Source organism: Ochlerotatus camptorhynchus, unplaced genomic scaffold (genome assembly GCF_037179485.1).
Source record: "Ochlerotatus camptorhynchus isolate MF236.1 unplaced genomic scaffold, CSIRO-AGI_Acam_v1.1 ptg000424l, whole genome shotgun sequence".
In the NCBI taxonomy this organism is placed as follows: Eukaryota; Metazoa; Arthropoda; class Insecta; order Diptera; family Culicidae; genus Ochlerotatus; species Ochlerotatus camptorhynchus.
In genome coordinates, this window is record NW_027040910.1 from 163 (window position 1) to 144,341 (window position 144,179).

At 40.0% G+C, this 144,179-nt stretch overlaps 1 protein-coding gene and 1 pseudogene across 1 annotated transcript; one reads left to right on the forward strand and one right to left on the reverse strand.

Annotated features, from left to right (window-relative positions):
• Positions 1-11,271: 11,271 nt before the first annotated feature.
• Positions 11,272-114,327, forward strand: ZnT35C (Zinc transporter 35C). Its single transcript, XM_065233973.1, has 7 exons — positions 11,272-11,391; positions 42,563-42,667; positions 43,159-43,279; positions 66,042-66,221; positions 85,163-85,445; positions 101,482-101,629; positions 113,689-114,327. Exons 2-7 carry the CDS (start codon positions 42,583-42,585, stop codon positions 113,829-113,831), a joined length of 960 nt encoding a protein of 319 aa, XP_065090045.1. The 5' UTR covers positions 11,272-11,391; positions 42,563-42,582; the 3' UTR covers positions 113,832-114,327.
• LOC135711196 (uncharacterized) lies at positions 44,682-62,465 on the reverse strand (annotated as a pseudogene).
• Positions 114,328-144,179: the final 29,852 nt, after the last annotated feature.

Consider the following 144,179-nt stretch of genomic DNA (forward strand, 5'->3'; position numbering starts at 1 on the left):
TGTACATCGTACAACGTTATATTACACAACCGATGGATTGACCTGGTTGCAGCAGTTTGGATGTAATATTCAACAACTTTTTTTTTCTGTGTATCTATCATTTTCCAGGATGCTTTCATGAACTGGCTGTGTTGGTGTTAGATTAGATTAGATAAGATAAACAAAATCTCCCCTCTATGAGTCACACGGAAAAAGATGCACGTCGTCGCGAGTCAAGTGTAACCATCGTCTTTCCAGGAGGTAACTTCCAGCTTACAGTTTCACAACAACATACTTTACCGACTCGTCATCGCTATCCACTTGAAATTGGCTGGTTCACTTTAAATCCGGAATGCTGCTCATTCGTTGCATTTACATTGACTTCAGCACGTTCACACGTGGGAATAATTGCCAGAAACTTGCACTTGCAGTTGCTGGCGTCTCTGGATCTACACTTTTCTTCTTATTTTCGAATCTCTTTATCTCTACCAGTTTCTCCTTTCCCTTCTCAACCATTTTATCCTTTCCAATGGGCGTTGACGGCGATTCTGTAGCTCTTTATTCCTATGGTAAAATCTATAAGTATACGTCAGACAATGCGTGAAACATAGCGGCCATCGTACAATCCTTTCACTCCACTGAAAATTCCCATAGGAAACTGTCAATATTTGCAAGAAGAGACAATTTCTCAACGGTGCTATCAGCGCCAATAATATCAAACATATCCAACTGGAGTGTCTTACTTGGCTCCAATGGTCTATCAGTTGAGTCAATGCAACCATCTCCAAATTATCTACATAGGGGAAATGTAGGTAATGTCAGCCTGCATGTCCCTAATTTGGGCCCATCGCTAAAAGTCTGCTATTTATCAATTTTATCTAGATGAACGCGTTATTGGGACGTTACTAATGGATATTTTTGGTTGCTATTGAAAATTTAGTTGATTGCTGAATTTATGTATGGGCCCAAATTAGGAACACTTAGGCCGACATTACCTGCATTTCCCCTATGTTCCTCAGATGTATTGCTCTGACGGATTACTCTTTAATTAACGTACAAGCTAGAGTCGGTGTACAATGAGTCACGCCAAGAGAAAAACAGTTGAACTCGCAACACGGTTTTCGAAAGATTCCCATTATTTGCACTTGGCAACAGAGGACCTCTTCAACAACTTCAAATGACTTCTAGCGAGAGAAAAAATATTGCAGCTGTAGTAAATCATTATATCAGTGATTTTGTCAAATAATTTTAACAAAAAATAGTAAAAATTCTCATTACTAATCATTACCGAGCGTATCCCATGACAATTTAACGCTCACTGCGTGTTTATGCTCATTTCTTCGATTATATTTTATATTTTATTGCAATACCTTTCGTGGACCTTTCATAGCATCGTAATGTTTATTGACTTTGCACGATAGGTAGCCGGTTTGACAGTTCAATAGGTATACTTGGCTTCACTCTTGGCGTGACTCATTATACACCGACTCTAGTACAAGCCATCTTGAAGAGCTCCCTTAAGCGGAAGGTTCCACTTGAAGTTTTTGTTTGGTCTATGGTCCATTTCCGATGCTGCCCGGTTGGCCATTTAACCACGAGATAGAGTGACTGCTCCACATTATCGGGATAGAGACTGACCATGATCGCCTTACTTTTTTTTTCTTCGCTTTGTTTTCCGTCGATCTTGTTTTCCGTACTGAGTACCAATGCTACCAACGCCAAAGAGTAAACTCCTACATCCCACACCTGGACCCTACCTATCGACCCATCAACTCATGAACCGGGGACCAACCAATCACAGATGTTATGCCATCATCTTCCTTCACTGGTACGTTTGACAAAATTAGATTATTTACTTTGTTTGCGTCCAGCTTACAATACCTAAGCCTCCTTGTCCGCTCAACCCGTATTTTAAATTTGCCTCTGTACGTTTTTTAAAGGGCTTAATTAATCCCACTTTGTCAGACATACCACTTGGTTATTATATCGCCAATGAATTTGACTGACCTTGATGTAAATAAACTTCATAAAATTATACGTCTTCTTGTTCAGCGATTCGTTCAGCTTTAAATACATGCCGTTTACTCATATTCTGGATTTATTCGAAATTAAATCATTACTCATAGCTGGGTAAACTGTTTTAAGCGTATACACAGAAAGCATCTGTCAAAAACAATGATTTTTGTGTGGTTTCGTGACCTTATTTGTTAACAAAGTAGTACTGCAACTCACAACTACATTGGAGTCTGGTCAAACAGTAACGTCAAGTGATGCCTGCAACCCGCCCGAGAGGATTATTTAACCATGTTCGATCAATTTTCAGATGGCCTTTCGGACGCACCATTTGGACCATTTCATATCACAAATCATTTACATTCCGGGAGTCTTCTACATGCACCTTAGACCATTGTAGGACACAAACCACTGACACCAATATTCCGGCGGTCTTCTAGACACGCCATTGCATTTTGTTTTTGTTATGTCGATTTCCGATGGTTTTCGAGATACATATATCAACAATAATACCAACCGGTGGAAACTAACGATTTAAAATTGGCTCATAAGTTGACTAGCCTATTGGTTCCAAGCAAATCGATTAACGTACCCCATTTCAGTAGAACTTCTAGTACTACACTATGTTTGTTTTGATTCGCTATGAAAGTTTGACAGACACAATGAGGAGCTCATGGATTTTCCTTTGTTTCGAGGGGTTCATCGATTAGCTTGGGACCGAAGATAGTACCAGAGCTGAGCCAAAAAGTTGAGCATGTTCTTCGGGACCTTCCGGTCTTAGAGTTACCTCTATGTTAATACTGCACATGCTTCAGTGGTCTTCCAGGTGCACAATGTGTAATGCCAGACTACAAAACGATTTCAATCAAAGCTTCGGTGGTCTTCCAGACACACCTTGTGGCGTTCCTAACCACAACCAAAATTTCATTTGTTTATTTTTTTAGTTTTTGAACTAACTGCATGAAAATATGAAATTGAAAATACAAACTTTTTTATTATTTGTGATAGACCAATGCAGTATTCTAAAAAGTTGTAGAACAATAAATTCGAAACAAATTTGCTCCAGACAGCAAATATTTATCTCTAATGGTTCATGAGTTGTGATTTGTTTAAACAAGCTGGTGAGAGTGGCCCTTAAAATATCAGATTTCGGTGAATATCTTTTCATACGTTCAATTCTCGTATTTTGGACACATTTAGAACTTATGATGACGCATATTTTTGCTTGATCAACCAGGTTGCTATCTTTTTTGATTAGAAAGTTAATGGAGATTTTCTTTGAAAAAAAAATGTGTTTTTAAATTCTCAACATCTCTGAATGGAGCAAACCGAATTTCAATCTTTTGATTTCATTTGAAAGATCGTGTTTTTATTTTTTATTTTTTTGTGAACAAACTGTGAGAGCGTTTTTTGTTAAGTGTATTTAATTTAAAAAAGTCACAGTTGTTAGCAAAAACTAGCCATAAATTTTCAAATAAAGGAAATATCAACTTAGTTGCTTCAGCAAAATAAGATGCGTCATAAAAAGTTCCTAAAGTATTCAGAGCAAAGTTTCTACGAGAAATGAACGTTTGAAAATGTATTTAAAGAAATCCAATTTTATAGGGGCCACCCTAACCTGCTTACTTAAAAAAATTATAACTCATGAACCATTAGAGATATAAATTGTATATCTTCATTATAAAACAGCAAAAAAAAAAGATTATCTTCCATTTAATTCCACTTAATTAATTTTGGTATCCATGACAGATACGTATTTCGACTACAATGTGCAGTCAATCGCAATCGTGACTGTATATTATCTTGATAATTAATCATATCATCCGGCCATTTTCCACAGATATGGCGCTGTTTCGCTGGTAGGAAGTGATAAAATTCCCCATATAGAAATTGAGAGAAGTGAGAATAATCTGGGTATTGCGAACTCTGGCGGTTTAATTTTTCAAGTGAGCAAGAAAACATCTTGAAAATCTTTCGACGCTTCAAATTGTTTTGCTGGAACAGCTCACGAAATCGTATATACATGCTGTCAAATGAACTCCTCCTTCTCTGCTCCACAAATAAAATATACATGGTGTTGGGAGTGCACCTGCTCACAAAGCTCACATGACTCTTATAAAGTTTGATTAAATTCTTGTTGCAGCAGCTCGTAACCCAGTTTTTGCATTATTATTAATATCAAATAAACACACTTATTCGAGTATCACGTTCGATGATTTACATTATCCGCCTACAAAGGTTGATGTTTCGACAGTTTCATAATTATAATTCTTAATTTGATTTCAGTAGGTGGCAATACCTTTACTTGTGGTTCAAACAGTAACTACCCACATGACTTCTAAGCTCTTTTGAATGTTTGGCTCCCGTTTGACAGTTCGACTCGGCTCCCAGATGACAAGCATTTTGAGTAAGTTCGCAGTACTCAGGGAATAATTCGCTTTTGGTGCATATTCAGATCAAAAAAGTGGTTTACTACCAGTCCCTAGAGAGCCAAAAAATTAAAATTTGAGAGAGAAAATTTGCTCTCACGACCTCAATCTCTCAACATGCCATGTATTTTGATGACACTCGATTTGTTATTTCCCTTTCACAGATTACAAAATAGAGTACCTGACACTTCAAAACAAGTCTGGTACCCAGAGATGCCAGATCTACGGAAATCTCCGTAGATCTACGGATTTTACAATTTTTTGCGGAAATACGGATCCGTAGGCAAAATCTACGGAATTCGGTACAGTTTCTACGGATTTATTTCTTCAGTGTACGTTTCCCTTCAGAATCGAATTTTACAATCTGATTCTGAAGGCAAAGAAGCATAAAATAAAATACACCTCTACAACTTGTCAACCGTTTTCTTGCTCATTTATCCGCTTTTTGAGTAAACAAACGCCAGACTGTGCGTGAAACATGGCGGCCTTCGTACTATTGGCGTTGACGGCACCGTCGAAAAATTTGCTCTTCCAGCAAATTTAGATAGTTTCTTATGGGAATTTTCAGTGGAGTGAAAGGATAGTACAAAGTCCGCCATGTTTCACGCACAGTCTGACGTTTGCTTATGGATTTTCTCATAGGAGTAAAGAGCTACAGAGTCGCCGTCAACGCCAATCTCTTCACTCCGTCGAAAGTTCTCATAATATACCAGCCCAGTGGCAGGCGCGTAGGCAGCATGTTATACCGTGACAGCGGGCCCAGAACAGCAAAATAAATGATTTGAGCCCGGGACATGCTGCCTACTGTCAAACGCTGCTGTTGGTATAGGCCTTGTCACTGGCCTGTAATATACAGTCAATCTTTGCATGAAGAGAAAAAAAATTCGACGGTGCCGTGTGAAGGCGAATAAAAGTCATGTCGAGACCAGTCTTGTAAGCGGTCACCGTAGTCGACACATTTTCTGTGATAATCGACTGCCTTTGCTTCCGACACTTGCAAAACAAGCTTTCAAATTACAGTACCAAACTAAAATGTCATACGACACTGTCGCCGAAGACCATCACGGATGTAAGTATTTTAGTTTTTCTCATAATAAGAGCTGCTGATGTTTTGCTTGTGCAAGCAACGATGTCATAGTAATAACCTTTTCAGAAATGGTTTAATTTACACCAAATTGAGGAATTAGAACGAAATCACATATGTCATAGAATAGTCATTTGATAATTTTCTTTTTGCTCGAATGTTGTTCTACCGTTTGCGTTATGTAAGAGAGACGACGCTCTCTTCCCTGTTAGCTCGATGATGATCAGGCCTTCAACGTGTTCATCAAAAAGCATGTAATCCATAAGTCGTCGTACTTGTCCGGCTTTATAAAGGAAACTACGATTAAAGCGTGGCTTTCTTATTAGAGTACGACTGCCCTGTACCACCGCTACGGGATCACAATTGATCAGATCGCCACAGATGGTCTTGAAACCCCTGTAGTGGATCCTCAAATTGAGCTGGAAACCATTGCCGTGGATAATGAGACAGAATCGCTGCTTGGGCAACAGGAAACGCTCCTTTAGAATGAGACCAAATGCCTGGAGATCGCTCCCGCGCAAAACAGGGTTCCTCTGTCTTTAATATATGACGAGCACGGCGAAAAGATAGCTTTTCCTGCAATTTGTTTCGGCCATCTACGGAAATTCAAGCCAGTGGTTCGGGTGACATATTTCATGATGGCATCCAGTGAAACTCGTCGTCAAGACAGGCGTGTGGCCAAACCACATTTGTTGTAAAGGGCGAACTCGAAATTATTGTGACACCGAAAATGTCATGCCAATTTTCTTATAATGTTTAGAATCAAACCAAAATTTTAAGGTAGTTTTATACATATATTTACTTCAAAAATCAAAAGAAAAGTTAATCGATGGAGCCTTGAGTGTAAAATTGAACGCATTTTCGCTTGATGCCCTCCATCATAGTCTTTACAGTGTCATCCGGTACCAGTTTCTCAGTTTTTTTTTTTTCCATTTTCTTAACATGTCCTTCTCGTCTTTGACTGTCTTCTTGCTCTTCCGAACTTCCCGCTTCATTATTGCCCAGTACTGCTCCACCGGGAGCAGCTCCGGACAGTTTGGCGGATTCATGTCCTTTGGAACAAAATGGACAGAATTGGCCTCATACCACTCCAGGATACTTTTAGAATAGTGGCATGATGCCAAATCTGGCCAAAATAGCGGAGCTGCGTCGTGCTGCTGCAAGAACGGCAAAAGGCGCTTCTCGAGGCACTCAGATTTGTAGATCTCGCCATTTACTGTGCCCTTTGTCACGAAAGGCTCAGTCCGCAAGAGCAGATGGCCTGCCAAATGAGATATTTGGAGGCGAACTTCGACATTTTCTTCTTCTTAAATTTGTCGTCCACATCGAACTTGCTCTTGCCGGTGAAAAACTCCAACCCCGGAATTTGCTTAAAATCGGCTTTTATATACGTTTCGTCGTCCATCACAAGCAGCCATATTTTGTCAGCATCTTCTCGTAGAGCTTCCGTGCCCGAGTTTTAGCCGTCGATTGTTGCCGCTCATCGCGGTTTGGGAAGTTCTGTACCTTGTATGTATGTAGTCCAGCTCTCTTCTTTGCATTCTGGACCTAGCTCTGCGACATGCCGATCTTTTTAGCCAAATCACGGCTTGAGACGTTGGGATTTGCTTTAATCATCCGCTTCACCTTTCCCTCCGTCTTTTTGTTCTCCGGTCCCGGTTTTCTTCCAGCTCCTTTGCCGTGGTCCAACGTCAACCGCTCCTGGAACCGCTTCAACACTCTGGAGACGGTTGAATGGTGAATGTTCAACATTTTTCCCGACTGCCGGTGCGACAGGTCAGGAAATTCCAGGTGTTTGGAAAGAATTTGTTCTCTCAACTCGCGTTGGTTCACCTCGATTTTCGTTGAATCGAAAAACACGACTTCGAGTTTGACAGCATGTACACAATACACATCAATGAGAAAGTGTGCAAAATTTGGTTGATTTTTACCCAATGGTAAAAAAGTTATGCCCTGTTGAATGTGTCGCAATAATTTCGTGTTCGCCCTTTATATGACAATGAAAGTTCTTCGGCTTAGAGTTTCCGAAGGCTTACAATGTACTTTTAAGTGCACGGCGACCGAAAACATTACACGTGGACCTTAAGGACCGCATTATTCATTATTCATGATTCTTCCTCAAATCAGTACCGAATTCAGTATTGGCAACAAAGGAAGAGAAACTTGTTCACCATGATGCGACAATTGGGAAAGCCTACGATGTTCCTCACACTCAGTGCAAGTGAGATGAAGTGGCCCATTTGTTGAATCTCTTACATCGGTTGTCAGAACGACACAATGGCAATGACTTAACAGATCCCATCCAGGAATTGACTGCACTACAAAGAGCAACTCTGATGAATGATGATCCAGTCACGTGCTGCGTGTACTTCAACAAGCTGGTTGACGCGATTGAATTTCAGCACCGTGGAAGTCCTCACGCGCACATCTTGCTATGGCTGAACAAGGATCCCCGGGAAGCAATCAGTAAAAGTATGCCGAACACTACAGGTGCAACAGTATCATGCTATTTATGCCAGTACTACTATCGGCCCTTTTCAGGGCCACCAAGATTTCCCAAAAGAGCTAAATTTCTGAACATGTCCCAACTTAAATTCATATGAAAAGCTTCTTTTCAGGGCAATCATATTCATACTAAAGAGTATAAACAGAGAGAACCCCACTCAAATTCCTATTCCTACACAAAACACAAGTTCTGCTGCAGTTAACAAATAACATTTTTTATATAGAGACTACGTAGTCCGACGTCACCATTCGTACAACCCCAGAGGGCTGTCCCTAGTATTTTTTGTTTTCAAAAGTTCTTTAATCGATTTACCATTTAACGTAAAGTATCACATTAGACCTAAAAAAAATAACAGCTTCGACCAAAAAAAATCCGTAGAAATCCGTAGATTTGAATAAGTATACGGAATTGCATAGAAAAAAAATCTGGCATCTCTGTGGTACCTCTATATATGCATTTAGATTAGCATTAGAAGTCCCTTCTTTTTACGTATTCTGCACAAAAGATACTTTCTGCCTCGCCTCATTCATAAAAATCTACGGGAAATTTTGTGAGGGGTAAGCTATTTTGTGTGCAGAATGTGTAAAAAAGAAGGGACTTCGAATATTGATCTAAATGCATATAGGTACCAGCCATATTTTACACTGCAGAGTCATCTGTGAACAATTATCGGAAAACATATTCTGCGTAGTTTCCAATGTCACCGCAACTGCAGTGACATCTGATGGAACATGAATGCAGAAGCTTGACAAAATGATTAATTGCCATAACCACGACATGAGGAAAAAAAAACAATACGGAAGCAAATCTTAAATTAAAAAATTTGAATAAATCTTAGGATAAATTTCAATGGCAGTCAGTGAGAACTGCATGTCACTGGAACTCAACGATCTGCACATTGAAGTAAGTGTCACCAATAACCACATCAAGGCTCCCGGACTAAGGTTCACTCTGCGTATCCTGACACGCTTTTAGATTAAAATTGTCCGAATTGAAGACTTTAACCTAATCCCATCAGATTCAACCCGCCTGCCGGAAGGAATACTGCTTGGTTTTGCATTTCCATATCTGAAAACTTGGGGACAAACAACGACTGCTGCGTTTACCAACAGGGAAAGTTTCCATACGTGCAAAAAAGTGGAGGAATCATTTGTAATAAATCTAACTCAAGGCAAATACAATTTCTGCTCATTTCTACGATCTTGACCATTCAAAAACATTCACTCAGGAGTCATATCTTAGGCTTGGCTTTGTCTCGGTACGTTTTTAACCAAGCGTTCTGATTTTCTGCGAGTGCTTAGTTCTCCATTGGCACTACTCACATGCAAAAAAATAGACCGACTGGTTGAAACCACGCCGAGAAAAAGCGGTGGGTGCAACTCAGTGGGTAACGCGTTCCTCGGGGGAAAGCTGTATATTAATTTATTAGATGACTTTGTTTCAAAATCAGCGTGATTTCATTGCACCTATTAGCAATGGAAGATCTGCTTGGTTGAAATAATCACTACGGCCAAAAACTGGAGCACCTCTAAGGCCAATAAGGAACAACTGATGCCAAAACTGGAACGGGAGCTTGAAGTTTAAAATCAACGATTATGATTATTGTCATGCAAAATTAATAGACCTAAAACCGTTTTATAATTCAGAATACATCAAACATCAATTTTAATGTATTAGTTGCCGTGTTGTGCGGGGGCTTCTGTTTTTTAAAATGAGAAATCTAAATATGCTGACTAGCTAGTGTCAAAACTAGCTCGTTCTTTAAGAATATTAACCTTAGATTGTTAGTTTGACTAACCTTGTGTTTAGTTTTTGTTTTGTTCGTGTGGGTTTTTTTTAATGTTTGTTTCTGTAATAATTGTATAATTACACTGTGGATACCAAATTGAATATTAATAAGTTCGTGTTTTAGGAATAATGAAATATTTCTATCGTAAATCATAACTCAAACCTCCTCCTCTCTCTCCCCATCCATAGAACTGTAAATCTCTACTAACCTCGAGATGACCGCGAGTAATCGGTTCAGTTCCTTTAACGCTAGCTTTAAGACATCAATTATGTATAACGCAAATGATAACTTGGCTCTGTAAAGTTTATTCGATAAATTTATTAATAAAAAAAAAACTAGCTCTAAGTCTAAATAATCATTTTCCGAAGTTGACTACATATTTTAAACATTTTACGATATTCACCAAATGTTCGTTCTGCTTCAGTGCAACTCCAATGTCAAAATGAAAAACCTTTGCAATCTGACTTGCTGCCAAAACTGACGTTTCCTCTTAGGTTTCTTAACTGCAAATTGCATTTTCCCTCTGTATAACCCGTATCTCGGCCGATAAATTAACCCTATTTGTTACTGCCCTTATTGTTCAGATCCACCAATGCAATGCATTGCGGAATCATTAAATTGAGAAATATATCCCGCGAACGGTATTAATTTAAGTAATTTTTGAACCCCAATTGTACGGCCGATTGTTGGCACCGAACATAAGTTCAGGGCGTTGAGAGGTAGCAAAGATCCCCACTGCGCTTTAGTGTGTCCCCTGCCAAACCAGGGATGTTTTGATTACTGCAATAGAAGTTGAATGCAGGCGCCTCGTTGGCGAATGGGGTGGTTTATCCTTTTCAGCATGATTTTTTTTTTGCTCGCCCTTTCTTTACTTTGGTCCAACTTATCGCAATCATCTTGAAACATTCTTCGACTTACGCATCCGATTTACACTGCGGCATTGGCAGTAGTAGCAGAAGCAGCACGGAATGGATTATTTAGGTATGCGCCCGTTCTGCAGCCCCGCCATTTTCAACTGCTCACTGCGGAAAAGTTTATTGCTTTGTGAAAAATCCGAGCTTTTTTTCCCTCCTTTATTGTTCCACTTTCTCAACCCTGAAGCTTCCGAACAGTCTTGAGGCTGGGACCGGTGGAAAAGTTTCCTCCGAACTCGGCCCCGAGAACCGGAAATGCAATCTTTCCGCTGGCCCATTCTTTACCGGTCGAGGTTGGAGGTTTTCCCCATGCTGCCCTTCGTTTGCGATTTCCGTTCTATTCTCGCGTGAATATCCCACTTTGGCTGCAAGGCAAAAGTGAGAATTCCTCCGCTGCACCTGAACCGCTGTTTGACCGCTCGCTTCTCCACCACCAAAGCACTGTTTGCACCAAATGTTGATCTACTAAAAATTCTTTCCCTCTCTCTCTCTCTTCTATCTTCCATGCTGCAGCGAATTCAAGAAAAACTATGGAACCAGTGCCAATGCCGCCGATGAACCACGGACACCACCGCCACCGTTGCAGCAGCAGAGATCGGTTATCTACTGCGTGCACGGAAAGTTGGCACAGTCATGCTGCGAGCTGGAGGACGATGTTAGCATTAGGAGAATTGAGTGTAAGTTGGTTTTCTTTATTGTTGTAGTTTAAGTTGGAGCGGGATGATGATGTTTGCTCTGTTTGGTGTGTTTTTTAATTATTGGATTATGCCAGTCGGTAGCAAATTTTCGCACTAAAAAGTTGTAACATTGAGTTTTCTGACTCGTTTTAATGCAGCATTAAATAAGTAAAAGTGCTGCGGGATACCATCCCAGACAAGGCGGGTTCGATTCCTGGCCCGGTTTTTTGAGTTTTTGGGGTGGAAATATTCTTGCCTACTCTGAGCACATGCTGTCATTGTGCTTTAAACTAATGGCACAGGATTAGAAACCTCTCAATTGACATCTGAGGAAGTGCTTGACTTGAGGGCACGTGAAAAGTTTCACATGGAACGTATTAGCCATATAAAATAAGATTTTAAAAGGTGTCCAATGGTCCAACCTTAGGTAAACAGCGTACAGTAATTACCGTAAAGTCTCGGAAATCTCGAAAACCGGTGTTATTGATGATCTGGATTAGGTTGCTACCAATATTTTTTTTTAACTAAATAACAATACACCGATGCCGAAGTATGGCTAAAAATTCCGTTTCGGTTAAACGACGATCGACCTAGTTATCCATACGGTATAATAGCGTTCGGTAAAAAGGTGTTCAGCTAAGTTAAAAAGTTGCTAGAATGATTAAAGGAGTCAACTTGTTGCACACATTAGATACAATTTTAGAACTTGTTGTGAAAGACCAGCGGTAGGAGTATTTAAGAAGTAATAGTTTGTTGATACCAAAACATTCGGGATATCGAGAAGGTCATTCTTGTGAAACAGCGTTGAATTTGATATAAATGAAATGGAAAGATAGCTCGGAGTGTGAAGATACGATTGTTGCTGTATTTGGGATATAAAACGCGCTTTTGAAACAATCTCTAGGCCTTTATTGTGACAATCAATCAAGCGCTTTGGAGTTACGAGTACTGCATATAAATGGTTTGACAGCTATTTGTGGTTGGAATTTCAATACCGGGTGGTTTCTATAATAGCGGTATTTCGATATTGAAAATATAATACCGATAAAATACCGGTATTTTGAGATTTTATGTATTATTAGCGCAAAGAAATGGTTGCGTTTATTTCAAAAACAGAAAATTAACATTTTACCTTTTGTTCAGGAAATAGTCTTTCCAAATACAGAACATGTTAAGAGAATCGTCGCTCAAAGTTGTACGGAGAAAGCTTGTTCTGAATTGACTGACATCTGAATTGCATCATATAGCAGCTGTCCCTCTACCTAATAAAAACTAAATTCAAGCCTAATAGTCTTCATTAGTCTGCTTACTCCACTTGAAATAGCATGGGATAGTTCCTGATGAATGTGGGCGTCTTAGTGGAATACCTGTATAATGAGAGAGAGAAGGATTAGAATTTTCCTTGAGGACGATTCCCTGATGACTAGAAGATCGAGAAATGCGAGTTTCCCGTCTTTTTCTACCTCGTGAGTGAATTTGATATCCTTATGTTAAAACAATTCGGATTAGATTTAGTTTTCACCAGTAGACATAACCAGTTGAAATCATTGTTAGGATCCACTAAAGACCCAGTTAATGTTTTAGGTAAAGCAGGTGTGTATAAAATAAGCTGTAATCATTGTAACAAAGTATATGTAGGACAAACCAAGAGAACTTTAGCAACTAGATTTAAAGAACATATAGCGGAGGTTAATGAGGCCAAAAACAAGAAGAAAAAGGCCTAACATATGATTTCAAATCAAAGGTTGCAGAACACATCTTCACAGAGGACCACCAACTATCGACGGAGGACATAACGATTTTACGAACCGTATCTACACCATGGAAATTGGATGTTGCAGAAAGCCTCGAGATCAACAAACAACGTAATTCAACTTTACTCAACAGGGATCAAGGAAACGGACACACATGGCTTTTCAAGTTACTACCTAGGACACATCAACGAGTAAGCAGCGGAGTACCTGTTCCTATAGAAAATTAAATTTAAGTTTACCTAGTTTCTAAGTGAAAATGTACCTGTGTTAATAGGGGAATTTACGTATTCTCGGCAACCTAAGCAGCGACGTTCTTTCTATAGTCTTTTTCTCTATGAAACGCACACATATGCAGTATTGGTTTGTTTACAATCTTTTGTTGCCAGCTGCTCTAACAATTTCAGTCGAAAGAATTGTCAAAAACTGTTTTGAAACGCTTTTACAAAGCTCCAATCTTCTCTAGTGAGAGCGAGTATTGTCGGCAACCAGTTTTTCTTCGGCAACCGTTCCATTTGGACTGCATGTAAATCTGCTGTTCTATCATCGGCAACTCGAAATCAGCTACAATTTGTAGTGCGTGTGTTGCATTTCAAGAAAACCTTACTAAATTGCTTTTTCTCAGTGGTAAAAATATAGTCAAATTGAAGCTGAAAGCATAAATAATCGTTTGTATGCATTCATCGAAGTGTTTTCGTAAGAAAATCCAGTGGAAATAATGTTTCAATTTGGGTTGCCGAAAATAGTCTGTCATGCCGAAGCCGTCATTTCCCCTATATATTCGGTAAATGCGATGTTTTTCTTCAGTCGAGTATTAGTACAAGACACTGAAAAAGTCTGCACATTGTAGACGAAATACGCGTATCTGTCAAGAATAAGCAAATAAGGTTGTGAAATTAAATGGAAAATACTAATCCTTCTCTCTCTCTCATTATTTATGGGATAGTTGTTGTACAAAGCGAGATTGTTGCAACCGATGATTGCATTTATCTTCCATGGTTAAAGTTTCCGTTTCCGTTTCATCAGCATTATCCGTTTCCGGTTCTTCAAATCGTCTCTCAGCAACTCGATCAATCAGTGCAGCACACAGCTTTCTTGAAATGTCCATTACGGGTTACTTGCATTGGTTCAAAAGCACTACCAATGTCCTTGATGTTCTTCATTCATGTACCTGTTAGACGTACGTTCGTCGAAAGTAATATGCAAATCGTTTGCAGTATTCTTTGACCACATCTTCAAGAAAAAATCTAACCCTAGCAAGAACCCTATTCTGACTTTTGGGGAGATTGGTAAAGTCACGTGCCGTGAGGCTTCCCTTCTTTTGTACACAGCGTCAACAGAATTAGATATTCTAAAATATTATGTGATTGTGGTATTTTTCTGAGGTTGCGATTCAGCCTTAAAATACGATGCTGTTCTTTTTGCCAAATTGATGTTGTGTTGACACCGAAGATGGGTTATCATACCACTTGTGCTAGAACCATCTCATTTTAAGATTTTTTTTTTGCAAATCGAACATTTGGCAAGTGCTTGGTTTTGTTTACCATGGAAAAATTTGTACCAAACCGCCTTCCTTGGTTTTTGTTCCAAAGTCCATTACGAAATAAAATCTTGCACGGTCTCACTGTAGCGGTGGTTTACTTGACTATGCTATGACGCATTCATGGCTATGTTGTGGTATTGTACTCTCAGTTCTAATGCACACATATGTAAGCATCTGAGAGCAAAACTGAAATCTTTTATGAAGTAACGAAATTGGGTTGTTAGCGGAATGCTTAAATAAAACAGCAAAAGAGGTTGTCTTCCATTTTATTCCAATTGAATAATTTTGGTATCCATGACAGATTTCGAGGACAATGGGCAGTCGTCATCAGTGTTGACTTTAAATGATCTATGTTTCTTGAATTTGTGTGGTTTACATGTATAACTTATCAAGTGACACAGATGCGTCTTTTCAACTTAAGTTCTTTTGAATTTCAATTATTATTAATTACAGTTCCTAGTCCTATCAGGCCTGTTTTAGAGAATGACCACCTTGGTGGAATTGGTTTGTTTTAAATTGAATAAGAAAACTACTATTTACAACTACAACTACAATATACACCTAAACTACTATATACAAATTACTTATCAAAGTATGTTCTGATAAATTACATTTTTGTGCAAATTTAGACTTAATTTTGTTAATTCTGGAATCTATTTTGGCAATGCCTGCCTCTTCGTGTAAATTTGTTATTCTAGTGTCGAAAGGACTATCAAATACTATCCTCAGCACTCTATTCTGAGCGGCCTGGATTTTGTTCCTGTGAGTCTGTGCACATGATTCCCACACCGGCGCTGCGTAGAGGATCGCAGGCGCTATGATTTGTTTGTAGACAGCCAGTTTGTTCACCCTTGAGAGGTGGGATCTGCGGTAAATCAGCGGATACAGACACCTAACCAAGGTGGAACACTTGACTACAGTTTTCTCTACATGCGAACGGAAGAGGAGCTTTTTCATCGAACAACATCCCGAGATAGGTTACTTCGGCAGACCACTCAACCCTTGTGCCATCCATTATTACAGTACAAGAGGGAGCCGGTTTTAGTTTGGGCGATTGCCGATGGAGGAACATGATTGCTTTAGTTTTGGAGGGATTGATTTTGATCCACGTGGTGGCAAAGGCGTTAAGCTATCGTTGAAGTTTGTTCGTTATTTCGCGAGGCATCCTTCCTTTGACGGCTATTGCGGTATCATCTGCGAACAGGAAAAACACGCAACCGTCACCGAGGGGAGGAATGTCGGAAGTGTAGATGCTGTAAAGCAACGGGCCCAACAGATTGCCTTGCTGGAATGGAAAACGTGTCTGAAAGACAACCATTCAACGATACCTTAAACGACCTTTGCTGGAGGTAGCTACGGGTGATTTTAATAAGATGTAAAGGAAAGTTGAAGTCACAAAGCTTGTACACAAGTCCATCATGCCAAACATTGTCAAACGCCTTTTCAACGTCTAACAAGGCCATATCTGTTGACTTGGATACAGCTGTGTTACTTCGGATGTTATTCATCACCCGTACTAGCTGATGATTGGTGGAGTGCCCCTTTCTGAATCCAAACTGTTCCGGAAGGAGAATGTTATTTTCCTCGACAAACTTGAGCAAACGATTGAGAATGAGTTTCTCGAACAATTTGCTCAGCGCTGAAAGGAGGCTGATGGGTCTGTAGCTTGAAGGCAATGTTGGATCCTTACCGGGTTTGCGGATTGGTATGATTTTTGCTACTTTCCAGATGCTTGGAAAGTAGTGCAGTTCCAAGCTTCTGTTGAAGATAGCGGTTAGAAGAGACTGCACTTTCATGCTGAGTCACTTCAAGATCAAGTTGAATATACCGTCAAACCCGGGAGCCTTCATGTTCTTGGTGCATTTCAGTGCTGAGTAAATCTGTTGTATTGTAATCATATCCGCCGGAGGCACGACACAAGGGGAGGCATCTAGGTTTTGTACGCATTGCGCAATCTGATCATCGAGCGGACTTTGGATAGTCGAGCCAAGTAAATGCGATGAAGCGACATGCTTGCCAATCGCATTTGCTTTCTCCTGTGGGGTGATTGAAAGCCGATCGTCATCATTTTCGACTTTGAGAGATGGAATGGGTTTGGGATGAGTTTTCAGGACCTTGGCTGCCTTCCAGAATGGTCTGGAGCGGTCGTCCAGATTCTGGACAACACGCCCGAAACTTTCATTTCGGAGTGAATCCATTCTGGAAGCAATCTGCCTGTTCAGATAGGCCATTTCACGTTTTTTGCCCAGATCTCCAGTCCTCTGAAACTGGCGTCTACGAACATTTCTCAGGCGAATCAAAAGTTGGGTGTGGAAATAAATAGCAACAAACTTACCCCTCACAGAAGCTTGTCGAAAGTATGTCTCATCAACCAAGTATATGGGCTGTTGGAGTCCTTCCAATGCCCGGTCGATGTCATCTACGGTGTCGAGCAGTGGATTTTCATCGATGTTGCTGTCCACCATTCGTCCGTACTGCACCCAGTTGACATGGTGGTAGTATTTACGCAGGCAGCTTCTAGCAGGAACCACGTTGAAACCGACTTCAGTCACCACAGGTTGGTGGTCGGAACTGAGATCGTTGCGTCCATGTTGTGCGTGGTCTAACAATAGACATCCGTTCCGGTTCTTCTGGTAGTTTCGCCAAGCTTCATGGCGGGCGTTCAAGTCGCCCCCAACGGGTGATGGCGGTCAGGTCCTTTTTGAATTGGATTCCTAGTCCGTTGCTTGCGGTACACTGGTGTGGGCAGTAAACAGCGATAAACCGAACATTTCCAGTTGGTGATTCCACCTCCACACTAACGGCCTCGATGATGGAAGTGCGTATGTGGGGCAGAGTGCAAAACTTGATTCCCTTTCTGACGATGACCGCTACACCACCCCCTGGATCTGGTGCGATCAAACCGGATAATGTTGTGGTCAGGCAACCAGAAGCTGTCACCGGACTTTAGGTGGGTCTCGGTTAGAAGAACCACATCGATGCTATGCTTGTGGAGGAAGTCAGCAAGCTCAATCTGTTTTGCTGTTACAGAGCAAGCGTTCCAGGTAGCAATGGTTAGCGCTGTCTTCCCATCACATGATGCGACCGACACTACTGACGACGCGATTAAACGTTTGGAACAAACTATCGAACAACTCGACAGAGCGAGCAAGCACCGGACTGAACTGCTTGACGGTCATGCAGAGAATGGCCTCTTAATCAATGTCATTCACACTAAAGACTTATCAAAAACCTAACCTTCTTAAGTACTCATCCCCTAGGTAAAAATGTCAAGATCATAGGTAAAAAAAATGAAACTACAATGTGTTAAATCGGAACCTACCTAACTAATAATAACCAAAGGTTTTAGTAAAGTAGAGAAGAAAAATCTATTCAAATCTCTAATACGGAAAAAATCCCAAAGCCTTGGTAGCCATCATAATGAAGTAATGAAATTAGATGTAGTTTCATTTTTATACCTGTGATCTTGACATTTTTACCTAGGGGATGAGTACTTAAGGGGGTTAGGTTTTTGATAAGTCTTTAGTGTACATTGTACTCGAAATATGTATCTGTCATGGAAACCAAAATTATTTAAGTGGAATTAAATGGAAGATATCCCTTTTGCTGTTAATTTATTGACAACCGTCAATGCAAGAACGCAACTTCATATACACGAACAAAAAAAAAAACGTTATATTGAGTGCCATTTACTCAAACCGAAGGTTGCATACGGGAAGGTAATTGGTAATTGGTATTACCAGTATTGGAACCCCTAATGTGTGTGACAGCACTCAACGGACTGTTTTTAATGATTCCTTTTCCAGTTCCGTGGGGAAAAACCTTGGGGAGTGTATCAGAGCCCCTTTTATTTATTACACTAGTTTACAGCATTTTTGAACTCGGTAAGGTGATGATCATTTCCAATGCAAAATCATACGCTGAATTCAATGCCGTGGTCAGAAAAAATTAAAGTAGAGCCAAAAGTACGATTACTAAAATGTCAATATCTTTGGAACTAGTGCACCAATTTTAAATCTTTTTTTTTATGTAATGAAGCTAAATAAATTTTTTAAATTTTTTAATTTTGAAGTCATTTAAAAATTTACATCATTTTTATTATTTTTCCTGCGAATTTTCCATAAAAATCTTGTTTAAATCAACATTTTGAATGGGATAAAAAGGTTCAAAAAATCATTCCATAATTTATTCATAAAGTCCATTCAAAACCAGAGAAAATGAGCCTTTAAAGGATGAAATCGGTTGGATATTGTCGAAGTTATGAGCATTTTTGTAAAACGCTTAAAAATGTTGCTGAAATACAACAGCTTTAGAGTTCCTTTTCTAGGTGTCGTTGTAAGCATCCAAATCGCATGTAAAGTTTTCATGGGAGATTCTTTTCATTACATATCAATTTGATTAAGGCATATCAGGATTTAAAACCGAGTTGATACAAAAGAAATTTATTTAGGTTTTATTAAAAATGATTGAGAATCGAATGACTATGTCTTCAATGTTTTGAACTTGTTTCTCGAATCAGAAACCAACAATAGTCACCCATCATTGCTTCATCCCAAAACCCTTGGTAACGACGTTCCATCATCTTCATTTGTTGGTGAAAACGTTCGCCGTGCTCATCACTCTCGTCACCAAGATTTTCCGGGAAAAAATCCATGTGAGAATGTAGGAAATGTATCTTCAAAGACATATTCACACCTGTGTTCAGTGAAATAAAATGATTTGAAATTAATTATATGTAACAAACACAATATTTTTGATTTATACCTATTTTCTCATAATTTTTGAGCAATTCATCGACGGCTCCCTCATAATCTGGGCTTCTGAAATTTCCTAAAAAGGTTGTGACAACACGCTGGAACGATTTCCACGCTTCTTCCTCATCTGGTGTCAAAACTGTATTGAATGCGGAATCATTGAGCAGTTTTTTGATCTGTGGGCCAACAAATACACCTTCCTTTATCTTTGCGTCAGATAAATTTGGAAATACTGATTTCAAGTACTGGAATGCCGGCCCTTCTTTTTGCAACGCTTTGACGAAATTTTTGAATAGCCCAAGTTTTATATGTAGTGGTGGAAGTATTATGCGTTCTTTTACCACAAGAGGATCATTTTTAACGTTGTCTTTACCAATTGTGAAATTATCCCGTTTTGGCCAATCTTTTCGGACGTAGTGTTCCTTACGAGCTTGACTGTCCCATTTACACAAAAAAAAACACATATATTTTGTGTATCCCTGTTGCAATCCAGTCAACATGGCAACCACTTTAAGATCGGAACAAATTTTCCAATTGTGTTGATTGTAATTTATCAAATTGAGCAATAGAGCCATTGATTCATACGTTTCCTTCATATTAACGGCATGAGCTAATGGAATAGAAGGTTTCTCATTCCCTTGATGCAGTAAAACGGCTTTCAAGCTCAACTTGCTGCTATCGATGAATAAACGCCATTCAGCTGGATCATATGGCTCACCAAACTCTTCAAAGAAGCCGTTTACGTCATGGCAAAAACATGCCTTGTCCTTTGTAGAATAATATTTGTCAAATTTCTTGTGACGATTCCTGTGACAAGAAATTTTGACCTCCTTGCTCAGCATGTTGTGTTCTTTCAAGCGTGATGCCAGCAATTCGGATTTCTCCTTCGATAAGTTGAGATCTCGCACCAAATCATTAAATTCGGATTGTGTAAACAGTTTTGGGTTTCTTTCCAATTCCACCTCGAAGTCTTCCTCGCATTCCTCCTTGAATTCCTCCTCACTTTTTGTAACGGTCGATTCAACAGAGGGCGCTCGTTTCCGCTTTGGATAAACAGGATACGGGACCGAACTTGAATGTGGAACAGGTTTTGTCATAGAAGCCACTTGTGGATACTCAACTGTTTTGTGACGTCCTTGTTGCTTAACTGTTGTCAAGCAGAAATAACAATCCGTTGCATGACAAAACGGTCGACGCCATATGGTGGGCATGTCAAAGGACAAATAGCGACTGACAGATAACAAATAAGTGAGTTAGTAAGTAAGACATTAACACTTATCAAAAATAGATGAAGTAAGATAATTTCGATCAGGAAAGAACAAAGCACTACCATGCTGTACATAAATTGTTTATATGAAAGTCATTCAAAAAATCAATTTACCTTGCGCCTGACATCCACCTAGCCAAGCACGTTTTGCACGAACTACATAATACTTTTGGAATCCACGGTTCGTCAAAGTCTCCAGGATCAATTTTAAAATAAAGCCTGTATGCAGTTTGCAATGAAAGCAGTGAAATTGACCGATTTTGTAAATATATAGTTGCCACACGCGTAACAAATCTTTTGAGGATCATTTTTACACTTGAATCCACGTTTTGTCGTATACATCGTTAAGCAATGTTAAAGAAAGAAAGCTGTCAAATTGAGTTGGTTGCGTTAGTTTCTCGCCGAGCGGTCTCACAAACACTAGCGTAAATTATATTGTTGAAAATATCCCATTTAATTTTGCGTGACAGCTGGTAGTGTTAGTGAAATGCACCGTATGCGTACACGTCCGCAGAAAGGCTTACTGGAAGTGGTGCATGAACCTAGGAGCGGGACAACGGCCAATCTTGGAACATTCAATTTCCATGATTTTACAAAAAATTTCATAACTTCGACAATTTCCAACCGATTTCATCCATTAAAGGCTCATTTTCTCCAGTTTTTAATGGACTTTAAGAATAAATTATGGAATGATTTTTTGAATCTTTTTATCCCATTAAAAATGTTGATTAAAACAAGATATTTATGGAAAATTCGCAGGAAAAATAAAAAAAAAATGCTGTAAATTTTTAAATGACTTCAAAACTAAATTTTTAATTAAGACATAATATTCAAGTAAACAATAGAAAATTTATTTAGCTTCACTTTCATAAAAAAAGATTTAAAATTGGTGCACTAGTTCCAAAGATATTGACATTTTAGTAATCGTACTTTTGTCCAAAATTCAAAAAATCAAAATTTTTGTAGATCTCAAAAATGACACTACTTTAATTTTTTCTGACCACGGCATTGAATTCAGCGTAGGATTTTGCATTAGAAACGTTGGTCAACCACTAAAGTTCACACTTTTTATGTTGTTATGTATAGTGTAGTGTTATGTATATCATTGGCAACGTGTTTTACGATTTTGCGACATTGTGAATATGATCTGTCATTGCTCACCTATTCTGTTAAATGTATCTGATTGCATTTTTTCTCAGCTTTCAGAATAAAAATCGGTTGTTGCAAACATAGTGAAACATACGTTTTTCTGATAAAATCCAATATGGGGCCAAATACAAGATGGAAACAAAAAATTGCATTCCGAATGAAAGCACTTTTCTTTCTCTTCATAAAAACGTGTTGTTTGCATGATGGTTCCATAGGAAATTTCAAAGATTTAATGATGACATGATAAATATGTCAACAATCGCTAGAAATTCAACTTTTTTGAAAACTGTAAGGCCTTTTGGTGAGCGAGGGGTCCATTGATTTGAGCTAAGGAAAGTGGAAATCACATTGTTTCATCAGTTTCGATCAACCAAGCGGATATATTTAAATATTCAAAACCATGTGTCAATGGCGGCCTGGCATCAACGAGAATTATTCAGATGATTCTGCGCTGTTCATTGCAGCTAAGGATTTAGATGAAGCCATTTTAAATTAGAATGATTTGCATTCTCTAAGTAGATGGTTGATGTATAAGCAACGCTGTATTTGGAGCACCATAAATTGATATACATGGGTTTTTAATAACCTATGAGTAATCTAGAGCTGGTTCGCGAACATTTGTCCCCCAAAATTGCACGTAACGAATTTTCCTTGAGATATGCAGAGAACTCCACGACCTTTCATAAGTGGTGTCATGGCTTGGTAAAAAATGTACAGTTTTTCAACGAATTTTCAATTGTTGGATTTGCCTGAAATTTTGCATTTGTGGTTATATCGATCGGAGAATTTGAGAAAAATATTCTAACATCGAAAATTCACCTTGGCTTTCCCTAATTGTGCAATGATGGTAAGGTACCACTCCATTTTCCCTACCAGCATTGGACCATCTTATATATTTCACACTCTTGAATTTCTGACGAGTGCCAAACCTCTCAACGCTCTCTTGCCCTCCCGACGCTGTTTGATTGACCACGAAACCACACACAGACACAGTGCTTCTGTTGCAGTGCATTCGCCGAACCGAGTGCGTTAGTGATTAAGCCGTTGTAAACTTCATCTTCATCATCATCATCATCATCATCATCATTGCTTCCTCCTCCCACGTCAACAGTATTCCACTCGCTTTGCCATACACATCCCCCTGGCACCAATGAAGATTGCCATCCTAAGCAAACAGTTCGAAGTTCGGGTTTTTGGGAAATGATTTATGAGCATCAGTGGTAAAGTTTGCACGTTTGCTGCAGTTCTGGTGCGGTGCCAAACACATAGGGCCAATGTCCCTAATGTCGGCCAAAGTATCCCTAATATTAGGCTCATACATAAATTTCGAATTAAGGCATTGTTTGAAAAATGCTGATGAATACGGGTTTTTTTTTAAGTTCCTCTGTTCGGGACCTAACACCACTGCGAGCAGTAATTTGGTCTATTGTAGTATATTCCGTGTCCTTAGTTTAGTGCATGTCGTATTACTCTATCACTATTGAGAAATGATGAAATATTCGGTTTCGATACAGTTGTCATTCTCACTATTTATACCCTTCGGAGTGTTGAAACACCCTCCAAAGGTGCCCCCCTTTCTCAGTCAAAATTGAATTCCTTAGCAACAAAATTGAGGAATGACACCGATAATGACCATGCATCAGAAAACTAGTCTTAACCACTTTAAACTAGGAAACAATGAATAGAATATAAGGAATCATATAGATGAATCTATACTAACTCTTTTTGTCACCATCAACAAGGCATAAAAAGGAACAAGGACTAAGATGTGTTCCTTTGATTTCTGAAAAAATCATGTTCCCCTACTTTGAAGTAGTCAGGACTAAGAATCGGTAACTGATAGTAATACTCATCTCGAGTATTAGTACAATACACTGATGAAGTCTGCACATTGAAGATCTGTCAAGAATAAGCAATTAAGGTACTGGAATTAAATGGGAATGACTAATCCTTCTCTAATTTTTCATTGCTTGACAATTAGCCGAAACCAAACTTACCAAACATATACATATCCATCGTTCTAAAAAAATAAAAAAAAAAACAGGATTTTTTTTTTATTTTAATCAGTGTTGATAATCGCTAACCGTCGATAACGTCTGCAATGCAAATTCACCATTGCAGGCGTCACCGCTGACGTTATCGATTAAAAACCCTGGACCCAATCTTCAGATCCATAGGCCAACATTAGAGCCAGTTCCCCTATTCTATATCCAAAGTCGCGTTCGCCCATCGTCAGCGGTAGTGAAAAAAGGCGCGTAATATCTTGGTAGAGCCGGCTAACGGGTGGCGACTGCTGCTGGCCGATTCACCATCGGCGAAGTACCATCTAAAGCGTGCTCTGTGTATATACTTAGGTACCAAACAGATTCAAGTTGCGAAAAGCTTGTTTGTGTAACCCTTTCCTGACACGTCATCCATCTTAGTTGCGGTGGTCAGCCTGTTCCGTGTGTACCTCCGAATGACGACGTACCAAAGGGGCTACTTCGTCGCTAGCTGTTAAATGGAGGCGCATGGTCGGTTAGTTTGTTTTGCTGCAAAATCCCAAATAAAAAATGACTAAATTTGGGTAATAAGAACATTATTTAAACCACAGTCAATTTGAAACACAGAACAATTGTCGCTCGTTTTCCAATAAATGAAATGTAACATGTGTCGGCGTATCCAAACTGCCATACAAATCTAGCACAGATGCTGCACCTACCAGGAAGAAGGAGGGAATCTGCCGTGTTGTACCTCTGCACAGTTGGCTTCACTTTGTGGCGAAAAGAGAATACCAGCGGAAATAGTTGCCGTGTTGTTGGTATGACAATGAGCTAACAATAGCGTTAATTTTCTTTCAACAATCTGCTAGTTTTCCGCTTGTCGTCGGAGGCAACGATTTTCGTACGGAAGAGTGAATATAAGGAGTAAACGATTTATTCACTGGGATACAACTGGTTCGTCGTCGTTGCCGGTTGTTACTTTCGCTTGTTATACAAACGAGGGCGGCAGTAGTGAGTTGTTGCTTAAGCCAAAGAATAGCAGAAAATGCCATTTTCCAGCTCTGTGTACGGAGCAACCGGTGGTGTGTTGCATATTGGCGTTATTGTACTGTAAATTAAACCAAATTCCACAGAAGAATGCGCCGTGGCGGATGCATCGCTGGAGGGGAATGATTTTACTTGAGTCTTTTCATTGGAATATTTCCGGTATTGTTGTAAAAAGCGAGACGACGAGGATGGTCGGATGCTCAACAATTATAGGGCAAATTGTGCGATGGAGTTATGGCATTCCTCACATTTTTGAATACAGTAAGCGTTCCTTATATGCGCTGGGTGGTACTGCAGTTTCTCGGCTGCCCTTCAACCAATTACGCTGATTTTTTGTATGTGATTAGCAGGGCTCTACATTTTCGAATCTCTTAAATGAACTTGAGTTTTTTCTTTCATACAACGTGTTCAACGCATCATTTCTATAACGCCTAGCTAGACTATAAGGCTGGCAAAAGGCTGGCTGTGGATTTTCTCGTCGTTGCTGTGCTCACCGATTTCAATGAAAGTAACGTCGATTTTCGAGATAAACGAAACCTCATACATACATTTATTTGTACACCTGTAACAGTCCATGTGGACTACACTGTTGTAACTCCATCTGACAGCCTGTGGCGGTGCCATCTTTCAACCACTAGATAAAGTGCGGCGTGCGTGTAACGATTGTTTTTGATGGCTCCACTCAATTAGAATTCTCTCACTTACGCAGACACAGGTAGCAAACCGGATGTTTGGAGTATGAGTGCCAGCGTAGTGAGATGGCTCACACTCAGAGATATGGATCTCAAATAATAGCGTGGCTTGTACTGTAGGCGGGAATGCGATGGAAAAACCTCTTGATCGGGCTTTTCCAGATCATCACGGCGTTTGAGCAATTGTTCCGCCAACAAATGCATATTGAATTTTCTGCGACGCAATTAGCCTGGACCTTGATCAGGCGTTTTCAATTAGCCACACAATCACTTTCGTGAAGCTACGCATTCTAATCAGACGTGTCTATTGCTTAATACCAGTTGAACTGTACCAATTTATTTGAAAAGTGAGTCTTTTCTAGTTCATTACCCATTATAAACCGTCGAAATCCGACAATTAATTGTGAGAAGAAAAAAAAACGCAGTTTTCCCTTCAACGAAGGGTTTTTTTTATATATTCTACGAATCCTCGACGAGTGCATAGAAAGTTATCACGTGATTACCGTGGATCGTGAGATATCCGGTGGTTTCCATCCGTTCGTGACCCCAGAGGGTGAACGATTTGTCGAGCCCTAGTTCATCAGATAACCCCACCCAGTGATCCACACACTTAGAAATAACTACTTTTACACGAGACGTAATCCATATTGGACGTAAATCATAGAACGTAAACAAACATTTCATGTAAAATTAAGTGTTTTCAAACCGAAACATCAGCTAGTCGACGAAGCGACCGTTTGATTGAATTGATTTTCACGTTTCTTTCAACTGATTCTTATGTCGAAAGGCCCGCTTACATGTGTCGGTCTCAGGGAACCGAAATTTACATGACTTTTTAGTAGTGTGCACGCTTTCCGTCACTGCCACTCATCCGTCGAGTAAATCGACCGCTCGTGAACGCTATTGGAAATCGAGCGCAAGTCAACCCATTGATCGAATCGGAATCTTGCTGACTCCCACTAAGCCAAGTGTGGTTGAGCGTCGGCCTCTCGTTTTTCGACACTGCTACGTCACATTCGCCGACTCCCACCAAGCCAAGTGTGGTTGAGCGTCGGCTTCTCATTGCGATCGCTCTGCAACTTTTCCTCGTCGTAGAACACCGCCTTTGTCGCATCGTGATCACTACGCATCGAGCAACGTCGCAGCATTCTTTGTTCATCGGAACGGCGTCCACAGTGCTGTAGTAAGGGCAGAAGACAATAGCCTCGAAACTGTAAGTTTAGAATAGATAATTTGAGCTCAAATTTAGGAACCTTCCCCAGACCAATGTAAATATTGTTTTAACTATGAGAAGTTCCATGAAAATACAAATGCTTCTTCGCCTAGTGGATTGTGAAGCTTCATCCTAAATACGGTAATATTAAGAGTTTGTTCCTTCCTTTCCGCATATTTTGTTTCCCGTTTGGGCAAGCTAGGGAAACCGTAGTGTTTGAGCCACTTAAACTCGCCCTCAGACCGAGTCTCATAGCCGGACCGGAAAACGCGTCAGCAGTCTCTCTAGTCAGAGAGTGGCGCTTAAGCTGCTGTTCGTTGTGTGTACAACACAAACGTTACACAACATCACATTTAAGACATAATCAACAATAGTACGCCACAATACTCGGTTTGCGGCTGCCGCTCTCCATCCTCGGTCATGCCCAATGCTCGCTAGATCACGCTCTACCTGGTCCGCCCATCGTGCTCTCTGCGCTCCACGCCTTCTTGTGCCAACCGGATCAGTAGCGAACACCAACTTTGCAGGGTTGTTGTCCGGCATTCTTGCAACATGCCCTGCCCACCGCATCCTTCCGGCTTTGGCCACCTTCTGGATGCTGGGTTCGCCGTAGAGTGCAGCGAGCTCGTGGTTCATTCTTCGCCGCCACTCACCGTTCTCCTGCACACCACCGAAGATCGTCCTTAGCACACGTCGCTCGAAAACTCCGAGTGCTTGCAGGTCCTCCTCGAGCATAGTCCATGTCTCGTGTCCATAGAGGACCACCGGTCTTATTAGCGTTCTGTACATGGTACATTTGGTGCGGGGGTGAATCTTTTTTGACCGTAGTTTCTTCTGGAGCCCGTAGTAGGTACGACTTCCACTGATGATGTGCCTTCGTATTTCACCACTCACATTGTTGTCAGCCGTCATTAAGGATCCAAGGTAAACGAATTCCTCCACTACCTCGAAAGTATCCCCGTCTATCGTGACATTACTTCCTAGACGAATCCTGTCATATTCGGTTCCGCCTACTAGCATGTACTTTGTTTTTGACGCACTCACCACCAGTCCGACCTTTGCTGCTTCGTGTTTCAGGCGGGTATATAGTTCTGCCACCGTTCCAAATGTTCTTGCGATAATGTCCATGTCGTCCGCAAAGCATACAAATTGACCGGATTTCGTGAAAATCGTACCCCGGCTGTTGAGCCTGGCTCGTCGCATTACACCTTCTAGAGCAATTTTGAAGAGTAGGCATGAGAGGTGATAGACGACGGAAGATGATCTGGGATAGCACTTTGTAGGCGGCATTCAAAATGGTGATCGCTCTGTAGCTCTCACATTCCAAATGGTCGCCTTTCTTGTGAATGGGGCAGATTACCCCCTCCTTCCACTCCTCCGGTAGCTGTTCTGTTTCCCAGATCCTGACTATCATCCGGTGCAGGCAGGTGGCCAACTTTTCTGGGCCCATCTTGATGAGTTCGGCTGCGACACCATCCTTACCAGCTGCTTTGTTGTTTTTGAGCTGCTGAATGGAGTCCTTAACTTCCCTCAGCGTGGGAGTTGGATCAGTTCTGTCCTCTGCTGCACTGACGTAGTCGTTTCCTCCATTGCGCTGGTATCCCGTGCCTACGTTCTCCTCGCCATTCAGGTGCGCATCGAAGTGCTGTTTCCACCTTTCAATCACCTCACGTCCGTCCGTCAAGAGGCTCCCGTCCTTATCCTTGCACATTTCGGCTCGCGGCACGAAGCCGTGGCGGGATGCGTTGAGCTTCTGGTAGAACTTCCGTGTTTCTTGGGAACGGCACAGCAGTTCCATTTCCTCGCACTCCGCTTCTTCCAGGCGGCGTTTTTTCTCCCGAAAGATGCAGGTCTGTTGTTTCCGCTTCTGTTTATACCGTTCCACGTTCTGTCGGGTTCCATGCTGCAGCATTACCGCCCGCGCTGCGTTCTTCTCCTCCAAAATCGCTCTGCACTCCTCGTCGAACCATTCATTCCGTCGACTTCTTTCCACGTACCCGATGGTGCTCTCGGCTGCGTCGGTCATGGCTGCTTTTACTGTACTCCAGCAGTCATCTAGAGGGGGCACATCGAGCTCGCCCTCCTCTGGCAACGCAGCCTCGAGATTCTGCGCGTATGCTAAGGCGACATCCGGTTGCTTCAGTCGCTCTAGGTTGTACCGCTCTAGGTTGGGCGCAGTTTGACCATCACCAGGTAGTGGTCAGAGTCGATGTTAGCGCCACGATAGGTGCTGACGTTGATAATGTCGGAGAAGTGCCGTCCATCAATCAGAACGTGGTCGATTTGTGATTCCGTCTGCTGGTGTAACGATAGGGGAGGTGGTGTTGGAAGAAGGTGCTACGTATGGCCATGTTCTTGGAGGCGGCGAAACCGATGAGTCGTAGGCCGTTCCCGTTCGTCAGCTGGTGGGCGCTGAACTTTCCAATCGTCGGTCTGAATTCCTCCTCCTGGCCTACTTGAGCGTTTAGATCTCCTATGATGATCTTGACGTCGTGGCTTGGGCAGCGATCGTACACCTGTTGAGATTTCTAAGAAAAGGTATTTGGTTAGTTTTTTAGATCATTAGAATAAATGCGGTTCAGTATGTTATTAAGCAACATTTCAGCTTTTTTCTCGAAAAGGTTCAGACCAAAATTTCATTTTTCCGTTGTTGGCAGCCCTGCAAATAGACAAATGCAGGTGATTTTTTTGTTGCGTTGTCAGCACTGAAACATCGTAAAAAAGAAAAATGGTTAGTGTTTTCAGTGCTTCATTAAAATATCTAGAATCTTACATAGGATTTTTTTTCGAAATTCGCAAAACTACCAAAATGGCGGCACTCGGACAGTAGAATCAAATCGATCGAATAGTCCCCAAGATCCCTATCTCGCAAAGTGAAACAATGTTGTGTGTGTGTGTGTGTGTGTGTGTGAGTACAATCCATCGCCCTCTGTACCGGCAGAGTTTTTATGGAAGAAACTTATCTGCATTTTCTGTATGTCGAATGTGCAAATATTTTTAGCCCTGGAGATGAAAGGTGACAGCTCTATCGTACATCAAACGACCCATTTCAAGAATGCCTGTTTCTGCACGTACATTCTGAGGTCATTTTCTGATACAATAAGCCCCGCAAAAATACACAAGTGTATTCTCACTTCCAGAAAAAAAAAAAACTTTTCATTCTGGCACGTATTTAGTTATAAAATGATTGGGATATATGTGTAGAATAAAATAAAAAGCAAGTGTACTTATCTGGTTGTTTCAATGTGATGAGTGAGTCTCCATCGTACCTTGATGTTCACGTCTCCTTTCCCGTTTCCTTGTTTCTTGTGCTATAAATTTAAATTTGTTTTATGCATCTAAATTACCTTTGTTGTGATACATCCTTCAACGAAAACAAATTTTATTGTATTCCCCTGCTTTTCTGGGAGGACATTCGCGTCCCATGTCACTGGTCATCTTTAGGTCACCCAGCACTTGGAATGTGCACTCCGTCGGTGTTATATGCAAATTGCAAAAGAAAGAAAGAAAGAAATACATACAACCGGGATTAGTTTCAAGAAGTGATTATTTTCATCGGATTCCCCAACTAACCATATTATCGCAAAGTGAGTATATACAAAGCTTTATTGCGACTATATGGTTACTTGGGTACCCATAGGCCATCAGAATGGTTCATCGGTTGCAAATTCAGGCATTTTTTTTTTTTTTAAATTATGCGTTATGTTTCTCAATGTTTTGACTGTATCCTATTTTAGTTCAAAATTATACCTTCACTGCCCAAACAGCATTGTACACTTTATGAAAGTTTAAAAACCTTCTTTAAGTTTAAATACTGGTGTAAACAACTCTTACAAAGTCAAAGTTGCTGCTTGGGTATTGCAACTACGGGTAATCATTGAAAGTACTTGCATTTTGCTCAGGCACTTTTGAGCAAACTCTAACCACTTTCTCATACTCGAAATGTGCCTCGACCAATCTGGCACAACGATGCCCTATACGCTCTCTGACCAAAGCGCAGGGCTCGCAAAGTGAAACAATGTTGTGTCAAGAAAAGGGCTGCCAACAGCGGAAAAAGTAATATTTTGGGATGAATATTTTCAAAAATAAAATGTTGCTTACTAATGTATTGAAAACCCAAAGTGATCGCATTTGTTCGAATGATCTTAAAAAATAAACAAAAATTACTTTTGTTTTAGAGATCCCAACAGGTGTCCCCCCTTAATGTGCGTTATGTATCGTTATCGTTACTTTTTTTAGATAAATATGTGAATAGAATATAAACTAAACATATAACGTGTAATCTTTAAGTGTATTCACGTGAGAAATGCTTTAAGGTTCTACAAAGGGTAATTATTTTGTTTGCTTCTTCTTTTTGAAATATTCTTCGATCATCATTTTCTAAATGTATTGGTAAAATTCATTGGAAGTGCATGTCCCCACGCCAAAACTACCCATTTTTCATAAATATCAACTGGTATGGTGAGGAAAACTTAACCATCTCTTTTCTTCCTTCATTTTAATACAACAGCAAATGTGATGTCACACTATCTAGTGGATAAGAATGTACTGCCAGACTGCGCTGTTTGCAAGTTTGTTTACATCCCTGAGCGGGAAAGTGTATAGGGTTAACTACCCCATTTCCGGCCTATTAAGCATAACCCGCACTTAATCTTTCATAATCTTGCGCAGTATATCACCAAACGGAATGTTATTATTACTGATGGCTTTCAAATTTATTTACCTTTCAGTACGTACCGTAAGATTTGATAAAGAGAAACCAATAGTTGAGATATTGTCAAAAGTCCAACACTGCTTCTTGACGCCAAACTCGGCCTACGGATTTTAAACTCGGCCTAACGCATTGAAACGCAATTGAAACGCCAATGAACTCATTTCGGCCTATCGGATGAAGATAAAAATTGATTCGGTCGGAGCGCTTCTTTTGTTTTTGGGAATAATGGGTGCAAACCTTTATACCACGCGTTCTCATTGACGTCGTTCAGTAGCTTATTAACTAAAGTATCATACCAAACGCATAATTGACTTTTTAACTCTGAAATCATGGAGTTATTTGAAGTTTTCTGCTCGATAGGCCCAAAATGGGTGATTAGGCCGGAGTAGTTCTCTACCCTACCAGGCTACGTGCACTGCTGCCATCAACCCTGTTAGTGTTGAATTCAATCTTCTGTGACTTTTTTAATTGGACCGATAAAATGTCTAAAATGGTCATTTATGTTTTATTTAATCAGTTTTTGATTCATTAATAACATCCACTCATCTATGTTAATGAGGCAGACTTCGCAATTAAAAGTTTTAATAAACTTAAATTCATTGCTAGACGCAATACATCTGGCACCGCTGTTTCAATGATACTTTCACGATTGCTAGCAAAACAATAAAAGTAGAAATGGTTTTCTTTGTGATACATTTTGTTCACCAAGAGTTTTGTGAAGCAGTCGTTTTGAGTTTCGTGTATTCGATTGCGTTTAATTGTGCTATACTTCGAAGAACACAAGTAAGTAAATACAGTGAAATTTTCGATCTAAGATCACGAAATACATGTTTTAATTTTTCTTATTCATAATTTATGAATGTATGTGTGAACTAATGATGATGATTTTATGATATTTAAAAAAGAAGAAGAACACAAAATTACGTACCCTTTGTAGAACCTTAAATATATTTTTTTTCATTTTCGACTTCAACAGTAAAAGAAAGCTAGCAGTCTCTTCGTCGCATCGCATTTTGTCTATTGAAACTAAAATTGTGACGCCCTGGTTAATAGTGTCAACTATAAACTAGAAAATCAGCTCAATAAGATGAGAAATAGTGGTGGGTGAACGGTATCACCCCCTGCATATATGAAGGGAATGCTGTACATTTTCGGGCCGCACTATGTCGAATTGGGCCACCAAAGTATTCCTCTTTTATATGTAATGCTGAAATTTAATATGTGGTGTTATTTAATCAGTTTTAGTTCTTGCGTTGGGGTTGTTTAATTCCTGAATTGTTTTTCTGTTTTATAAATAAAGCCTCGTTAAAAGTATATCTGGACACACGTTTCAATGCACCATTGCATCTCTAGTGATTAGAATCAGAAACTTATGGCAGCATTTTTTTTTATATTTTGACGAATACGTAAGGGGTGAAAATTTATTTAAAATCAATCAACGCGATTCATAGTTATAGACAATGGAACTTGAAAATAAATTCTGCATAAATACCAGAAAAATATCTTTTCGTCTAGTATTAAAATAAGAGAGAAGTGGACTGGCTGATGAGCCAAACGAACTGTCAAAGCCAGAGCCAATCGAGTAGCACCTATCGTGATTGCATTGGCTGTGTTGCTAGAAATCACCTTGGCATAGGTTGCCAAGGCAGTTTTTTTTTAATCCGCTTCTCTCGTATACTAGACCCTCTATAACAATTACCATAATTAGGAAGAAGGTGTTAAATTAGGGAACAATGGTATACACCGCACCCCCTGAGCAGAACGCACATGCTGACTTTCATTTGTGTTTTTCATGGCTTTTACGTAACTGTTTTGTTGTCTTATCAAGCAGCAAGAGATGGACTAGCCTATGGCTAAAAATCTTTATAATAAAGGAAAAAAAAATATATCAAGCAGCACTTCTAGCATAGCATCTGAACTCAAAATCCTGCATGCTAAATCCTAGAATTGGTTTGAAAATTGCGTTATGTACCGTTCTCCCCTAATAGTATTATACATTGCCAGCTAGGGTAAATGCTCCTGTAGTTTCGCTATGTTAAAAGAGTTAGAGCAAGAGAAAAGCAATACTGTTAATTTTGAAGATGAAGAATGGTTTCAGAAGTCAGGAGTTCAGAAGTACTTGTTAACTGCGGCAGGAGCTTGTGTTTTGTGTAGGAATAGGAATTTGAGCGGCGTTCTCTCTGTTTACACTCTTTAGTATGACGCACTTGACATAGATGGCCAACAGCGACTCACGAAGAGCTACTGATTCCGATCAATAGTGGTGCGGTTTCTTCCTCCTTCTACGGATGGTCATGTGGGCTGTAGCTCGCCGCTTGCAGGTAGCCTTTCGTTGTGTACTTGAGAACACCACCACTCACCACGCGGTGATTGAATAAACACCGTTTGGTGAAACCAAATGGAATTCAACTTTGAAATCTGTGTTAGGGAAATCGCTTTTCGCTGGCAATCAGTGATAATTTTAATTATCAAAGCAACAGTTATACATTCGTGAAATTTGTGTATTTCAAAAAAATCAAAATCATCCGCGTTACGAAAAGTGGTCAGCTTTTGAACACTTATAACTATGTCAAATGCGGATGGATTTTAATTAAACATTGGAACCGATTCAGCAGGCCTGGGTTCAATCCCAGTCGGCGCCGCCGGGATTTTCTGAGGCATAACATCTCTGATCACGCCTTCCTTCGGATGGGAAGTAAAGCCGTTGGTCCCCGGTTCATGAGTTGATGGATCGATAGGTAGGATCCAGGTGTGGGAGCTGCCTCCCTGGTGTCGGTAGCATTGTTGCTCAGCATGGCAAACAAGATCGACGGAACGCAAACCAAGGAAAAAAAATTGAATCGATTGGATTTTTTTTTGCATATCTGCTAAAATGAACATTTTATTAATTTTCAAAAGGTCACTATTGAAGATTACAAAAATGTCCAACTGTTGCAGTGGTTATCAAATTTATCACCAATTTCCTGCAAAATGCACTTTCCCTAACACAGATTTCAAAATCGAATTCCATCCACTTCATCCATCAGCCACTCATCAGCAGCAGCAGCTGTCCTTTTAGCGCATGGCGTTGAACATGGCTCTCCAGTACACAACTAAAGGCTGACCGCAAGCAGCGAGCTGCACTCCACATGAACGTCCAATAACCGAAGAAGGAGGAAGAAGCCGCACTGCTACTTATCGGATTCAGAAGCTCTTCGTGAGCCGCTGTGGGCTATCTATGCCAAGCGCGTCGTCACCCTCGTTCAAACAATATATAGCTCGTCAGCCTCATCTGTGTTGAACACCCTTATAGCTCAGAATTACTCAACCATCACGACAAAATGGTCCTTTTAAGGACCACGATCGATTTGTTAAAAAGTATTTTCTAAACATTTGATGATGATGATGATGATGATGATGGTCCCACCTCTTACCCCTACAAAGGTTTGAGCTGGACGAGTTATCTTTAAGATAATTAAATATAAACATTTTAACCAGGTTTGCAAACAAAATCGAGCTGGTTACAATTACAGATATAAATGTCCTGTTAAATATGCTATAGGCATCAACCAAAAACATTCAAAGGTGTAACTAGTTATCAAAAGTCCAAGTATAGTCCTCGACAATACTTCCATTTACACGTGACCTGGGATTTACACGTTTAAGCTTCCGCAGTGCCAGGACTATATCCAAGGAAACGACTTCCAGCCAACCCTTTACTAATTCAAGGCTTTTGCCACAATTTCCACGTATTAGTCATTTATACCTGTATTCCGCGCGCGAGGCTCAAACCATCGTAGACTACTCAAAGCTATTTTTACTATTACTACTACAAAATCAAAAAACTAAAAATCCATCATCACCATCGAGGCAAACAATGTAGTTTTTTGTATATGCTACACCAATTACTAAAATGTCTATATGACAGTCTCCATACAAAATAATCCGTTAGAGATAACTTTGTCAAGATACATGATTTATCCATTCATAAAAATTTAACTGCTCAATAAACAGCTTTCACATGTGAAATGCAGCGTCTCTTGAATTCTGTAAGTGTAGTTGCACGCTTGATGTGTCTAGGCATCGAATTGAAAACATTTATACCTTTGAAAAATAATGAATTTTGTGAAGCATTATTCAAAAGATGTGGTGTTCTTACTTCATCCGCGTTTCTAGTGTTATATCTATGAAAATCACTTCCTCTTTCAATCCGATCACACAAATATCGAGGCAGCAAACCGTTAACTACTTTAAAAATGAACACCATAGTCAAAAACACAATTCTTTGCTTCACTGACAGCCATTGCAAAGCGTCCAGCATAAAAGTTGAGGAAGTGAATCTATTACATCTTAAAATCAAACGCATTACTTTATTCTGCAAACGCTGTAATCTCGATATTTGTGTTTCATTGGCCAAAAATAAAATGGAAGGGCAAAAGTCTAGATGAGGGGAGATGATTGATTTGTATAACTGTATTTTACTACCAATAGTTAAATCGTTTTTCAAGCGACATAGGATTCCATACTTCTTGGCAATTTTCTTGATGACATTGTCAATATGAGAATTGAACTTGAGTTTGTCATCAATAATCACGCCAAGATATTTAATTTCCTGAACGCGATCAAGTGTCTCATCATCAATAACAACAGAGACATCATCATCTACACGATTCCGCGAAATTACCATGAATTTAGTTTTACTTATATTCAATTTCAATTGTTTATACTTCAACCATCTACTTAGAGAACGCAAATCTTCATTCAAGCGTGAAACGGCTTCTTCTAAATCTTTAGCTGCAATGAATAACACAGTATCGTCAGTAAAAAGATTAACATCACAAAACCGTAAAACTCGTCGCATGTCATTAATATACATAATAAATAAAAGGGGCCCTAATACACTTCCCTGAGGCACTCCAAGGTCATTGTCAACGGGACAAGATACAAAATCATTAAAAACAGTCCTTTGTGTTCTGTCAGATAAATAGCTTTCAAACCATTTGTATGCAGAACCCGAAATTCCAAAGCGCTTGATTGTTCTCAACAATAAGGGCCTAGAAATTGTCTCAAAAGCGCGTTTTAGATCCAAAAACACAGCAACAATCGTATCTTTATGCTCCAAATTTTCTTTCCATTTAGCTAACACTAAGTTTAACGCGGTTTCACAAGAATGGCCTTCCCGGTATCCCGATTGTTCCGGTATCAACAAACAGTTACTATTTTAATATTCTAACAGCTGGTCTTTTACAACAAGTTCCAAAATTTTCTCTAATGTGTGCAACATGTTGATGGGACGAAACTCTTCGGCTTTAATCGTCCCAGCAACTTTTTGTATAGGAACAACTAAAGATTCTTTCCAAATATGCGGCACGTTCCCAGATTGTAATGATTGATTAATAAGGTCCCGCAGAGTGTGTCGAATGACATGAAAGCAATCTTGAATAACTCTAGCATTAACATTATCTACTCCAGCCGTTTTTCCTAATGAAAAGCAAATATTTTTAAGTTCATCTAATGTAATTGGGTGAAAACCATTAAATCTACAATTACTATTAATCGGCTGTTTTATTTCGTCCGGTTCATTGATCAGTTCAATAGATTGATTGATCAGTGAAACGCTCTCGACGAAATAGTCATTAAACTTAGAAGCAATTACTTGTTCTGACTGTTCTAATATGCCATCAAAAGTTATGGTCCGCGATTTACAATTACTAGGCTTCATCAAAGATTTCAAAATTTTCCATAACTCTTTGCTGTTGTTTTGATGCTGATCAATTTTCCTCTGAATATATTCACATCGAGTTTTCTTAATCGATTGTGAATATTTATTACGCACGACCGTGTACCTATTCCAATGATTATCACTATTAGATCTACAAAACTTGTTGTACCATTTGTCCCTCTTACGTTTAAGACGCAAAAGATCCAAATTGTACCAGCTGTTCGAGTTTTTCAAAGAAACAAACTTTTGTTCAACTAATTTATTGGTACAAGTTTTCAAAACGTTAGTAAGAACAGCTGCATCTTCATCTAAAGTTCCGGTAACTAATGGAAAATCCACGCTTCTCTCAACAAGATTCGAAACAGCTTGCTTCGAATATTTCCTCCAGCACTTCAATTTTACAAAATTATCGTTATCGTTAACACTGTCTAAGAAATTAATTACTAAAGTTTCATGATCGGTTATTTTCAAATCAGCTTGAGTAACTGAACTGACAGAATCAAAATTAGAATAAACATGGTCAATCAAAGTTCTACTGTGCCGGGAAATACGCGTGCATTCACTTACTAATTGTTTTAAATTAAAGAAATCAGCTAATTGCTTCAGATGGATCGAATTGCTAGTATCATGCCAATTAATGTTAAAATCACCCGCAAGTATATTTAATTTACTAGAATCTAAAAATGTCTCGAACCAGTTCTCTAAAATTTCAATAAAACGCTGATTACTTGAACTGGGAGAATGATACAAAACACCATAATTACCCATCTTCATGCCACGTTCAACTGTAATGCCTAAGAACCAATTGCCATCAATAACTTCGTTTTGGCGAATATTGAATTGAACTGATTCTTTGACATAAATAGCAACACCGCCAGTGTGCCTCGAATGTGACAAACAAGCAGCAGCTTTATATCCCGGAATGCTATACTGATCAAAAGATTCAATTTCTACAATATGTGTTTCTGCTAACAAAACCAAAAGTGGACGATTTTCTTCTACAATCTGACGTAATGTTACGTAGTTTGTAGATAACCCCGCAATATTCAAATATAAAATCTCTAATTTACTCACATTACTACTGGAACTTGGTTGCTATTTATTGAAATGTAAGCTGCTTTTTTTCTGATCATATAGTTTTTTATAAACAAAACAATTAGAACTAAATGCTGCGTGGTTGACGTCCAGATTTAATTTACGCTCCTTATTAGTTTTTAAACAATTAACGCATTTCAATACAGTTGACGTACACTTAGAGGTGCTATGTTGTTTGCTGCATCTAGAGCATCGTTCGCAATTTTTGTCAAGGTCATCAATCGGATGTCAGTTCCCATAAGTTTAAATCAAACATACCATTTAGTGTTAAAACAGCATTGGAGGTACAATTTTAAAAGTCGGTCGTGGCATGAAGTGGTCTGATTTAATTATTTTAATTATTAATACGCCAATCGATAGGAAATTTTTCTACGAATCTGTTAAAATTAAAACTTTATCATTTTTCGAAAAGTCATCATTGAAAATTGCACGAATGTGCAACTGTTGCTATGATAATTAAAATTATCACCGATTGCCTGCGAAGAGCGCTTTCCCTAAAACAGATTTCAAAATCGAATTCCATCCGGTTTCGCCGAATGGTGTTTAATGCGTAATTTTGTCATCAGAAAACAAGTGGTTTCCCTAACACAGTCGCCGAATATTGAATTCGAGCTCGCAATCTTGCGTCAAATCTACGGTCGTGTCTTGAACAGAACGTAAAATTATTGACTGCTTAGGCTGAGTGTGAAAGCACTGCACTATTCAATTCATTGCTCTGTCCAGACCATTTGTGCCCAAAAGGTAAAGGACAAGGCAATGAAAGAGCCAACAAAAGCATTCAATCACTTGCGAACAGGCGACTCACAGCGCTTGCCTTCGCACACACAGCATGTCATTCAAAACAAGGATTGAGTACCATCACGGAAGAATAAACGTGCTAACTGAGCTACTGACTGAGTGCACGGCAGTGAATTATGAGGCAGATGGGTGTTCATATTGTGTGTGGGTGTGTATTCTCTCTAACCCCCACTGGCCATCAGTTTTATTATGAAAGAAATCTCCCTACAATGTCGCATTTATGGTCATTGCAGACAGCTTTAGTCCGAGAGTTAGAAAATGATAGCTCTATTGCAGATCCAGCAACCCATTTCAAAATGTCTGGAGAGTCACGCCCATTCCGAGGTTACTTTCACTTACAATAAGCCCTGCATGTATGTATTACCTCTATTAATTGGATATTAGTATTACACACGCCTTTCCAGTTTCAAAATGTTCTGTTGAATCCTGGCAGGTATTTAGTTTATTTTTTTTTAATTGTAAAAAGTATTTGGACTTGTCTCACCATGTTAATTTGATCCCCCAATCCTTGGGTTCCGCAGTTTTGATTTTTTCTAAGCTTTGCATCTCATTTCGTGATGCACCTTTGTCGAAATACTTCCTTGAATGAACACAAATTTGCTTGCATTGCCGAGCAGTTTTGCAAGCGAAAAACTTGCTGATTCACGGCAACGTCGGCCACTGAATCACCACTCAAACTCGCGACTGACACATTATCAGCACATTCGCGAGCTAATTCACCAACCGGACCGGTTTCAAACTCGCCCACGGTGACGAATCTCTCAATAGAACTACACGCCGAAAATATGGCATCCGAACTCGGAAAACCGGGTTCTCGGGAGGCAATGAAAACCGACAACGAACAATGGAACTGAAGCTGCATCGTAGATTTGGGAGGTTAGATTCAAGGTCAACCGAGTCATTCAAGGCAAACACAGGCAAAACACGATATATCACTGAATGATTACTTTATGAACACTTGAAACTAAATTTTAGCACACAAATTTAAATAAAAAAATATGTTTAATTCGTTGACGAAAAGTATGCAGCAAAAGAAAAATACGTCAGCTTTCAAGCGCGGCCTACTGCAATCGAGGCAGATGGCAGTTCACACTGGTCTTGAATACAACCTCTTACTTTTATTATGTAATCAATGATATTTTGTATTTATAAATTACAAGAAAATGTTGCAAAGAATATGTATGACGTATGCATGCTTAGCTTTCAGAGAGTCACAATCCTCACCAGAGATGCCAGATTTACAGACATGTCTGTGAATTTACAGACTTTTACTTTTTTCACAGACATTTTTTTCGTTACATACATTTACAGACTTTTTAGTTTTTTCACAGATATTTACAGACTTTTGTAATCAAGAAAAAATTACATTACATCACGTTGTGTTACACTGTTTTACATAGTTAATCAAACTACACGTGCGATGTATTTTGCAAAACGCATTAGAAATTCGTGCGTTTTCAAATCCACCACATGAACGAGCTGTCACTGTTATATATAGACACTGTCACTGAAAAAGCTAATGAAATCGAGGGGGACGAAAGTCCAAGATTTATTCAAAATTTGCCAAAAATTACTCTAAAGTTTGATTTATTGATTTATAGTCGGACAAATTTATTTTATCGGATTCATCCGATATAATCGTGCTTAAATCTCTAAAAACAAATAATATTGGGGTTGGTTGGAAATGCTAACATGAAGCTTTAGTGTGATGATTTATTAGCTAGAGAATGATCTTTAGAAGAATGTAGGTGGATAGTTCCGTTAGAGTACGGCAGTATGAAAATTGAATAGAAGTTGAAAATGAGCGAAGGGCCATTAAAGCGACAGTTTTCAAGATGACGCACATTTTTGCCTAGCCCGTACGATGTACGCGGGGACTTGAAGTATGTCTCCAAGTCCACAGGCAAAAATGTGCGTCCCTCTTGTTGCTCATAAACTGACTGCGGCTGTGGAATAGTTCTAGCGACGTTTTCATCACTACCTAAAGCCCCACGTTGCGAGAGCATTTCCAGTCGATGGTGTGTTATAATGCAGTTCTTCTTTACCCAACTATTGTGTTGCTCCTCTCGTCATGACCAACGTGATCATCTCAGAGAGAAAGCAGTAGGGTGGTTGTTGCGTGCTGTACCATCATCAGCATACTGCCGTACTCTAATGGAACTATCCACCTACCCTCTTCTAAAGATCATTCTCTAGCTAATAAATCATCACACTAAAGCTTCATGTTAGCATTTCCAACCATCTCTGAAAATCGTTAACTTCGCGTATGAAGTAACATAAAAAACACTTTGAAAATAATATTGATTTTTATCGGTCATATCTCTTATATCGGGTCACATATCTTTAAGCAGTGTTGGCAAACTCAGAAATCAATTGATATTTTTCCGCTCTCATGCGCTCGCAATATCACGCGTGATATTGGAACAAAATATCATGCTTGATATTGATTTTACCAGCTCCTTTGATATTGCGAGACTATTCACAACGTGCAAACATCATGCTGAGAGCTGACTCGACACAAAAATGATTCTATTGCACATCGCGTTTTTCGCCTGTTTGAAAAAGCATTCAAACCATGACTTATGAAATGTATTTCCAATATAGCCATCACAAATGCAATGTTGTCTTCTCATTGCTTATGATGTTTTCTGATTATATACTCATTAAAAGTTTCATATTTAAAGAACTAAATTGTTTGAGCTTCACGCACTTTTTTCTACATTCATCGAACATTATCAAAGTTACCCCAAATTAAAAACTGATGTCCATTCAGAAAACTAAAACAAATAGTGCAAATGCTTTAATTTTCGTTCAACATATTACTAACAAATTCATTGTTGGATCCTCAGTACTTGTTTTAAAAATATAAAATTTGAAAAACATTCATTGCTGTAAAAAACATTTAGAATATACTTTAAAAAACTATCAATGTTACCCCGTTTTACGGTATCTGAAAACGAAATTAACTGGTGTATTTAACAATTGCATTGCAACCTCTTCTTGTAACAAATACAACATATCACAATTTCGAAAAAAAAACATGTGTTATGGAAAAAGTTGTTTCATCAAACCTGCCTGCATAAATAATAGGTTGTAATTCTAATAAAACACTCATTTTTTTCGTCCAGATTCTAAATAAAATGGAATATGCTTTACATGAAACATTGTGAAAATCTACACCAAAACTAGCGTCGGTTATGTCTGCAAATCACTGAAGTTTAGTTGAATTTTCCAAACGCTGAACGGTATTCAATTTCTGCTAAATTGTCAAACTGTCCTTATTGACTATAGTTCTCTAGAACAATAAAAAATCTCGCCACCTCTTTCAACAACACCGAGAAGCTGCAATTAGTTTACTGTTTAGCCACACGCTCCGCTGCACCACAGACAACGGCAGCAATCAGAACAGGTAAAGTGAGTTTACCGTTTTTCACAGCGATTCTTGTCTTCTGTTTCTCTTTTCAGCACATTGTCACCGGCCTCGGATGGATGGAGTTGATAAAATTGCCCGGAAGAAATTAATTTTAGCCAGCATCCTGTGCGTTGTATTCATGATAGCGGAGATAGTAGGTAACTGGTAACTTGCACGTCTATAGTCTGTATTTTTTTTTCAAATGGGATTTTGCAATTTGACGGTTCCAAGAAAACGATGAGAAAATAATGTTCGCTTCGCTTAACGTAAAATTAATAAACGTCTCGCTGTTCGGACAATCAAGCACCGAAAATTTGATCCTAGTTTGTCGGCTAAGAAGCAAGTTCTCTAGAACCTTCATCTTCAAAATTTCCACGTAGTCATCATAAGCAATAGCGTTTTTGCCATAGCTTTCGCAAACTGATGGCGCAATTTGTCATTATGTGTTAGGGATCATCCATAAATGATGTAGCATATTTTTTGCCAATTTTAGGAAACCCGTTTCCGCTTGTAGCAAATTTGGTTGTACCTTAACAAGACTTATAACAACTGTCACAACGTCATTTATGCATGTTCCCTTGCTGTTGTTTTTGCTTCATTTTCTCATCAACTCTTTTTTGCCCCTTCTCTGACTCGTCTTCGCGTGTAGGTGGTATCTACTCCAACAGTCTGGCAGTAGCAACAGATGCAGCACATCTATTAGCCGATCTGGCCAGCTTTATGATATCGCTGTTCGCACTCTGGATCGCCGCGAGACCATCTACGAAGAGGTAAGGCAACGCAAATTGCTCATCTACTTTTATTTTATTACTGCTGCTCTTCTCGTGCTGAAGCAAGGAGCAGTAAAAAAGCTGCTCCAGTGCAACAGGAGGGTAGCTGTTGAAGATGAGTTGATTGTTATTAAACTGTAATGAAATTGGCGAATAGTGACTGGTCATTGTGGCGAAAAGGAGAAGCCCTTTCTTGTCACTGCCTGTTTGGATGATTCAGCTTTAAGCTGTTGTAATGGAACACATTATTTATTTAAATACATCCTACGGGAGTCGTTCCATACCAGACGAAGGAAGGGACTTTCATCATGCCGGGATGCCAGCGAGATTCCCGGAAAAACTTTGTACCCAAATTTGATTTATCTCTAAACCCCCTACGGAGCAGAAAACAATCTCCATGCCTCCACCACTTTATCGAGAACTCCCCACCATGCTGAACGAAACCATTGTTGTTCTACAAAGTAATTACGTATCATTTCACTTTACCTACATAAGATCCATTCCCATGGCTTTTCCCGCCGCCGCCTTGTGATGGGGAAATTCCCTTCGGGCGTTTTTGTTTGCCATTCTTGATAGCTTTTGACTTTTCCAGTTAAAAAGAAAGAGGTACCGAAAAAACTTTCGGTTCCAGGATCCTTTTTCGCTCCCCGTCAGCTGCGTCATCCAGCTTCCTTTCCGTCCCAGACCAGTGGATTCCGGCTGAGCCTTGTTTGAGGCCTCCTGCCACCTCCCACCAACACACGGCCTGAGCCTGCTGTGTAGTCACAGTCTCAATTTTCTTCTTTAACTAGTTTTTCGTTATCAAAATTGTTTGAGCAATAGTGAGCGAAGAAGGTACAACCGCTCTGCTATTCGAGTGGAATGTTGAACTACAAAAAAATAGGAAGACAAAAAGATGTTCACCCTTAAGCGGGAAAGGAAAATCTTTAGCTCCAAGTTGCGCTACGCTAGGAATTTGTTGTTGTTGTTGTTGTATCTTTTCCCAGTACTCTTATTGCCCTTTGGGCGCAAATTTTGTTCCTGTTTTCAAATAGACTTTGTATTATGGAAAAAACGGAATCAAAGGCGTGTTCACTTTTACTTGCTTTTGAGTTGTCGTTTCCTTCAATCTTTCGAACGCTGATGACAGTGTTTGGATACATTCAGAACAATGCCAAAAAATCATTCCGGCTTAAAACTTATAAAAACCGTTTGACGTCAATTGATAGCATACACACTTAGAAAATATCTCCGACTTCGGTAATTATTTTACCGAAATCTCAACCGCTGAGCGGTCGGTAATGTTTTCGGTAAATTTTAGAATTACCGAACTGTCCGTAATTCTGATTGAAAATCAGCTGTCAAAATGATACAAAAAGATCGGTAAAGTTTACTGAACTAATTGTAAAACTAAATTACCGAACATATTGTTAATTTCAAAAGCCCGTGGGAATAAAATTGGGTTCTCAATAAAATAAAACAAAACACGTAATTATGAGTTTGAATTAATGTATTTAATTTTGTTTTGTATTGGATGCGTTTTCGTTATTTGGGATACATTTTTTTTTGTAAATTCATTCATTCAGAAACAGGTGAAAATGTAGAAAATCGTTGGATAAATGATTAAAGAGAATGCAAAAATTTAGCTCCCGTGGTGCTCAGAGTAGCAGTATGCAAAACAGCCCCGCGAAGAAAAAGAAAAAACTGCCTGTCAGTTGGAGCTGGTTGGACATTGAGCACAGTAAATGTCTCAAGAAGTATGTTGAACGCAAGTTTCAATTCTGCCAGAACCGGAATGGACCATTCGCTCCAGCGAATAATGCAATCTTCGCTGTTTTTCAACGGCTCTCCTCTTACGTACAAAACAGGAATCATCGATGCAGTTTGCGGAGGGCCATCGTCCATCTGAATTAATTATATTAAGATTTATTTTAATTTTTGTTTAGATTTTCAATTTGTTTACCTGTATCCACTCTATGATGCCCGATAGCGGGTTATTCTTCATGTTATTCTTACTTGTAGTATCTTGCTTTCGCTTTGATCCTCTTGACGGATTTTTCGACCGAATTATCGACAACGCTCGAACGAAATCTGTAAATAAATTGATTGTTTCAAGCTATTGAATATTTTCTAACGTTGTAAATTAATTTCCGAGATAATTTCTTACCATTTTGTATTTCTTTGAACTGATCCGAATGGTGCTCCAAAACTGCGAGTTCGATTGGTTCCCAATATTCACAGAAAGATGTTGATTCAGGTTTGATTTTGGCGTAATCCAGGCTTATCTGTAAGATGAAATGGTTAAAGTTTTACATCACTGTTGTAATTGTGATTGCCTATTGACTGGTGCTTATTATATTATTAAGATGCCTTAAAGATTTAAGATGAAAGAAAAAAGGGACCAATCATCGTTGATCGGTTCTCTTCATCGATTTCTCTTTTGCGAATAACGTGACTGCAAATTTGGATGAACATTTCAATAGGTCCTATCTGCATTGATCGAATCTTTTCATCGACTTTCTCTTTTGATAACAACAGCAAACAGATTTCGTGCTATATTTGCCGCATATTTTGATAAAGGAGGCTCTTATCTAGTGTCCAACACATAAATCACAATAGGGAATGTTTTTGCAGCTTTTTTCTTTTCTTTTTTTTGTGATTTTTAACAGATTGGCTAGTTCATCACAGCTGGAACGATGAAGAAAATCGATCAACTCAGATAGGACCTTACGAAATGTACATCTATAAATGCATTTTTTGTGTTGTTGCTCCGAGAAAGTCGATTTAGATAATCGATCAACAAAGATAGGGCCTTTTTAAATGTTACGAAGCATTTCTAGATAAACATTTCAAAAAGTCCTATCTACGTTGATCGGTTCTCTTCATCGACTTTCTCTTTTGATAACAACGGCTTTTCAGACGAATTTATTGCTATTTTTGCCACATAGTTTGATAAAGGAGATTCTTATCTAGCGTCCAAAACATCAATCGGAACAGCGAATGTTTTTGCAGCTGATTTATTAACGAAAGAGAAAAGTCAATGCAGAGAATCGATCAATGCAGATAAGACCTTCTGAAATGTTCATCTAGATTAGGCAGCATCTCAAGAAGCAAGCGATGCAGTAAGCAACGTAACTCTGGGAAACGGTATGAGAAGGAAACGTCAACAGAAACAGAACATAAACAAATTTCTTTTCTTCAAATACCTAACGAATAGCACGAATAGTGATCACGAAAAAAAGTTGGGATGTAGTCACTGTAATTTGTAATTTGTATATTTATTCGTGACGTGACCTATCACTTAACAAACTTATCTTAAGGTAAAGTTTGTCAACTGATATAAATACAAATTACTGTAACGACATCCAAACTAACTGTGCCTTTAAAAGATGACTATATTCTTACCAGTTCTCCATTGTAAGCAGTTAATACTGGAAAGTCTTTCAAATAGTTGCTGAATGTGTTTTCGCCGTCTTCAGAACGAGAAGCTTCACGATCGTTGAATGTCGCTTTCCATAACTCCACCACACGGAACTTGTTTGCTCGATTTGGGACAATAAATGTCAACTCCTGAATCTGATGAAAAAAAAAAACGTAAGAAAAATGAATTTCCAACTAACCCGAAATAAACAGATTTTCAGGTCTACCAGCAATTTGATATCTTGAAGGCAAGGCTCTTCGACTGCAGAAGCATTCTCTTCCTGATGATTAACCTTTGGTTGCTCAATCCGACGCCGTTTGACAACTCGTTCGTCTGATTTCCTCGCCAAATATTCCATGCGATAGTGAATTCGACCAGCATGTCGATTTATTCCGCGAGCATGTGCATGGAACCAAAGTGCCTAAAATAAATGTATGCATGAAAATGTTGATATGCAGCCAAAACCAGTGCAGTGTTCACCTGCGGAACGTCACAATTAGAGGCCGCCAGGATAGGATAGGTTTTGACGAGTGAGGCAGCGATTTGATTTTTATGGAAGTTTGTCGGTCGGCTATAAAAAAAATAAAATAAAGTGAATTCATCTTTGTTGGATAAAAAGTACAGAGAACAATGCAAACTCACCATCCGTATAGTGATTTTAAACATTCGCTGAGTATATTCGATATGAGCTTGTAAACCTTTTCGTTGATGCATGTCTCTTCTCGCAATAGTTCTTGAATAGCAGCTCCATTTGGAGTTCTTTAAAAAATCCGGTCGATGTTTATGATCTGTTCAAAGATTACGTTTGTATCATCATCATTCCAAGGTCAAATAAGAGCTTACCTGTTCGAGGTTAATGCCGTGATAAGGATCGTTTGGATCAATAATCGCTTCAACTTGATAAACTTCCTCGGTGGAAACCGTGGAAACATCTTCAATAATATCGTGAGTAATGTTAGTCTCATTACACTTGTGCTTCGTTTGAATTTTTTCAATTATTTTGATCATTTTCGTTGTCATGCTCATTCTGGCAAAATCGCGCTCGTTCAATGCCAGAAATATCTCCAAATCGTCGATTTCTTCTTTTTCTGGAAAAGATAATTAAATAAACTACAATATTGTTGCCGTAATAAGGAATGAAAAGGCTTAACAATCTACCTAGTAATCTTGGTTATAAAACCGTCTCGAAATGTATTTCTTGGAGTCTTGTTTTTTTTTTTTTTTGTTAATTACTTTATTTGTACAGGCTCATTCGAATAAACTTTACAGAGCCAAGTTATCATTTTCTTTATACATTATAAATGTCTTAAATCTAAAATTAATGGATTGGAACCGATTACTCGCGGTCTTCTCGAGGTTAGTGGATGACAATTGTTTGGATCGGGAGAGGGAAAAGGAGATTTGGAATATGATTTATGATTCAAAAATTTCACTATTTCTAAAACAAATACTTAATCCTATCGACGTTATATCAACTCTGTAATTATACAATTATTACAGAAACAAATCTACAAAAAAAATACACACACACATACAAAACACAAACTAAACACAAGGTTAATCAAACTTACAATCTATGGTTAATATTCTTCAAGAAAACATATATGAGTTGCATAAACTCCAGATCGCGTCTAGCCAAAATATCCCGAACTGGAACATTAGGTTGTCTACCTCGAGCCCGAAGGGAATCGTACAACTCGGATCTGACTCCACGGTGCTCAGCACATGACCAAATAATGTGATCTGCGTCCTGATAACCTTGTCCACATTCACAGAGATTACTGTCCCCCAGCCCAACACGGAACAAGTGAGCGCTTAGTGAATAGTGATTGGACATGAGGCGAGACATCACACGAATGAAGTCTCGACCCACCTCCAAACCTTTGAACCAAGGACACTTCGACACCTTAGGGATAATTGAATACAACCATCGTCCCAAACCCCCTTCACTCCATTTATTTTGCCAGCTGGCGAGTGACTGTTGACGATAAATGAAGAAAAATTCGTCGTAGGCGATTTGTCGATCGTAAATATCGCCTTCCATAGCGCCTACCTTTGCAAGCGAGTCCGCCTTCTCATTGCCCGCAATCGAGCAATGAGATGGGACCCATGCAAAGGTGATGACAAAAGATCTTAAAGATAAAGCACTTAGAAGCTCTCGTATTTTCATGAGAAAATACGAGGAGTGCTTTACCGGCCTCATGGAGCGAATAGCCTCGACAGAACTGAGACTATCCGTAAAAATAAAATAATGATCTGGTGCAAGTGAGGCGATCGTTTCTATCGTATAATGTATTGCCGCCAGTTCAGCAACATATACGGAACAAGGAGCATGAAGCATTCGAGAGGCGCTATGAAATTCGTTATAAATACCAAAACCAGCGGACGCCTCTATTAGTGATCCATCTGTGAAGAACGATCTTGCGGAATCAACTTGGCCAAACTTTGCAGCGAAAATTGACGGAGCAATCATGGAACGATGATGCTCTGGGATTCCGCGAATCTCTTGCGTCATTGATAAATCAAAATGAACAGATAAATCAAAATGAACTGTCGAAGTCGGAGAAGCAAACACGATAGGGATTATGCTGCGAAGGGCTGACATCCTGTGTTATGTACACGTAGTACAATGACATAAAACGAGTTTGAGGGTTTAGCTCAAGAAGCTTCTCAAAGTTTGCAATCACCAGTGGGTTCATAATTTCACAACGGGTGAGGAGCCTGAGGGATAATTCCGAAAACCGATCAGAGAGTGGCAACATGCCCGCTAACACTTCGAGACTCATCGTATGAGTCGAGTGCATGCATCCTAACGCGATACGAAGACAGCGATACTGGATCCGTTCCAGTTTGATGATATGCGTTTTAGCCGCCGACTGGAAGCAAAAACTACCGTACTCTAAAACCGATAAAATCGTTGTCCGGTACAACGTTAGAAGATCTTGCGGATGGGCTCCCCACCACGTTCCGGTAATTGTTCGGAGAAAATTGATCCTTTGTTGGCATTTCCGCTTCAGATACTCAATGTGGGATCTCCAGGTGCATTTTGAATCGAACCAGACCCCAAGATATTTGAAGGACATAGAATGAGTGATCGGTTTACCCAAAAGTTGAAGCTTTGGTTGTGCTGGGCTATGCTTCCTAGAAAAAACGACCAACTCAGTTTTCTCCGTGGAGAATTCGATACCTAGCTGGATAGCCCAAGTAGACAAATTGTCTAAGGTATCCTGTAAGGGTCCTTGCAGGTCGGCCTCTCTGGGTCCTGTCATAGACACTACTCCGTCATCTGCAAGTTGTCTCAACGTGCAGTTGTCCCTTAGACAATTGTCAATTTCTCTGACGTAGAAATTATACAGAAGGGGGCTTAAACATGAGCCCTGGGGGAGACCCATGTAGCTAAATCGTGAAGCTGTAGAGTTTCCATGAGAAAAGCTCATATGTTTCTCTGACAGCAAATTGTACAAAAAGTTATTAATTAATGGAGAAAGGCCACAAGCGTGGAGTTTGTCTGAAAGGACTTCAACCGATACTGAATCAAAAGCCCCCTTAATATCCAAGAAGACAGAAGCCATTTGCTCTTTATTAGCAAAAGCCAACTGAATTTCAGTGGAAAGCAACGCGAGACAGTCGTTCGTTCCCTTGCCCCTACGGAAACCAAATTGAGTATCTGAGAGTAGGTGGTTCAACTCAACCCATTTGTCCAGGCGAAAAAGGATCATTTTCTCCAACAATTTTCGAATACACGATAACATCGCAATGGGACGATACGAATTGTGATCTGACGCGGGTTTTCCAGGCTTTTTAATGGCTATAACTCTCACCCGCCTCCAATCATCCGGAACAATATTAAGCTCCAGGAACTGACCAAACAAGTTCAACATGCGCCTCTTAGCGACGTCTGGGAGGTTCTTCAACAAGTTGAACTTGATTCTATCAGCCCCCGGAGCCGAATTGCCACACGAAAGGAGCGCGAGTGAGAGCTCCAGCATTGAAAAAGGCTGGCTGATCTCGTCTACCGAATTCATCGTTTCGCGAGGAATCATCTGTGCCGGCACAGAATCAGGACATACTTTTCGCGCGAACTTGAGAATCCAACTATCGGAGTACTCCTCGCTCTCGTTGTTTGAAGACCGGTTACGCATCCTTCGCGCCGCATTCCAAACCGTATTCATCGACGTTTCGCGCGATAATCCGGCCACGAATTGCCGCCAGTATCCGCGTTTCTTGGCTTTGATGAGGCTCTTGAGTTCGCGTTCAAGAGCCGAGTACGCTTCGAAATGTACGGGTGTTCCACGTTTCCGGAAAAGCTTAAACGCGTCGGACTTTTTACGATAAACCTCAGTGCATTGCTGGTCCCACCAAGGGGAAGGAGGTTTCCTACGGAAAGACGTTCCTGGAACCGGCCGAGTTTGAGCTTGAAGCGCGCTGTCCAAGATCAGATTGGAGAGGAAGTTATATTCCTCCAACGGTGGAAGCCCTTCTACCGACGTTAGGGCATCTTCTATCACATTCTTGAACTTTGTCCAATCGATATTACGGGTAAGATCGTACGCGACGTTAACGGGTTCCGACGGATTGAACCCACTGGCAACTGAAACTTTGATCGGCAAGTGATCACTACCGTGGGGATCTTGGATCACATTCCACGTGCAATCCAACGATAATGAGTTAGAGCAAAGTGTGAGGTCTAATCTACTTCCATTCGAGGATGGGCCAGCCAAACGTGTTACTTCTCCATTGTTAAGAATTGTCATATTAAAGCTGTCGCAGAGGTCATATATCAAAGTAGAACGGTTGTCATCATACAGTTCCCCCCAGCCTGTACCGTGGGAATTCAAATCTCCCATAATCAACCGTGGAGCAGGAAGTACCGAACAGATATCTGAAAGTTGTTTGCGATTAACAACGGCTCTAGGAGGAATATAAACAGAAGCAATACAAAGGCTCTTACCTTTAATAATAGCCTGACATGCAACAACTTCAATACCTGGAAATTGTGGAAGATTCACTCTATAGAAGGAATGGCACTTTTTGATCCCCAAAAGTACCCCTCCTCCACGCGAATCCTCACGATCCAGTCGAATAATGTTAAAATCATAAAAAGGAAGATCGATATCTGAAGAGAGCCAAGTTTCACAAACAGCAAATGCATCACAATCATTATTGTGAATTAAAAACTTAAAAGAATCTAATTTAGGAATGAGACTTCGACAATTCCACTGTAGAACAGTGATCAAATCCCCGACCTCGTTTGGAAAATTATCCATCGAAGGAAATGATTGCTGCAATGAGGGGCCACTTCAATGTCAATTGCTTCAAGAGGGTCTTCACAGAAGGAAGCATTGCCAGAACAATGCTTTTGAGAGGATCAGAAATATTGAGGTACTTGAGAATATCGTCCACAATTTTATCAAATGAGAACAACCCGGATGAAGAAGGGGCTTCTGTTCTTAAAAATGGGCCATCAGGGGTTTTTGATGTCCCCGGGAGAGATGGAAAGTTCTGGTTATAGTCAGTTCTGCGGAAACCAGGAGGAGTTGAAACTTCCTTTTTTCCATCACTCCTTGATTTGGGCAAGCTGATTTGGGGTTCCTTATCTGCAACTTTCCGCGAACGGATGCGTTTTCGTTTCCGTGCAGAACCTTCCGGAAAACTGAAAGAAACTCCCTCCTCAGCCAAGTCAGAGTCAGACTCGTCATCAGACAAAACAGCAAAGGGATTTTTGTCGTTGGTTGATGGTGTGGCTGTTTTTAGCATTGCTGCAAAAGACTGCCTGGAACGCTCCTTAAGAGAGCGTTCTAGTTTCTCCCCGCGTTGTTTGTACGCCGGGCACGATGAGAGACCATGAGGAGTTCCCTTACAGTACACGCATTTTGGTGCAGTGACTGTGCAGGCGCCATCCTCGTGCTTCTCCCCGCATTTGGAACAGCGTGCCTTGCTGCCACAGTGAGAGGCCGTATGTCCCAACTGTTTGCAATTTTGGCAGTTCATGACCCGAGGAACAAACAAACGCACAGGTAGCCGAAGTTTTCCCAACTCGATGTAGTGAGGAAGGGCTGAACCAGAAAAGGTCACCCGAAACGAGTCTGTGGGGGTAAAGCTCTTTTTACCCTCGCTGAAAGATACTGAGTTCAGCTTCTGGACTTCCAGTATCTCAACCGTGGGAAGCAAGGGGTTCTTGAAACGGCCAACCGCTTGCTTCGCCAAGATCTCGGGGGTCAGACTCGCTTCGGTCACCACACCTTCGATCTCCACATTACGAGCTGGGATGTACACTCTATACTCGAGTGTAAAGAGCTGGGAGGCAGCAATCTCGTTAGCTTGTTTCAGGTTAGAGACGACAACGCGAAGTTTATTGTACCTCACCTTCGAGATTTCGGTCACGGCCGAGAACCGCTTCGTCAGATCATTAGTAATTTGCATTACATTCAAAGGTTTCTTTTTGGGCTGAAAGTAAACAACCCATGGGCCAGTCGAGTCTTCTGGGTAGGCTCGCGATCGGGGGCTTATCTGTCCCTGTCCATTACCAGACTGAGATGACGAAGCAGGGATGACATCATCTGATTTCTGGGATGACAGACGTTTTCGACCCTTCTTGCTATCGCGTGGCAAAGTGGTGTCATCTTCCGACAAAACGTCCATTTCGTCTTCCGACAAAATGTCCATTTTGCCGTACTAGTGGGAGCGAAAAACGCTCTACCACTGCAACGATAATCAAAATTACTCGGACACAATACACGAGAAAAAAAAAATACAAACACAGAAACACAAACTTAAAATTTAACTGATGGGAGAAAGAAAGAAACAAGAACAAAAACTTATCTGATAATCCTATACTACTACCACCGAGCGTTTACACAGCAGCAGCGGAGCGACGCGCAGCTTTGATGATCTTCGATCCGCGTGTGCGGGCGGTCTTCGTTGGTGTGTGCTTGTATGAAGCTCGGCACTCAGCTGAACACACGAGATGGATGAGCGGTTTGAATGTGGAGGCAGATGCTGACACTCGATGACGATGATCCGAGTGCACAGGTATGCGTGACCACGCACCGATGGTGCGCAAAATGGTTGGCGAATTGGCAATCGCAAAAACAATTTTCCTTCCGATGATGCCGAAAACACACTTTCTTCTCAGAAAAAAAAAACTCACTTTTTGATAAATTTATCGGGAATTATGCCGGGAATCACTAAGCGAGAAAAAACTGATTATTTACGTCAGATAATAGCGAGAAAACTTCCAAATTAACGGAGCGCGAAACAAGTCGACCGTACTTCTTGCTAGGACGCAGTGAGATGTGGAGTCTTGTGTTGTTGACCAAAATGAGTACGTCGTGTGTATGAAGCAGTTTTCTATACATACAAGTTCATCATTACTTGTGACATCGACTTCATAAGCTTGAAAGAACTCGTTGTACCATGTTGTAGAGCAGTGTCGTAATAGAACATAAACTTGTTTCTCAACAACCACAAGTTCACGAATTATGGCATAAGAAGGAAATAATGGGTTTGAATGTTTTTTAACCCAACAATTAGGTTCGCTCGAAGCTGGATGCCATTAATGATCACTGCTTTCGGTAGTAAAACTATTTCAATAGCTTCTTCCAGATAAAGGTAACTGAGACATTCTTCACGTTTTACAAGTTTTGCCGAAATATAGTTCAACTTATCACAAAAAGGATTATCTAAAATGTTAATTATCATTCGGAAACATTGCCTTTTCCCAAGACTTGAACAAATATTTCTAAAATTTTTGCAAGTAGCTGCTTGAGTTTTTCCGATTTTATTGGTCTGTTCGAATTGGAGGCAATTATACTGCTTCATCGATCCGCTCTTTCGTATACATGTAGTATAATGTCGCAAACGGTGTAGCTTATTAATACGTTTGTCAAATTTTGAATAAAATATTTGTTCGAAAAATTTGACATGTTCTTCGAGCTGACATAATAAATTATCTGATACAACGGGGGACATTATTATTCTTACAATATTGATCAAATGGCCTATTAGCGGCATGTATTCACATTCCTCTGGGACTTCCTGGCAAATCAGAAAGGGTAGTGCGCGAAGAAGCAGAAGTGTCTGCGCTGAGGTTTGCCTTAACTTGTGCTTCGTAGGGTGCGAGATCATTTCATTGGTGAAGTTTGGAGATGGTTTGTTGCATCGATCGTTGAAGCCATACATAAACGTATTGATCCGATTGTTGATGAATTTTGCAGTAATGTTTGAATTTTTCTCTTTGTGATAATGATATAAAACCAGTTGGATCGTCAGAGGAATTACTCCTTCCGCTAAATCATGCATTCCATCCAGAGCAAAGTTATCAGTAATGTGGAAATATTGTAAATCGTTAAAAACAGATCCTGAACATTTTAACCCACATTCTTTAGGAGTTATTGATCCATTCTGCACCAAAGAAAGATGTTGGTCATACCAGTCTTTATCTTTGAGGGCATGCTCTGAAAATGGATCTTCATGAAACTTTTTTCTGGTTATTTGGCATATTCTGCAAAATAAATTAGCACTTGGGCTAAGTAAGCCGAAGACGTCGTGAACTGCCAACGTATCACCGCAAAATATGGTCATAACTGCTCTCAGCATAAATTTTTCGGTTCCATAATAAACTTCGATTCCTTCTTCTAGTGCCTTTAAATCGGAAATCAATGGTTCGAGGATTCTGGCATATCCGTTTTTCTTCACTTCGATGCTCGTGCAATGCACTAGTGGGAATACCGTTCTTGTGGAGCTATTCCACTTTTCTGGAAAATTCTGGATTTTGAAGCTAAAGTTCGAAACTTTATTAATCCCCGCTCTTGAGCTCAAATCGTTACCAAGTTCAACGTCATCTTGATAGATACTTAAACGAACGCAATTAGGGAATTTTTGAAAATATTCGTTGGTTTTGAACGTTTTGCCGGAGCGGAAAGAGCTGTATTCGGTTACACATGGAATGCTCTCGGACGACAAAAAAGCCTCTTCCAGATGCTTCCGATTCTCCGGATTCCGAAAAATCAGCTTTAAAGTATCTATCAGGCTGATATATGATGCAGTTTCGTTTACCAGGATTTTTTAGGCACAGAATTGATGTGGCAAACATCTTCTCGACGGTTCAACAAAATATCCCTTGAAACCGGAGCTGATACTGATAATTCATCCAGAAATTTTTTCTGTTTTTGAAAAGTGTTAACCTGATCAAACAGTTGATTTAGTTGAAACAAGTTACGCAAGGAAACAGTTTGTTCTGAATTGAGAAACAAATTTTGGGAGTTCAAAAACTTCAGAGTAGTTGCCTCTAAGTACTCCGTTACATTCTTTACAACTGCTTCACACGTTTTTGTAAATTCTGATATTTGAGACTGTGGGAGTCCAACATCGTACGTTATTTTGCAAATGCTGATGTTAATTATCCTTTTAATTTCATTGAGCGAGATGTTGGGATCCAAATCTTCATTGTTTGCATCTGTCGTATATTCCGGTGGCAAGATTGAATGATTCATATTGTTTTGAATTTGAGGTTCTTGGCTCTGAGACTTTTGGCGAGTGCAAGCTGGATGTTTTTCTAAAATATGCCGTTTAAGCGCATACAAGCTTCCGTAACGGGAGCCGCAATGATTAAAAGTGCAATCAAAATACACTTGAGAAGGATTGAGTTCATTTTTCCGGATATGTTCAGTGATGTGACGCTGCAAACCGGAAACGTAATTTGGAACTTCAGCCCCGCACAGAAAACATTTAATTGCAATCTTAAAGGAAGAACTTTTAGACAAATGCAAGTGTATTACTTACGGAAAATGTGTACCAGACGTTCATCCAGCTGATGCAGATCATTAAATACCGCTTCCATGGTTTTTTCACTGTTTTTTTTTCCCTTTTATTTAAAAAAGAACTTCTCGAAGCAGCAGTTGACGTGAAACATGAGAATAAAAATGGCTGACAAGGTAAAGCTGAGTTACGGATAGTTCGGTAAAACGTTGTCCTAATTTACAATATTTCGGTTAAAAAATTACAGTGTACGGCAATTAAAAAGTTTTACAATATTTTCGGTGAAAAGCAAAAGATTACCACAACATTATGCCTATTTTTTAAGGTTTTTCGGTAAAATTTGATAAAACTACCGAAAGAATTGTTATATTTGCTGTTACCGAATAGTTTCAGTAAAAAAAATTACCGAAGTCGGAGATATTTTCTAAGTGTGTACTCATGGATGTTGTATTAGTTTTACATCCACTGATGAAATAGTCCGAAAAATACATTTTGCCAGCGCTGTGGAGTCAGAGTCGGACGCATTTTTGAACATAAGGAGTTGAAGTCGGAGTCGAAGAAAATATACTCACTATAAAAACTTATTTAAAACCCACCATTCGGACCAACTGTAATTTGTTTGGCTCTTAATCAAAACGATTGGATTGCAGTGCCTACCGTAGCTGGGTTAACTGTTGATTTCGATCTAACAAACCTCTTCATTATAACTTTATGGATTCGGTGCAGTGCACAGTAGGTTGGCCCAAAGTTCCACTTTGTCAGGAAACCTGGGTACTCCCCCTCCAAATGATAGCTACAGGTGTTACAAACAAACTTTTGTACGGTGGCAACTTTAGGAAATGTTTTTTAGAGGTCGTCCCGAAGAGATTTTTGAAAAAAAAATATCATTTTTCATAGCTAACATCGAAAAAATATGTGTTATTCTTAAAATTTCAGTAAAACCTTATCGTTTTATATTTTTTACCAGCTCCTCAGGCTCCAAACTAGAAGAGATAAAATTGTAACAATGTTAGACAACACAGGAAGTAGAATTCCGTATTGGCAAGTAGAATGCCATATTCAGTATGGCTACAATAATATAGATCAAGTACAACAGTAACAAATATTATTTAAAATTTAGTTGTTAGATAATTTAAAACTGAAGTTTTTAATTAGTTGTTTGGGCATGTCGTTATCGTTCTGCTGGATCGTTAACAACACGCAAGCTGTCACATCTTGTTCTCGCAGCAAGATAATCAATCATGCTGATCCAGTTCCTGGGATCATGCAGGAAACTACAATCGAGCCGTGTGACGTAATCTTCCACTCCTTTCCGACCGTAATTTTTTGATTCCATAACGACTCCGTAAAACTAACGCGATTGATGGATGAACTCACCACCAAAAGAACGTAGTGGTAAACAACAGTCATCAAAACTCTCTCACTCCGACACTGGTAGGCACCCAATAGAACATGTGGTGGTTGAGTGTGATGTAAGAATGATGAATCAAATCCCGCTTACTAGGGGAATTGAACCCTGTCGTTATCACATCACTGTGTATGAGTAAAATTGATCAGGGTAGCATCATTTTTTTTAATTCTTTATGGGAAGTCTACCGCTCCGAAAAAAAACATGTTTGACACGTTTTTATTTTTCTAAAAATATTGGGACAAAATATCAAAAACCCAAGAAAATCAGTTTCTTCCTTAGATTCTTGACAAAAATTGCATGTAACAAAATTTTTGCTACCTCATCATGAAAAAAATATTGGACTATAAACCGAAAAGACGATGTTTTGTGGTTTTTTGAGTCCAACTTTATTCCATGATGACTTAAAAAAATGTTTTTGCACTTTAATTTACTTTAGAAAATTAAAAAAACATGTGATTTTTTTATATTTTTGATATTTTTTTTTCAATATTTTTAGATAAATTGAAACGTAATTATTTTTTCAGAGCGGTAAACTGCCGGTAATCGCAAGTCAGTCCCATCTGCATTTTAATCAATTATGAGTTAGCATCATTATTCAGTTTATCTTTCTATGTTTTTTTAGATGAGCTATTGAAAAAAAGGTGGTTTGTTGAAGAAAAATGAAAACCAATACCAAGTCAAATTTTCCCACACCGAAAAATAACTGCAAGTCAGTCTCATTAGAAAAAAATATGTAAGAAATGTTAGACAACACATCGCATCATGAGATTTGTCTCAAGACAGATTTGTCCACTTCCCCTAGGGTATCTGGAACATGTCCTGATTTGGCCAATATAGTTCTTACGGTACTCAGTTTGACAACCAATGGATGGCTTTGAATTTTCATTTGATTTGATGTATCGCTTGATGGATTTTGATTTAAAAAGGATTTACCACTTCCCCGGAGATACCCGGAACATGTCCAGGTTTGGCCAACATGGTGCTGGTCACTAATTATGACTCTTATCAATCTTATTTTTGAATGCTCATGTGAATTATGTGAATAATCAATTGATTTATCGCATGGTGGTGGGTTTGGTGCGTTTCTGAAAAGCTCTGGTCTGATGAAGACCCATACTCACCGGAATACGTTCCGGCCATAGCTTTGGAACCAGCAAAACAAATCCAGAAAGATTCAATAACGTTCTATGGGACCATGGTATCTTTCTACTGTTCAATACTGTGCTAAAATAATGCAGCATCGTCATGGAATTGTGACTGACTTGCGGTTATTTTTCTCATTGACGTTAAATGTAATCGCAAGTCAGTCCCATTCAGATTTTGGCCATAAAATAAAAAATTTCACGATATTTTTTTCAATATTTTATGGTAAACATAGATGTATTCTATTACATTGTATGTTTATTTTTAAATTTATCCCTCCAAAATAAGTGTCAAATCATAAAACTTGTAAAATCTTTCAACGCCGTTTTCTCATTTCCAGTTTTTTACAGATGGGACTGACTTGCGATTATGGGCAGTAAACTTCCCCTTAAGGAGATTTTTAGCCTATGGCTAGTTCATCTTCGGAGAAAGGAGAGGTCTCAGAGTGAGTTACCTCTAAATACATGATATATTCAAATTTCGTAAATAACTTTGGTTGCTGGCTCTTCAACTTATATGGACAAAATAAAAAATATATTAAATAGTGAAACAGAGGAACAACAGAAAACAAAACGAATAATCCAAACAAAACAGCGCTCAGCTGGCATGGGTCCAATAGGAGAAATCCATCCAGCTGAGATGTACCGACGGCCGAAAAAAATTCCTGCTATACCAAGTGGTAGATTTTGGCTTCTTTTAAGAAGGTTTCTAGTGCTGCCGAGGCCAAAGCATCATTCCCGAGCAGATCGCTTCCGAAGATTTTAGAACTCCGGGCAGTTGCACTGGATGTGTTCGACGGTGTAGGGTACCTCGCAGATGATGCAGCTTCTGCGGAACGGCAGGCCACCATAGTTATAGTAGAGCCGCGAAATCACGCGTTGATCCCTCAGGTTGTCCAGTTCGCTCCATGCTTCAGTTGACCCTTTGACTTTGCGGATGATTGCAGTTCTGTTGCGAAAGCAATCGGCCTCCTATGCCGCTCGGATGGTCCGCATGATCCACCGTCTGACGTCCTGTAGGGGTACCTTGTCGGTGAGTCTGGGACCCGATGTCCCGGCTCCTGCAAGATGATCAGCAGACTCGTTACCTGGTACTCCGCAGTGTCCGGGAATCCATGTGTAAACGGTGTTCGGTGGGGCGTACTTGATAATCGCCTGGATCCATCGTGTTTTTGGTGCTTCCGAGGTGATCGCTTGAACGACGCTGTGTGAGTCGGTTAAGATAAGTATCGGTTTTTTGGCTGGCGTCGTAGCGGCATGGAATACTGCTGCTTTCAGCAATACCGTCTCCAAAAATCCCAATACCTACTCCGTTTATCGATCGGGAACCGTCGGTGTACCGGTGTGCGTGGTCGGCATAGTTTGACCCAAGTAACTCGGCGACCGATCTGCGCAGAATCACCGATGCATCCCCTGCTTTGAAGCGGTTCTTGATCCGATTCGCCAATTGGATTCGTAAAGAGTGCCAACTTTTCTCTCCATGCCAATGGACTTTGGCCACTGGGGGGAGGTCGATGTCGGCGGCCGTGCGGAAAACTCGTCGAGGAGAAAGATTGTATTGTTTCCGGAGGTATTGGCGGAAAAGGCGGCGGCTTTTGTGGCAATATTTGCGTTTAGGCAGAACCGGAAAGGAAGAAGACCCGCTTCGATGCATACGGCGTCTGCTGGAGTGGATGGCAGGAGACCAGATATGATGCGGATGTAGCTGTTGTAGACCGGTGCTAGGGTTCTAACCAGCTTCTCGGAGGCGTCTCGTAAAGCAACCTACTGTCGATGATGACTCGCGCCACCCGAAACCGAACATCGCGGTTGTTGGATCGGTAAGGCCGGGAGATCGTTTTAACGTAGTAGAGTCTACTGCGGCGGTCCTATTTGACCTGTTGGAAATGCTGGTCGAAGGAAAGCGTTCGGTCGATCAGGACGCTGAGGACGCGAATTGTTTTCCTTGTTGGAATGGCTTGGTCGTGGATCGTAATTGGGGTGTTATTGACTCGGTGATGAGACGGACAAAGGTGGAATCGGATGTTCTTCCTGGAAGACAGCTGGAAACCCATCGAGTCGGTCCATTTGACGACTGCAGAAACTGCCGCTTGCGCTTGCCGTAGGGCTCGGATATGTGTGGGACCGGTGGCCACAATCAGCGTAATCAAATATGTAAATGCGCCCAGGTAGCCGGTTAAATACCCCCTTCATTTTCACTAGAAACAACGTTACTGCGATAACAGAGCCTTGAGGGACTACGGTCTTCTCGCTGAAACTTTTCGACCGCGTGTTCCCCACCAATACACGGAATGACCAGTCGGTCAAGAAGTTTCGTATGAAATACATCATATGCCCCTTCCAGCCCCAGTTTGTAAGTTTTTCCATGACGGCTGGCGTCCATGTACGGTTGAAGGCCTTGGAGATGTCCAATGAGATGATTTTCCTGGTCGTAAGCTTACCTGGACGTACCGAAACCTTCGGCAGCTTTTTTAAAAGTGGATACCCGAGATCGTCAGGTCCCGCAGATTTGCCGTTGCTGCGGCTTAGTGCGTGCTGGAGTTCCTCCCAGGAGAAAGGCTCGTTGATCTCGAGGTTGTCCGTGTCAGGCGGGATGTTGAACTCAGCGACTGATGTACGGGTAGGCTTTGCCAACCGCTGAATCTGGCTATTGTAACCGGAGATGGCCGAAATTTCTGCGAAATACCCTCCGAGTTCTTCGGCGACGGCTGCCGGTTCGGAGATGGTAGCTTCGTTAGCTTGTACATGTAATGGCGTCGAATGCAGTTTACCGCTGAGAGCATTAACCCTGCTCCATAGATCGGCAGAGGACTGGGAGGCGTTGATGCTTTCAAGAAAACCAGACAAACTGTTTAACTTCGCACTTCTCACTTCTTTTCTGCATTGAATATGCAGTGCACGGTACCGGGTTAGTTGCTCTTCCCTGTTTGGGTCATCTGTCAGGGTTCGCCTGAGTTTCCGTAGAGCTTTCCGGCGGGCTTTAACGGCTTTTTTGGTATCTTAGCTCCACCAACGGAGGGCTTTTCGTACAGGCAGGCTACTGGTCTTTGTTATGGTAGCGGATGCAGCATCTAACACCAACTTAGAAAAATCCGGGATGGTTAACGGATTGCGTTCGAGGATCAGGGACAGAATTGTCCCCTGATACCCATCCCAGTCAGCCTCGTCGTACCACCAGCAAAACCTTTTAGTGACTTCTGGGGCCGTGGCTGACGAAAGCTGCATTTGGATGGGGTATTGATCACTTCGGTACAAATCCGCATTGGTGCACCACGTGACTTTTCCTGCTATTGAACGGCTGATCGAAGAGACGTCGATAGCCGTGGCGTGACGTCCGTTGAAGAATGTTGGGTTTCCATGGTTGAGCACCGCCATGTCTTCCTGATGGAGTAGGTCCATTAGGATGCTTCCTCTAGGATCCGGACGAGGACAGCCCCAAGTTGGATGATGCCCATTGAGGTCTCCGACAAACATTCTTGGTTCGGGTAGCTTGCTGAAAACGCCGGTGATTTAATTTGACAGATTTTGTAGCAAAGTTCTCCCACATGGCAGGTATGCACAGGCTATCGCAATGTTTGCCGGCTTCTCCAATTGAAAAGCAACTATGGAAAGATCAGTTCCCAGGTCAATCTCGTTAAAAGGTATGCTTCTTAGAACACCGATGGCTACGGAGTGGCGACAATTGCTACCTCTTTCGAGGGTCCAGGCGTATTTTCCGGTAAGCGAACGATCCATCTGGTAGCATCAAGTCCACGGTAGCATAGTGGTAGAGCGCCCGTCTAGCGTACTGGGAGGTGTGGGTTCGATTCCCACCATATCTCACCACCCAAATATTGTGAATGTCGAGGAATGGAACTGTATCCTGGAAAATGAAGAAGAAACCATCCACAGCAGGGCCCGACGGTATAAGCTATGAAATCCTTCGAAGTATAAAACCGGATGTAAGATAAAACGTCACTAAAACAGATCTCAACAGAATGTGGAGAAGTGGAAGAAGTGATGGAAACCTAAACAAAACGACACATGATTGTTATCAACAAGCTCACTTCAATAAGGAGACAAGGACATATTGCTGGGGCGGTTTTTATAGACCTGTCCAACGCATACAATACGGTCAAAAAAGGTACGTTGGAAAATATCTTGTACGGTTGCAAAATGCCATATCTACTGACCAATTGTATCGTAAAATTCTTAAGAAATAGAAAGGGTTCAAATTCAGGTAGGAACAGGAATGGTGGAAATAAGCATCAGTGATGGGTTGCCTCAAGGCGATGTGCTGTCACCGACATTGTATACACGGCTCAACTACATGGTACCTAACCGGAGGAAACAAACGATTTTAAATTGGCTCACTACTTGACTAGCTTATTGGTCCCAAGTACATCTATAAACGTACCCCATTCTAGTCGAAATTCTAGTACTACACTATGTTTGTTTTGGTTTGCTATGAAAGTTTGACCAATACAATGAGGGGCTCGTGGATTTTTCTATGTTCCGAGGGGTGCATCGATTAGCTTGCGACCGAAGATAATACCAGAGCAGAGCCAAAAAGTTGAGCACGTTTCTTCGGGCCTTCTGGTCTTAGAGTTACCTCTATGCTTGCACTGTACTTATGTAAAAATGTCCGGATAATCGAATGGTGATGGTCCCTTCTTGGTTAGACTTCAGGAAATGGTCAGTTTTGCCTTATGTCTATTTGTCTATTTTTGTTATAAAATTTATTTTTCAAAAAAAAAACGTCAATGAATGTTGAAGAAGGGGCCCTGGTCAGCCGTACGACGCAACTTAGTCGCGATGCTCTCACAAGAGCGCTGGACGGTACTGAAATCATTCTCATTTTTTATTGAACAGCCGTTATACACACATAAACACTTGGAGATTACACCTAATATGTTTGATTTATCTTCCACCAACATATTTATCTAAATATAATTAACGAAAATGGGAAATAACGCATATTAAACACATTGAAAGAGTGGTGAAATAGTGTCGGTGAAAGGGCTTGAAGGCCATAATGAGGTTTCGTTTCAACTCGATAATCGACATTTCTCTCATAGAAAGTGATGAGCAAAGAAACGACGAGAAAATCCAGAGAATTTCTTTTTCATTTTCATTTCGTACTTATAGTCTAGTTAGGTTTGATGATGCGTTGAACACGTTGTATGAAAGTGTCAACACTTGAGTTCATTTTAGAGCATCAAAAATGTAGAGCCATGACGATGACATTACATTTTTTAATTGGATGTGATATACTTGTGGTTGATCTGCTATTGGTATTGTGGTTTTTGGCATCTTGAGTAAAATATGCCATCATATTAATTTTCCTTCTTTCAAAAGCTTGTTCTTGTAATTTGGCTATAAAACAAAAGGTAACATTTTTATGGATTTTTTCTTCTTTTTTTTTGAGCAATTCTTTTGAGTTTTACTGTTTTCGTGATCGTTGGCACCATGAGCAAAATTTACATTCAAACTAGTTTTGTTTCTATTAAAAATTGATCATCCTTTTCTCACACCAATCTATTTGACCGACTGATAGTTTACTTTGGCTGAAAGTTTCTGTAGGAGTTTTTCTTCTTCATCTTTTTTTCTGACATGAGACGGACATGTACCAGAACAAGTGACCATTTCACCACACCAATAGCCCAAACAGAACTCACTTTACACCAATACAGTAATTTGAATAAAATTTCTTTCTCATCAAACACTATTTAAATTATTCAGTATCCCGAATCTAAGCAATTCTACAGTTTTCATACAACTTGTTCTACGTGTCCCTCCAAATTATCCAGTAGCATGCCGGCCCTAAGACTCAGTTCAGGGGTTTCATGTTGCTGAGCTAGTTATCCGGGAGTCTTGGTCGAGCCAGAGTAAGTTTTTTCTAGTCTCAATTCAGATCACTTTATATATTAAAATATATTTCAAGATCTCATTTCAAGATTTATAAAAAAATGATCGCGTTCTTGATCATAATTATAAGAAAACCGACTTGGAAAGCTATTCAAGAAGCTAATTTTAAAGACACGAAAAAAATGTTGAGACCACGCATAGATACAATTTCAGGTGAGGCATTTTTAGCCTGCGATTTCATTGCTGAATTCTCCTTATTTTCAAACAATTTATTCTGTTTTTGAGGCCAGAAAATGTTCTTCGCAACTGTAAATACATAATTTTCCAAAATTTGACTTATTGACCATTCAGCCTAATAACCTTCGGACCAATGACCGTTCGGCCTAATGACCCAGCATCGACAAAGATTTTAAAAACTATCCCTTGACTGTTCCCTCTATAGCCCACTTTGAATCTGGCCAATTCTTCTTCAGCACCATAACTCTCGACATTCTGAATCTCCCCTACTTGACTTGACTTGGCAATAACAACAATTCCCCTAGGAAGATATTTCATAAATTCATAGTTCAAAAAAGAACCGGTCCAAAACAGGAGCACGCAATGTTTTGTAATAAAGAAAATAGTTGTTTAGTCTTTTCTCCCATTCATCCTCCTAGCGTTGGTTGGTTCACTCTGGGTGGGGCAAAAATGTGAAGACAAATATCACAGTTCCTTTATCTCTACCCGTGAGTGGAGGGTTGCATCCCTGGCGGCTCACGGGATCTCCACGTTCGTTCTCGACAATAGACTCTTTTTTTTTTCTTTCTGCACGGTGCACATTCTCTCACATGTGAGCATAACGGATGCGACGCCTTCGCCACTCGTACCTAGATGTGTGGGGTTTTGTATGCGAGGGAGTCCTTAATCCCTGAACTTTGCGTCGAAAGCCAATTTGGCGTATAAAGGAAATAGGATTGCATTTGTATCCTGAGGGGCTTAACTTTTTTTTCTCGCCTTCAATTTTCCCGGTGTGCTGCTGGCTGTCGCTTCCGAGTTGTGTGTGACTTTTTGAACTTCTTTGGGTGTTTCCTTCTATTCAGGTTTGACCTCGATGCTCTTTCGGGTGGGATTCAGGGCAATTGTTTGATAACGAACGGTGTATTCTGAACTCGAAACTGAAATTATCGGCTTTTTTGTTTTGTGTTTCGTTTTTAACAACGGCAGGTTATCGTTTGGATGGCATCGGGCTGAAGTGATCGGTGCCCTGACGTCGGTTCTGATGATTTGGGTCGTGACGGCAATTCTCTTCTACCTGGCCATTCTGAGAACCATCAATCGGGACTTCGAGGTGGACGGCAAAGTTATGCTGATAACTTCCGGACTGGGCATACTGGTGAATGTCATGTAAGTACGCAATCGGGGGGATATTGAGGGAATTTAGGTAAACCTTTTGTGTGCAGCGATTGCACATTTTCGATTAATCGATACGGGTAAATCCAATTTATTGTGAACACCACTGCGGCAAGTGGACAATTCCCAACATCCACGTTGGCCGTGTGGAAAATGATGATTAAAAATTAGTCTGCACTTGAAGAACCACAACCCTTATGTACGTTTTATCCTCCACGATGACGGGGATGACACCAGCAAGAGCAAGTACACATGTATCGTTCAGTTTAACGAACAAAGGGCAGAGGTTTTCGTACAGACAGGCTATCATCGTCGCAGGGGAAAAAAAGCCCCTACTGCTTGCGTGAATGTGAACTAGGTGGAATCACATATCCGGAAGTCATGCTGCTAAGCACGTCGCAAAGCTCTAGAACGGTGCTCATGGCGGTGGGGAAAAAGCGTACACAGACAAGAGCAACAGATTATCTCACACATTGAGTGTGACTGCGGCTGGTTGGCAGGATGGCTAAAAGCGTGAAAGTTCGAGGACCTTTGTGACCCTTCCAGGTTGGCGCTTTGTGTAGAGCCACCACCGCCGCCGTCATGAGGACAGTATATTGTAATTTAGCGTTATCATCGTAAATTCGTTATTACTCAACAGTGACAGCGAGGGTGATTGATCGACGACGTATAGCATATTGGATCAAGAAGCGCTGCTCGTGTCGTAGCTTCATTATTACTTTTTTAATTACCTTGGTCGGTTGTAACGGTGGGCGATGGAGTATAAAACAGCTGCGTATTTTGAAAAATGAAATCTATAGAAGTGTTTTCCAGCAGGAGTGTTGAGTGACAGCCCATGTTCAGGCGGTATACATTTTACACATCTGAAACGTGCAGCTTTATATTCTTATATTCGTTGGTTTGGTGTGTCCAATTCTACCCCGTGTGAAGACCCACTGCTTTTGACGGTCCTGATGGTCGATTATTTAATTTCTTAGGTGTTCAGTCGTAATTACCAACGACTCACATCAGTAGTAGTGGAAACATTGTTGTTTAGGAGCGGAGCTGTGTGTCATCGAATTCCAATAATACCGGAGTGTCCGGTGATCCAACAGACTGTGACGTCTTTTAAGGATGCTCCATCTTCAACAGAATTAACCAAGTGGTGTTTGGAATTACGTTTGTTTAACGTGGTTACTCAGCTGGCGGAGTCGGAAAGGATTACTGTAGATGTTTTGAAGCATGTTGATCAGTAGCATCGAGGGCAGTTGCTTTGGCTGAGAATGTGGCTGATGACTGTCAGGCATACTTTATTATTTAATCTAGAGCCATTGCATAATGGGATTTTTTTTTCAAACAAAGGTATTTAATGCAATATCTCAAAATGCCGCTGAATATGATGGATATTTAAACATCAAAAGTTTGCTTTTTTGACTGATGTCATGTTCTAGAGCTTGAATTGATTTTTCCCAATTCCACTGAATTCAGCCATAATCAATGAATACCACTTTTATTCTTTTGCTTTCCGGAAGAGTTCTGGAACTGAGGTGATCCTATTGATCCCGATTGTCGATTACTGTCCATTGGGTGGTCTAAAAATTAATTTTGATATCACATCAAACTGGATGCTGTTCAATCGTGTCAAAAATAAAGTGTAATATTACTTGCTAAAAATGACAAAATTATCATTAATACAGTGCAAACTGGCATTACGCTGCTTTTACTGCATTATTTTTTTTGTGGCCATAGGTACATGAGATTTTCGACATGATTGAAGTGCATCCTCTTGGATGTAATATTAAAAGCTTATTTTTTGCTGCGTTGGATATCAAAATTCCGTCAAACATGGATTTTTAGTCCCTTTACGTCACACCGTTACTAAAAATACCCATATTGAGGGGTATTTAGCAGTATTTTTCTGATTTTCTGTAACCGGAAGCCACCATCTTGAATTAAAAAATGGAATCAGACAACGATTTTAGGTTCCTACACGTCCTCCCGATTTTTAAAAATACTCGTATTTTTAGGTAATTGACAGTATGTACCAGTTTTTATCTAACCGGCTGCCGCCATCTTGGAATTCAAAATGGCGTCAGAAATGGATTTCCGGTTCCTACATGTCACCTTTATTCCAAAAATAACAATATTGTTGGGTATTTGACAATAGTTTCAAAAATCTCTTTTTACGAAGTCAATAGTTTTTTTACGCACTAATTCGATTTACGAACCTCCGGTTCGGTTCGTAAATGGAGGTTCCAGTGTAATAGAATACGGTGGAATAATACGTGCCAGAAGGTAATATGACCAATAGCGCATATTTATATGTTTTTCAAAACAAAGCTTAAAGGGTTTCACCCAGAATCACTAGAAGAGTTGCTGAACTTTCATCTGGGAAACTGTTTCTGTTGCGACCTAAACCGCAGGGCAGGCAACGCAATCCCTGTCGCAAAATGACGCACGGGGGCAGTCAGATGATTTTAGCAACCTGGTAGACGGTGAGTGAAGGAAATCGATGTAAATGCCAAAACATAAACAAAACCCAAAGTGAATTAGCTAGTAGTTGGCACGTTTATAGTGATTTGCAAAGTAAAATCAAACGGAATCCGATCTGCAAGAGGATTGAAACTTGGATTGAAAACTAAATTTGTAAGTAGCTAATTGAGGTTACCTTCCTAATGCATTAGGAAAAAGTTACACATTGTGCATTAGGGTAAAAAAAGACCCAAATTGCAACTCACTCCCAAAAATCCATTTTTGAACCGATTCTTGATCTAGTGGCCTTAAAAGAAAGCTGAAGGATCCTAAAATGGCATCCTTTCCAGGATTTTTCTAATTTGGCCATTTAGGCTGCCTGTCATTGGTTCCGATAGGGCACAAAAGGACATTTCTAAAACCTCATGTACTGGTACCGTCCGACGGCTCAAAATTAATGACTTTTCATCCTGGAGTAAATAGACATCATGCCATGGTCCGAAAGATAAATCTGGCCAAATCTGGATACCCTGAACCGGTTCCGGTAGGGCTCAAAGAGGACTTTTCCTAAACCTCATTTACTGGTATCGTCCGACAGTTCAAAATTTATGATGTTTCATCCAGAAGTAAATAGACATCATGCCATGGAGCGAAAGGTGAATCTTTCAACATTCTGATACCCGGAACCAAATTCGAAAAATGTTTAAAAATATAGATTGAGATACATGTGTTTAATTCAAACTTATTTATTGTTGACATTTTGAATTTATAATCAAAGTTTCAGTAATCACTGTTTCTTAGAAATCTGTACATGTTGGGCAAAATATAAGGATATGAAATTTACATGTATGATTACCACATCCACTGCACGTTATGGTATGTTTGTTATCGGAGTTTTCGCAAAACTTACAACGTCCTCTTTTCTTTGCTGGATATGAACCGCTCGTTGATCCACGCTGGGTGGAAGGTCCGGCAACATCTGTGTATGCCACGTCTGTTTTGTTGCTTCGAACAATATCAACAGAAAACTTAGCTCTTGGAATCCTCCGTCTCTGTGCTATTTGTTGGGACACTAATTTTGTGCCCAATCTCTCTAGAAACAACCGTTTTCGATTGAGCCCGCTATTCCAACCTGCAAAAATCTGGTCGCACCTGGTTTGGTGTGGCTGATGACGAGAGTGATGAGACTAGTGTTAAGAAGAAGTTATCAAATGTGAATATATTTCAGCTTTGATCAGTCCAAAAACTTTGACTGATTTTTCATAGAGTTGGTTTGGAAGAAATCGAAGACAACAAATCAAGAAGACTGGCAACTCTTCCATTTTCTCATACGAACGCTATGAGACAGGTACAATCGCGTCATCTGCCGCTCAAAGGTAAATGCTTCGAACGAATTTGATAGCAAAGATTACATCCTCAGACGAAGGGTTTGTGTATTTGCTCATTTTTCTATGCGTTGCTTCCACCTTTACTTAAACGCAGCACTACTGTATCTGTCACTTGGATTCTGGCAAAGTTGCCAGTCTTCTTGATTTGTTGTCTTCGAAGAAATCCTAACAGTTTCTATCAATTAGAAAATAAATATTACGTGAAGAAATGCTGTTGGTCATATCACCCCGGGACGCGTTTTACCCCGCCTTACCCTACCTATGACTTTTATTTGTAAAAACTCTTCTAAACGATCAAATAATGCGAATTATTGATTCCATTTTCACGATAAGGAAATATGTATCAACTATCAAAGCAGAGAAAATGTATGCGTGTGTGTGTGCGTGCTTCTGAAGCACCATACAGATGTCACCATACAAATTGAATATAGAAAAATAATGTCATGACATTTTTCCTCATAACATTTTTATGACATTTACAACCTGTGGCCGGGGTAGCCTTGAATGCCTTCGATAGGAGGCAGAACATCTTTTTGCCTTTTTCTTATTGAGCATTTCTAGTCCAAAACGCAAACCGCTTGGAAGTGTTGCCGATTTGAATGAAAAATCACCCATATGTTCGCTGCTTCCAAAAGTTGAATTGTTCATTTAAATTAGATTTATTTTTTCTCAAGAGTAACGTTGGAAAATGTATTATATTTTTATAAAAAAAAACATGACAATGATTGATCTGATCAAAATGATATCTGAGTAAAACTCCATAAATTCATATTTAAAAACATTTAACTTTGAGTTTCTTAAAACATACCCCTCCGATTTTATCATATTTTTTTGTGAAGATAGTTAGAGTACCCAAGTAACATTTTAAGTTTTATGAAATACTAAAAAGCAACTATAAAACAACATTCATAAAACCCTGGTCAAGGCTATTTTGTCATTAATGCATCCACCAAAACCTCATTAAGACTAGAATGTGTCTAGTTGGCCCACCCTGGAGAAGGTTCTGAAGGGTGTATTCTCGAAGCTCTTCAAGATTGACTTACTGCAACAGGTTGTATGACGAACGCATTGAGAACCATTTGAAAGCTACAATAAAAGCTATTTAGCAGCAATATAAACCCTTTCCGAGCCATTTTCCCTAGCCGCATGCTGAATCCACTAGAATCAAGATAGAAAAGGATTTATGAATCCGATCTTATCAAAATAATTAAAATAGAAACTGATGGTATAAAAATCTTGTTGAATATCCAAATCTATTACTATATTTCTCATTAAGTGGCCTAGTTTTAAGTGCCATATTAAATTTTATGTGAAATTTACGTGAAAACATCGAAAAAATCAAGTCCACCCTCGTAAAACGTCAATTTGACTAATTATTTAACATTGAAAAAAAAAATATTCTTCAGATCGAGCTTGGCCGAGATTTTTTTTTTTTGCTCATTGCTAAATTTACCAAAATATAGTTATATCTAAGGAAATATAGATTGAAAATCGAAGATTGTAAAAACACAAGCAAACTAACATGGCGGTGGCATAAAAGTTGAGTTTCATGGGTCATTTGTGAAAAAATTGTTTTGCTTTCAAGAATTCCTTAACAAATCAATAAGGTTTTAAAATGGCTTTTTTGAAGAAAACCTGCAGGCTGAATTGTATTTATCTAAAGCCATTTTGCTTGATCCTAATCCGTTCAGATTTATGGCAGCATTTATGGACGCAAAGTTGCCTGCAAAAAGTTAAACGTCAAAGTTTGTTTATCTTTCGATAGTTCCGCAGTGAGATCCAGGGTTCTTCCAGGTGGTTTTCTCCCGATAGATTGGGAGATTGGTTACTCAGACAGTTTGCGATACTGTTTTACAACATTTCGCATTTCGAACAGCTGAAAGCGCTAATGTTCCCGAAAAAGATCACCTTCTTCCGGATGGTTACAGAAGTGCACCATCCAACGATGCAGGGATGAAAGCTTGAATGAAATTTTCGAAGAGTTGATTCTTTCGCCGAATAAAATCGCTGCTATGGATCGGAAATCAGCTAATCTCCGCTAACTAACAGTTTCAGTGGTTAAGAGATGAACTAGCCCCAGGCTAAAAATCTCTAAAATAAAGACAAAAAAAAAAAAAAAAAAAGTTTCAGTGGTTTGCTGTCTGTTATCATCTTTTCGCAAGATCTGGAGAAGGCTGGTATGTTTTTTAAACTTTCGAGAATGTGCTATGAATTCGAGGGCCCCGCTCAGTTTGCTCTTCTCCGCCAGATGGTCAGTCGATGATGGTGTGCTGGTTCTTCTAAAGAAGTAAATTTTGCTGAAATCGACTTGAATTTTTCATCCTACTTCGTCTATCCTTCGAGATTTCCTTGTCATAAATTTGGCATTTATTAACTATGAAGAACCATCTTTTAAGCTCAATTTGTAAACAGAGTAACTTTAAAAAGCCTAAAAAGCAACAATAAATGCTTTTTGCTCTAATGCAAAACCTAATGGTTTTATGGTTACTTTTATAATGATAGAACACATTTATAAAGTATTTTGTTAAGACATTAATAAACAATTGCTAATGACGTTTATGCTTGAATTACAGAACAGTTTTAAGGAGGGTTTGATGACTGTTTTAAATTTATTTAAAAAAAGACAGTTTTTGACTTTCTTGCCAGACTATAAAAGGTTTTTAAAACAGCAAAAAGCTGAATTACTAAGCAGGAATGTTTTATACTTTGAAATGCTATATTTAAACTAAATGGATTGCTCATTGCCATTATAAAACCATCATAAGTCAGAGTGGATGCTAAATGGTTACTGAATTGTTACTTGGGTAATGTCCTTAATTTTGGTTAAATATGTAACCTGGTTAAAGGTTTCAACAAAATTCTATATTTTTTTAATTGTTATTGATTTTCAAACGAAATTGAATATTTCTAAGTAAATTAATAATTTATACGATTCTATGCATATTTTATGATGAATTTTGACAAAAAAGCTTTTTTCCTTAGTCCAACCGTTCTCAAGTAAATGCAAATTTAAAAAATAATAATCATGATTTTTAACATTGTAGACCATTTTCAAATGTCAGTTGTGATGTCCAAAAACAATATGATTTTTCCATAACTTTATATTAAATATCAAACAATGCATTCTCAGATATGGTCGCTGTTGGACTTGCCCGGTTCAATCTAGGCGCAGTGGAAGAGAAACAAGTGTATAAGTATATACTCTCCGATACATCCAAATAAACAATAAACAATAAGCAATAAATAGAATTGTGTATGTCTGTGCGTTGAATTGATTGATATTTGAATGAATAAGCACTTAAAATCGTCAATTGTTCACTTTACCCCGTATGATAATTTTAACCCAACTTCCCCTAGCAATCACATTTCAACTAAGGATAAAAATAAAAATCATTCAGAGCGAAAAGTTTGAAAATCCATGTTTAAAAACTGAAAAGTTTAGTGAAATCTACAGGCTGACAAAATCTCGGGTAGATAAAACACTATCGCAACAACTGAACAATCACCGCGAAAACTAAAAATGCGCGCATAATAATCAGCGTTGCCATGTCATTTTCAGAAAAATCTGGACCAGTTAAAACATAAAATCTTGAAAAATCTAGAATGCTCTAAAAAACCCTGTTTTTAACAAAATTCTATTGAAATTAAAGTAATGTGCCAATCTCCCGTAAAAATCGGTCAGTTTGATCAACTGGAATTTATTCAAAGTACCCAATTGTTAATGAATTTCTTGTTTAAAAAAATTATATGAGGTAAACATGTTACCATTGCTAAAATCATCCAAAAGTTAAGAAAAGTATTGACACAGTGTACCCAAAAAGTTTAAATATCCATTACGCAGCATTTCAAAATTGAGTTTAATTGTTGGTAAAATACTGCAGAAAATATTTTTAGGATTCTGAAGCAGCAAAGAATCAAGCAACTTTGATAGGATGATTTTTTTTAACTAATAGTCGATTTAGTCCTTACTATTTGATGCAGTACCCTGAGGTTGATCAGACTTACAATTTAATTCTCGACATCATACAACTCACAACACCCGGTAGACCAGTAGGTTATTTTTATTTTAAACTAAAATTCTCCTGGCTGAAGTGAGAATCAAAGCCTTACATCGTGGTACTCACACACAGTTTACCTAAACTACGGGTAATTCCACATGACAATTGCAACAAATTATTTTATGCCAAAAAATAATTTTATTATATATGAAAGTCTGAAAGCGTCATTTTTGAAGTCTCAGGATCATGAAATTATTCTAAGTTCTGGAACTCGTATTTTTCTTGGGTCCCAGATCACGAATTTTTTTGTTATAGACTGTTCCAGAAAGAATAAGCACACTTTCAAAATAACAAAAAAGTCATGTTTTTTAAGTTTTAATAATTTTATCCGGCACGCATGACGTTACACGACGAGGTCCCTAGTTTTTTCGCAACATCCCGAACGGAAGTCGCTGGTTTTCGTTTGTAGGCATCCCTGATCTTTTTATCGATATCCGGACTTACAGGACCGGATTTCCGGCCACTCTTCGGCGCATCTACAAACGTACACTGTTCTCTATATTTTTTAATCGCAGTTCGTACCGCTCCGACGCTTACACCCCTTCCTTGACCAATTTTTCAAGGAGAGTCCGCTCACAGTGCACCATTTGTGCACGATACTTTTTCGTTGTTCCGGAGTAAGACCACGCATTTTGACAGGAAACACAAAACTGAGGACTTTTTGGATGCTATGTCATTCAGAAATGAGCAAACAAAAAGACGCATCCAAAAAATGTTGAAATATTTCATTAAATTCAAAGTGACCGTTAAAATAAGGTGTGCTTATACTTTCTGGAACAGTCTATAGTCTGAATTTACTTGGATATCACAGGATATCTTCGTCTTTTTTTTAGAGTTCAATTGCAATCATCCTAGAATTCCATCATACTTCTTTTATGGATTCTCCTGACTAATCTTGAAAATATATAAAAACAAAAAAAAAAACAAGAACATTCTAGGAGTGTTTAGCATATTTATTTTTTTATCTAGTTCGTTTATTTGGAAGGCTCAATCGCGTTAGCTTTACGGAGCCGATAATTCATTGTTCACTGTGTATAACAAAATTCACTTAATTCTATGTCTAGTAGGAGTTGGGCTGATTACTCGCGGCTTACTCGAGGTTAGAAGGGTACATTTTCGAATGATAGGATCAGGGGAGGAGCTTGGGGTAGGGTTTCGTTGTCTCATCAGAGCGTTGTCACCAGTATGAACGGTAGTGCTGTTCTAGCTTCGTCCGGAGTTCGACCGGCTATGGTGGGTGCATTATCATTTGTAATCTCTTATAAATCGCTCTATGATTTCATAATTCCCTCAAGAATTGGCATAATTTTGCCTGAATTTTTTCTATTAAATTCCCTTAGAATATTCTTAATAATGTTCTTGGTGCACTCTTCAGAATAACCGTCACCTTTTTCTCAGACTCATCCAGACTGCTCTGTAGGTAAGGTCAGAATTGTTCTGAAATCCTTTTCAGTATTCCCTAAGTACTCAAGTACTTTGCCAAAATGGCCTTTTAAGTCTCCCAGAAATTGCCAGAATTCTTTACATTTTACAAAAAAGAATGAATCTCTATAGGAACATTGGACAGAATTCCATTGAAATTATTCTCACGATTCGTATCAGCATACTCCTTATGTTTTATCTTAAGTATTTTCTATGATTTCTCTTCCGAATTCTCATTATTTCCCTTCTTCACATAATTTCCATGCAATTGTCATTAGAGTTCTTAAAAGACAATTGACACCGTCTTCAACCAGAGGTTGCACAGACTGCATACTCACACTTCACTATAAACTATTTGTGTGAATTACTTAAAATTCTAAAATCTTGGGCAATTCAGATTTCTTAAGTTTTTCAGACTGCAAAAGAAAAACTCAATATTCACAGGTTCTTGAAAAAATGCTAAAAATTATCAGATGTATTTTAAATTCTCCTTAAAATTCAAATTAATTATCCTCAAAAATATCACGAACATACTTCAAAGTCCTGGTGGCTGTCTAGATTCAAAAGCTTTGCTTATTTTCCAAAGCTCAATATATTGTTTTCAATCCTGAACAGTAGTCGATTTCTCTAAATTCAAAAAATAGGAAAATTCCTCCATATTAAAATTTTTATTTTTATAAATCCAGGATTTAAAAAAATATTTTCTAAATAAAAATTAAAACAGAACATTTTTCAAAATTTGAAGATTTTTTTCAGCCAATAATCTTTAAAAAATGTCACAACTTTCATGACTTTGCAACCCATTGCAAACATGGTGTAACAATTCCATGCACACTTACATTTTTTACAGGAGTCAGTATTTTTTCTGGGTTTTTGAATTACTGAAAAACTCGGTTAAAATTCAAATGACCGTTATTCGTAAAGATTTGATAAAATCGACAAATTTTATTTTTCATCATTAAACGGGGTTAACAGAAGTAAGTCTGTAAATTTTCTTAACACATTTTCGCATCTTTGAATTTCTCACAGATTTTTTAAATTTTACCGAACAGTTCCGCAATTCAAAAATTCGGTAATAATTACTGACTGGATAAGTGTGTGTAATGTGTGTATGATGTTGCAATATTGTCCAACGTTGATGGCCTTTAATACTTAAAGTAGTAAGTTTGGTTTTGTATGTTTTTGATTAGAGGGTCCATTCATTGCAGAGATATTTTTACAGCAACACATTTAAAAAATCTGGTTAATCCATCTGGAATATATTTAAAAAAATATGAAAATATACGTGACCTGTCTGTGTATTCTGGCAAGACGACTGAAAATCTAGAAAATCCAGATAAATCAGGAAGACTGGCATCGCTGTCTGTCATCCTAAACAGCTTTCAGTGAATCATTCGACGGTCGATGATTCGGATCCGGTGCTGAGCTGAGAGCTGAAAAGCTGCGTTTCGCTTTTCGGTAATTTGCTTTTGTGCGAATCCTCCACGCCCCCAGAGAATGATGAGAGAAGAGGGGAGACCACATATGCTGGAGGAATAGCATCAGCACACTAAAAAAAGTCCACACGACCGATCGAAGTGTTTAATCACTTGATTTTTCAAATGCACAATCAGACATATTATACGCGTATGTCACGTTGATTTCTAGTGTTTACAACTTTGATATGTTGAAAATCTTTCACTATCAGTTCAAGTTCATTGAACATTGAATCACAGTACTGGTTTGAAGTGTTTAGCATTTCAATGCGATGTGAATTGCTTGTTCTTGCATCGAAAACAAGAGTTGTAACTTTATCCTTATCAACCAGCTTCATATATGAGAAAAACCTTGGCCCAGTGAGATCGAACGAAGACTGCAGCAGGCAGCACCAGGCATGGCAAATCATTTACATCATTACGCGCGCATCTTGGTTTACACGGTGGCTGTTCAATGCGTAAATGGAGTAATGAGTCTTTTTTTTTTATAAAGTTCCACTATAAGTGACGGATTGAATGGTTTTGACTCGTGATATCAGTGATCTGATGAGCTGCATTTCCTAAAAAATGAACCGCGGGTCATCATCTCACTTTAGTTAATTGGGTCTTTAGAACAGTTCGGCAGTGGATCGCCCATCTTTGTGCTCAGTGCGTAGCTGGGACATGCATGATTTAAGAACTTGCCCAAATTTTCATTATTTTGATATTAATAAAAATTGGTCGCAGATTGCTCGATATGCAGGTATACAAATAAAATCAAAATCCCAATCTTGAAATATTTCCACACTGCTGTTTTGAAAAATATGGCACTCTCATTACCATCTCATTATCGATCTGAGAAAATCAAGCCAATGCTGGAATTTCTCAGAAACCATAATATCCTAGGATCTTCCACGAACCAGTTGGTTTACATTTTCCCAATCCACCGTCCTGTATCAGAATTTATTCGTAATCACTGAAACGCCTGTTCACTTCATAGTTTTCCGGACGAACTCTTGAACTGATGTGAACCTACTTTCGCATTATGCAATGCAACGCAACGAAAGCCTGAGCCGTGCCTACTGGAACGCAGACAGCCGGGAGTGAAGTGCTCTCGAAAGTGCAAGGAAAGCAACTCCGCGTGAGTATGTGCGAGACGTGAACTGATGAATAATAGATGATGCCCCACACCAGCTCCCCCTTCGAGCAACAACATGAACTTTTCTACACTTGTGTTTTTTTTTTTCACTCGTGTTTATAATCCTTCCGCCAACAATACCCAGCTAAGGGAGGACTGGATGACGAGACGTTGTGTGGTGTGACGTAGTTTGGGTAAACAAGCACCGAGAGCGACAATGAAAAAGTTGTGCAAACATGTAATCTTGAGATTTGATGAGCTTTGCATGCAATTATTTCTGTGATGTATATTTTTATTTTCAGTATCGAGGTAGAAGAAGGTTGAACTTATTTATTTATTTGCTTTATACACCAGCAGTACTGTTTGGCTTTGTCATTAAAATTTTACATTAGACCTTCCCAACCTGTGTGAAAAAAGACAGCACTGGTAATACCCCCATTAGTTCCACAAATGAAGGATTATCCTTATGTAATCAACTTTCTAATGCTGTTTAATCATGCCTATGTCAGTGATGCGAACCGTAGTTTGAGCATTCTGCATTGGTCAACCACAGCTCCAACACCGTAGTGGTAACTATAATCCTGCTGAGTAACTTGAGCCGTAAAAAGTGTACTAAAGCTAGTCGAATTAAAACAAGTTGCGGCGTCTCCGCTTCGGCCACCCACCGTCCGTGCCGTGTAATCAAAACGTACAGCTGACTATAGCTTTGCTGCACACGTAGGAAGGTACTTACCTGTCCGCCTGCCCGTAATGTTTCATCGGGGACTGAAAACATAGTCATCAAACTGCTCCTTTCACCCCCATTCTTCACGTCAGCAACAAACACTAGGTTCGCACTAAATCCACCAACCCAATTAGTTGGTACAGTGTGGTGGCTCGGCGATATGACAAAAAAGGACCACTCCTGCTTCACCACCACCGTCGATGGCAGCAGCTCCAGACAGCGCAGAATGATCTAATTTATGCAAAGAGTCATTATTCAAAGGAATTCTAATATCACGTTTCGGGGTGGCAAACTAACTTCAAACGTGCTGTGTGCTGCGTGTGGTCTCTGTCCCACCGGTGGTGACGGTCCGATGAATGAAATGGCACTCGTGTAACCACTGGACTGGAGCTGAATTAATACCGCAGTCGCATAATCCTGTACCTGGTTCGTACGTTTTCCATTGAAATTGAAAATCCCATTCTCTTCGTTATTTTCGTATCATGTTACATTGTTGTGAAATTCAAAATTTTACGTACGGATTCCATTGATACCGGGAGGGGATTTGTGATTCGGCTATTTTAGTGGAATGTGAAATCCCGCGATCGGAGCTGTTAATCGCTTTAGTCGTGAATCATTCTGATTTCAGTTGCTTGAATCGAAAACAAATCTTTTTAGGTGAACGTAATTGAAGTAATTGAATCTAATTTTTTTTAATGATCGCACCAAAACGTCATCATTTAAATGTAAATTGACAATAACATTTTAAAAAGTTATTAGTTATTTTCAAAGAATTCTCGCAAATCACAGAGGCCCATCTTACATGTTTAAAATTCATAATTCTTGAAATGCATGATGAGCATTTTCACCACGGCGGTATCCAGAACATGTTTGGATGCCCAGGATTACTCAAAATGACTGTCAATGATCTTGGGCATCATCCATGATTTATGTAAGATGATAGGGTAGAGGCGTCTCGAGACTAAAAGTTCTACCTGTTCTCAAATATTATAAATTAACAATATGGTCCACTTCCCGAGTTTCCATATGTTTCTGAAAAGACGCAACAGTAATACGCTCTACCGGCGTTGCATTATTATTTAAGCGGATAATCAATTCATAAGTTTAGTAAAATGAAAGGTGTGGTAGACAATATCAGCTTTCTGATGCGTTCTTACACGCCTATCCTGAAGTGTTCAATAAAAAATTGGAATTTTTTCAGTCATTTAGCTAGTAAAAATTTTTTTGACCTAGGACTACGTCTTTGATTTCTATATGGCGGTACACTTTGTGAAAACCGAAAATGGAACATGTAACAAATTAAGAAAGATTTTGAACGTTAATAACTCAGCTGCCCCTTGACCAATTTCAATAATTTTATCACCAATCGATCAGAAATATGGCTACGCATCGATAACAATGCTTCCGAATGTTGATTTTCAACAAAAAAAACTATTGAAAAACTGGTAAATGTCCAGCATTGTCCAAAAGAGTCAAATTAACTAACAAATCCACCAATTACCTACATGCATATGCTGCTTCCCCAGCACAGTCGTCAGAGAGTAGTAAGTAGACGAAACAAGTCGAAGTGGCATTCGCCTCGAATCCTCGGGCGCGTGCGAATAGGGAGGATGGAATTGCATAATATTTTGCACATCATCGCCATTTCGCCGTATTCAGAACCAAACGCAAATTCTTCGAGATAACCACCATCCGTCGTCTGGCTCGCCGTGGCGGTGTCTGACGTATCTCCGGTCTGATTTACGAGGTGTGCTGAAGGTGTTCCTGAAAAATGAGATCCGTGATGCTGTCACCTACACTAAACACGCCAAGCGTAAGCGGCCATGGATGACATCTACGTTTTGAAGTGACAGAGACGCACTCTGTTTGGTTTCGGAGGTTAAATCATCACCAACTTTGGCAACAAAACGGCTCTTTTCATGGCCACCAAGCTTATTAAAGTAAAGAGTAGGAATAGAATTCATCTGCCTGTTTGTCCATATTCAGAACCAACGACCAAACAAAATGCTCATGTAATCAAACTGGAAGCAGGGGTACAAATTATTTTGATTGAACCTTGATCAACTTTTAATCGCCACGGCTGGATATTTTCGATGGAAGAAGCAACAATCTAGCATCTAATTCGACGAAGACGGCAGGAAACATTTGTGAAGCCGAGTTATTTACGAAAGAGAGTGTCGATGAAGAGAATCAATCAATGTAGATAGGACCTATTGAAAAGTGACGCGAGATTTGTTTTCCGAACTGAGCTCCATTGCTACCGACGCCAGGGAGGCAGCTCCCACACCTGGACCCTACATATCGACCCATGAACTCATGAACAGGGGACCAACGGCTTTACTTCCCGAAGGAAGGTGGGATCAGATATGTTATGCCTCAGAACATGCCGGTGCGACTGAGATTGAACCCAGGCCTGCTGGGATGAAAGGTAATCACGCTAACCACCGGCGCCGATATCTTTCTAGGTGATATCACGGCGAATGAGATCGACCCAAATTTGAGTGTAGTTATCTCAGAAATAAGAAATAAAGTGCAGGAACTCAGCGATGAGTAAATTTGCCTTATGTTTTCCCAGGTTTTTCCAGGATTTTCCAGGGAAACATTCCCGAATTTGAGAAAAGTAAAGATTGGATTCACTCAGTCTATTGGTACTACTTCGAGACTGAATAAAATTTTCGTCAATTTCCTCATTTTCTGGCCGATTTTTTAGGTTTTCCACAGGAAACCATGAGACAAATTTACTCCTTGCTGAGTTCCTGCACTTTTGGCGATTATGAGTGAACTAAACTCAAATTTGGGTCGTTCTCATTCGCCGTGTACGCAAAAGGAAAAGAGCCAGTGTCGCTACTTGATAGCAAACTACTCATAATGGGAGGAGTCTTTGTAACTTTTATACCACTTGGTTGCACATCATTCTGCTTTAACCTGAAAAGATATAAAAGAGCGCTGCTGTATGGCATTAGCTCATTTCGATTCGGGCGGCGGGGTGAACAGCAATAGCAGCAGTAGGAAGGTGGTGGCTAGTCCACTCCTTCACACCTACCAATCAACAATTGACTGGTCGTGGCAAAGGAGGAAAAGGTCCTGTAAAGGAGGCGCCAAGCGTCATCGCAAAGTTCTTCGAGATAACCGCCATCGGTCGTCTGGCTCACCGTGGTGGTGTCAAACGTATCTCCGGTCTGATCTATGAGGTGTGCTGAAGGTGTTCGTGGAAAATTAGGTCCGTGATGCTGTCACGTACTCTAAACACGCCAAACTTAAGTGGCCATGGATGTCCTCTTCAATAAAACGGCCCTTTTCAGGGGCATCAAGCTTACATCAGTAAAGAGTTGGAATAGAATTTATCTGTGCTTGTTTGTCCATATTCAGAACCACAAGTCCCCAACGACCACACAAAATGCTCTCCAGAGTTGTTATCTTGTAACCAAACTTGGAAGCAGGGGTGCAAGTGATTTTGATTGATTATCTTAATCAACTTTCTCTTTGAAAAAAAAATGCTACAATTTTGGTACGCCTACAATTCAAAAACGGAAAGAGTTGAGAAAGTAGATAATTGATCAATTAAATGAACTAAATGCTCTTCACATTTATTCCGTCCACTAGCGGTCCTACGTAAAGCTTCCGTTCGTGCCCCTAGCCACAGATGCTTCAACTTTTTTATTGAATTCCAAGATGGCAGCTTCTGGTTGCAGATAAACGGGATAGTTATGTTAAATACCACCACAATATGGGCATATTTTGAATGGGGACGATATGTAGAGATTCAAAACCGATGTCCGACGCAATATTGGAATCTAAGATGGCAGTCCTGTATAAAAAAATTGTCAAATATCCTTCAATAGACGGAAAATTGATGGCTGACGCCATTTTGGCATTCCAATTTTCGGTATCTGCACGTCGTTTTTGAGCCGAAAATTGTAAAGTATTTTACAGTTTTTCCCACTTTTTCTTAAATCGGCAGCCACCATCTTTGATTTCAAGATGGTGTATTTCCCACTTTTTCTGAAATTGGAAGCCGCCATCTTGGATTTCAAGATGGCGCTGAATATCGATTTTTGGTCTCTAGACGTCATACCGATTCCGAAAATATACATATTGGTGGGTATTTGGAAGTATTCCCCACTTTTTCTGAAATTGGAAGCCGCCATCTTGGATTTCAAAATGGCGTCGGAAATCGATTTACGGGTTTTAGACGTTATCCCTTTTCCAAAAATACCCATATTGAAGGCCGAAGGGTATTTGGAAGTTTTTTTTCCCACTTTTCTGATATCGGAAGCTGCCATCTTTTATTTCAAGATGGCCGAAAATCGATGTCCAGCGCCATCTTTAAATCAAATATGGCGCTGGACATCGATTTTCGGTCTCTAGACGTCATCCCGATTCCGAAAATATACATATTGAAGGGTATTTGGCAGTATTTCCTACTTTTTCTGAAATTGGAAGCTGCCATCTTGGATTTCAAGATGGCGCTGGATATGGATTTTGGGTTTTGAGACGTCATCCCGATTCCGAAAATATACATATTGAAGGGTATTTGGCAGTATTTCCTACTTTTTCTGAAATCGGAAGCCACCATCTTGGATTTCAAGATGGCGCTGGATTTCGATTTTTGGTTTCGAGACGTCATCCCGATTCCGAAAATATACTTATAGAAGGGTATTTGGCAGTCTTTCCTACTTTTTCTGAAATTGGAAGCCGCCATCTTAGATTTCAAGATGGCGCTGGATATCGATTTTTGGTCTCAAGACGTCATATCGATTCTGAAAATATACATATTGAAGTGTATTTGGCAGTATTTCCCACTTTTTCTGAAATTAGAAGCCACCATCTTGGATTTCAAGATGGCGCTGGATTCGATTTTTGGTCTCAAGACGTCATCTCGATTCTGAAAATATACATATTGAAGTGTATTTGGCAGTATTTCCCACTTTTTCTGAAATTAGAAGCCACCATCTTGGATTTCAAGATGGCGCTGGATATCGATTTTTGGTCTCTTATACGTCATCCCGATTCCGAAAATATACATATTGAAGGGTATTTGGCAGTATTTCCTACTTTTTTTTAAATCGGAAGCCGCCATCTTGGATTTCAAGATGGCACTGGATATCGATTTTTGGTTTCGACACGTCATCCCGATTCCAAAAATATACATATTGAAGGTATATATTTGGTAGTATTTCCCACTTTTTCTGAAATAGGAAATACCAATATTGAAGGAAATTAACATTATTTCCGGCCTTTTTTTTTAAATCTGACCTCCGTTTTAGAATGGATGGTTTCTTGTCTTGATCCTCCCTTTTAAACGACCTATAGACTTTGTCTCAGGGAATAGAATGAGTGACATATGACTAGAATAGATAGTCGCGACTGGATGGATTCTTGATTTTGACGTGGTGATCTTGTCGTGCGACAAGAAATTGTTGTTTGACCATTTTTTAATGAATCTTATCTTGCGTCAATGACAAACGCGACAATTCCCATATCTGTTCCAGGATTTTCCAGAGAAAAATTCCCGAATTTGAGAAAAGTAAAAAAAAAAAATACGTCAATTTCCTCATTTTCCGGCAGATTTTTTAGGTTTTCCACAGGAAACTATGGAACAAATTTACAATTTACATACTTAAATTTGGGTCGTTCTCATTCGCCGTGTACCCAAAGAGACGGATTCCGCTGTGCATCACAGCAACCTCACTCCTCGTGATGCTGTTCCCGTTGACTAGATTTGTTTTGAGGAATGCTTTCGGTTTATCATTTTTACGACCTGGATCTGCATTGGGGCGAGCTTTTCGGTTTCTTCAATTATTATCATCGATTATCCTTTCCTGTTCCAAGCTAGATGCCTCTCTAATTAAATGAGTAAGCTTTGGAGGAGCAAATCAGTTCTTTGTTTAATGTTTAATCTTAGGTCAAGACATACATAGTAAAGGTGCTGTTGTAGATCATTCTGAAGGCGACTTGTTCCACGATTCGGTGAAGGATTTTTTGTCCTTTATGTACAAGGCTTTCAGCCATCGGTTGGTTCGCCTTGGGTTCGGTTAAGGATGTTTTAAGCTGATAATTTGTCTGGGCAAACAATATCATTATGCCACACTTTATGGTAGTGCATAATGGTACAGGCTTAAAGCGCTTATACTACAAGAAGAAATTCATGCCGCACAGTCGGAATTATTGTACCGTTTAGAATTATTATTTTTCAAATCCAGCAACATTTACAATGCTCAATCAGATGAATATATTTCCCAGAAGGCCGTATTTATCCGAGCTGTATAACTTTTTATCTTTCCCGAATCTCATCCACAGCATGGGAGCCACATTGCACGGTCATGGGCACAGTCATTCATCATCCTCATCATCAGCATCGCATGGCCATGCTCACGAAGGGCCGTCGACGGCGGAAAACATCAACGTGCGAGCTGCATTCATTCACGTGCTAAGTGACTTCGTTCAGAGCCTAGGCGTATTCATAGCGGCCCTCGTCATCTACTTCAAACCGGAGTGGAACATTGTCGATCCGATTTGTACGTTCCTGTTCTCGGTCCTGGTGCTGGTGACGACCATCGCCATAATGAGGGATGCACTGATGGTGAGTTCCAATAGCCTTTTGTTTCCTAGTGAAAACTTTAGTTCGTCATAAATGCGTTGATCAATGGGAAGCGCGATGCGAAGCCGTTGAATCCATTTTTCACCTTCCACGAAACATCAGTTCGAAAATGTAGCAAATCGTTAGGAATCTAAATTGGAGCAAATTTCCCTGGTACGGAATCTTGGGTGAGTATTCCAAATCCCACACCTGTCGGCTAAAAATGCCTAATTCATCGCAGCAATTACGATCATTAAGAAGGTGGAATATTTAGCCCACCATCCCTGGAGGTGTATTTTAACCTTTTTGCAGTGCGTTGATAATGAGGAACCGAAAAGACGAAGCAACGATGGGAGAGGACACTCAATGAGGATGGAAACGTTTCAAATTGCGGCCTCCAGGTTTGGCGCAATTTTTCTTCTTCGAATTTTCATCTTCTCCACAGGTCGTTGCTAGCGCCTTTTTTTTCGTTATCACTTAATTTTGAACCCATATCCCGGAGCATCATTATCGTCGTAATCTTCACGGGCTTGTGTACTCCACGTAACCGTAGAGAAGTGAGCTCGCGACGAGGGGTTTGGTTCATAAACATAGCACATAAATGAGGAGTCAAGCTCTGGAGCGGAAAGAAGTGCGGTCGACTGTCGGGTGAGCATTTTTTTGCGCTAGAATAAAGATATTTGTGCGTGGCAAGCTCCCGTGGAGAAAATGGGAGGTGGTATTGGATTGGGAGATTGAGGAGCAACATGCACGCGGTGGATAGGAAGACTAAAATAAGGTGACGGTAAAATAAAATGGCATGCCATACAATGTTTGACTTTTCAATAATTCAATACCAATCCATGACAGCATGGTTGATTTTTGCGACAGATGTCACTAGTAAAAAAAATACGGAGATTTGAATCTTTGAAAAAAAATGGTGCAAGCTACCAAATATTTCTTTCTGTTTTTGTTTCTAGAATCGATATATTTGGAAAAACAAAATTCAAGTCTTCATAGGAAATTGTTAGTAAACATTTTCAAATCTCAGTAGTGCACAGTGGTTTAAAAGTCCATTTTGACACTATTAATTAATAGCACCGTGCAGAGTTAATTTAGAGTAATAACGCATTCAGCAAAGTTGATGGGTGCATCTTTGCCTAAAAGTGAGATGATTTTTTTTTCCAAAATGTCGAGATAGAAGGTTAACGTGTTCATCAAAGTTATAGAAAAAAAAAAAAAATATTACAAACGACTTTGCTGAAAACATAAAGTCGTATATTTCACCTGAATCGAGATTGGGAGGGTTGTTTGAGGACGGACCCCCAAAAACACGTTTTTTTTACAAAGCACACATTTTCTTTTATTTTAGGTCTTGACTATGTTCTATATAGTTGTTTGTTAAACTAAACTACACAACTTTTTAGAACATACTATACCTGCATCATTTTAATACGATGAGTTATTGAGAAATTTTTTTCAATTTTCCTCATACTTTGGACTTGTGTACCTCTATTTGATGCAGATAGGAGCAGACAAGGTCAAATGCATCTAAAACTGTATTGTATTTTCATAGTAACTGGCTCCGTACACGAACTTCCTGTTTCTCAGAGCATTTAAATTGCAAAAACTGTAAATCTAGCGTTCAGATAAGGGCCTAACTGCGATGATCGATTCTCTTCATCGATTTTCTCTTTTGTTAATAACTCTGCTGGATTAGCATTCTTTGGTCCGAATGATGTTGCTATTGCTACTGTGCTACCTGACTTATAACGAATATACATTGTGCCCAACAAGCCGCCCTGGAAAAAAAAACATAAAGTTGCAAATACTGAAGAAAGAAATACGGATCGGAACAATCGGCACAGACCTACGCGACGAAAAAAGGACTACGATTGGAAACTCGGAACATGGAACTGTAAATCACTCGGCTTCCTGGGCTGCGATAGGGTAATCTATGACGAACTTCAACCACACAACTTTGAAGTCGTAGCACTGCAGGAACTTTGCTGGACGGGACAAAATATATGGAAAAGCGGGCATCGAGCAGCTACTTTCTACCAGAGCTGTGGAACCACCAACGAGCTGGGAACTGGCTTTGTAGTGCTGGGTAAGATGCGCCAACGCGTGATTGGTTGGCAGCCGATCAACGCGAGGATGTGCAAGTTGAGGATTAAGGGCCGTTTCTTCAACTACAGCATCATCAACGTGCACTGCCCACACTAAGGGAGACCCGACGACGAGAAGGAAGCGTTCTATGCGCAGCTGGAGCAGGTGTACGACGGCTGTTTGCAACGGGACGTCAAAATCGTCATCGGCGACATGAACGCTCAGGTAGGACGGGAGGCAATGTATAGACCGGCAATCGAGCTAAACAGACTGCATGCCGCATCGAACGACAACGGCCAAAGATGCGTGAACTTTGCAGCCTCTCGGGGTATGGTAGTTCGAAGTACCTTTTTTCCCCGCAAGGATATCCACAAAGCCACCTGGAGATCACCCGACCAACACACAAAAAACCAAATCGATCACGTTCTAATCGACGGGAAATTCTTCTCCGACATTATCAACGTCCGCACGTACCGCAGTGCGAACATAGATTCGGACCACTACCTAGTTGCAGTATGCATGCGCTCAAAACTCTCGACGGTGCATAACACCCGTCAAAGTCGAACGCCACGACCCAATATTGAGCAACTACGGAACGCCGGAGTTGCCCAGGGGTACCCGCAGCAGCTGGAAGTTGCACTACCCACGGAAGAGCAGCTTGGCGCAGCATAGGTAGTCTGCTGCAGCGGCACTAGGTACTGCAATCCCGGACCAAGGAAATGACTAGTTTGACGGCGAATGCAAACTGTTAGTAGAGGAGAAGAATGTAGCACGGGCGAGAATGCTGCAACACCGCACGACATTGAATGTGGAGTGATACAGACAAGCGAGGAACAGACAAAACTCGGATTTCCGAAGGAAGAAGCGTCAGCAGGAAGACCGAGATCGCGAGGCGATGGAAAATCTGTACCGCGTAAACGACAAACGGAAGTTCTAAGAGAAGCTAAATAGTTCGGGCAAAGGCTACGTGCCGCAAGCCGATATGTGCAAGGACTTGGACGGTAACCTTCTCACGAACGAGTGTGAGGTGAGTGAGAGGAGGAAGCAGTACTATGACGAGCACCTCAACGGTGAAGCAGCAGAAAACGAAGGTGGTACGGCAACAGACCTTGGAGCACGCGCAGAAGACGACAGGCTACCGGCCCCTGAAGTTTCAAGAAGTTGAGGAGGAGATTGGTTGGCTGAAGAACAACAAAGCAACTGGTGTAGATCAACTACCAAGTGAGCTATTAAAATACGGTGGTGAAGTACTGGCTAGAGCGCTGCGCTGGTTAATTGCCAAGATTTGGGAGGAGGAGATATTACCGGAGGAGTGCGAGTGGATGGAAGGTGTCGTATTCCCAATCTACGCAAAGGGCGACACGTTGAATTACTGCAACTACCGTGTGATCACACTGATAAGCGCCGCATACAAGTTACTCTCCCAAATTCTATGCCGCCGCCTGTCATCATTTGCAAGAGAGTTCGTGGGGCAATACCAGGCGGGATTCATGGGTGCCGCGCTACTACGGACCAAATTTTCGGGATTAGGCAGGTTCTGCAGAAATGCAGCGAATACAACGTGCCCACACATCGAGGTCGTCGATGATTTCGTGTATTTTTGATATGCTGCAACCCAAGTAACAATTTAGCAGCCTTTTGGCTTTTACACTGATTTATTGTGGTTTTATTTCGGCAAACGTAATATTTTTGATATAAATACACCATTTAATAGTGCAACATATTTTTGTTTTGCAGTTCAGAATTTTGCTGTTTTGAAAACCTTTTAAAGTCTGACGATAAAGTCAAAACGGGTCTGGTTTTAAAAATGAATTTAATGCAGCATTCTTTTCCTTTATAAACTGTGGAGTTAGTCAATCATAAACCTGCTCTGTATTTTTTTATTGATGTGATGACAAAATGTTCCATAAAAGTGGTTTATCATTATATGTGTATGGTGTCGATAAGGTGTATCACAAAACCCTCCCACTGTTTACAAATTAAACTAAAAATATTAATCCGTCTAGAGACGAAGAAAAAATAAATCGAGTGGGGCTTTCAAATGCTGAATCACAAGTAAATGCCGATGGATAGTCGAGTTAGAATACTAGAAATAGTAGGAAGAATAATTCTAGTGATATTGTAGACGGAAGAGAAAAAGAATCCAATTACAGAACTTCCTGGGATGTCCAGCAGCTCCGTCAAAACCGGTCAAAAACAACAGAGCAGCCGACTGAGAAGAATGAAGTGAATGCGGTTCACGAAGCCCTGGCTTCTAGTAACACTTAATATTGATGAGAATACACAAAATAGTTATTTTTTTTTCCTCTGGTTTGTTTTTTTCCGTCGATCTTGTTTTCCGTGCTGAGCACCAATGCTACCGACGTGCCAGGAAGGCAGCTTCCACACCTGGACCCTACCTATCGACCCATCAACTCATGAACCGGGGACCAACGGCTTTACTTCCCATCCGAAGGAAGGCGTGATCAGAGATGTTATGCCTCAGAACATCCCGGCGGCGCCGACTGGGATTGAACCCAGGCCTGCTGGGGTGAAAGGTAATCACGCTTACCACTACACCACCGGCACCGTTATACACAAAATATTGTCAATGGCGTTTGCGTCGCGTTATGAATAAAAACAGACCAGCCTTTTCCAGAAATAGCGTGGCCGCAGTGTGAAACTGGGACTGCGGAAAACTGCCGACGGAAACTTCAGAAGCTGTCATTCAGCTGGAAATTGGCCGCCTTCCGAACCATACCAGCAGTTTCATTCTGCGAAAGAGTTGAACCTTCGAAAAAACCCAAGCAAGCACACATAAAATTCCTCGCAATAGCCGGAGAAGCGAAACTTTTCGGGAACGATTGAGGTTTTACCTGTTCCAAGTAACATCGATAAACTTCCTGATTAACTGCTTCCGATGGATGATATTTGCCCTTATCGAGGACGCAACTTGTGGATCCAACGCTGGAGTAGAACCTAGTGTCAATGATCGCACAACAAAACTATCGAAAAATAAACAAATTTTGACGTTTAAGTTTTTCCAGGCAACTTTGCCACCATTAATGCCGTCATGAAACTAAACGAAATAGGATCAAACAAAATGGCTTCAGATAAAAACAATTCAGTCTGCTAATTAACGTCATAAAAGTAGCATTAAAATATTTTGCATTTGTTAGGGATTTCATGACAGAAAAAGAGCTTTTTCACAAATGGATTATGGAAAACTAATGTTTATGCAATCGCCATGTTGTTATTATTCCATTTGTTTTTTTTACATTCTTCGTTTTTCAAGATGGTTTTCCTTAAACATAACTTTATTCTCATCAATTCATCAATGAGCAGTAAAAGAGATTACAAAAATCATCAAATTATCTCGACTGGGTGCAATGATTAATATAAAAAATAACTATATTCTGTTTACTAAATTAAAAATAATTAGTAAAATCAACGTTTTTCGAAAGCGGACCTAAATTTTTCGATCTTCCGAAGCTCATTTCACATTAGATTTAATTTGTCACCTAAAAATAGACCATAATATGAGTTTCGATGAAATTTATGATGATGAAATTTATGAGGATTTTTGACACATTTATGTTTGAACAATGAATTTGGCAAGAGCGGATGATATTACTCGTGGCATGCTCGAGGTTAATGGGTAACAATTTCGATTGGAAGGAGCTAGGTAGGAAACTGGTTTCTGAAGCCTCCTTCAGATACTACTTTCGGACGGTTGACCAAATCCTGGCTGGGCAGGAGCAAGTAGCACAGAAACATGAGGATAATAAGACTGGGATACAATGGCTGGAAATTGTTTGGAAAGGAGGGGATGGTCACATTAAACTCTAACATCAGACAAACAAAGGATTTCGTAGATCGCTTGCATGTAGGGAAGATCACGTGTTCCCAATACCGTGCGGGACCGAAATCCGTACACCTAAGCACGAGAGAATCATTAACGGTCAATACTAAATTATGCTATCACATTATGCTCTGTATCACATCTTTTTCCTTTACATTTATCTTTATTTTTCCAATATTTGCAAACACCAGGTCTTAAAATAACCTTTAATTATTAGAAAAAAGGATTTAAATTGCACATATCTTGAATCAAAATCCGTACAGCGTTCTACGATTGAATCAAAATCCGTACAGTTTTGAATCGAAATCCGTACACTGTGTTGAGGATGAATCAAAATCCGTACAGTCATGAATCAAAATCCGTACATGAATGTAAATCGATCCAAATCAATGAAAAAAAAACGTGTTGCTATCTTGAATAAAATATTTTTTTGTAGTTGCTTGGCTAAGAGTCCAAAACAGCTATATTCGTTTAAATACGCTAGTTTACAGCATATTTGAACTTTGTACGCTGATGGTCATTTCCTATGTAAAATCGTGCGCTGAATCCAAAAATGTAGTCCAAAAAAATCTCGGTAGGATAGTTTTGGAGATATAGGGGTAAGAGAGGCATAGTGAACAGCTCCCAAGCAACATTTTTTGTTTTATTTAAGTTTTATAGCAGTTGATATAACCAAATTATAAAACCTTCACTAACGACCACATTGCTTTAACAATCTCCTGAGAACCGCAATACAGCCATGTCATGGCCAATTGGCCCAGTTTTAATGCAGTCATTAAAACTTGATATGCGAACTACTTTAGGAGCATAGGATTTATGTCAGTTTTATCACACTCTAGACGTGATTGTTAAAATTGAAAACATAAAACCTCCTCCAGGTCAGAAAGTTGTAACAGCCTTCTAATGACTACCATAAAACTATATTACAACCGCATAAATCGCTCCTGAAGAAGTTGATAAAACATGATACGCAAAACATTTTGACAACTTTGAAGGTTTTAAGTTGGGGTTTTTGGATGATAGTTATAATTGAGAAATATTTTATTGTGGTTTTATTCTTTCGATGTTTGATGTGAAATCATGATCCTTGTCAGTTGGTAATAATGGCTGATATTATTGTACATTGAAAATAAGACGACTTTATTATAATTTTAAACCAATCTGTATATGCTTCACAGCATGCCGTGCAATATTTATGGTGATTATTATACCAAATAGGAGCATAAATTTAGTGCGCCATATGAATACTAAAATATAGGGATATTTTTAATTTGTCTGCATTAGCACCATGCATTAAAGAGTCATTCAAAGATTATCTATTTAGTACAAAACTGTTACTACTGTTGAGCAATAACCAGTCACATATTATTTAATTATACATAGATGTATGAAAGTGTTTTATTGCCTATCAATTAAAGCGTAATTATTCATACTGTGTGAAATGTGTTCATACGGCGACATTTTTTTTTCGTTATAACTTGCTACTCCTTAAAAATACCTCAATATAACATATTCTCCTAGATTGGAATTCTATAGCATAACATAAACCTAATGGTTGTATCTTAGCATTTCGTAGTCCAAATTGAGAGCGTTAAGTTATATTTAAGCTATATAACTAGCTTGCTGGTTTTATTCGGTACAGCGAATCAAAACAAAACAAAAACCATGACCACCTGTCAAAAAGTCAACATTCCAAGCGATCCTCCTATTTTCGCTTGTAATCAAGATGTAAGAAATGCTTATTGGATAAACTAAAAGCTTTTTCAATACAAGGTTTAAAGCCGTGATGTCAATACTGGCCATCTCCAACCGGATTTAGTGAAACTGTCGGCGTTGCTTTAAGAAGGGTTCGTGGATCTTTCGGAAGTGTATCGGAAAGCCGCTTGTTCAATATTTTTAAGAGCTCCTTCACCGCGCTGTGCCTTATGTAGGGATCGTATAACTGTAGTTCCTCCAGGAGTTTCATATTGTCGATCGTCTCATTTTCATCGTGTTCAGAAGCACTGAAGGAGTTTTCATTTCATATATCTGAATAGATTTGTTTTTTATAATGACAAAAAATTTCAGAGTATTTTTTGTTGTAGCAGTATATTTCTTATCTGTGAATCTTAGGCCTCTGATAAAGATGATAGTTGTAATGAAGCTTTAATGAAGGTCTAAGACTGCTTCAAGTTTTATATCGGTCATAAAAAGTGTACCATAAAATATAATTGTATGTTTTGTTTTGGTTTTATTCTTCAGTTATAAGTAGTGATGCAGAACCACCTTACAGCTACCGTTAAAACTATGAAGTCTGAGTTTTAATTTAGTAGTCATAAAACAGTTTTATAGACGACTTGACGGCCTGATTTTATGACAAGCACACAAAACCGTAATACAACCACAGGCTGGAAGGGATGCTATGATAAAACAATGATAAAATAAGAATAAATCTTCCAAGCATTTAGATTGTTACTTGGGAGGTGGGGCATAGTGAGCATCGCGCGTGCTCCAGGTTGGACTTCCGGCCGTTCAGAACAAATTTGTTGGCTGTAGGATCAATATTTATCTTTATGATATTGGTCCTACTACCAGTTGATTTGTTTCATGCAGTTGAAGATCCAGAGCCAAAGTACGGGATGCTCACTATGCCCCGCCTGTTCACTATGCCCCTCTTTCCCCTAGCTAAAAAAATGAAATCTCACGTTAAAAAAACTAAAACACAAATATCTCTGGCTGCAATGAAGTGATATTAATTATTTTAACGCCAAATTAAACGTAATAAAATTTTATTTCGATCGTTTTAACACTATTTTTCCGTAAGAGTAATGGTAGAACCCCCATAAACATTTTAATTTACATTGCTTAAAAACTTAGCTGAAATTCAATTTTTCTTAGGAAAACTTAAAAAACAAACTATTAACTAACAACAATACCATCAATCTCACTGACAATTGATGTTCAATTGATCGAACGAAAAAAATTCTTACCTCTAATTTAGCGTTAAAATAATTGATATAATCTCATTACAACCGGAGATATTTGTATTATAGTAATCAAACTTGTTTAAAGGGAATTTTCATTTTTAGCTGTATCTCAAAAACTATCCTACTGACATTTTTTTCGACTACATTGTTGAATTCAGTGCACGATTTTACATAAGAATCATTCGTCAAAGGTTCAAGTTCATTTTTTTACTTTTACTTTTTTAACTAATGATATCAGCGTTAGATTAATTGATACTCCAATCGATTCAAAGGAGAGGTAACTGATTTCTTTTTATTTAAGAAGGTAACTGTGCTGGATTTTTATGCTGACTAATATCATTTTTAAGGATGAATTTCCTCCAAATTTTATTCTATACCAGTGCTTTGGGTTAAATATTCTTACTGGAGTTTTCCTCCGATCACAACTTCGAGGTTTTTGAAATTTGACATGTGATAACGTGCTCTCTGTAAGGGAGCATCCAAAAATGACGTAGCATATTTTTGATCAATTTTATACTCCTCCTCCCCCCCCCCCTCGTAGCGTATTTGGCTATATCCAATACATGGCCGGTCACAAATTCTGAAACCCTCACCTCCCCCCTCAAATGCTACGTCATTTATGCATGGTCCCTAATTTGTTAATGCGTGTTGGTGATATCCTGTAGGGGAGCTGCGTTGTTTTACTTTTCGGCTGGTTCTTGACGCTCTTCATTAAAAGATATTAATAATATAACATTTACAATACGAATAAAATAAGAGAGTAGCGATTCAATACGGCATCTCTTACGGTGGTGAATTGAACGGCAAAATCCCTGGATGCTTCTCGGTAAGATTTCTCCGCACGCATCATTGCCACAGTCTTCTCCAAATCCTCCGGCGTGTATTTAGTTTCCATGATCTGCTGAAAAACATTGGATAAAGTAGAATCGTCATTAGTGATGCACAAGTGTACGGATTTAGAATCAGGTGTTATATATGGATCGAAATCCGTACAGTACTAATTTTGATAAATAAATACCATATGAACGATCCATTGCTTAGAATTGAGATATAAAACGATAAACACTAACCTTTTCAATCAACCTTCAGGAAACTACTTGCAAACATCACTGAAATACGCTTAACAAACTGAAGTAAATCCGAGAGATTTTCTTAGAAAATCGTTAAGAACGCAACTGATTGACAGAAATGCCCGACACGTGTTGAGGTTTTTATTTTTCTTATTTTAATTGCATGACATTCTGCTTAATTGTTGACGTAAACATTAAGCTAATGCATGAATGAACATGAATATGTATTCATGTATAATATTTACATTGTTATGATGCATATAAATAAACAAATTCAACAGGGTGTACGGATTTCGGTGCTGTACGGATTTCGGTGCTGTACGGATTTCGGTCCCGCACGGTACATCTCTTACTTCACGGAAGGGTTATCTACCTCGGGCCACTAGGGTATCCAATAGTCGTGCTCTGGAGGCGTCATTACCCGGGCAATACCAAACTGCGTGATCGATGTCATCATAACCAGTTCTGCACCTAAATATATTGCTGTCAACAAGGTTTATTCTGTAAAGATGTGCGTCTAGCAAGTATTGGTTAGACATAAGTCTTGACATCACGCGAATGACTCCCCGACTTACATCCAGACCTTTGAACCACGCTCTCGAAGAAACATTTGGAATAATGGAATGTAACCACCACCCAAGAGAATTACTTGTCCAATTGTTTTGCCAACTTAAAAGTGAACTCTGACGTACTAATGGGAAAAATTCATCATGTGAAATTCTTCTATAATAAATCTCGCCTTGTTGTGCGCCCACCTTTGCGAGAGAGTCTGCCTTCTCATTGCCTGGGATTGAGCAATGTGAGGGGACCCATACAAAGGTAATCATATATGATCTTTCGACCAGTAAACTCATCTGCTCCCTTTTGAAAGGAAATAAGATGAATGCCTACCTTGTTTCATCGACCGAATAGCCTCAATCGAACTGAGACTATCCGAGAAGATGAAGTAATGGTCTATGGGCATATCGGAAATCATCCCCAATGCGAAGTTGATTGCTGCTAGCTCAGCAACATAAACGGAACAAGGTTCCTGGTATTTCCGAAAGGCGGTTGAGTATTCATTGAAGACGCCGAAGCCAGTGGATCCATCAATGCGTGATCCATCAGTGAAAAATCTTCTATTGCAATTGACTTGTTGGTACTTTTCAGCAAAAATGCGGGAAATTGAGATAGGTCGAAGTTGATCTGGAACTCCTTGAATAGCCTGTTTCATGGAGAGATCATAGTCAAAGGGGGAACTGTAGTTAGTAAAGCATACACGAGAGGGGTTATAGCAAGGAAGGCTTATATCCGATGACATATAATAAAGATAGAATCGCACGAATCTAGACTGAATGCTCAATTCGAGCATTTCTTCGAAGTTTTCACTCACAAGGTTGTTACTGACACTACATTTAATCAATATTCTTAATGAGAGCTCCCAGAAACGGTTCTGCAGGGAATTTACGCCCGCTAGGACCTCTAGGCTCATATTGTGTTTTGAATGCATACAGCCAAGGGCAATACGTAAACAACGATATTGAATGCGTTCCAATTTAATTAGGTGGGCTTTTCTTGCCGAGAGGAAGCAAAAAGAGCCATACTCAAGAACTGAAAGAATAGTCGTTTTGTATACTTTAATGAGGTCTTCCGGGTGAGCACCCCACCATGTCCCGGAAATTGATCGTAGAAAGTTGATCGTTTGTTGACACTTTTGTTTCAAATACGTAATGTGGGTACCCCATGTGCATTTTGAATAAAACCAGACTCCAAGGTGTTTGAAGGTTAAAGATTGGGTTATGTCTCTGCCCAAAAGATTTAGACGCAGTTGGGCTGGAAAACGCTTCCTTGTAAACACTACCAATTCAGTTTTTTACGGTGAAAACTCGATCTCTAAATTTCTTGCCCATAAAGACAGATTATTTAGGTAATTTTGCAATGGTCTTTGCAAGATTTCTGCACGTTATCACGGCATCGTTTGCAAGCTGTCTAAGCGTGCATAGATTATCTTAGCAGTTATCAATATCTTTGACATAGAAATTATAAAGTAAGGGACTTAAACATGAACCTTGGGGTAAGCCCTTGTAGCTAATTCTAGAAGTTGTCAGTTGACCTAGATTGAAGGTCATTTGTTTTTGCGCAAAGGCCAGTTGAATATCAGATGAAAGCATCGCTAGACAATCGTTTGTTCCTTTACTCTTCCGGAAACCAAATTGCGTATTTGAAAGTAGATTGTTTGATTCAACCCAATGGTCAAGTCTTAATAGGATCATTTTTTCTAATAATTTCCTCAAGCATGATAACATAGAGATCGGACGGTAAGAATTGTGATCAGACGCTGGTTTCCCAGGCTTTTGAATAGCTATTACTTTAACCTGTCGCCATGCTAGTGGAACTATATTGAATTCCATAAATGAAAATATAGGTTAAGTAATCGTCTTTTAGCGATATATTTAGGGGAGGTTTTTTAGAAGGTCGAATTTGATCATATCGCTTCCCGGAGCAGAGTTATTCGATGAAAGAAGTGCCATTGAAAATTCCAGTATTATGAATGGTTCATCCAGAGAACCGTTACTTCGGGCTGTATCCCGTAGAGTTGGTTGTGCTGGAACTGAATCTGGACAAACCTTTTTAGCGAAGTCGAACATCCATTGGGAGGAGTATTCTTCACTCTCATTGGAAGATGAGCGGTTTGGCATATAGCGAGCCTTTTTCAAAAGCATTGTCATCGAGGTTTCTCTAGAAAGTCCCTCGATAAAAGTACGCCAGTAATTTCGTTTCTTTGCTTTTAGTAAGTTTTTAAACTTTTTTTTCAAGCTTTAGATACTTTTCAAAAAGCTCAGATCTTTCATGTCTACGATAATCTTTAAAAGCATCGGATTCCTCAAGATACAACTTTATGCATTCGTCATCCCATCCAGGGGTGGCAGGTCTTCTTTTGAGGGATGCACTTGGAACACGTCGTTTCTGAGCTTCTAATGCGCTTTTGTAGATTAGTTCGGTAAAGAAATGATACTCTTCCAGTGGTGGTAGAGGATCGGTAGAATCAATACCAAGAGTTACCGCCGATACAAATGTTTGCCAATCAATGTTCCTCGTGAGGTCAAAAAGAACTTGAATTGACTGATCTGTTTTTAGACGACCACTTTTAATTGAAATAATAATTGGTAAGTGATCACTACCATGGGGATCATTGATAACCTTCCACAGACAATCTAATGATAGTGAGTTAGAGCACAAAGAAATGTCAAGACGGCTCTCTCGAGCAGGAGGGTTTGCTATACGTGTTGCTTCACCAGTGTTCAAGATAGTCAAGTTGAAATCGTCGCACAAATCATAGAAAATACCCGCTCTATTGTCATCGTATGATTCGCCCCAACCAGTACCGTGTGAGTTCATATCGCCCAGTATTAGAACTGGAGATGGAAGGATATTAACTGAACTCCAAAGCTGACGGCGGTTTATGGAAGTCCTTGGAGGGACATATACAGAAGCTATGCAAAGATCTTTGTTCTTCACATTTATTTGGCAAGCGACAATTTCAATGCCTGAAATTATTGGGATTGAGATTTTATAGAAGGAGTAGCACTGTTTGATCCCCAAAAGTACGCCACCATATGAATCATCTCGGTCCAGGTGGATAATGTTACAATCGTGGAAGTTTAGTTCATCTCTAGAAGAAAGCCAAGTTTCACAGAGTGCAAATATATCACAATCAGAATTGTGAATCAAATACTTGAACGAGTCTAATTTAGGTATTAAACTACGACAGTTCCATTGCAATAAAGTGATCATATCTTGATGCTCACTCGACGAATTATCCATCGAAAGATATGAATTCACCAATGAGAGGCCATGATACAGTCAATTGCTTGAAGTAGTTTCCGACTATAGGAACAAGCAGGTCAATAAGCCCTCGAAGTGGCGATTCGTAAGTCCTTAAATCTAATCTTTCCTCGCTTGGACGGGAGAGCTTTCTTTGAATTGCGAGTAGACGTGGTATTTATTTTTGGTAACCTCTTACGATTACCTTTATTAGGTAGCGGTGGGGTGGTATAGCTGCAGCAAGGATCAGATGGAGCAGCAATTACCGATTTGTTCGGCTTTTTTTAATGAATCCCCGCTACCTTCAGATTTTTGCAAGCTTTTGAGAGTGGTTTTATTTTTTTCCGGCGGACTCCCGGGGAGCTAGTCGGCTTCCTTTTACCGGGGGCGTGTACGTCCGGAGACTCACTCTCATCTGCTATATCAGAGTCCATTTTATCAGAAGACAAAATCTCATAAGTGTTTCCATTTTGTGCGGCTGATGCCAACGAAGCAGAGGTTCCATTTTGCAACTTAACAATTTCTGCAAACGTCAGCTTGTTTTATTGTAGTTTTAATAAAAAATTTCAAATGGTTCTTAATGCTTTCGTCGTATAACCTTTTTGCCGCAAATCAATCTTGAAGTGCCTCAAAAATATTCCCTTCAAAACCTTCTCCAGAGTGGGCCAACTAGTCTAGTCTTAATGAAGTTTTGGGGGATGTAACAAAGGCAAAGCTGTCTTGACCAGAGTTTTATGAATGTTGTTTTATAGTAGCCTTGTAGTACTGCATAAAACGTAAAATGTTACTTGGGATGTCTGGTTTTATTGGAATCAGAGATTGGCCACTTTTCCCGAGCTTTCCGGGAACCTGTTTTGAACCGTTGGGTGCCTATTTTCATTATTGTTATGTGAAATGCCATGTCCACACAATTCTGGTAATCTTGATATGCCTTAAGACTATTGTTTGTTAAAATAATGAATTGTTTAATTTCTTCGGGGCTTTCCGAACCTGTTCGAAACTTGGAACATAGAGTTATGGTCTCTAATGAATTTTCTGAAAATTTTGATATGCTGCGTGTCTGATTTTGTTGAATTCAGAGATAAGCCACATCCGCCCGGACTCGACCAGAATGAGATTCTTGATATCCCTGTCGGATTATTTGCATATAGAAGGAGGAAGTACAGCTGATCATTAGCAACAACTAGTTCTTCAAAAGATATTGCATGTAAATTTTCACGTGGTCATGAGTGAGTAAACTGTGATTGTTGTTAACCTGTTGATTCTCAGTGAAACGTGAAAATAATTTTTGTAACATGTTTTGTTGTACACCTAAGTGGATGCTTCGAATAATCCCTCGCGAAGAATTTAGTATGACATACAGGAAAGAACTTTCAAACAATTTGTTTTATTGAAAACCGACGCTGGATAAAAGCGATGCATTCACAAATAAAATACCTAGAAACTAAAATAATTCATGGATTTCGCACAATTTTTCCCACTTCATCATGTATTCATGTCAACCGCAATTTTTCGGCAATCTTTTCCCAGGCTGCCTACGGTTGTATTCAGATGAATCAATTTCTCAATTAATCAAAATTCTTCATTAATATGCATATTCTAATGGAACCGCATCAACTGAAGAAAGAAAAATCCCAGACGATGATAGACGTGCTTCCGCGGTTTCTGCAACAGCCCTCTGAACAAATCCTCCAAATTATGAATTTCGTCATTCTGCCTGCCTCACCAAACACCCCGTGTTCCACGGATGACGCGAGTATATGCCCATAGCCTCCCTCTGCCTACGGAATAATGATGGTCGACGGGTCGACCGACCAGTGTGACGGTGTGGTGGCGTGGCGATGGTAGGTATGCGGGACGCAATGCTCGCGACGCCTAATGAATATTGTATTTCAATTTGAAACGCTTAAGGTAATGGGTCTGGGAAGCACTTCTCTCGAGGACCGTACCCTACCCACCGCGCTCGGTTCGATTCGGTAGAATTTCCGTGCTCGAGATGGTTTCATTCTGCTCAGGTTTTTCCTCCTCCTTCTGTCCTTGTTCTTTTTTATCGAAATCGTTGATCGTTGGGAGGAGGCTTTTTACCTCACCGGAAAAACTTACATGTTGGAATTTTTATGCACGGAATCTCTTCGGGGTTTTTTTTTCGCAGTCACCGCCGGTAGCTTCCCTTTTCGCATTTATAACGGTTTTTATTTTTATTACAGTTGATCCGATTTTCATCCAATTTTCCTTCTGCATTTTATCTTTCCAACCCCAAAAACGCACAGGTCCTGATGGAAGGTACACCCAAGTATCTTGATTACACCGACGTTATGCAAACGTTCCTCCAGATCGAAGGTGTCGTACGGGTACATAATTTAAGAATATGGGCACTCACCATCAACAAGATTGCGCTGTCGGCTCATTTGGCTGTCGGTGAGTATATTTGCATGTTATTTCCTCTGTGTGTGTTGTGTGTGTGTGTCTTCGCCCGCCTACGACGTGTTCGTTTGCAGGATGAAAACAGGTGTTGCGTGGGTGGATGAATTCATATTAGGACTGAATCACGGACGGAAGACTTACTGTTGCTGGTTAGCTTTTAGTAGTATATGTTTACTGTGGGCGTTCGTGGTGTGATTTTTCATTGAGGGATCAGGTGTTAGCCAATATTTTGATAAAGGAAATCATTAATACCGGTACCGTATACAAATTCTTCTTCTTCTTATTTTGCTTTATTATAGAGACTTTCAGCCCTTAGTTGAAATGTCGGCCTAATTTTAGACAACCCTTCGTGGAAGTGTTTTTTTGCAATGCCTAATACATGGTCGGTCACTACTCCTGGAGGCCCTTCTGTTCCATAAAAAAACCCATTTTGATCCATCGGGCAGGTGTATAGACCCATTGTTTTCCAGGAAATCTCGCTTTTGATATTTTTTGGGAAAAAAATAGGCCCTAGGTTTTGTTCTTATTTGTCCCGGTTTTAGTTCCTTTCGGGGTTCCTAAAACATAACCAGTGTGGTTCTGGGCACTTCAAATAACTACCATGGACAAAGGACCTATTTTCAAATCAATCAAAATTTCTAAATGACCATTTGAATTGGTCCTACCTGAATTGATCGATTCTCTTTGCCTTTTTTAAAACTCTTTATCTATTCCAAATTCAAATTAAATGACATTTCGTTTTAATCTAGGTGCTCCAGCGACTACAGTAACTTATCAGCCTTAATTATTATGATATATATCTAAGTGTGCAAACATTCTTTTTGCTTTATCAAATAAGTATTTTTTAAACAGGTTTTCTATTCCTGTATGTCAGAATAACAATTGTCATCTCTAAACTAAATCTTATCTAAGTATAAAGGGAATTAATCGTTGCAATTGAGGATTGCAACGATTTTTGCCAGGCGTTATTAATTATTTTGTTGGACATTTCAAGCTGAACATTGCATTAGGTTCTAAGTAACATTAACAGATTCTCTTCGTAGATTTTTGCTTTGTATCCCCACTGCCAGCTAAAGACATTCCAAGGTATTTTCAGCACACAAATTGATAAAAAAATCTTTTATCTAGCATCTAATAAGACAAACACAACAAGAAACGGTTATGTGCTCAAGTTATTAGAGAAAGAAAAAGTCAACAAAGAGAATCGATCAATGTTACTTAGGACCTAATGCAATGTTTAGCTGGATTTGTTCAAAAGTCTCAACATGCGAAATTCTTTGTACCTCGGTAGTACTGTACCAGGGAGGCAACTTCAAAATCATCTTCAAAACTTTGTTCTGAATCCTTTGAAGTGCTTTTTTATCCTGGTAGTGAACCAACTAGACCAAATTGGCACAGCGCACAGTGGTCTTAAAGTGCCAAAACGCGCGTTTTTCAGTTTAAGCGAAAACGGTTTATTTAAGGGGGATTTCCGGTTTAATTGACCTAAACTTTGGATTTTTTCCAAGGAACTGGTAAGAGTTAGAGACCTGAGTTTTTTTGTCAAATCTTTATTCATTCTTGCTCTACAACTGGGAATTTTTTCAAGTCCAAAAATCTAAAATGGCGTCCAATATGGCGGCTGCCCAGCGGGTACTTCCCAAAACTGCGAGCAGCCTAGAGGTCGCAAATCGTCACCTAGAAAAAAATCGGCTCAGTTTCTTGAAGAGTATAGTTCAGAGAATGGAATGAACTAGAATCTTTGAAAAATCTCAAAATTTGACAAAATGGTGGGCATTTGAAAAAAAGTAATTTACCTAGTTACCGCCATTTTGTCAAATTTTGAGATTTTTCAAAGATTCTAGTTCATTCCGTTCTCTGAACTATACTCTTCAAGAAACTGAGCCGATTTTGTTTCTAGGTGACGATTTGCGACCTCTAGGCTGCTCGCAGTTTTGGGAAGTACCCGCCGGGCAGCCGCCATATTTGACGCCATTTTGGATTTTTGGACTTGAAAAAAATCCCAGTTGTAGAGCAAGATTGAATAAAGATTTGACAAAAAACTCAGGTGTCTAACTCTTACCAGTTCCCTGGAAAAAAATCCAAAGTTTAGGTCAATTGAACCGGGAATCCACCTTAAGCCGTATAGTGTCTTCGGAGAAGTGTGTGCACTTGTGCACAAAAAGCTCCTTCTTTTGAGCTAAGGCATTTAATGATTAATCCACCTAGCAGGGAGATGAAAACTTTACTTTTTTTGTTTGTCGAGATAGAAAAATGGTGTATTGAGCAAAATTTTGGACAATATTAGAACAAACATTTTTGCTAAAGATGTCAACCCTCTATCTTTTATGTTTACAGAGATATGTCATTTTTTGGTAAGAGCCTTCAGAAAATCATTTTTTTGCAAATAACTTTTCAGGAAGTAATTTTTTGACATAAGCATGTTGTACACAAATGTTTTTTTTTTTTATATAATACGCCTTTTTGTCTTGAGAAACAAGTCCATATCTTCAATATTTCTTAAGATATTCAAGGGTTTGATCAAAAATTAGCACTATTTCCAAGGTCAATAGCTCGAAGTTGGGCAAAATTGAGCAAACCAGGTTGATTACATTTGAAAGTATACTTACAATGCTGTCCAATGCATACCAAATCATTAGTCTTCTTTTGTATTTTCTGCAGTGCCGATCTGCTTATTACCAAACTATAGTAAACCGTGTACAGATAATCGTTTTCTTGCATTTGTACATGGAGGCTCCTCCATACGTCACTTACTCTTGGTGTTGAAGGAAGCAAATTCGAATTCGGTTAAATCGAAGTAGGCATACAGAAAAAGAGTAAGCGTTGCAAAGCCGCGTGTGCTAAAAGTTTTGATTCCAAATTCTAAATTGTAGTGACCGGTTGACTGGAAAATAAGGTGATTCGTAATGTCTATTGTAGTTATTGGTTGACTGAATAAACAGTGGTTCTTGTTTCTCATGGCGTCTATTGTATTGTTAAAAAAATGTTTGACCCGTTAATTTCAACAATAACACCTCTTCCAAAACAAGCAAAACTGCTATAAGATGCTCAAACTCTTCTAGTTCCATTTACCGATGCATGAACCGATGGTGAAACAGAAGTGAGCGACAATTCTGAAAGTGACGAGGAAATGGGTGATCCATATTTTTTTCTTTGAGTTGTATAAAACGGTTGATGAAATATAACTATATTGAAATATAGGTACTAATAATTTGAGGTAGTAATGTTGTTTTTAATGTTCATAAAAAAAACAACAGTAACACAATTATACAGGAGGTCGTGACCCTATAGTTCGGTAATAAGCAGATCAGCATAGAATACAAAAGAAAACTAATGATTTGGTATGCAATGGGCAGCATTTTAAGTATACTTTCAAATGTAATCAACCTGGTTTGCCCAACTTCGTGCTATTGACCTTGGAAATAGTGCTAATTTTGGATCAAAGCCTTGAATATCTTAAGAAATATTGAAGATATGGACTTGCTTCCCAATACAAAATGGCGTATTTTTAAAAACAAACATTTGTTAAGAACATGCTAATGTCAAAAAATTGCTTCCTGAAAAGTTATTTGCAAAAAATGATTTTCTGAACGCTCTTACCAAAAAAATGACATCTCTGTAAACATAAGAGATAGAGGGTTGACATCTTTAACTAAAATGTTTGTTCTAATATTGTCCAAAATTTTGCTCGAGACACCATTTTGCTATCTCGACAAACAAAAAAAGTAAATTTTTGATCTCCCTGCTAGGTAAATTAATCATGAAATGACTAAGCTCAAAAGAAGAGGCTTTTTAAGTGCACAAACTTCTACGAAGACACTATATGGCTTAAATGGACTGTTTGCGTATAAATCAAAAAACGCACATTTTGGCAATTTTAGACCACTGTGCAGCGTAAAGGATGGTCGGTCCAATAGCTTGTTTAAATCTTAGAAGTTTATTGTTCAGGCAAAGTTTGGATTTCTGTTTATAAGAGTATACAACTTACCTACCTCAAGTCGTCTCCACTCTACTCGATCCATGGCCACACTTCGCCAGCCTCGTAGTCTGCGGAGGGTCCGCAGGTCGCCTTCTATTTGGTCGATCCACCTTGCTCGCTACGCGCCTCTTCTTCTTGTTCCTGTTGGGTAGCTTTCGAAAACCATTTCGACTGGGTCGTCGTGCGGCATTCTTACGATGTGCCCAGCCCACCGTAGTTGCCCAAATTTGCAATGACGACGATGGATTGTTCTCCCAGCAGCTGGTGCAATTCGTGGTTCATTCGCCTCCTCCTCGTTCCGTCATCCATCTGCACTCCACCGTAGATGGTACGCAACACCTTCCGTTCGAAAACACCAAGGGCGCGTTGGTCCTCCACGAGCATAGTCCAGGTCCCGTGGCCGTAGAGCACCACCGGTGTCTTGTAGATACTCAACTACGTGCGGCGGCGAATTTTATTCGACCGGAGCGCCCTCCGAAGTCCAAAGTACCCATGTAACCAACAAGCCCGCTATTCACCCTTTGTGCAATATAAGGTTGATATACGATTGATATAAAATTAGGAAACCATATATTTACCTTATATCGCAAGAAGGGCAATTATCGGGCAGCTAGCCGGCTTGGTGGTTACTTGGGTAATTACGATTCCCTGCCATAAAGCGTCTTCAGTGTTTACTCGGCTTTCGACAGAAGCAAGCAACTCCCGATATGTGTCACGCTATCGTCTGTTTTCTCGGCAGCAACTATAGTGTGGTCCTCCTCATTGTTCTTCATCAGCAGTTCTTTCGGTCGGTGCGTCGTCGACTTTGGAAAGCAACCTTTTCGTGATGAGTATGTGAGTGCTGACCACGTTTTGCGTTCATTGCTGCAATGGAAGCACTTTGCCCCCCGTTGGCGATTCTGCCATACAATGAAACCAATTGAAGCGGCTTCCGTTCTAATGGAGGAGGCTTTCTGGATAGCGGAAGATAACGTGTTTATTGTGTTGTACCTTTTGACTATAGTTTTACGATGTTTTGTTTAGTGAACAAGAATCCTCGGCTCTGTAAAGTTAATTCGATTGAGCCTTATCAAATAAATTAATAAACATCAAAAATAAAGCGCCTTTGAATTTCTTAGCTGGTATCATTTTCGGCGATCACCAGCGAGTCCAAATACACGAACTCGTCAACCACCTCGATTTCGTCACCGTCAATCTGAACTCGGGGTGGGAGGCTAACACTGTCTTCCCTAGAACCTCTTCTTTTCATGTATTTTGTCTTCGATGCGTTGATAGCAAGTCCAATCCGCCTAGCTTCAGCCTTCAGTCGTCTGAAGTACGCTTCCATCATCGTCTCAAAGTTCGGTGCCATGATGTCGATGTCATCGTCGAAGCCAAGAAGCTGGATGGACTTCCTGAAGATCGTGCCACGATCTCAGCTCTTCTGATCACACCTTCTAACGCGATGTTGAACAGCAGACACGAAAGTCCATCACCTTGCCGTAACCTCCTTCGAGATTCAAAGGGACTCGAGAGTGTTCCCAATACTCGAACAACGCACATCACTCGATCCATCGTCGCCTTGATCAATCGTGTCAGTTTATCCGGAAATCCGTACTCGTGCATAATCTGCCATAGCTGATCTCGATTTGAAATCGATGAACAAATGATGTGTGGGCACGTTGTATTCGCGGCGTTTGTGCAGAACCTGCCGAATCGCGAAAATTTGGTCCGTGGTAGCGCGGGCACCCATGAATCCCGCCTGGTATTGCCCCACGAAATCTCTTGCAAATGGTGACAGGTGGCGGCATAGAATTTGGGAGAGTACCTTGTAGGCGACGCTCAGCAGTGGATCGCGCGGTAGTTGCAGCAATCCAACTTGTCGCTCTTTTTGTAGATTGGGCATACGACACCTTTCATCCACTCCTCCGGTAATATCTCCTCTTCCCAAATCTTGGCAATTACCCTGTGCAGCGCTCTAACCAGTTCTTCACCACCGCATTTTAATAGCTCACTTGCTAGTTGATCTACACCAGTTGCTTTGATATTCTTCAGCAGACCGATCTCCTCCTCAACTTCTTGAAGATCAGGGGCCGGTAGCCTGTCGTCTTCTGCGCGTGCTCCATGGCCTGTTGCCGTGCCACCTTCGTTTTCTGCTGCATAACTGTTGAGGTGCTCGTCATAGTACTGCTTTCACCTCTCAATCACCTCACACTCGTTCGTGAGAAGGTTACCGTTCTAGTCCTTGCACATATCGGCTTGCGGCACGTAGCCATCGCGCGAACTATTTAGCTTCTTGTTGAACTTCCGTGTGTCGTTTACGCGGTACAGATTTTCCATCGCCTCGCGATCTCGGTCTTCCTGCTGACGCTTCTTCCTTCGGAAATCCGAGTTTTGTCTGTTCCGCGCTTGTCTGTATCACTCCACATTCAATCTCGTGTGGTGTTGCAGCATTCTCGTCCGTGCTGCATTCTTATCCTCTACTAACAGTTTGCATTCGCCGTCAAATCAGTCATTTCTTCGGTCCGGGATCGCAGTACCTAGTGCCGCTGCAGCAGTACTACCTATGGCGGAACGGATGTCCCTCCAGCCATCTTCAAGAGTAGCTGCGCCAAGCTGCTCTTCCGTGGGTAGTGCAACTTCCAGCTGTTGCGCGTAGTCTTGGGCAACTCCGGCGTCCCGTAATTGCTCGATGTTGGGTCACGGCGGTCGACTTCGACGGGTGTTATGTACCGTCGAGAGTTTTGAGCGCATGCATACTGCAACTAGGTAGTGGTCCGAATCTATGTTTGCACTGCGGTACGTGCGGACGTTGATAATGTCGGAGAAGAATTTCCCGTCGATTAGAACGTGATCGATTTGGTTTTCTGTGTGTTGGTCAGGTGGTTTTGTGGATATCCTTGCGGGGAAAAAAGGTTCTTCGAACTACCATACCCCGAGAGGCTGCAAAGTTCACGCATCGTTGGCCGCTGTCGTTCGATCATCTCATCCCGTAAGCATAGCAAATTGATTGCTCAATTGAATGTCATCAGAAGGGGGATCAAGCGATTGCCCTTTTCTTTTGTGCGTAGGTGTCATGGTGGCAGAAATAAGTTTCTCCAAATCGACTTCCAAGTGTATAATATATTCCATATAAGAATCCGAAGGATCGAAGAGGAATTTTCCAAGTCGATGGCCAAGCAGGATTACCTCGGGTAGGGTCCAAACAAGGATCGATGAGGAATAAGAGTCAGACAAAGTAGAAATTCTTCAGGGTGAACACTTTAAAGTGCTGAGGACCCATGCATTAATTATGTCACGCTAAATCGAGGAGAAATTTACCCCCCCCCCCCTATCGTGACGTTTTTCCTTTACCTAATGCATTGCTTGTCACAAAATCTGTGCGATCTATTTAAATATGATCCTTGGGTTTGTTACTACTTATCTATATGAAATTGAGAAAAATATCTTTGCTGAATATTGATAAACAGAACAAAGTCGTTCAACACCCTAGATAAAGTTTGTGGTTATGACTTGTTATGACATTTGGCGGTTTATCAAATTGATATCTGATTGTAATGAGCATTAAAGAGCCTAAATTTATAAAGAGGCGATATGTCAAAATTGGAACAATCGATTGTCTGTCAAAGTCATAGGAAAAGTCATTCCAATCGAGCAGAAGACCTGTCAAATGGATAAGATGTCGTCTCTTTATAAATTCAGGCTCTTTAATGAGCATAAAGACTGAGCTTTGATATAAAGAAGGGAAAATTGTGTCAGTTTCATCAAATCTTTCGCTGGTTAACTACTTGTATCGAACAATACCACAATACACATATCAATGTGTGCCGAATTAAAGTGGACTCTACACGACTGTTTGTATTGACAATAATCGTATAGTCAATGCATTTTATATTGACGTCAATACATCGGTATTGACAATATATCTGTATTCACATCATCAATATTATTGTCAATACTTTTAAGTATTGACAATATTTCTTACCGTGTGGGGTTCGCTTAAGACAATAGTTTGACTTTCGTTAAAACTACATGTAAATCCACTAAGATTATTTTACCGAAATCTGTGAAATTTTACCGAAATCTCAACAGCTGAACGTTCGGTAAACAGTTCGGTGATTTTTCACAGATTTCCTGTAATTTTTTACCGAATATTCTGAAATCGGTGTATGGTGTTTTCTTCTTGCTCCATACAATTTTGGATTCGGCCTATAAGGAGTCGCAAAGTGACCATAGCATGTATTGCATGCGGACGCATGGTATCTTTTATTTATTAGTATGGAGTTTTTTAACGTTCGTACCTATCCAACACACACACACATACATTGTATGCAATTAGCTCCATGGAACATACCAAGTTATACGTCAAATAATCAACTAAAATAAAAAGAAGGAAAAATTCTTGCAACAAACAAAATTTTCCCTTCTTTGCATCACAGCTCGTTCTTTAACGTTTTGAAGAATAAATATCTTACTAATTTATAAAACTGATATCTAATCGTAATCAAATTAAAAAAAAACGAGCCGTTAGGGGCCATACATTAATTATGTCACGCGAAATTGAGGAAAAATTAATCAATCACATATTTCTACACGTCCCTCCTTAGGGCGTGACATAATTTGTACATCACCTCTTATACAAAGAAGAAAAATCGTTGTTTGTTTCAAGAAATGTTCCTTCTTTGTAGCACAGCTCGTTTCTTAACGTATCGCATAATATCTACCCTAATAAAAATGTTATGGTTAATTTGCTTAACGACGTGTTCTGGGCAGCGAATCCAAAAACATAAAGCAACCAACGATACAGACAAAACGGTTGCTACGACTACCATGACAAACTCGCTCTGTAACATAGCTCGATCCGAGTGGTAGAAGGATAATGATATATTGCTTGCCTGCTTTGTTGCAATATACACGGATGAGGAAATAGCTTGATCTGAATCGAGAAAAGACATAACACAAAAATTCCCATTACCACACGTGTATCATCTTCGGCTTTACTTCGTGAAGCAGCTTGCCAACAATTTGCTCGTTTCCTTCTACCGCCCCGAGTGAGCTGTGTCGCACGGGCTGCTTGTCATGAAAAAGAACGAAGAAGGTTATATCATTATTGCTTTCCACTTCTGACATAGCGTTATTATGCGGTTCGTTGATCGCTTGTCATTTTGTCATTTAGAGATATTTTTGATACCTTGGTTCTGGGTATCATCCAAACCATTTGTGGAATAGTTCACACATTTGGGTTATCGTTCGCTTATGGTAATTTTTTATTAGGGTATCTAATTGGTTTTATCAAAGAGATATCATTTTCCTTTCTTTGTATCACGGCTCGTTCTTCAATTTTATTACAATGAGATATCGCTTTGATAAATTAGTAAGATATTTATTCTTCAAAACGTTAAAGAACGAGCTGTGATACGAAGAAGGGAAAATTTTGCTTGTCGCAAGAAATTTTCCTTCTTTGAATCATAGTTCATTCTTTGGCGTATAATATGGTATGATCCATGGAGCTAATTGCATACAATGTGTGTGTTTGTTTGATAGGTACGACCGTTAAAAAAAACTCCATACAAACAAAGAAAAGATATCATGCGTCCCCATGCCTTACATATTAGTCACATGGCGACTCCTTATAGGGTGAATCTAAAATTGTATGGAGCACGAAGAAATCAATATGTGTTGAATAAAGACAAAAGTTTGACTTTCGTTAAAACTACATGGAAAGGTCAAAAGCTGCTGAAATAGGATTACACCGATTTCAGGAGCTTGACCTTTACATTTTGTTTTAACGAAAGTCAAACTATTGTCTTTATTCGACGCACATTAATATGTTTATTGTGGTGTTGTTCGATATAAGTAGTTAACCAGCGAAGATGCGCAGATTCGGGGAAATGGTACATTCGGGGAAATTATTTTCTGGGAACTGTGCCATTCGGGGAATTGTATTTCGGGGAAAAGTTACATTCGGGGCAATAACTTTCGGGGAAAGTGTTTTCGGGGGACTGGTTTTCGGGGAAAAGTCGTACAATCACTCTGTTACTGCCAGATCAGCTGTAATTACACAGAGAACCAATAGACGATGCTTGGGACTAGCAATCATCCTCAATGTGTAAAAACTGGTGATCTTAAATTAAGCAATACCAGCGCCGGCCGCGCCCGAGCACAGGTCAAGAAAGGAATGGGAAGGATTGTGTTGACATGACACTCGCTTTGATGGAAGCCGAGAACACCTCTGCACTTCCACGAGGAATCACTGGGATGTTGGATAAGAGGGTTGGGTTTGCAGCAGGGTTCGTTTTGGTAAACGATAAGCTGAATTGATGTCCTAACGATCATATAACGCGAAGGAGCTTGGGATTGAACCCACGGTCTTCTGCTCAGTAAGCAAAAACGTTTGCCACTAGGCAGACAACACCGAGCCCCTCATATCACATAATACCGTTGCTCAAATTTGTGTATCCATTCAAACCCGGAACCAACGACAACAACGAGTTTCGCAATATACACGATACACAAGCGATTTTACCATAAATCTCTTTGATATGTAAGGACCTGGGACCGCGTTTTTCTGCTCAGTAAGCAGGCCACTGTAACCGACGATCTTTCAAATCCGAAAACTAAAAACTACGAAAAAGTACTTAGGCCTTCATTAAGTTCCACTTTCACGCGACGTTCAATGACAGGGTCCTATCCAGGATTACATCTGAAAAATCCAAATCTGGCCAACGCCCACCTAAACCTGTTCTAATCCACCTGAAATGACTAACGAATAGAATACTTTGACTACCCAGCCATGCAATAGTCTCATTCCGTGCCTTATGGCAACTTGATGATTCTATTGCGCTCATCTTTTGGCACCACCCAGGGAAGACTTGGTCCTGTAGCCAATGCTTAACTTATCTCCATTCCACTCAGCTACTCGCAATTTTTTGTGATATAGTGGGCGGAATATTATTATATGAGACAATTCAATGCAGACGTCTTTCCAAATTTGGCAGATCGACAGGTAATCGGTGCTATTCAACAACTCGACAACGTCCCATCGTCAACACCTGCTATGAGAATTTCCCATTGCAGACGTCAACGAAATGACGTCATCGAGCTATCGATCAACTACCCTGGTTATCGCCTGGTACCTTATAGCACGATGCTAGGAGGCGAACCGGAAGAATCGATGAGCTACCTCTCCCCCGATCTAGAACTAAGCGACATACTGGAGAAAAAGACGAACATGGGGGTACATCGATGGGGACCTAGCAGCTTGAGAGAAGATAGACCCATTTTAAAAACACATGAATTAAATTAAAATAATCGAGATCTCGGCTCGCCAAGATGTCTCTAACGGGCCCCAAAGGTTATTTTGCTCGGGCCCTGAGTTATGTGGATAACTCGGAACTAGCAACACAATGTAGGGTGACCAAAGCACGTGGTCGATCTCGTCATAACCACTACCACAAGCGCACAAATCGCTGCCTGCGAGCCCGATTCGAAAGGAATGCGAGTCTAACGAGCAGCACATTTTCCGGTTGGGGGAAGTGATTTAGATGTGTACAACAAATCGTTTTTAAGCTTTAAAAACCACATTTCAAGACCAACAATTGAAATGGCCTTAACTCCATTTTGTAAACAAACCTTGTATGGCCATTTTCTCGCGAACCGAAGCCCGCAAAGGCAAACCAACATAATGAGCAGGTAGATGAAATTCTCCTCTACCCGATTGTGGTTTAGGTTTGCGAATGAAGGTTTCGGTTCGCGAGTAAATGGTCTTACAAGGTTTGTTTACAAAATGGAGTTAAGGCCATTTCAATTGTTGGTCTTGATTTGTTCACTTTCATTAAAACAAACATCTCTCAGTTATTTCTATGAATCTATTTCTGCTCAAAATAAGCTTCATCACAGCCTCAACTACCAAAAAAAAAGCAAACGGAGCACATTTTGAGCAGGAGCGGTTTCATCAGAGCTTAATCCAATGTAAAATAATTTCATTTTCCCAGCCTTGCTCCTCCTTCGATGAACGATTGGTGGAAGCATCCCCCCCCCCCCTTGACTTCTATCGTCATTTTAAATTCTTCTTCTTCTTCCTTTTTTCCACCAGTGCCAAACACCAACACGGAAACAGTGCTCCAGCAGGCAACACGTACCGTTCATGCAAAGTATGATTTCTTCGAAACCACACTGCAAATCGAGGAGTTCCAGGCAGACATGGAAGACTGCAATCAATGTTCGAATCCAATTTGAGGCGATGGCACCCTCCCGGAGTGGGGATTGGAGACGGAGAAGGAAAAAACAGTTTGATTGTGCTTGCATGTATGTTTGTTTGACTAGGTGAAAGTGGCTACCGGGGCTCGGGTCTTGTCACCGCATGCCCAAAGCTTATGCGTGTGTTTTTTTTTTTGGGAATCAGGAATTGTGTGAATGTGGCAAGGATGAACTCACTCGGTAAAAGTGAACAAATCGTTGAGTGTTCTAGTGCGAAGGACCAGCACACCCAGGATGGTATTAGAATAGTAGCATGTATCTGTAGAAACATACCGAACGAGCGGTAGATAAAAATTCATCATAGACTTATTTGTATTCAGACGATGCAAGGACGGTAATGAAAGATGAAAAATCCAAGCGGATTTGGAAAATAAAAGCCGAAACGCAAAAGCAGCGATTCTCAATCTCCTGGTCGCAACCCTCCGAGCCCAGGAAGGCTCAAACGTTTTTTGAGCTGTTTTAATGAATTTGCAATGTTGAAACACTATTCAGTGAATTCATCATTGTTTTTTTTATTTCAATTTTTTATAAGTTGTTCAAGTAACAACAACTTATAATGGGCCTATTTTTCCAACATTGCATGAGTCCACGTGGATCGCAATATTCTCAAAAGGGACCGTCATTAGCAACAGATTGAGGACCGCTGCTCGAAAGCCTAAACATGTGGAAATTGAGACGGAAAACAAGAATCGAAAGAAATTGTTCCTTTTGAATATTTATGAAGGCTACTTCCTCTCGGTGGCTGCTGGCTGGCAAGCTGGGATGGATCCGTTGGAAATTTTGATATCTCCCTGGCTCTGCTCTGAGGGCTCTTGTTGTTGATTTTTGTTCTACGGCATATCATTGGGTCCGGGCTGTGTTGTTTGATTTCCTTTTATTTGCTTCGCTTGTGTAAGGTTACTGATTGGACAAATGAACTACTGCAGTATGTGTCCGTTTGGATCAAATTAATTCCGTGCGTATCTTGGGTGAACGGTGGAGAGGTGGAGGATTGAGTCATAATTTTGAGAAAATTTCAATAAATTCATGATTGGCACGATTTGGTACAGAAGCTGCATTTACTATGATTATTTTTCATTTGAGTGCAGTGTTTTACTGCTGCTGGGGAAATTTTAGGGGTTGCATTTTCAGACGACAAGAAAAACGAAACCTAGATATAGAGGAAATGGCTCTAATGTTGGACTATAGATCTAAGATTGGGCCCATCACTAAAAATCTGCTATTTGTCAATTTTATCTAGATGAACGCGACATTGGGACGGTACTGGTATATTTTTGGTAGCTATAGAAAATTTAGTCGATTGCTGAATTTATGTATGAGCCCAAATAAGGAGCATTTAGGCCAGCATTACATCCATTTTACAAAATTTCAAATGCGCAGAAATTCTGAACCCTATGAATACATTTTATTAAATATTTTGATTTTAATTTACTTTTGATATGCAAAGATTGCACAGAATTCAATCTTTGTGTAATGTTTAACCCTCCGTTACTCGCGCCAACTTTTGTAACACGAGTACTCGCGCGTTGTACTTTGTACAACAGTGTGAGTTTTACATTGCCATTTTGCAGCTGAGCTACCAATCGATATGAAACCAACGGGTATTCCTTAAAAACTTGTGTTAACTAAACAAGCTAAACTTTTATCACAGTTAACCCCCAAAAAATACGGATAATAGAGAAAATATGAAGAGAAACCCCGTAAATGGTGTCCGCACTACGTGGGATTGACTTAACTAACTTTATTGGTTACAACATGGAAAATCTCGAGATCCTGGCCAGATAGAAAGATAGTGCACAATAGTTCAGAATTTTCACACTAAGTGGCGTTAGTATACACGCGAAATTCTCGCATGTAAAATATCTCGAGATTCTGATCATATAGGTCTCGCTAGTGGACAGTAGTTCAAAATTTTTTCACTACGTAGCGCTAGAAACTCTCGCATGTGGTTTGTTTCGAGATCCTGACCAGATAGAAAGTTTCTGTCTTCGACAAAGTTGTTCAGGAGGTCAAAACCTATTGCTTGGTGTGCAATAGTTGAGAATTTCCTAAGCGGCGCTTGTATACACGTGAAATTTTCACATATAAAATATAACGAGATCCTGACCAAATAAAATGTTACTGTCTTCGGCAAAGTTGTTCAGGGAGCCAAGGCCTTTTGGCTGGCGGACAGAATTTTTTTTCACATCATTGCGCTTGTATACATGTGCAAACTCTCTCAAAAGATATATTTCGAGACCTGCTAAACTGTCATGGGCAAAGTTGTCTAGGAGATCAAAACTTTTACGTTGGTCGACAGCACAGAATTTTCTTACTACGCGGCGCTAGGATATACGTATAATCTTCACATATATAATATCTCGAGATCCTGAAAAGCTAGAAATTTACTGTATTTGGCAAAGCTGTTAAGGAGATAAAGATTTTTTGGCTGATGAACAGTAGTTCAGAAATTTTTCAAAACTTGGCGGGCAATTCTCGCATATCAAATATCATAAAATAAAAATACAATTTACATCAGCCTAAGTGGGATAAGACGAATATATTCTGGATTTTTTACTGGTGAAGATTTTCATGCAGATTTGTGGATACATAAATTAGTACAATAATAATAATAGTACAATAACACAGTAAACAGCATACGAAAAAGACAGACTAAAAGGATACAAAAAAGAAGAACAAAATATAAAATGAACAAAACAAAACCAATAACAAAACATAGGTCCACTGTAGGAGGTCCTTGGGGGCCCCGTCCAGTGGGGGGATGTCCGGACGGCTGAAATAATCGATGGTGCTAAATCCTGCAGTATAGCTTCGCCGCCTTCAAAAAGCGCAGTACAGCTGCTTGAGTTGAGGGCACGTCTGCTAGCGTGTCCCGAAGGTGCTCAAATTGTGGACATACGCATAACACGTGCTCCACCGTCGAAGGAATATCACAGGTCTTCCTGAAGGGTCCTCCACTGAAATCTTGTGAGATTAGGGAGTGTCCTGTCCGGAGTCTGGAAAACAATTCTCTGATCTCGCAGGTTTGCAAGGTCCGTCCGCTTTCCGATGTCACCTTTAATTTTTCTAATAAACGGAAGTCTGGCACTGTACCATTCCGTTGCCCACGCTGTCCGCACTGTGCAAGTGATCCATCTCTTCACGTCCTGCAACGGTACCTTGTGCGAGTACCGAGGACCCGATGGGCCTAACCCGGCTAGGTTTTACGCCAGTGTCCGGGAATACATGCGTATGTAGTGTTTGGTGGCGCAACCTTCAAGATGCCCTGGATCCAGGGGTGGACCGGGACCTCCGACGAAAGAGCCTGAATAACACTGTGGGAGTCCGACAGGATCAGGATTGTGCAATCCGCAGGAACCGTGACGGCATGAAGAATAGCCGCTGCTTCTGCCGAGAACACCGAACATTGTTTTTGGTTGACTTCTACTCGTTGGGAAAATGTCACCAGCGATTCCCATTCCGACTACAGCTCTAGATCTTGACCCGTCCGTGTAAAGATGCATGTAGTTTGGGTACAATCCGGTCAGCTCTGCTACCGATCTCCTGTCGATGTTTGGTGCGGGAGATTGCCAACTCTTATCTCCGTACGAGTGAATCTTGGCCACTGGGGGGAGCTCTGCGTTGGCGATTGTACGGAGAACTCTGTCCCCCTCGCTGAGGAGGCAGATTCTGTCGTTTCCGGCGGTATTTGATGAAAATGCAGCTGGTTTGTTGGCAATGGCTTCGACACAGCTGGCATCGGCTGGCGTCGAGGGTAGGAGACCGGAGATGATGCAGGTGTAGCTATTGTACACCGGAGCGAGTATTTGTATTGCCTTTTCGGTAGCGATGCAGGTCAGCTCCAGTCCATACATCAGCCGGCTGTCTACGATGGCCTGGGCAACACGGAAACGCTTTTCTCTGTGCTGGACAAAACTCAGCGACCGATCAATGACAACCCCCATCAGTGCCACAGTTTTCTTCAATGGGATAGCTTGATTACCGATCTTTATGGGAGGTCCGCAGACCCGATGTCGGTACAGGCAAACGTGGCACCAATCGCTTTTTTCAAGCAGACAGCTGAAAACCTTTCGAAGCGGCCCATCTGGCTAAGGCGGAAACCCCTGCTTGGGCTCTAATCCTCGTTCGTCCCAGAGTTTGACCTGTGGCTACGATTAGCACGTCGTCTGCGTACACGAAAATGTAGATGTTCGCTGATAACCGCTCGAAGACACTGTTCATGGCTACCAGGAACAAAGAAAGTGCGGGATTTGGTATTACCTACCGAGACTCGGAAGGATCTGCCAGTCAGGAAATTTAGGACGAAATGTATGATATGGCCACTAAGGCCCCAGCTGACGAGTTGCTTCAGTACCGCGGGCGGTACGGTTGAAGGCTTTCGCAATGTCCAGGAAAACCAACTCCGTATGGAGGCCATTATCCTTGGCATCCTTGAGGAGCTCTCCTAGCGTCGCAAAATACGTAGATCTACCGTGGCCTTGCCGGAATGCGTGTTGGCGATGGTCTAGAAAACCGCCAGACTCGAGAAACTGCTTCGGTCGGTTGACTATCCGCTCGAAGGCCTTTGCCATGCAGCAGGTGAGCGCAATGGGTCGGAACTTCCCCACATCCCGTGTCGGCTCATTTGCTTTGGGGATGAGGACAACCAAGCTCTCCTTCCAATGCTTTGGATACGAGTCTGTCTGCCAAAGCTGGTTGAAGAGTTCCAGCAGTTTTACTCTACCCGGGATAGGCAGGTTCTTGGGCAGCGGGTAGCCGATCTCGATATTGAATGGAAATACGAAAAGGCAAATTGCTCAATATCATTTTCAAATTTTGTATACCAAAGGTTCACCCAAAGTTACATTATTTTTCAAAATTTACTCTGGAGAATCATGATTGATTTTCTCAGAATTGATTTAAAAAAAAATGAAACTAGAAGTAGTAGTAGAACCTTTATGCTCTACCATTCATACCATTCAAATAGCCTAAGGAGATCAAAAATTGGACGTTAAATGAGAGAGCTTTGAACAAAACACATCTGCATGTTCACCATACGGAAGAACTCTGCCGCATGTACAAATTTGGCGATGACAGTTACTTCCTGACTTTAAGCTATAGCATATACAAATATTTTACTTGCACACTAGTGCCACATACCGAAAATATTTTGAACTATTTACTGTTCACCAGCAAAAAAGCTTGGATCTCCTAAACAACTTTGCCGAAGACAGCAATTTTCTAGTTGTTCGGGATCTCGAGCTGCAGCATATATGAGGTTTGCACGTGTATACTAGCGCAAGGCAGTGTCTACTGTCCACAAGCCAAAAGACCTTGACCTCCTGAACAACTTTGTCGTAGACAGTAACTTTCTATCTGATCAGGATCTCAAGATATAGCATTTACGAGAAGTTTACATGTATCCTAACGCCACGTGGTTAGAAAATTCTTAACTACTGTTTACCAGCCAAAAGATCTTTATCTCCTTAACAACTTTGCCGAAGACAGAAACTTTCTAGCTGATCAAGATCTCGAGCTATTGAATAAGCGAAAAAGGCACGTATATACTAGCGCCGGATAGTGAGAAAATTCTGAACTTTTGTCACCCAACAAAACGATCTGGACTTCCTGAAAAACTTTGCCCAGTACATTTACTTTCTATCTGGTCAGGATCTAGAGATGTTTTATATGCAAGAGTTTCACATCTATAGTAGCGCCGCAAAGTGAGAAAACTTTGAACTACTGTCCACCTGCGAAAAAAACTTGACCTCCTGAACAACTATTCCGAAGACAGAACCTTTCTCACATATATTTTTTTTTATCTGGTTGGGAACTCGAGATATTTTATATGAGAATTTCACGTGTATACTAGCGTCGCGTAGTAAGCAAATTCTGAGCTATGGAGCACCAAGCAATAGGTTTTGACCTCCTGAAAAACTTTGTTAAAGACAGTAACTTTCTATCTGGTCAGGATCTCGAGAACTATCACATGCGAGAATTTCAATAATAGACGATTGTTGTGTATCAGAGAACGCTTGCGCAAAAAGACTAGGGTGGGAAACTCAAATGTCATTAGCCAAATACATCCGTAGACCATAGGTCCACCGTTGTATAATTGGCAATGCACCCGTGTACTGAATGGGAATTGTGGGTTCGAATCCCACCGGTGCCCTTAGATTTTTTCGCAAATTTTCTCACACACACGTCTCTTACCGATGATATGTGCTTACCTCTCAGTATGTTCAAACTTTCTTATAAAAAATATACTAGCGCTACGTAATGATAAAATTCTGAACTACTGTCCGCCAGCGACAAGGCTATGAGCTCCTGAACAACTTTGTCGGAGACAGTTATCCGCATTTTTAGGTGTTTACTGTAATCAAAGTTTAGTTTTTTGAGGAATACTCGTTGGCTTCAGATCGATTGGTAACTCAGCAACGAAATGACAATGGAAAACTCATGTATGTTGTACAAAGTACAACAGCGCGAGTAACGGAGGGTTAAAGATTCAGCACTGATTCAGATTCAGTTGGTGTCGCTGAGTCACAATTTACACGGTACGTTTTTAACGATTTCGATAACGATACAACCTATCTACCTCATTCAAATCACATTATTCGCTTCAAGCCACAGGTAATCGAATGGCAAACTTTAAAAAAATCTTAAGTTTGGTGTAAATACAGAAATTTTTAAAATATATCTATATAGACCATAGCATGTTATAATTATGAATGGCATCAACATTCTTTTTTTTTTATATTTGTGCATGTCTTAAATCAAAATCATAGTACCATTCATCCGAGCGCCGTTTCCTAGAATAATATCAATCACTACACAACATGACTCATAAATGCGCATCTGTTCATTCAGCTGGTGAGTTTATCTCATGGAAACATGTTTTTGAATTATTGCAGATGTTTAAAAAACACAGCCTGTTTCGGTTGCGCTTAGGATTCAAAATACCAGCCCGGCATTTATAAGCACTTAAGATATCCATTACAATATTATTATTGAATGTTACAGAAATTTACTACCTCACTGTCATTACTTTAAGTGAATAGCGCAGTACTAGTAACATTGCGTTTATTATGATCACACTAAGATTTTTCCCTCCCCTTGGCTAGTTTTTGCACCTTGCTGTTGGTGGGCGGGCTTAATTTCATGCTAGTGGAGTGTTGGAGACGGTAGGTTTATGTTCGGCGTTGCTGGCTCATGCCGCGATAGAATGGCGTCATGGGCAGGAAATGGGGATTATTAAGCTTCCCCTCTCTGATAAACCACTGCATGAGAGAACCAAAGATCTAGTCTAGCAGTGATAGTATCACACTTGTTACTCCTTCGATTGAGAGTCGCGTCGTAGTACGCTTACGTATAGGCACTGACGTTGGGTGTGATACTGGCGGGTTTTGCCGCAAATCACTCTTATTTAATTTATTTTTACGCAGATAGATTCATTTGGGTTTGCAAGGGAATTATACTATTGAAATATTTCAGAAAGTGCCCAACAGTGCTCCTTCTATTTGCGTGACAAGCTTTCATTGTTGTTTTCATTGAAGTATTACTCAGGAAACAATGTTAAACATCATTTTTGTACATGGTATTGTAACTAATCTTATATGTGCTTCATTTTGATTTGGGATAAGTGTTTGAACTATGGCTCGGGATTTCCACTGTGGTGTGCTTCTATTGTGACATACTCATATGTATTTTTGTGGTGCCACATAGTGGAAGCGTGAGAGCGTAATTGGAACATTTACCCTATACAATATACAATTTAAAATTAGCTTGGAAACTAACTTCAAAGTGAAGCATTTTAGTCACTTGAAGGTGTCACATGGGACGAACAAAGATATAATTAATATATGTCAAAGCCAGAAGTACTTGAAACACGTTAAATTGTAGTTTAAAAGCATGTATTATGATTGTGTAGGTAGATAAGAGATTTCAGTTATTTATTAAATAAACTTCAATTAGAGAATTCAGAAAGTTAATTAACATAAGAGATAGGACGCGGGGGTTCCGCTTAGGGAGGCGACTAGCCTATGCAGTTGTATAATAAATCTTCCTATTTAGTGTATTTGTTAATTACAAACAATGTCAATAGCGAAAGTCATATCTTCAACCAGGCGCTTACGAACAAGTGAAGTTTTAGGAAAGATGTGTTAAATATGTTGAAATAAGAATTAGGATTGTTGTGCTTTAGTTTTTGGTATGGTATGATGCGTCAACAAAACCCTTTTGAGCAAATTTTCAAACATCAAATTGATTGAGTGATTTATTGAAAGACATTGCGTTGCGAAAATTGACAAGTCATACATCTAACATAGTAGTAGTAGCAGTGTCGCATAATCTTATCACCATTGCTGCAAATAGTGCTGGAGGGGCCGGCAGGGCTGAATACGGATCAAAACTAACATAACTACTAACACTAAAATGATCCCGGAACTAACACTTATCCATTGCACTTTTAGTTATATATTAGTTCATCTATGCTTCTTTCTATTGTTTGGATCAAGTACAACTAATACTAATCTACCTTTATGTATGTTTTACTCCCATTATCTTTATGAATGGCGAATCATATGACGTGAGACACGTACAAGCTGGAACTCAAAGAATTACTTCGAACAGGATATCAAACAAATTCAGGACCAATCCAAATGAGACCAGAAACCAACAAGGCATCGGGGAGTTATATACTCGGAGAGGTATTTGATAAATAATCAAAAAGTGGTAAGTTAAAATCATAGTGGAGCCAAGGATCATGAGAGGTAATTGTCAATAATTCATTAATTAGCAGAAATCTCGATAACTTTTTCAATGGAGCGTATCGGCTTTTGTAGGCGGTGTGTTTGGTCGTCGATTTGGCTTAACTGGTGGCTCGCCCGCGCTGGCTGGCACTATCATCAGATACGGGAAATTTTCCTCTACCTGCTGGTGGTGTTGATAAGCGTGTGCGAGCTGCCGGTTGCGCCGGATCGACAGGGTTAATGGGGGTTAATACACAAGACAAAATCACAAAATAAGTGACGACAGAAGACAAGACTGGGACAAAAAGCAACCTTTAAAAAAAAAAAAGAATGCGCAATTATATTATCAAAATTATTTGGATCAGCACAAAAACAACAATGACCAAACGGGCACCATAGCCTAGGAACGTCTGTGTGTTGATTTAAAATAGAGACTCATAGAAGCAAAATTTATCAATAAAAGGGGTCCAGTGTAGAGTTTTAGCAAGTTGCTGTCACTGCGACCACCAAAAAAAAAAAAAAAAATAAAAAAATATGATCACACCAAGATTTTATTTTTGTTTCGGCAAATTTTACCTAAATCAGAACAGCTGAACGTTTGGTAAAACTTTGACGTTCATTTTAAAGTCCATTGAATTAAAAAAATAATTTCAAAACATGTTCTACCTTGTTTAAACGATCCAATCTTGTCATTTTAGTGTAGATTTAGTTTCAAAGTAACTGAAAAGCAATTGAATTAAATTGCATAAATTTTACCGAACAGTTTAGCTGTTCAGATTTCGGTAAAAACTACCGAAGTCGGCTAAAATTTCTAAGTGTGATGGTACATTGATTTAACATTTTAATTGATTAGCTTACCTGTCTCTTTATCTTTGTTTAATTTGATATTCTAATTTACGTATTCACGTTTTTCCACTAGTCTACAGAATACCCCTTGGAGGGTGTGTTATGTTTGAATTGAAAAAAAAGTGATAACCTACCTAACTACGAGTATAACTTAACCTAACGTGCTAGATCATGTATGATCCGATGAGTTGATCTTAGACAGGTGTCTCTGAACCTTTCCAGGATAAAAACTCTCCGTTCTTATAATGTCTGAATTCCAGCCAGGAGGTGGATCTCAGAATTTCTAGTTCGCGGGGGACTGTTTAGGATCATCCTAAGGATCTTGTTCTGGATCCTTTGGAGTTTGAGGTGATGGCATTTGGCGCAACCATATTGGCATACCGTACTCGATTACGGAAAAGGTGATTTGTTTGTAGACAGCAAGCTTATTTTTCAGCGACAGGGTAGATGACTGGATACAGTGATCTCATTAAGATGTTACACTTGGTTTTCGTTTTGTCAACGGCTCCCTGAAAATCAGTTTGCTGTATAGTGTTAAGCCGAGGGAGACTACCTCTTTCGACCATTCCACCACTGTGCCGTTCAGGCAGATCTTATTATTCTCCGACGGAACAAGTCTGGGAGATTTAGAGAGTGGAAAGATGATGTCCTGGGTCTTTGCCGCGTTGATACGGACCTTCCAGCTATTGAAATATTATGACAGGACATTTAGGCCTCTCTGAAGTTTGGCGGTCAGAGGTTCGATGACCCTACCCTTAAAGATGATGGATGTGTCATCTGCGAACAGAGACAGCGATCCACCATCAGGGAGAGCCGGCATATCGGAGGTGGACAGGTTGAATAGAATGGGGCCAAGGATGCTTTCTTGTGGAACCCCGGCACCGATGTTGAAAGCATCTTGTCCGATAGATAGTTGTTTATTATCTTCACTAGGAAGATTGGAAGACCGTACTGCTGCTGCAATTTGAACACCAGGCCATCATGCCAGACATTGTCGAACGCTTTTTCAACGTCCAACAACGCCATGGCAGATGTTTTCGAAACAGACTTGTTCCGTCTGAGAATGTTTGTCACTCGAGTCAGCTGGTGGACGGTCAAACGACCTTTCCGAAAACCAAACTGTTCCTCGAGTAAGATGTTGTTTTGTTCGGCAGATGTTAGGAGCCGGTGGTAGACTACTCTTTCGAACAGTTTTGATAACCCTGAGAGAAGGCTGATTGGTCGATAACTTGAAGGAGAGGACGGATCCTTCCCAGGTTTCCGGATGGGTATGACTTTAGCTGACTTCCAACACGAGGGAAAGTAGCCAAGTCGCAGACACAGATTAAAAATAAGTGCCAGTTGGTTGTAGAATCTGGAACTCAAGTGTTTGAGACCTGGAATCGGTTGACGGATGAGCCCACTTCGGCCATCACCGGATAGTGGTCCGTGAAGTGCCCATACTCTGTTGCGCATCCATGTTTCACTCCCGTGTTGAAGTGCCCAACGTAGAGCAACAACTCGCGTGGTCTTTCTTTCTCCGTGAAATGAAAGACAGTGCAATTCCATTTCTACTGTATGGAAAAAGCTCTTTGATGAATCAGTTATCCTGAGGTTGGAACTGTGCTCGTCCGCACCTAGCAAACCTCGGATAATAAACTCATCAGAACAACTGCCTCGATTCTTTATTCTTCGAAACCTTTTATACAAGAATTTGTTACTTAAACTCTACACAATAGTTTTTCTCCAGTATGTACATATAAAGCGAGACAGATAGTTTTTCTCTTGGAAAGTCGGTGTCTGTTTTTTTAACAAGAATTAATGCTCCTCGCGGTAGGAACGGCTATGTAGGATGCTTACTCACCAATGTTTACTTTGACCTTTCGCGAAGCACCTAGTTAAGCCAGCGCGCATCGCTGACGACGCGGTAGCAACTGTTTATAAACAACTGACTCCGGACATGTTCGACATTTTCACTGCTGGGGTCTATTACTGGTTAATTTCTTACTCAGATTGATATTGGAATTTGAGGCCTTTGCAGTCCGAACTCAGCTCCTGGTGGGTCATAGGTTGCGAGATTTTGTCTCCCATGTTGCTGATAAAGATGTCGATGATTAAGTGCACGCCAGACCGACTCAGTGGGAGTGTCCGGCCCCAGGATAGTTTAGTGAGCCTCTTGCAGGTCGTCATTCAGGATGGTGCCGTTTTGATTCCGCCTTTGGTTGCCCCAAGCTTGATGTTTGGCGTTCAGCGATGATGAATTTTGTACGGCGTCGTGCAGGTCTGCCGCGGATCCATCCCTGGCGTTTGCTTGTTTCGGGCAGTAGGCCGCAATATTGGTGACGGGGCCGACGGGTGTGAGGACTTCTACTCCCAATGCTTTAACCATTTTCAGCTGGAAACTGGATAACAGCCGGCAGCAGATGTTGTTCCTTGGAGCGATGGCCACTCCACCACCTCCAGAGCTTGTCCGATCCAGCTTCACGAGCCAGAATCCAGGAATAAATACGTTCATCTCGGGTTTCATGTGAGTTTTGGTGATGATGGCGATGTCGATGCTATGTTCGTTGAGGAAGTCAATGAACTCGATAATTTTGCTCTTGAGCGAGCAAGCGTTCCAGTTTGCGATTTTGATGAGCTCACGGTCCATAACTGAGCATGAAGGTAGCCACAGCTTGGAGCTGGTCGGATTTGTTTTCGATGGTGTTGGCAATGTCGTGCATCTTGAGGAAGATGATCATTAGTTCCGCTGCGGTGAACCAAGAACCATCGTTGATTTCGGGCTGCGGTAGGGACGGTCCATCCTGACGCCAGTTTAGCCCAGGGGCTGTGGGGAGATCCTGCGGCTGTGGGGCAGCAGTCGTCTGTTGAACTGAGTTTGCAGGGGCTCCGGAAGTTTGAGCTTGAGTAGCAGTAGCAATGGAACGAGCAGCAGCCAATCGTTTATTGAGTGGCAGCGGTGGCAGCACTGGAATCGGACTTCGTAGAACCTGTGGGAAGATCTGATCATTTATTTCCGGCATCTTCTTGGTTTCTCGTCGATGTTTTCTTCTTGTAGCTTTGTGAGCAGCACCGCAGTTGGCGCAAATGGGATCGGCTTCATCGAGTATGTCGCAGGCGTCGGCTTTGTGTTGTTTGCCACACTTGATGCAGCGGCTGACCATATGGTAATTCTTCGTTCCGTGCCCGAACAGCAGGTAGTTCGAGCATTGGGTGACTCCACGGCTGACCGGCTTGAACCGCTCCCACTTCACCACACTGTTGAACAGGACGCGGATGCTCTGGAGGTCCATCAAAGTTGTAGAGTTCTTCTCAAAGTGCACCAGGTATAGCTGGTCGCGGTACTTGACGGCCTTGTTGTGGCGGGCCATCTTGTGAATTTGAACCGGCTTTAGTCCATTAGCCTTATGAGCAGAGTCTTGACTTAAAATGATCTTTATTTCTTGTGTTTGTGGTAATTTATGAATTTTTCAAGTGACACAGATGCGTCTTTTCAACTTTAGTTCATTTGAGATTTTAATTATTATTTACAGTTACTTGTCCTATCAGGCCTATTTTAAAGTATGACCACCTTGGTGGGATTGGTTTAATTTGAATTGGAAAAAAGGAACTACTTATAACTACTATTTACAACTACAACTAACCTACAACTACTATATACACCTAACCTACTATATACAAATTGCTTATCAAAGCATATTCTGATAAATTACATTTTTCTGCAAATTTAGTCTTAATTTCGTTAATTCTTGAATCTATTTTGGCAATTCCTGCCTCTTCGTGTAAATTTGTTATTCTAGTGTCGACAGGACGATCAAGAACCATCCTCAGCACTCTATTCTGTGCGACCTGAATTTTGTTCCTGTGAGTCTGTGCACATGATTCCCACACCGGAGCTGCGTAGAGGATCGCAGGTGCTATGATTTGTTTGTAGACGGCCAGTTTGTTCACCCTTGAGAGGCGGGATCTGCGGCAAATCAGCGGATACAGACACCTAACCAAGGCAGAACACTTGATTACGGTTTTCTCCACATGCGAACGGAAGAGGAGCTTTTCATCGAACAACATCCCGAGATAGGTTACTTCGGCGGACCACTCTACCCTTGTGCCATCCATGATTACAGTACAAGATGGAGCCGGTTTCAGTTTGGGCGATTGCCGATGGAGGAACATGATCGCTTGTGTTTTGGAGGCATTGATTTTGATTTTCCACGTGGTGGCATAATCAGCAAAGGCGTTAAGGCATCGTTGAAGTTTGTTCGTTATTTCGCGAGGCATCCTTCCTTTGACGGCTATTGCGGTATCATCTGCGAACAGGAAATACACGCAACCGTCTCCAAGGGGAGGAATGTCGGAAGTGTAAATGCTGTAAAGCAAGGGGCCCAGCAGACTGCCTTGCGGGACTCCTGCTGGGATGGAAAACGTGTCGGAAAGACAACCATTCAACGATACATTAAACGACCTTTGCTGTAGGTAGTTACGGGTGATTTTAACCAGATGTAATGGAAAGTTGAAGTTACAAAGCTTGAATACAACCCCATTGTGCCAGACATTATCAAACGCTTTCTCAACGTCTATAAGGCCATGGCTGTGGACTTGGATACAGCTTTGTTACTTCGAATGTTATTCATCACCCGCACTAGCTGGTGATTGGTGGAGTGCCCCTTTCTGAAACCAAACTGTTCCGGAAGGAGAATGTTATTTTCCTCGACAAACTTGAGCAAACGATTGAGAATGAGTTTCTCGAACAATTTGCTAAGCGCTGAAAGGAGGCTGATTGGTCTGTAGCTTGAAGGCAATGTTGGATCCTTACCGGGCTTGCTGATTGGTATGATTTTTGCTACTTTCCAGATGCTTGGAAAGTAGTGCAGTTCCAAGCATCTGTATGAGAAAGAGTCAGGAAAGCAGTGCTGTTTATATCTTTTTACGGTTCAAGCAGAATGATGTGCAACCAAGTGGTATTCGTTTATGATGACTGGGTTTGGGGAAAACGTTTAGTTTATGAAAACAGTGAGAAAATTATAATTTGTGCATTTTTCAAAAGTTTTTTGATAAAAAATTGGAAAAGTATTTATTTTAGCAGATTTGTTAAATAATATTCTGTTGATTGGTGTATTTGGATTTTCATTTTATTTATTGATGACAAAGCTACAAGCGTTCAGAACCTAACACTATTTCACCACACATATTTTTTGATTTGCACCCCAGTATAGTCGATAAAGACGTAGTTCTACGTAAAAAAAATTATATTTTCACCGATGAAACATTTTAAATCTTACAGAATATGAAACTAGTGGTCCCAAACTATCATCCAATGAAATAACATTTTAGGCACATTCACTTTGAATAAAAGTCGCCTTTAAACAAAGCGTGTGGCAAAGTTGTCCTTATGAGTAAGCACTCCCTTAGTTCAGTCGGCAAAGGAGTATGATTGCAAGTACAAGTACACAATTATAGGAATGCAAAAATGGTACAGGTTTAGAAAGCTCTCAAATTACAACTGTCGAAGTAATCAAAGAACACCGAGCACTGTCAATTGTGTTCCAAGCTGATATCCAAGCAATTTTAGAGTGTTCCATTATATGTTTGCGTCATATCCGACAGTCAAGCAGCTCTTAATGCTTTAAAGTCGGTGACATGTACATCAAAACTTTTCTGGGAGTGTGTTCAATCACTTCAAAAATTGTCTTGTTATAATCAAGTCAACTTATATTGGGTTCCTGGTCATTGCGGGATTGAGGGAAATGAAAGAGCTGATGCACTAGCAAGACTCCGATCGTCTCATAAATTCATCGGGCCAGAGCCCTTTTGTGGCTTATCGGCTGCATCTCTTAGAATGGAGCTAAAAGCGTGGGAATCTTCAAAAGTGGAGGAAAACTGGAAGAACACTTCTATTGCTAGGCAGTCGAAGCGATTCATTAATCCAAAAATTTCTGTGACCCGTGGAAATTTGTCATTGTCTGAGCCGTTATCACTTGAAGCTGATTGGAAAACTTCAAGATGATGTATGTCGCTTCTGTGGCATAGAAAAAGAAGACTAGGAACATTTGCTATGCCACTGTTTGGCAATTTTCAATAAAAGTCGTAAGTAAGGCGTAAGGCGTAAGAACAACTCCCAGTACGGCAGTGCACTTTATTCGAAGTATAATGCCGTGCTGGGATGATGCTATTAGTCAAACTATGGCGATCACTCCTAATAATAGTGATACGGCATCTTGACATAGCTAAAGAAAAAAAGGGGAATACATATATCACAATATATCAAAAAAAAAACGTAGATCAGATCAGTAGGGACGTAATAAATCCAAATTAGAAGAAGACCAAGCACTTTGTCAAGTGTGTCCACGATGAAATTGCCACACACAAAATTGATTCGCAAAATTCGAGTTTTCATCCGATTGCCATCAAATTTTCAGGGATTGAGAAATAAGTATTAAACTTTATTTTACCATTTTACTCGTATTTTATTTACAGTCCATACGCAAATGCCCGCACCTTGGCCTTAACCCCGGCCATAAGATTATGCACAACCTGTGAATCAACCGTTTTTTGCATGTAAACCCATACTTTCTTCAGTTCCTCGACTGTCTTCACTACCTTAGGTCGTTTAAGAAGGTGCTGCTTCATAATCGCCCAGTACTTCTCGATGGGGCGGAGCTCCGGAGTGTTGGGAGGGTTGAACATTTTCGGCACGAAATTGACCTTATTGTCCGCATACCACTTCAGCACGTCCTTGGAGTAGTGGCATGAGGCCAAATCCGGCCAGAAGATTGTTGGGACGTTGTGGGCCTTCAGGAGAGGAAGCAGCCGCTTCTGGAATTTCTTCGCAAATTTGGACATCTTCTGAGTGCGGACATGCTCCGGAACGCTGAACTTATCCTTGGCCGTGAAAAACAGGTTGCCGGGGATCTGTTTGAAGTCGGCGTTCACATATGTTTCGTCGTCCATGATGCAGCATTCAACTTTCGTCAGCATGTTGAGGTACAACTTCCTGGCACGGGTTTTGGCGGACTTGTTCTGCTTCTCGTCGCGATTAGGGGCCTTTTGTACCTTGAACGTTCGAAGCCCAGCCTTAGTTTTGGCCTTCTGGACAAAACTTCGGCTTAGGTGCAGCTTCTTAGCCACATCCCTAACGGAGGCGTTCGGATTTCGGTTGAAGGCCCCAACTACGCGGTTGTGATTTTTGGTGTTGTACGGAATACTTTTTCCTTCACTTCTGGGCTTCCAATCGGTGGTCAACCGTTCCTCGAACCGCTTAATCACTCGCGACACCGTGGAATTCGCGATTCCCAACGTTTTAGCGATGGAACGATGCGAGAGATCCTTGTTCTCGTGATGAATGCGCAAGATTTTATCACGCACGAGCTGTTCTTTCGACTCCATTTCCGCGAGTTTTGATCACAGGACTTTAAAACTTGCAGGATGTAAATAATGCACTATGAACTAAATCCACTCAAATTTTCATTAAATTCTACCCAACGGATAAAAAGTTAGAGCAATTTCATAGTGTGGCAATTTCATCGTGGACACCCTTTAGGTCCTGTAAAATATTTTTCATTATTTAGAATTGATAATGCCATCGACTGGGAATGGATGAATATTGATGTTAATGGATTTTTCAGTTATTAATATATCTATGACTGAGAAAGCCGTTACCTAGAATTATTAAAGAAACATAGACCTTTGAAAAATTAGCATCTTGACGACTATTATCGCGTTGCGCTACGCTAGGAATATCGCTGCTTACAAAATATATTAATTAAACGTAAAACCTCTTCTGCAGTTGATCTTATTACTCAAGTCCAAATCCAGACCAAGGAAAGAAAAGAAACCCAATTTGATTGCATAGAACAACCCAGCACAGAGCGCTTATTTAGTTCGTTTCCTTTAATCTACTCCTCCTTCAACCTTCCTACCTGGCCGGTGGAGATGTACAATCAAGAAAGTTTTCATTCCTTGAAAGCCTGTTTTTCCACCGTACACCTTTCAGGTTAAAGAAAAGGTGTTTCGAGCTATACTTTTTATGCCCACAGCAACTTTTTACCCCCGAGCCGCCGCCGCCGCCGCCAAGGAGCATGGCGAAAAACGTCAGCCAACATTAGCACTATATTAGCCCGAAGTGGCGGAAATGTGTTGAGTGGGAAATTGCAATTAATGTTTAACCCAATTAGAAAATCACGAGTCTCGTGTCGGTTTTGCACCTTTGCGCCACATACTCCAGTTAGAGCAAAGCTGTGGGTGCGAGTGTGATACGGGTTCTCTGGGTCGGGTTTCCGATCCTAAAGGCAGCGACGGCCACCTTTTGGGTGTTCTTTTGCATGTGAAACGGCAATGTCGTTTGCTGATATCGTCCTCATCCTCATCGATGTTGGCCACAGAAACTTTTGCGGTACGGTTCATTGGCTGATCAAATTGATACCGATATAACGTGGTGACGTGGCGCAGCGTGATGACGCAAAAACACTAACGCGGATGATCCGTCGCATCCGAATAATCCAATGAAAGTTTCCGTCTTGGCGTAACCTTAGCAGCAGCATGATTCTCCAGAATGGTGACCTCAGCTACTCGAAAAGTTTTGGGCTGTCAGTTTCGGGGGAAGAAGTGACGCTAGAAATTAATTTATCAAAACCCCCTCCAGAATGATCTATACTCCCTCAGAGTTTTTGAACGTTATTATTATATAAATTATCGGCTTTAGAATCGCTAAAATCATCATTCTGGATCATCCTGGAGGGGATTAGGCACTGAGAAAAACTTTGCTGTAATAAAATCACTGAATATGTGCGTAGATTTTGTAAAATACTCGAAAAGGTTTTCAAAAGGAGAGCTGAAAACATTGGGAAAGCTCTGTATGTGCTCCATAGTCAGTGGTTATCCAGAGTGATCCATTTCTTGTTGATTAATTAAAAATTTCTCATATGACACATATGTTGAATGATAGGTATTGCGTTTGAGTAGGTAACATTATTTTTTACACATTTTAGTATGAGCCGATGGTTCTCAGAATTTTATAAAATGTAGCCCACGGGTAGATTTTTTATGAACAAAAATAAATCATAAAATTCGTGGTGCTAAACGCAATAATCACATTAGAATAACCATTTAACTAGAACAAACTTGAAGAGCCAAAGGCTAACCAATTGAAATGTAAAACCAAATGTTGAAACATTAAAAAATAGCAAATAAACGTAAATTTTACAACTTAACTCGTTGCCGGCACTGACGGACTGTGGCCGACCAGCAAAGAACTACCAGCAGCAGGAATAGCGGCACTAGTGGACCTCCAGCGGGAGCAGCAGATTCGTGGAACCATGACTGAGGCTGGAAACCTGTGTATAATGATTTTGTACAGTCCCAATTTTGAAATCAACATTTATGCAAGGAAATTAATACGCAATTGTGGCTGCTAAATCTTGAAACCATCCAATTTTTTTTTTAAATTTCAAAAAATATAATTCAAAATATTGTGCAGTTAGTCATAAATCAAGATGTCGGTCACTCTATACAGTGTGCCAAAATTGAACTTGGGCACACGCGGGCTCAGTCATTGGCGTTGTTTGGCACCCATGGTTACAATTTTTATGAACTTTAAAGTTACTGGCAACACTGAACTTTTTCTGCGCCTGCGGAGTGTGCATGTGTCAAAATTTGTTATTGATGTTGCCACAATACAATACAGTTTTTATAAACCACAGCTGTGAATCTCCATCAAGTCCCGCCAGTGATTCTCCAAAATCGAATCTGAATTCCACAAAGTACAGTCAGCGCACATCCTATTGCCTGTCCGAAGAAGTAGGTACACGACAAAATCAGGGCAATCGCTTGCATAGAAACACCACTCAATCAATCTCAACATTACCAGCTCCAGCTCCGTTATTAAAGTCGTTACTCAGACTCCCGTGACCGGAGAAAAGTACGTCCTACGATTGGTTCTAATCAACCTTGAGCCGGGAACTATGGATTTGGTCCGAGCGGGACCGAGTGGGTTAAACGACACTAAACCAAGGGTGCCGAACTGGTGGATTCTGTGCTGGATGTTGTCCGTAAAGAATCCGAGGGTAGCGATTGCCAGCAGGGCTTTCAGCTTACGCACTCGCTTGGCGGTGAAGCTGGCTCAGGCAGAATTCACTAGCAAAAATACCTTCTTCGATACTGATCTCGAAGATTTGAGAACAATACCCAGATCGCATCATGAACACATTCTCTGTCGATCCATTGCACAAAGTCTCTCTCACCGTCGTAGAGCCATACATACGTTTGAAAATGTCGTCCACCTTCATCGCCGATAAAGGAAATTTTCCAATGCATCGTCGTACAATGTACGGCCATGTTCCGCTGGAAGGTCTTCTTACACTGGTACACCGGGGAGGGAACGGACGACATGGAGTTCACCGAAGCCGAGATCAACATGAACGACCTGGTTTCGGACTACCAGCAGTACCAGGAGACGAAGATTGACGAGGAAGGACAGCTCGACGAAGAATAGAAAGGTACCGACGTGTGATAATAGATGCACATGGTTAAAATGGTCGTTTTCATTATGTTAATAATGGCTGAAATAAAATCTGGTTATTTTAAAAATTACACTGTTGAATTAATTTTGGAACAAATAAATTGCAGCAGCGTGCACCACAAACAACGCGATTGGCAAATTTTACATCACATGTCCCCTTTTAGCATCCCACTGGCCAAAGAATGCTTTGACTGTTTGTCCAATGCTTCCGCCCACCAGATGGCACAGGAAATGTGCCCTCTTCATGCGAGTTAAGGTAATTAAGTTGAGGTAATCTTCCTACTTTCAGTGGCTTGCAATATGGATATGGATCCAATATGGTGCTGAACGAATTTGAAGCTTTCCTTGGCGAGAACATGCGACCCGTCGGGAAATGCCAGCGGAAAATCAACTCCTTCATAATTCACATCTTTCAGCGATCGTTCGTTGTCCGCATCTTTTATGGTCCTCAAACTGTTTCGGAAATCTCCCAACCAACGCTCAATATATATATTGATTTCCTTTACCGTTAGCGGTTTGTACAGCTGCTTCATGGCTTTGATCTTCCGTTGGTGTTCTTCGTCTGTCCGTCGCTTGGAATGGCTATGCGCTTAGCGCCTTGAACTTTGGACAATTGGATGGATTTGAACTTTTTGGAACAAACTTTTTGTAGGTATTGCTCGTAGCAGAGAATTACAGGATTGATTTAAACTGCTGAAATTTTCGGTAAAATTTATGCAATTCAATTCAATTGCTTAGCTACTTTGAAACTAAATCTCGACTAAAATGACAAGGTTTGATAATTTAAACAAGGTTAAACATGTTTTGATATTATTTTCAAATTCAATATTAAAGGCTATTGAATGAAGGTCAAAGTTTTACCGAACGTTCAGTTGTTCTGATTTCGGTAAAATTTACCGAACATGGAAACTAAATCTTAGTGTGTACCCTCCTAGTTTATTGGTTACCATGGAGTCCTTGGTCATGCCATGCCATGGTATCATTTTGTTATTTACTTAGATTTTTTATCCGTTGCCACGGTAACCTTCTAACAAACGAACCTGGCTTCGGTGTATCCTTGGCTACTTTGTTTCCCAAAACTGGACACCGATGTCATTGTACCATTGATGTATTTTCCGGCTGTAGTGACAACTCACAAGATCCGGCCAAAATTACACCGGACCATCATGTGACTAGATGAAGGGTAGAATTCGCATCTGGAGACATTCGGTTTTGTAAACCTCCGAGTTCATAATTTTCTCAGTGACGGGTACCTTTGTCTTCTGGTCGCAGCTGCAAATTCACTGCCAAATCATACATTTACGTGCAAATATATCCACAAAAGAAAATTTGAATCTGCCAGGGACACCACCTTCAGCCTCCGCTGTCAGTTCCACTGGAAACTAACAATTTTAAATTGGCTCACACTGGAATAGCCTATCGGTCCCAAGTACATCGATGAACGTACCCCATTCTAGTCGAAATTCTAGTACTACACTTGTTTTCCTACGTTTCGAGGAGTGCATCGATTAGCTTTGGACCGAACAGAGTACCAGAGCTGATCTAAAAAGTTGAGCACGTTTCTTCGGGATCTTCTGGTCTAAGAGCTACCTCTATGGTTTCACTCCGGCGTTTACTTCGAGGCTTCCGATTCATCGTCAAGGTTTCCCTGTACGTTTTGAGCACGCGTCATACGATATTTTTAGGAAAATTCAACACTTTCGCCAGCTTGGACGCGGACCACGATGGATTTTCCAGGTGATTCTTTTTTCTCTGCTTCTCTTGCATTGTCACTGTCTCCATAACAAGAGCGTTTAATGAACTGGAAACATACACGGTTATTGTTATTGTTGCTGTCAACAAATAGACGTCAAAAGCTTTCAAAAACTCCCACTAGGAGCGGTTTATGCAATATCTTGGGATCCTGGTCATATGGAAGGTTTCTGTTTTGACAAAATTAATCAGTAATCGTTGATGGACAACAGTGCTGAATTTCCTCACTACGTGGCGAACCTTTTATATGATCAGGATGTGAATTTCTCCAACATGCTATATCGTGGAATTCTGGTCATATAATAGTTAAATGTATTTGGAAAAGTTGTGTAGTGGATCAAGAATAACGAAACTTTCGGGTCTTGGCTATGACAACAGCATAATTATTTAAGTTTAACATGTGGAAATAGTTATGCGACCCAGATCTCTCAATTTAATACAATATTTGCTGACAGTGATGGAAAAGTTCGTGAAAACTCACTATGACTCGCGAACTTTTCCCTTGGTGAACTTCGTGAAATATCGCGAACTTTTCCAACACTGTTTGCTGTTTATGATTGTCATATCAGGAAATTAAAATTTTCGTTTCGTTTCGTTTCGTATTATTTAGATAAAAATTGGTCAGAGCTGAGTTTATGATATCTAAAAAAAATGGAGTAAATTATGCTAACATTTGATTTCACGGGGTCTGGAACCACACGTTTACAGTAAGGTGAACTGCAGCCAAAATATCGTTTTGTTTCGCTGTTGTAGGGTTTTCAGTAGAGCTTCCATCCCGGGATTCTTACATTTTCCGGGACTTAATTTAACTGATTAATTTAAAAATCCCGGGATCGCGTGTATCCCGGGATTTTTTTTTTAATTTGAGACTCTTTTACCCCTTTAAATCTTTCATGGAATATCTGTAGCAGAATTTGAATTTTATGTGATATATATCTTTCCTTCGATTGTCATTCAATCTGATTTATAGAAAGTATTGAACATGTCTGTGAGGACCACCCTAGACACCCTAATTTAGCCGGTAGCTGCTACTGAGGTACATCTGTTGGCTATTGTACTGGCTATCGACCAGCCAGGCAGATTGTTTTGAAGTTGGGTATTGTTACACGCATCGATCGAGCAGCATCCAGACCGATACAACAGCAGCTTCCTTTGACGTCATCGATGGGAGATGGAGATGATGCAGAGAGAGATTCGCCCAGGTCAATCGTGTGACAGAAATTCACCACTAGACTTCGGATATGGGTTTAGTTTTTTATTGCTGACAGAGGGATAGATTTTTTTAGTTACGAACAACTAGCCGTAGGTCGAAGACGGTCACCAAGACCGGTCATTTGTGTTAGAATTAAGCCAATGTTTGTTAGTGTTAAGAAGAATAAATGTAGTGCTGTGTAGTTAGTGTTTCCATCAAAAAAATGGATTGTAATTGTAATTAGCCCAATAAAGGAAGGTGCCAAACTGTCCTGCCGTCATTATCAGTGCCTTCGAACTAACCGATCGCTTGCTGCACGTACCATCGAGTCGCCGAAGACGATGTAAGAGTGATTCATCGCCATTCCCTCTCCAGAGCTATCCGCGGTTCAGGTAATCCAACAGAACACATACATCACTTTTTGTATATGATCGTTGTACTAGAAGCACTCGTGAAAAATACGATCTAACAGTGAAACAAACCGTGAACATTTTGATCAAATTTTATAATCGCGTATCTAGATGGTACATAGTCGAAAATTAGGTTGAGTGTTGTGAGATGTCCATCATTCATAGTTGATCGAAAAAGCATTAAAATGCATTAAGATGGTTGAAAAGACTAAGTATTTGCAGTTTTTAGAGTCCTTCCTTAGACTAGCGATCGGAATCTTGTAAAATGCTTACTCCTTCTGGAGGAACTTCTATATGTCACCGACTTCTATTTTGACTTCCATAGCTCTCCCTCACTGTCATTTGTTACGTTCAAAGCTATACATTACCTTTACCCGTTAGTATGTAATATATGTAATCCTAAAGCACGGCAAAATAGTTTTTATAAATACATTCCTGAGAGATATCGTCCACCATAATCATCATGATCTACACGGACTATTGTGAAATTTGGCTGACTAACATAACATCACGTAACATTAGGGAATTTCTTAGATGTCAAGAGACAGTCATTTGATGGAACTTCGTAAAACTTCAGGGACCATCATAAATCTTCAGGATACTTCGTAGAATGTTAAGCAACTTTGTGGACGATGATTACGGAACATCCCATGAATTATTTGAAATTGCTGAACAGCTGGGCAGAAATTCAGGTACCTATTACCTATCGAAAAATTAAAAGATGTAAGCTATGGAAAAATCATTGAAATACTGGAAACTTCGAAGAAGTTGACGGAAAATCCTAGGATTTCGTCGAATATTCTGAAGATCTGCAAGTGTTCGAAAATTCAAAGTACGTCTTTTAGACATCCTTTCCAGATGGAAGTTTGATCAGAGAGTATTTAAAGGATATACAGCTGGTCGGAGATTGTTTTATTCTTAAGATATTCAACTGTTTGTAAAATTCAAATAATGTCTCTAGATAGTCTCTCAAGATTGCTGGTTGGTCAGACATTAGTGAATTCAGGTTGATCAGGACATCTGAAGATCTTACGATTAATAGAAGGACCACGTTTATCATATGCAGATGATTTATTTAACATTTAATATTTTGGAAAATAGCTTAACCACACGATGCGAATTTCTTACAAAGACAGCTACATATATTCGCCGACTTGTGCGAGTTGAAAAGGATGGTAATAAACTCGAATAAGTGCGCTGTAATTTCATACACACGAAGCCAGAGTTTGCATATCTACGACTATTCCTAGTCGAGTGTTCGTATTAGTAGAGAGAGCCTGATGAAAGATCTTGGGGTGATCTTGGATTCAAAATGACATTCAGTAAACACAACTCATATTTAACGGAGAAACCTAGGACCGATTATCCGCGTAGTCAAAGATTTCAAAGACGTATACTGTTCAAAATCACTATACTGTGCACTCGTTCAATCGGTACTGGAATATGGATCAGCAGTTTGGAATCCTTTCTACCAAAATGGATCTGACAGGATGAAAAGCGTTCAACGCAAGTTTCTTCGCTGGACCCTGCGTCACCTTTCATGGCGCAATCGCTTTGATATGCCACCTTATGAAAATCGGGGTCAGCTGATAGGTCTGGACACTCTCTGCGTCAGAAGAAATAAATCCAGCGCTCTCTGTTTTTCTGATATGCTCAGTGCCACTCACTGCACATTTACCTCTTCAGGCAAAAGTGCATAGTTTGAGAAATAACTCATTAATAAGATTGCCCTTTCGTCGTACCAAAACTATAGTGCAAACTATGGAATTCATGGCCTTCTGCGAGTTTTTAATAGAGAAGCCTGTATTTTTTATTTCTGTTTTCCCCGTGAAACGGTGAAGCATAAGTTTGTGACTGCTTCCAGACGATTTGTGTGATTAAGGCTTAATTATTTTTATTATTAGGGCAAATAAAATTAATAACTAATTTCAATGATCATTTCATTTTAACAATTGCGTTGCTAAATTTGACATAAAATATGGATCGTGACCTTTTTCATGGATCATTCTCTCTTTTTCAAGGATTTTCACCAAAGTTTAATGGATAATTTGGGTTTTTTTTTAAGAAGCGTTTATCAGTTTTGTATCCATTATTTATTAAATGCAAAAGTATGTTTGCCACGAACTTGTCTAGCATACAAAAAGCAATCAAAGCTACACAGAAGGTTATTCTGGATAAGGGATGGGATAAGAGATGTTGTAGGTTCTTCTAATCATCCTGGAGCTCAGACCAAATAATTTACTAGATCAATCACGACTGGTACAATGTCCATAGTAAAGAAAAAGTTTAAGCAGATTCCTACACGGTGTCGTTGGTAGAACAATATTAACTTAAAATAAAATCAGTATCGCTGAAACACCTACCAAACAAAATCTTAGCTGCTCTTCTAGTTTCAAAATTTTCTATCGGACTGCCCATAAATGAGGAATTGGCTAATAACCCATTTTTGTTAAAATCGAGAAAATTGTGTTACTTGAAAGGTGGCACTCTTGTTAAGTCCCCACTGCACAAAATTTCTAAATGAAAATGATTTACGAGGATAATGACTTGAAAAACTAGATGGCTAATGTGCAATATAAATGATAAATTGTCTAATGATGAACCTGAAACCGAGTGCAGCAACCAGTGTGTTTTTAATAGGGAATTTTATGAGCATCAAGTAAGACGGTCTTATACTGGAGTCTGCTTTGTGCTTCGGTTGAGAGAGGTTGTGCCGTTCCTCCGTGGCGTGTTATTTTTCTGGTGTCGGCAGATTAGTCCCGTGCGCGATAATTTAATCTGATTGAATTAGTTTTTGCAAACGTTTTGTTCTGGAATTAATGATGCAATGGTGTTTTGTGTGCTCTCACATTGTTTTTTGTTATCCGGCATATGACCTCAATCACGCCTGATCTATTGTTCGGTTGGTGCGATGAGCCAGGCTTTTGTTCAAGCGAGTGAGCGCGCTGATCTATTTTTCTGTTGCTGCGATGAGCAACGTCTTTGTGTAGTGTTAAGAAGAAAGTCCGAAAACACATGACCTTGATTATGCGTGGAGTGTGTTCTTTTGTGGATGCGAGCTAGAAGAGCGTTATCAGTGATTGCGGTGGTTCAAGGAACATTAAATAAAGCATTTTCGAAAACATGACGCTGCAAAGTCACTAGGCCAATCGGGTGAGATCTTTTCATTTTATCTATTTAGATTCCAATTGTGTCACTGATTTATAAAATGCTCTATATTGACAAATAGAGCTTCCAAATCATTCACCCTCCCACTAACACAACTCTTTCCGTCCTGTGACACCTATGAAGGTAGTATGGGTTCCCTGCACCTTCTTAAGTAGATGTTGAATTAACTTTCCCTCCCGTCCCCTGCGATTGTAAGGATGTGGCCAGGTGTATAATGCGATGCTTGTTTTGTAGATTTTATGTTTGTGTGGGGAAAATCACAAATCCCAAGTGATATTTTCTGCAAAACGTATTAGTTGACCATTAAACAGCCACCCACGATTTGTACAATCGCATATGCTATGCTATGCTATGCTATGCTATCAGGACATCTGAAGATCTTAAACTGGATAAACACTCAATTGGCTCTCTCAAGATGGCAGATCGGTTAGGAAGTACTTAAAAGATCTCCAGCTGATCGAAGATTTCAATAAAGTTCTCTGGACATTTTTCAAGGCTTCAGGTTGATCAAGTATTATTGTGAAGATATTCTGCCAAAACTGAACGTTGATCAGGAAGTATTCAAAAGATCTCCAGCTAATCGAATATTTCTGTGAAGTCCTGTGAATATTCAATTGGATTAAGTTTTATTCTGAAATATCCATTTTTGGTTACATTATTCAATATGTCGAATTATTCAGGAAGAAGCTCAAAATATGAAGCCAAAAACTTCATTTATTTAACAAAAATCTTCATATGCCAAGTTAAAATTTAAAAAATCCATCGGAAGTCGTCTTCAGTTTTCGCATGTCTTGAAACAACTTCATATATCATGAAATGTCTTCAAAATGTCTGCATGAAAAAATACCTTCACAGAATTTTAAATGTCTTCAAAATGAAGATGTGTCTCTAAATGTGGTATCCCTACTATTGAAGAAATCTCCTTTTTAAAATCTTGTGATGAAACATACGAGTATTAAAACAATTTACTATCTTTATTCACTTCCCGGAATGCCGAGATTTCCCGGGATATAAAATAAATATTTACCGAATCCCGGGATGGTGGAAGCCACCGAGAAATGGAAACTCTAGTTTTCAGGGTCCAAACCTTTTGATTGGTGGAAAGAAGTTCGGAATTTTCTTACTTCGTGGCGCTAGTGTGCGAATAAATTTACTGAGTATATATGCTGAACAGCAGTTTAGCATTTTCTCACTAATGTGGCACTTGGTGTGATTGGTTGGGTCAGTTCCTTTAATTCAGATATAATTGCTTATCTTTTGGAAGATAAGTGTATTTAATCCACTAGGAAGTCTACAAGTAGTGTGAGGAATATGCGTATCTGACAAACTATAAGCAATTAAAATTGAATTAAATGGAAATAACTCAACGCACTGAATAGCTCTTCTCATAAAACCTGTCAATTTTGCTATTTATGAGTAACAATCAGTGATTTTATGATCGCCGAGTGAGTGAGTGAAAATTTGTTAAAATCGCTGATTGCGACTCTCAAGAAGCGAAAATTACAGGTTTATGTATTAAACACAGAGGGGAATTGGCTCTAGATGATAGTTTGACTTAAAAATTTGCATGACTGGTTTAAATAGAAAATATGCATTCGCGGAGGATTTGCAGTTCATGCATTAGGATGAGTGAATCGATTCATCATGTTTGCAAGCAACAGAAGATTTAACGCTTTCTGCGTTGTTTGATTTTTTCTCCCGGTCCAGAAATTTGTGGCATCGCGAGTGATAATTTTAATTTTAGTTTATTTACACGGTGATGATGTTGGTTCACTTGCAACTATTTTTGAAAAAATCAAGTGTTTTCGAACGAAAGTGTACCATAAGTGCTTCTGAACGTGTTTCGCAGTTGGGTGTGGTGAAATTCGTGCATTTCCCTTTGATTTTGGAAATTTGTTTTTTTTTGTAACTAGCGTAAGTGTGCCTGCGATTTGCATCGAGTGACGGAAATTGTGAGTAAGCTGAAGGATGTCTCGCAGGATACGCCCAAGACTGGACGGGCGGTAGCTGGTGGTCGTGAACGGTTCCTGGAGAAAGCACTAGATGCAAACCTCCTCCCAGATCACCGTGGCAATACAGGAAGTATTACAACAAAGGTAATTGCTATTAGATATTTTGCAAACAGTGACAGATAGTGGACATGAAGAACCAGTGGAGGTGCCGGGCAAAGGTGTTTATCCTAGACAAATGGTAAGTTACAAATTCTCTGTTGTCGTTGTCGTAGGCGCCGTCGTAGTCGCTGTCGTCGCTGTCGTAATCGCCGTCGTAGTCGTAGGCAGTACCGTTAGTATATTTAAAACTAAACATCAACCGCTGAAAATATGAATGATCGCGTATTTCTGTTGTTCATTACATTCCAAGTGAAATTCGAGAACGTAATTTAATTTGAAAAGCTTGTTTAACCAGGTCTTAAACAATCGTCACGTAGGGCATAGCTTGTTATGATTGTCTGAACCATGCGTACAGAGAAAATCGAAACATTGAACGTCGCGTGAAAGTGGATCTTAATGAAGGCCTAATTACTCTTTCGTAGCTTTAAGTTTTAGGATTTCAAAGATCGTCGGCTGCAGTGGCTTGAGGAGAAAAACGCGGTCCCAGATCCTTTCATATTAAAAATGTATGGTAAGATCGCTTGTTTATCGTGTATTTTGTAAAACTTTTCGTTGTCGTCGGTGTCGGGTTTGAATAGTTATAAAAACTTGAGTAGCGCTATAATGTGATATGAGAGGCTCGGTGGCCTTAGAGCAATCGTTTTTGCTTACTGAGCAGAACATCATGAGTCTAATCTCAAGCCCATCCACATTCAAGATTCGTCAATGATTAAAAAGGAGTTCGTCTGCCTAGTGGCAAACGTTTTTGCTTACTGAGCAGAAGACCGTGGGTTCAATCCCAAGCTCCTTCGCGTTATACGATCGTTAGGACATCAATTCAGCTTATCGTTTACCAAAACGAACCCTGCTGCAAACGCAACCTCGTGATTCCTCGTGGAAGTGCAGAGGACTCCTCGGCTTCCATCAAAGCGAGTATCACGTCAACACATTCCTACCCATTTCTTTCTTGACCTGCGTTCAGGCGCGGCTGGCGCTGGTATTGCCTAATTCGAGATCACCAGTTTTTACACATTGAGGATGATTGCTAATCCCAAGCATCGTCTATTGGTTCTCTGTGTAATTACAGCTGGTCTGGCAATAACAGAGTAGCAACCGTGGGCGGTCAATCATGCTCATGCTCATGCTAAACACAGAGGGGAATTGGCTCTGATGTTGGCATATGGATCTAAAATTGGGCCCAAATTAGGGGCGATTAGACCGACATTACATCCGTTTCCCCTTCTTTGAAACTTCTTCTTGTATCTGTAAAATACAAAATATGATCAAAACATCTAGTGGTTTCATAGATACAAAAATAAAATAAAAATTAAATTCCAACCTTGTTTGCCACCAGTAGGAGGATGAATCTGATTTTTTAAAGATTCCATGACTAGGAAATTATTTTTCAAAACAGATTTCCCCTTTTAAAATAGAATCGTTTCAGTCGAAGGTTCGCAACAGTGTTGCCAGACCATGGAATTTTTTGTTAGTCTGAATTTACTTCATTAACAGAGTTCAATTTGAATCACCCTAGAATTTCATCATACTTCTATTCTGGATTCCCTTAAACTAATCTTTTTTTTTCTTATGTTTTTTTTTATTAGGCTCAAATGTCAATAAGACTCAACGGAGCCGAATGCTATGAACA

Coding starts and splice junctions, on each gene's coding strand:
- ZnT35C (XM_065233973.1), top strand. CDS start 42,583: ATGGATGGAGTTGATAAAATTGCCCGGAAGAAATTAATTTTAGCCAGC. Junction 85,446..101,481: donor TAATGAGGGATGCACTGATG/GTGAGTTCCAAT, acceptor AAAAACGCACAG/GTCCTGATGGAAGGTACACC. Junction 101,630..113,688: donor GTCGGCTCATTTGGCTGTCG/GTGAGTATATTT, acceptor TTTTTCCACCAG/TGCCAAACACCAACACGGAA.